The following is a 141,230-nucleotide window of genomic DNA, read 5'->3' on the forward strand; positions in this document are numbered from 1 at the left end:
TACTTTGAAATTATTGAACCACCTTTTTTGAACATGGTTAATAAGCTATTGTTATGCTGTGTCTTCTTCAATATCATACAAACTTGGCAACTGTAGAACAAATGAATTCAATAACCCATGTAAATATGTATTCTTAATATATTCAGGTCAAATGAAACCACACCGTAGAATGGGAACCACAGCTCAGGTATTTTAATACAATTTCATCCAAATATATTGGATTTGCTCATGAGAATTCCTTAAAGTCAGTCACTCGTTGAGAAAAAGAAGCAATATTTCTGATTCGGTGCCACTAGCCTATTCACATGTAAATGAGAATCTTCTGGTATCATTTATAGCATATCCTTTATTAAATGATCAATGGGTTCATATCATGAGCTGTAATTTTAAATGTGTTTCTTAATGTATATTCTAAATTTTAAGTTAAAAATTTACTTTCATAACAGTACAAATACTGAATCTCAAATCCCTTCTTCAATGGCATTTTCCTCCATTTATGGGAAATTCTTTGGTACTTCAAAGTCGCTCAAAGCAGTTAGAATTCCCTAAAATTATAAAAATATTTCTCTCATCATGTTTGTTGAGTTAGATTAAACATTGCACTGGGGACACTGAATCTAAATTTCTCAAGTTCTATATTATTAATTTCATGTTCAAATGAAACTTTTATTACAAATTTACATCATGTCAGTCAGTCGCTCATTAAAAAGGAAATTTCATATACCTATTCAGTTTATCTTCTGCTTAGACCTGCTTACCTGAGGTGTGCAACGCCTCCAGTGAATTTTCTATCTGGGCTACACAATGACCAACGGAAACTAGACAATTACCATCTGTGCAGTGTTGCACCCCTTGGTTGAGTGTCTTACTCAAAGACACGTTGAGAGAAAAGCAGTGATGAAATAATCTCTTAATATAACTTACTATTAAAAATTATGAATCTTTGACATAAAGCCTATAGGATGAATATTTTTTTTTTAACTTTTGAGCAAATAGACAGGATTGGTTCAAATGAGCCTCTTTTAAGGTTTCCTTGTCTCAAGTGCCAAATAAAATGCCTAGAAAGGACATAATGATTACACATATATTTCCCTGTAAAACACAGGTTTATCTTCATCATAATTCAATTGATCACAATTTTTACGTCATCATGTCACTTCAGGACAATAAGTTTTCATAACTGACCCAAACTGTGGGACTCCACACGCATACATACACTTGGGCCGGAATACACTTACTAGCCAATTGTGGTACCAATTTGGAATGGTGTTTTGACGTATTTCAGTGGTAGGCATGTGACTCACGTTAATGCTCCAGTGGTGCAGGCCAAATTACTTAAATGCACAGGAGTAGGATGGGTATCAAATAATAGAACTAGGTCTGTCATGGAACATGGCTCTTTAATGCTTTTCCTTAACGGAGGAATGTAGTCCATACTCAGAAAACATTTGGCACTGTCCACTGCATGTGAACTTTCCTGAAATGACACCCCTGAATCCACATGAAACTCGGGGTTTACAAATTAAGTATCAGGCTACTGAGAATAGTATTTATCTCCAGGCACCTTTTGTCATTAATAGCATATATATTATTATACTTAAAATAATATATTAACATGATATTCAGGTGCTGAAATTAATAAATGGGTTTCCTCATTAATAAAATCAACTTTAGGTTTAATAAGGATAGAAAATTACTGAATCTCACATTTTCATCTCTGTTGGCAGAATCTTTCATTTATTAAATGTTGTTCAATGACCCTAATGCAACACGACACTATTAGAATCTCATTTAATGTAGAGATATTGGTTTAGTTATGCACAGAGACCTAGATGAGTATTGAATATTTCTCTCTTACTGTATTCTATAGTGGGTTTTTATTCCACCCTGTTTGCATCTGAATTACATCTTCCTGCAATTGTAGCAAGGCATTGAGTATGTTTGTCAGTATTTATATATAAATAGAGTTCACAATTGTGGTCTCAGCTTCTATATACCTATAAATATGGTATTTATTAAGTCTCTTTTGTTTTTATTATGATAGTATTTTAATTCCTGTATAAAAATTTCATAATGGTAAAACCCATTGTATACAAATAGAATTGAATTGTCTCAAATTAGCAGTATTGTTAATATTGAAAGATGTATTTCATTTAATGATCCTAGAAATCTTAAATGCGGGGACTGGAGATTGCCAAGCACTTAACAGGTTAAGCTTACTTTTATGGGACAGTATCTTTTGGACTTGAGAAAGAAATATCCTTTATCATTTGGGCTGGGGTAGTTTTTCCTCATTATACATTAATTTCAGTTTCGTTAAACTGGACTCCAGTAGCTTTATAAGATAGAAAGCAGTTGGAGTTTTGCGTTAGTGTTCCAGGACTTTCATTTTGAATATACTTGTATTTAGTTTGATCAGTTGAAAATTTCTTCCAGTTATATATTTAATAATATAAAGGGTGATATTTAAGATAGCTTATTTGGGTAATATTGACCAGTCTGTGGGAGTGGACATTTTCCATTTCTCCTAAATTTAAATTACCCAATTGGTAGGTTTGAAGAATTATGACAAAATAGGTGTTTCTTGAGTCCTAGCTCCATATGCAGAAGATCTGTCAATTCAAAATTCCTTAAGGTTAAGATATTCATTTTTAAAGGAAGAAGGAATAAATACTATAAGCTTCATGTTTAATTGACACGAAAAAGAATACGTATCAAAATTAAAATGGTCAAGATAATTAAGAAGTAACAAAACAATCTATCTCTCCTGCTGTCTGTCCATTAGAGAAGCTCTCTGTTCAGCCTGCATATTATTTTAAGTTACAATCTAGAGGATTTAACCTTAAGGTTCTTAATAGGAATTGTGGTCCACTCGATCACAGGTATTAGTCTCACAAGAGAAAAATGCATCTCCTTGGGTTTCTTCATCTTGATGGTAGTGTGAATTATCAACATCACCTGGTAGGGTTCTGCCTGGTGTGATGACCTATTTGATATAAACCAGGTCTCCGCTCAATAGTGATGACACAGCTTCTCAGGGGGATTTTTCCAGCATCTGGCCACATGGTGGCAAAATTAGTCCAGAGAAGCCCACAAACTCTTCAAGTATTATATCTGATATTGACTCCTTTTCATTGTATCAGATAATGGGTTAGGCTTAAACCCTAAATACAAATATCTTTTAAATGCAATTTGAGAAATAGCACACTTCCTAGAGGGAGTTAACCTAATTTTTAATAAAACAAATGGTAAGGTTTTTTTTTTTGGCCACATAAAATTTTAGAGTACGGTTCATTCATTCCACTTGTCCAGAGACTGGAGATGATAAAGAGTAGGAAAATTCGAGCATTTGTAAGATATTACAAAGCTCCTGAATTAACCACAAATACAGAATTACTTTCTCTATTGGATTCTAGATGTTTAGGAATTCCAAAAGTTGAGATGATATAATTTAGTAAGGTGCTTTTTTAAAATTGTTTGAACATCAGTTCTAGCCTATGGAAGCATGTCTGGCCATCTAAACATCATACCAAACATTAATAAAAATAGTTAATACCTTCTAAAAGTGTAAGGTTGATAAAGTCAATTGGTCAACATATTCCATGTAACATTGGTCTCAGGTAGCATTCTTGACTTATCTTAGATGTTCCCTGTAAAGAATTTTTTTCACAAAGAGCACATATTTGTATTATTTCCTGAAGTATTTAGTCTTACATAAGAGTTTTAAGATTCCAAAATATTCAGCATATTCCTTCTGTTTGAGTAAGTTTGTCAGTGGCATGAAAAAGCCACCCAAGCATACAATTGGAGTAAAAAAAAATCCCATAATGTAATTCCTATTTTCTCATGATATTCTTCTTATTTACCCTTGATTTGTAATTTTCTAATTCTTACAGAGTTCAGTCTTTCTGAAATTATGAATAAGAGTTTCTGGACAGAAGTAATAGGCATTTATTTTTTTTTTCCAAAACTTAGTATCCCTTTTCACAGAAAAGAACTGTTGGAGAATTTTCAATGACTCTAATAAAGTGATAATTCACTTCCCTATGTAATATTTTAGTTCCTATCAACATTAGAAAGCCTCTACTCTTCCAAAGCTGGCTGGTTGCATAGCAGACCACGAACATATGTATTATTTGCACGGATATTCACTGTGAGGCTGAAGGCTAATCTAAAGCAAAACATTGGAAAGATGGCAAATTAGGCATCTCTGGCCCTACTCCCCTCACAGAAAACAGCTTAGCACCTATGCACAGATGAGAATGCCCTTCTGACAGTCTGCCCCTCAGCAGGAAGGCTCTAGTGCCCAGGGGAAGCATGAAACCCAAGAAAACCACATCAAAAAGGGCTGGAGCAAACATTTCACTTTGTACGTGTTGCCCCTTCCCTGAGCTGGAACAGCAGCACACTGAGACGGCTCTCCTTGGCCCGTTATTTCTCCATTTGGGGAAAGAGAAACTGAGACACACACCTAGCTTTCCCAGTGTTTCGTGGCATCGTCTGAGAAACTCAACTCGCTCTCACTTCACGTAGATCACTGAGGGAGCTGGCATTGGTACACCACCTGAGGACAGTTAGGAAAAAGGGAGAGGGACGTGGGCTCACAGCCGCCAGTGCTGCAGATCTTGGCAGAAGCCATTTGCTCCCAACAGCGTCCGTGCCCAACCAGGGCCCCTGCTAGCAGCTTGGCTAGAAGAGTGAATCCTCCACTAGCCCCATTCAACCGGGGAGCCCAGTCTGGAGCCCTGCCCAGCTGTAAGGCCCACTTAACACAGAGCATTCTTTTTTCCAACGTCTTGACTTTTTAATAGTAAATTATTGATTTTCTATCATCATGTTCTTTCTTATTTATCGGGGACCCCAGAAAAGATTGTGTTCCCTTGTAAATAATTATAACTTGGCAGCTAAACTGCAGTCTTTCATTTCTTTATGTCTTATCTTTCTACATATTTTCACAAAGCTAGGTTGAAGCCACAGATAGCTGAGAAACTGTTTGTTCTTGCCATCAACCTACTTTCTCTCCTACTTGTGTTTGAATTCCTGGCAAGAAACGTGCCATAAAAATGGAGAGATTCCAGGTCTATTCTGATCTTCACATGGATTTATATCTGTAAACGTAGACAAAGCCTCAGTGAACTGTGATGAAGAACAGTGAAGGACTCACTCAGCTTCGGAGTGTAGCACTTAGCTTCTCTCAGTTTATTCTCCAGAAAGGCTCCAGGGAATCTTGTCAGTAGCCCCACATGTTAGGTTTCCAAGGTACAAAGAACAGAATAGCCTGAGTTGTTGGAGGAAGCGTACAGTTAGATTCCTGAGGACTTGGGACTCCCTAATATGGGGATTACCATTTTGCCTTCTTTGTTCCTATTTCATTAGTCAAAGAAAGTCAACTGGAGGCAACGATCCATGAGACAGCCAGTAGGCATTCCTATGTATAGGGCTGTAGCCTGAAAACACAGTGCACAGCACCTCAAGAAATTTCTGTGGATTTCTCCAGAGCACTAGGGAAAAGGGAATACAGACACTTAGCATTTTCAGCCTTCCCAGCAGTCCTTAATACATTCTAACAGGCAGTTGAGTTATTGGAGTTACAAAAGGATAGGGCTGATATTCTTTATATTGAAATGAAAAATAAATAGGGTTCGATTACATTGTAGCTTCAGTTCCTATTTGCCATTTAGTGGCATGACTGTTTTTCATTCCCTTTCTTCCAAGTCATTATGGCAACGCCTGCCCAATCTGATGCTTTCATTCTATTGCACAGTTTCTTAGCCAAATTTTCAATGACTACTCGCTCTTTTCTCTTAATCATATCTGCTTCCATAGTTCTGTTTTGTACAGCCTAGAACACTCCTACAACCCTTCCCAAGAATGGCACTTATGCTGGGGATTAACATAAATTTTATGTTATCAGATCTCCTCATGACACAAGCCATGGCACTACCCTTATATATTTATTTGATCCTGAAAACTCTAACCAGGGTTGGCATCCTTAAAAACCTTGTGCCAATGTGACAAGGGAGGTTTAGGGCAATGAAAGTATTCTGTATGATACTACAGTGGTGGCTACATGTCATTATGCATTTGTCAAAACCCATAGAATGTACATCAAGAGTGAACCCTAATGTAAACTATGGACTTTGGTTGATAATAATGTGTCCATATTGGTTCATTGATTGTACCAAACATGCCACACTGATGAGGGATGTTGAGAGTAGGGGAGTATATATGTGTGGCTGGGGAGGGCTATGTGCAAACTCTGTATTTTCTGCTCAATTCTGTTGTGAACGTGAAACTGCTCTAAAAAAATAAAGTCTTTTAAAAAACAAAACAAAAAAACTTTGTGCCAATGTGGATTGGCGTTTGGATAGACTCAGAGAAGTTAGCCTGGGTAGCTTTCATGTGTCCCTGGTTTAGAAGGACAGAAAGTCCATCCATCTCAGTAATCTTTGTCTAGGAGGACAGGAGTAGGACAGTGGTCAAAAATGGAAACTGTATTTCACGGGCACTATTCGTAAAAATAAAGTAAATAGGATGTCAGGAAACTCCCAATTTTACTGATTATTTTACATCCACAGAAAAACAAATATATGGATTTCAAGGATTCACAATTGCCAGGATCCTTGAATATTCATAGTCCAAAATGATCTACAAATGAAAAATCTTAACTAATACAACAGGATTGAGTTTGTCTACTTGGGCATTTAGAACCAAGCAAATATTGCACTATAGAAATGGTGCCGATGAATCAAAAAGTTTTCTCAAATTTCAGTAAAACAAATTCAGATGAAAAGTAAAATTCTTCCGTTGAGGATCTCACTATATAGATATAGATATAGATATAGATATAGATATAGATATATAGATAAATAGACATATATCATGGAGAAAATAACCCATAAAGATATTTATATTGTCTGAAAGAATAAACCTAAAAGCCACAGAAGCAAGTCTTTACTAGTTTAGAAGTCTGTTTCAAATTTCTCAGTTATCAAAGGCAGCCTAATCCATGTAACATATACACAAGGTAAAAGAAAATAAAAGAGATGTGAGGTATAAATAAAAAATGAGAATAAATCATCAAAATCTGATTAATATAAGACATTGCTTACTTGGAAGGAGACAGAAAGAGGTGGCTGAAACAAGTTTCCCATGTGGGATTTGCTGTCTAAAGCCCATTAATAGAATTTCTACTCCAATGAACCCTCTCTCCCACTTCACAGTCTGCGATTGTCACCTGTGCTGGGCTCCAGTGTAGTTCTACTAAGCATGATTCTCCTTAAGACAAGATGTCCTTATTCGCTTAAACCCTGGCACCACCCACACCTACAACTTCTTTGTCTTCTAATCTCTTACTAGGGGTGGCATCCTTAATTTCTGGTCCCAAGTAGACTAGTGGATGGAAGGTCTGAGAGATTCAGTGCAGGACAGCCAGGCAGTTCATAGTGCCCCAAGGAAAGTGGGCTAAAGGGTCCTTTCCCCCATTTGTCTTTGTCTGTGAGGACAGGATTAGGGCAGTGGTCAAAGATGAAAACTACGTATCTTATGTCTGCATTGCTTATGTGTCCCTGTTTTTAAATGAGGGATATTACTCAAAAAAGGGGAGGCCACATTCTTTTGTATAAAAAACAAGTGATTCACCAAACACAGTCAAATCAAGACAAGTAAGATACCTTGGCCTCAAGCACCTGTCAGGAGCCTTTATGCAGAAATAAAATCTTACTACTTTAACCAGGTCTTTGCTCTATCTTCCAGTAAGCCAGAGCAGGAAAAAAAAAAAAAAACTGGCATTTCTCATAGCATGTATTTCTCAGTTAAAATTAATCTAATGAAGTCGCATGATAACCAGAATCTTGATATCAGTTTCAGGTTACTTATTTTATTCAATCTCATTTATCATGGGCAAAGCATATACCTGAATCTTAAACCTCTGGCTGCAACTGCCATGGTCCTTCAATGAATAGTTCATTTATGATCCACAAATACCATAACACCTTAGCAAACTCAAAATAATGTAACAAACAAATTTGTCTATATACGAATTTCGATCCAACCAAATAATGCACCATAGAAATGAAAACTAATGAGTAAGAAGATTTCTCAAATTCAATCAAAGCAAAGCTCAGGTACAAATTAAAGTCCTCTTCATGAGAATCATATCATCAATATGAATCACTCATGGAGAAGAATTAGCCATAGTAATATCCACATTCCCTTAAGGAACTAATGTAAACATCTCACATGGTAGTCTTTATTTCTCCACAGGTCTATTTGGAACCATAGCTCTCTGTAATCACCGAAGGAGGAGAGGGTCCAGATTAATTGTCACTTTTGGTAATTCTCATTCATACCTGTTGCTACTGTGGATTCTTTTTTCAACTCAGCTCTAAAAACTGTGGATGAAATATTCCTGTGCTACGGAGTTTTTTTTTTTTTTTTTTTAGCTTAGCTCTGTGGTTTATTATCCAGCCCTAAGCAGCCCAGAATTCAGTAAACCAGCATTGTGCTCACTGGTCCAGCTCCAGCAAGTGTGGTCATTCTGTATGTGGTCACCCATCTTTCCCCTGGAAGGCCCTTGCATGAGCCAAGCTTATATATGCAGCCCCCTGCCATACTGGGATCGCTTCATATTACCAGGGTGAGATGAACTGTGGAAGACATCTCTCCTGTTGAGGCTCTCCCTCAACTACCATGTTAGCCTCTCCATTTTTATTTCCCCGCGATCTGTCTGTTGTTTCACTGTGTGCATATTCTGAGGTTTACTTATCCCTCCAACTCTTGATGGACACTTTGTTTTTGATGCTTTTGCTATTAGAAGTGGTGCCACGATAAACATACATGTGTAAGTATGTTAGGGCTTACATGTATGAAGTTTTCTTACACCTGGTAGTTATGTTTGTAGACCCAGTCTAAGGGTATTCTAACCAGACATATAGCTAGATTTAAAATGTTTTATATATCCTGGTGAGAGTTTATCATTTGAGGATTCTTTGATCTCTTGGCTAACGGCCTTGAGTACATTTTCACATGCTTATTAGCCATTTCGATATTCTCCTTTGCCATGCACCTATTTAAATGTCTTCTTTCTCACCTTTTGACATGTACAAGTTTACTATGTCTTAGGTACAGTGACTTTCCATTGAATATACATTTTGATAAACAAATTCAATTTTGATAAGCAAAGTTTTGGTTTTAATGCAAACTAACTCATCAACTTTTCCCTTATGGTTAGTGGTGGTGTTATGCAGTTTTCATTTTTTGCATTCACCAAAATCATGATACTACTTTTCTACGGTGTTTTCAAGACCTTATTGTTTTGCCTTTCATATGTGTCTACATTACACCTAGAAATTATTTCTTTGTATGGTTTGAAAATGGACTTAATTTTTTCATATTAATCTTTAATAAATCATCAACTATTGAACAGACCACCCTTTCCTCATTATGCAACAGTGGCACATTTATTATAAATCAAGTAATCATATATCTTTTGATCTGTTTGTGAAGTCTCTATTTTACCCCCATTAGGACAGTTTTCTATCTTTTGTCAGTACATACAGTCTTAATTATTGGAACCTTATAAAAGGCTTTGAAATTTTGTCATGTAACTCATAAAATTTGTTCATTTTTGTCAAGACAACCTTGGCTCTTTGCATTATATATTTTCTTGAAATTAGGCTGACAATTTCCAAAACACCTAATGGGATTTGGATTTGGGATGCTATTCCATTAAATATTTAAAATGAATCTGGGGGAAAATTAACATCCCTGTATAATCATATCTGCCAATCTGAATATGTTATATCTCTTCATTTGTAAGATATCACTTACTTCCTTTTGATAATGTTTTGTAATACTCTTTTACAATAATAATAATCTGTAGATCTTTTCCTATGTAATTGATATTTCTGGTGTTCCTGAAAATATTATATTTTAAAATCTTTATTTTTATTTTTTATTTTTGCATAAACATATTTCATTGTCTTTACTTGCTTCTTAATATAGAAACTTGCTAAATTAATTTCCTAATTTTAATTATGTTCAAATTATTTTTGGATATAGATATACAGATAGAGGTATATACTAACACATATACATGTGTAGACACCACTTTGTTGTCTGTCAATAATGAAATTTACTTATACCTTTTCTTTCTAATCCTTATACACCTTTTATTCCTTTTCCATGACTTACTGCACTAGAACACCCAGTATAGTGCTGAACAGAAATGGTGACAGATAATTTGTTTTACTCCCAATCTCAGGAGAAAAACTTTCAATAGTTCCATTATTAATGATTTTGCAACTGACTTCTTTTGTAAATACCCTTTATCTCATTACATAATTTTTTTTCAATTCCCAGTTCCCATGACATTCATGAGGAATAGGTTTTGTATTTTATCAAATGCTTTTTATTTTTGAGATGATCATATGATGTTTCCCCTTTCGTGCTACTATGATGAATTACACTGATTTGAATGACTTTAAAATTATAACTGAAAAACTGTGCTCTACACTGGAATTTGATACAACATTGTAAAATGACTATAACTCAATAAAAAATGTTAAAAAATAAAATTAAGTTAAATTAAACTTAATTTAGAATTGTTTTAGATTTGTTTTTAAAAGTTGTGAGAGTAACATATAGAGTTACCAAGTACCCAATACCCCATTTCACATATTATTACCATCTTATATGAGTATAGTATATTTGTCACACACCTAATCAATGTTGGTACGTTGTTTGGGTCTACACTTTACCCAGATTTCCTTGTTTTTGCTTACTGTCCTACTTTTGTTCAATGACCCCATACAGTATGTGACATTTTGTTGTCATGTTTGCTTAGGATCCTCTTAACTGTGACACTTTCTCAGATTTTCCTTGTTTTGATGGTCTTCCCACCTTTGAGGAGAACTAATCAAGTGTTTTGTAGAGTGTTTCTCTCAAGTGGAATTTGTCTAATTATTATCTTATGATTATACTGGGGTTTGGGTTTTGGGAAGGAAGACTGTAGAAATAAAGTGCCATTCTCATCATATCCTATCATGGGTACATTCTATCAATATGACTTATCACTATTTATTTTAGCCTTGATTCCTCGCTGAGGTAGTGTTTGTCAGATTTTTTTTTCTCTGTAAAGTTATTTTTCCTTCCACCTGCCATTTTATACTGTATTTTTTACAAAGAAGTCCCTATGCACAGACCACACTTGAGGAGTGAGGAGTTACATTGCACCTCCTTGAAGCCAAAGTAGCTCAAAATATTTTTTAAAAAATTCTTCTGCACAAAAATTTGTCTATTCTCCCAATTTATTTATTTACTTTTTTATATTAGTGTGGATTCATGGATAATTATTTTTTACTTTGGGTTATAATCCAATACTATGTTATTTATTTTGTTCAAATTGTTCCAAACTTGACCATTTGAATCTCTTTTGGTTGGCTTCTGTCACTTTGACATTATTCCATCAATGTGTGTGTGTGTGTGTGTTTGTGTGTAAGTTTAGCACTTCCTTACTTTCTGGCACTGCAGGATGCTTCAAGCTCATCTCTGTTTGTTTGTTTGTTTGTTTGTTTGTTTGTTTTTTGTGGCAGGGAGGTAGTTCAGCTTATTTATTTATTTTCTAACAGAGGTACTGGGGATTGACCCTGTAAGGGTGCTATGCATGCACCCTCACTGAGCTCTACCCATCTGCCAGGCTCATCTTTTATATTTTCTGCCGATTCCTAGAATCAGCCATTTTTGAAAGGACTCCTGGTTTGTTTCATTGAAGAGTGGTATTAGAAACCAAGATATGGGTTCAAGGTGTGCCTGTGGTTACTGGATTATCATTGCTTGGAGGCTTACTCAGTTGATAGGCTAAGGAAATATGTACAGGTACAGTAACTGTGTATATATGTATGTATATTTATGTATATTTATAAATATATATACAAGTTCATACTGATGTTTCCAATTCTGATCCATTATCATACACATCATTCTAACCTCTCATTGTTTGTCTGTAACCTTCTACTCCAACAGCAAGAAACGTTATACCATCTGCCAACCACTTACTTGTTTAATCCTAGTGGACATATATAGTGGTTTCAGAGTTGTTAATCCATACACCCATGAGAAACAGCTTTATCAAGCAGACTACAGGGCAGTCAGTTTGCCTTTAGTCTTACAGATTTCACTAACTCCCCCAGTTACTTAAGTCAGCACCTTTTTCTTCTAACCTCGTCAGTGAGGTTGCTTCATACATTTGTAACAGATTCTTTTTTTTTTCATATTTGTATTCCACCCTGGGATCCCCCAACTCCTAAATAGGTTTTAAAAGTCCATATTTTATTTATAATTGCCAAATTTTGGCAATTGTAAACAAAGCTGTTGTAATTACTCGTGCTAATTTTTATGTGGACCTAAGTTTTCAACTCATTTGGGTAAATACTTAAGAGCACAGTGGCTAAATGCAGAATATTTAGCTTTGTAAGAAACTGCCACACTGTCTTCCAACATTGTTGTACCATTTTCCTTTCTCACCACCAATAAATGATAGTTTCTGTTTCTTACATTTTTACCAATAATTGGCATTGTCATTTCTTTGGATTTTAGTCATTTTCTTAGGTGTGTGGTGGTATCAGTTTGTTTAATTTGCATCTCCCTAATACAGAGCATTTTTACATATGGTCATTTGTCATGTGTATATTTCTGTGGTGAGGTGTCTATTTAATCTTTGCCCGTTTTTTAAGTGGGTTGTTTCTTACTGCTGAATTTTAAGAGTTCTTTATATATTTGTACAGAAGGGCTTTATCAGACATGTGCTTTGAAAATATTTTCTTCCAATCCATGTCTTTTCATTAACTTGACAGTTTCTTTTGCCAGAGCAGAGCTTTTAATTTTAATACAGTTTAACTCATTTTTTTCTTCATGGCTTTATGCTTTTGGTGTTGTATCTAAAAACTCATCATCTCAAAACCCAAGATCACATAGATTTTCTATTATGTTTACTTTGAGAAGCTTTATAGCTTTACATTTCACATTTAGTGCCATGATTTCTTTTGAGTTAATTTTTATGGAACATGTCAAGTCCGTGTACAGGTCCCCTTCTTGCATATGGAATCCCCTTGTTCTAGCATGATTTTTGAAAAGACTATTCTTTATGCATTGAACTGCCTTTGAACTCCTGTCAAAGATCAATTATAATTATAATTGTGTGTATGAACTTCTGGGTTCTCTGTTCTGTATTACTGATGTATGTCTATTTATTTGCCAATGTCATGGTGTCTTGAATACTGTAGGTTTATAGTAAGAGTCTTAGGGTATTATGAGTCCTCCAAAATTTTTTCTTCTTCAGTGCTATGTTGGTTAACTTTAGTTATTTTGCCTTTCCATATAAACTTTAAAATCAGTTTGTTGATATCTACAAAGTAACTTCTGGAGGTTTTAAATAGGATTTATTGTATCTAAAGTTGGGAAGAATTGACTTCTGAACAATATTGTGTCTTCCAATTCATGAACTGTCTGTTCATTACTTGCATCTTCTTTGATATCTTTTATTAGAGTTGCATATTGTCTGCATTTAGATTTTATATAAATATTTATGCATATATATGTATATATAAAATGATGTATACCTAAGTATTTTTCTTTTTTATTGCAATTGTAAACAGTATTTATAAAAATTATTTCAAATTCCAATTGTTCACAAATAATATATAGAAAACTGTTGACTTTTTAATATTAATCTCTAATCCATTAACTTTGTCATATTCATTTATTTTATTTAACTTCAGGAAGCTTTTGTTTTGTTTTGCTTTGTAGATTCTTTGGGATTTTCTATGTAGACAATTATGTCATCTCTGAAGAAAGAGATGTATGCCTCAATTTCAATCTGTATGCCTCTTAACAATTTTTCTTGTCTTATTGCAAAGACTTCCAGTGTGATTTTGCATAGGAGTGGTGCAAGAGGACATCCTTGCCTTTTCCCTGAAATTAGCATTGTCTTTCATCAGGAGATATGATGTTAGCTGTAGGGCTTTTTGTAGACATTTATTATCAAATTGAGAAAATTTCTCTGCATTACTAGTTTACTGAGAATTTTCATCATAAATGAATACTGGATTTTGTCATATGGTTTTATAGCAGCTACTGATATGATCATATGGTTTTTCTTCTGTAGCCTTTTGGTGTGATGGATTACATTGATTGATTTTTGAATGTTGAAAAAGTCTTGCATACCTGGAATAAATTTCACTTGTTTGTGGTGTACAATTTTTTCCTCTACACTGTTAGATTTAATTTGCTAATATTTCTTGAGGATGCTCATGACAGATACTAGTTTGTAGTTTTTCTTCCATGTAATGTCTTTATTTGGTTATGGTGTTAGGCTAATAATGATCTAACGTAATTAATTAACACTAATTTATTTTTACTATCATTATTAATATATTATTATTTTTTATTACTATTTCTATTTTCTGGTAGCAATGGTGGATGGCTCGCATTATTTCTTCCTTAAATATTTGGCAAAATTCACCAGTAAAACTATCTGGGTTTGGTGTTTTTTCTGAAGGCTATTACTTATTAATTTAATTCCTTTAATAGATTTAGGGCTATTCAGGATATGTATTTCTCCTCGTGTGAGTTTTAGTAATTTGTCTTTTGAGTAATTGGTCTATTTCATCTAAGTTAACCAATTGGGAACATAGAGTTCAGAGTATTATGTTGTTATTATGCTAAATCCATGGGATCAGAACTGATGACTCTTTATTTCTGATATTGGTCATTTGTGTCATCTTTTTTCTTTGCTTAGCCTGATTAGAGTTTTAGCAATTTTACTGATTTCTTGAAAGAACTTGCTTTTTTTTTTGTTCATTTTCTCTACTGTTTTCCTTTTCGTAATTTTACTGACTTTTAAATATTATTTATTTTCTTCTATTTGCTTTAGGCTTAAAGTGTTCTTCCTCTATTTTCCTGAGGTAAAATTTAGAGTATGAATTTCAGTCTTTCTTTCTTTTCTAATATATAAATTTAATGTCATTTTCCCCAGTAAACAATGTTTTAGCTGTGTCCAACAAAAGATGATAAGTATTTTCATTTTGACTTAGTTCAAAATATTTTTTAATTTATCTAATTACTTGTTCTTTTATGTATCTGTTATTTAAAAGTGTATTGTTTAATTCAGATATTTGGGGATTTCCCAGTTATACCTTTATCAACTTCTAGTTTTATTCAATTGTTGCTTTGTATAACTTCTAATTGTTTATATTTGTTAAGGTCTGTTTCATGGAACATAATATGATCTGTTTTGCTGACTGTTTCATGTGAGCTTTAGAAGAATATGTATTCTCCTTGTGATGGATGGAGTAGTGTATAAGCATCAGTCAGACAAACTGATAGTGCTCTTTAGATCACTTACATTCTTACTGTTTTTCTGCCTGCTTGATCAATCACTGCCAGAGGGGTGCTGAAGTCTCCAACTATCATAGTGGCTTTGTCTAATTTTTAATTTTAGTTCTTTCAACTTTTACCTAAAATATCTTGACACTCTGTTGTTAGGGCCATACATGTTTATGATTGTTATGTCTTCTTTAAGAATTTTTTTTAAAGAATTTTAATCTTTGTTCTAACGTTGGCTTTGTCTGAAATCAATATAGCTTTTCCAGCTATCTTTTGATTAGTTTTATCATGATATATCTTTTTCAATCCCTTTTCATTTATCCTATCTAGATCTTTAATTTTAAAGTAGGTTTCTTGCCAACAACATTTAGTTGAGTCTTGTTTCTTTATTTATTCTAACAATCTCTGTACTTTAATTTAAACCATTCACATTAAAATAATTATTAGTATTGTTGGATTAATATTTCCATGTTTGCAACTATTTTCTAGTCATTGCATTACTCTGTTTCTTTATCCCCCCATTTTATTTCCTCTCTTAGCATATCAATTTTTATTTCTTTTTATTTTTTATTGGTTTTCGCAGAACTTACAATACAAATATTCAACTAATTCAAACTCACTTTCAAATTACACTATACTACTTCATGTGTAGTACAGCTTTCTTAGATCAGAGTATTCTCAATTTCTCTTTCCCATCTCTTATGACATTGCTGTTATTTATTTCACTATTCATATGCCATACTACCCAATATTTTGTTACTATTATTACTTTAAGCATTTTTAAAGAATATTTCAGAAAAATAATTTTATTTTACCTCATTTATTTCTTTTCCAAAGCTTTTCTTTTCTTTATAGAGATAAGTTTCTGACCTGTATAATTTTTCTTCTTCCTGAAGAACTTCTAACATTTCCTGTATGACAGGTCTGATGGCAAGAATTCCCTCATTTTTGCTTTGTCTGAGAGTCTATTTATCCTTTACTTTTGAAGAATAATTTTGCTAGATATAGATTTCTAGGTAGAATTTTTTGTTCAACATTTAAAATATTTCATTTCACTCTCTTCTTGTTTTCATGATTTCTGATAAGAAGTCCACTGTAATTTACTGTAATTCTCTATATTCTCTACATTGTGGGTTTTTTCCTAGCCTCTTTGATGATTTTCTGTCTTTGGTTTCCTTCAGCTGAATATAAGGTGCATAGGCTTTATTGTTGTTATTGTTTGTGTGTGTTTGTATGTGTGTGTGTCTTGCATTTTTTCCTGCTTTGTATTCTCTAAGCTTCCTGCACCTGTGGTTTGATGTTTACAATTCATTTTTAAACATTCTTAACCATTATTACTTTAAGCATTTATTCTCCTTTGTACTTTCTCTCTTTTATCATTCTGGTATTCCAATTACGTCTCTTACACTTTTTAAAAATCATTTGATAGTTCTTGGATGGTCTATTATGTTTTTCCATTTTTTCCTTTTTGCTCATTATTTTGTAAAATTTCTACTGGAGTATCTCCAGTCTCACTGATTTTTCTTCTGTTGTGTTGAGTCTAGTGATAAGCCTGTTGAAGGCATTCTTCATTTAGGGTACACTATTTTTTATTTCTAGCACCCCCTATCAGTTCTTATTTCTTGGCTTGTATAACCTACCTATTCTTTCATAATGTCTTCTTTTATCCTAAGGGCTCTTAGCACATTAATCAGTTGTTATAAGTTCTCTATTTGATAATTTCAACATCTGTGTTCTGAGTCTGGTTCCATTCATTGTTTTATCTCTTCAGACTGTTTTTGTTCCTTGCCATATATCATGCACTGTAATTTTTGTTGAGTTGTATCTGGTATTAGGAATGGAGATAAATAACAATTTGGTGTGAGATTTATGGTAATCTAAGTAGGAGTTGTGTTCTGTTTAATGTTTGTTGTTCCTAGAGGTATCAGAAGTGTCAGATTCCTTTCGTGTTCTTGTTTTGTCTCCTCTCTTGACTCTGTGTTTCCCTAAGTACTCTTGAGAGAGTTGGTGTCTTGCAGTTGATATCTTTCAACTGTAATACACTGTTATTATACTGAAGCCTATTGGTGGGATGATAAGCTTGTGGGGGAACTGAGTGATCCACAACATTTTGAATAAGTCTGTTTTTGTGTGCCTGTGTCTTAAGATTGTGACCTTCACAAATATGTCTTCAATAGCATAGTTGTGTTTCTCCTTGTCCCCTACTCTCTTCCTTACTCTACTCTTCCCAATCTGTTTCCTTGAATTACTGACCTCAGTTGAAGTGTATGCGTGTGTGTATGTGTGTGCGTGTGTGTGTGTGTTTTCAGATTGGTAAGATAGAATGGCTAGAGGCCAGAGATTGAGAAATGCCCTTCTCCCAAGTGGGACAATGCTTTGTTCAAGTCTTTCCCCTGGAGATTGCCTTTGTTATATGGAAAATTCTTTGGGTATATTTCACAAAGATCACTCTTCCCCCAACCTTCATTCCAGAGTCATAAGGGGGTCTTCTTCAAATCTCTACCATGAGAAACTTGTGAGGTTCTTGTTGTTAAAGCCCCCCAAAGTGTGAGCATTCCCAGAAGTTTCTCCCTTTTACTCTAGTCCACATTAAATCTGGCTATTTATCTAAATTGCCATTTAAGTTTTCCTACCAATTTGTAGCTTCTGTTTCAGCCAAGAAGATCTCATCTGTATCTCAATGGATGAGTCTGTCTCTCCAGATTTTGGGGTGGCAGTTTTCCCTGTATCTTCAGGTCTCTGATGATTCCAAGGAAATCATTTATATATATATATTTTTAGTTTCTCTACCTTTATCTTGTTATAAGGACAGAAATAATGATTTCCAAGCTCTTCACATACCAGAGTTGGAACTGGAAGTCTTAAGTGATATTTTGAACGTAGGAGAAAAACTTTCACTTAATAAGTAAACTCCAAGTGGTTCTGATGTATTAGTTTTGAAATATTTTATGTGATTTGATTTAATATTATTGTATTTAGGATGTCTGCATCTATATTCATAGTAGTCATAGTCTATAAGTTCATTTTTTTACAGTGTCATTATCAGGTTTAATTCTTACTAGAATTAAGCTATTCTGAGAAACTGAGAATAACATTTTTCCTTAAATATTTGTAAAAATCCACTAGTGAGAATATTTAGTGCCTGGAGTATTTTTGCATGGAAAGATTTTCACTATGGATATATAGGACAATTTCTATTTTCTATTTCTATTTCTTGTTGATTTTTTTTCACTAGTTGTTGTTTTAATGAATTTTCCCATTTTATTGATACAGTTAACCCTTGAACAACATGGGTTTGAACTGTACAGATCCACTTATACACAGATTTTTAAAATAAATATTTACTACAGTATTACAGGATATGTGGTTGGATGAATCTGTAGATATGGATCCTCAGACACAGAACCACAGATACAGGATGCTGACTGTAAGGTTATATGCAGAGTTTTGACTGGGGAGGGGAGACTTGTTTGCATGGCTAACCCACATTGTTCACTGGTCAACTGTATTTTTTTAAATGACTGTCAAAAATGTTAGTCTTCCAATTTTTTTTTATATTTTTAAAATTTTAATTTGGGAAAAATTGCAATCATCTACAAAGGCAAACAGAATATCTAGATGACTACAAACACTGTCCTATATTCCTACTTTCATGTTCCCTGTGCTTTTCCAGGTTTTGATGGCAAGACGGAAAAAAAAAAAATGCCACCCTTGCTGAAGGACATCATCCATATGTACGAAAATGCTGCAAATTCTACTTTCCCCTGGTAGAATTACACAGTACTCAGGAAGCTGCAAAAGTGGTCAAAACTGGTTTTTAACTAAAATCTCCATATTTAGCAAATACTACTGGACCTGAACTGCTCTCCAATCCTTCCAGTCATCTCTATTTTGACTTTCATAAAATCAGCTCCATCCAATCAGTTCCATTTTTGCTTTGCTCTACCCCAAATACTGCTTATTATAAATTTAACTTAAATTCTACTCATCCTTTAAATGCTATATAACTTTGCCTTTTTCCCTTTAAGAAACAAAAAGTTGAAATTTCTTGTGCAGTTTCTCCTTTAACAGACCAATAGTTTGGAGTAAATTTAGCACTTAATTTTCAAATTTAAGTTAATTTTTATTTCTTTCACAGTCAGAGAATTGGTATATTAGCACAGTGAAAGACAGACAAAAATCTCTATGCTCAGCATGTTTATATTTTAGTGCAAGCAGACAGACACTCATTAAAATGTTAAAGAATATACTTTATATTAAATGATAAGTGCTAAAAATCATAGAAAAGGATGTAAATAACTTAATCCAGAAATGGAGGTTCTTCTTTAAAAAAACTAGAATGGGAAATAGTCACACTTATCAGATCTCTAGCACCTCACTAAACACTGAGTTTTATAATGAAACAAAATCATACTAGAGACAAAACTACATCCTCCTATCCCAGACACCTGTAAACACTAAGTACTTTGGGAAAATGATTGTCCTGCCTTAGCTGAGAATCTAAAAGGAGGAACAAATGAAATAAGTAATTAATCAAGGTGCTTCAAGTGAGGATCAAATGACTAATCACCCATTTTACCCTCAAAGTCAAAAGGAGAACTTTCTTTAAATGTTAAAAGACAAACTTGCAATTTAAAAAATTGATAAGTGCTGTAATGCCAATTTTTAACACTACTGCTATATACAACTTCTTCCTCAGAAAGACAAAATATTCGGGTGGTAGGTTTCTCCAGTAATGCTCAGATGTTCCCCATGTTCCAGCCCGTCACAAATCACCCCCAGACTTTAGATAAGTTACCTTATTTCTTCCACTGTAATACCATCTCTCCTCACTTGATAAGTAGAGATTTACTAACAAGTGGGATTGTGAACTAAACACTTTCTGCATGGTCTAGGCTGTGAGTCCCTGAGGACTCCCCTCCTCATAAACCGTCCACAGATAATTGGGAAATTGATTTCCTACGACTTTCGTATCTAAATCAAGTGCCTATTGAAAATCTCAAGGAAGTGCTCAACATTTCTGCACACAAAAATTTCTACTACTATAGGTAGGATTATTTGGGCTAAACTGAGTAAGGTTTAGATTTATCAATCTAAGTTGCTATCTAAACTCGCACAGTACCTTCTGAAACAGGATTAAAAACACAAGCCAAAAATTTGTACCGTTCTGTATAACACTTTTACTTTCCAATTCCAAAAACCTACTTGACAGAGATGGAGATTTGTTTAGGACCTTGAAACCATAAATATTATTCCGTTTCCCTATAGTACCACACCAAAATACCATTTTATTTTCAGTGACTCCTTGAGGCAGTATATTTTATAGTGGTAGATTCATGTTCTAATGTTTATTAGTGTCACTTTGGATCAAAGTGATCTATACTTATTTGTCCACTCAGGAAAATCAACAGCCTATTTGGATTCTGTTCCTAGACAAAATATATCCGGAAAGCAGATCTCATTGCCGTCCACAGATCTGATCCGTTGGAGAGAGAGAAGAGAGTGACACACAGTGATAAGAAGTATGCCTTGAGTGAAGCTATGATTTTGGAGTGCTTTGTGAGTAAACAGGGTTCCTGATCCCAGCAGAAGCCTCAGTTAAGAATGGTCAGCAAATTAAGTAACTTCAGAGTGCTCTGAAGTTTCCTAAATGGGTGGCTGTTATGAAAGTAAACACTCATACAAAACGGGATACCATGGAAGCTAAAGGAAAGGCCCCAGCAGACAACCCTCACTAAGATCCTGTCCGTCATGATTAAATCTTTTGAGAGTTTGGTATATAATGCCAGACACTGCCTCCAGAGTTAGCGAAGGGTTGCTGGGAGAAATCTGCAGGTGCATTTCATGAGAATAATCTCTGGTACTCTCAGTATGGACATTTAGTAGGGCCAGGTGACCTCAAAGGAAAAATTGCAAGAATTTAACATGAAATTATCCACCACAGCAAAGGCAAATTGGCTTCTGCACATAACCAACATGGGTGGAGGAACTATACTAAGAACACTGCAATTATAATAAAATTTTCTACCAATTTGTATATGAGTAATGTGGACAGACAAACTCCTAGTATTCTGATTCAGTTTCATCAGAATCCTCAGAGACCAGCTTACTAACATATCTGTCTTGACCCTGTGGCAATAGCCATAGCTGTTAGACAAGTGGAAACTTCTGCTGGCTTGGATTTAGATTAGGGTTTCCTTTAAATCAAAAGATACAAATAGCCTTTCCTCAAAATCTTCCTATACAGCTGTTAAATTCTGGAGCTGTGATCTAAAATTTGAGAGAGAAAGATAGCCTTCGAACTCTGAAAAAAAAAAAAAACATATCAGGTACTGTTAAAACTAGTGCAGAATTAAAATTCCATGAGGTTGATATTTAGAGTGATGCCTTTCAATCAAAGAGGGATAAACCATCTTAAATCATTATTGGAGACCTCAAGCTGAGAAATCTTAGGAACTCATTAGAAGCAGATGGTCTTTGGAAAGAAATGGCTCCTACCTAAGACTTCAACCGAGTAGATGGCTAAATAAAATGCAGACAGCTTCCCCTTAAGATCCACAGAACAATATGGTAAATTGTCATGTTTTAATCTGTATTCTTTTTCTGGTTATTTTCTATCTACCTGATTTAAGGTTTAGGTTACATTTAACTATGTTACTTATAAGGCATTTATTATTTATATCACATGATTTGTTTTGCATTTAATCACTCTTGAGTATGAGTAATATCTGGCTACAATTTATGTGTGGAGGGTTAAAGCATAAAATCAAACTGACTGTGGAGTTTGTACACATTTTCCTTTGTAAGCCACTCAGTTTCTCTTGGTCCCAATTCCTTGAAATGAGTAACAGCTGAGGCCCAGCTAACAGATGACAAGGCAAACACAACAACATGCTGGACAGCCAGAAATCTACAATCACTGTCCTGTCGCATCTGGAGAAGACGTTTCCTGTGTCAACCAAGACAATACTGGAGGATCTTGGGTGGAAGTCAGTTTTTGTAACTAAACTTTCACAGGAATTGAACTTGCATGAGAACTACAGGGCAGACATCGCCTATCTGGAAATATCTAGTTTTCCGATCTTATAAGTAAAACCCACTACCTTTCTTTTGCTTTAGATCGACTGATGACATTGACACTACAAAATGTATTGTCTGGTGCTAAACTATTCTTGATGAGTCACACTGAAACACTACAAAACTATTTGACAATCTCATATTTAAACTATTTAAATATATTATTGCCTAGCTCTAAAAGCCTGGTGTGGGATCAGTGACACAAAAGCCTCTTGGCTACATCCTGCTACGCTGAAGGAAACTGCTTCCTTGGTAAACTAAAGTCTGCCTTCAGTATAATCTCTGAAGCCACCCAAGATCTATACTGACCCATTAGTTTCTACTCTACGAAGACGAGATCTTGAGATTACTTAATTCTAGAAGAAGAAAAACTAGACCTCCGTGTTAGAACTCAAGCTCTACCACTCAAGGGGAATTCTGTAATGGCGTTTTCTCCTCAAGCTCCCATGTTGAAAGACCCACCTTAATGAAATTTCAAAATGTGCTCCCCTCTCTGACATATTGCTGGGACCTGGCCAGGGTGGGCTCTCTCTTGCCATCATAAGGGGGCAAGATAGTTTTGGTGATTTTTTTTTTAGGAGCCAGCATTTGATGTATGTACCAAAATCAATTATTTTTAAATGTATGTTTTCTCAAAGAGTTACAAGTAATATTTATTGAGCACATAATGTGCCAGATGTTGTCCTAAATGAAACGTCCCTTAAGTTTCCCTAATCTCACATTCTTTCACCATAGAGATAACCAGGAAAGCATGGTGGATGGAAATTCAGATCCAGGAAATCTATTCTGGCATTCATTTCCTTAATGAGTATGCAGTTGTACCTACTAATACATTCTCTTACCCTGATTGCAGGGGCCCTTACTATCTTGCTCACAGATATTTCTCCACTGCCTAGAACAGTTCCTTTCTCATGTTACATGATTCACAAACATTTTTAGAGTGAATATATGAATTTAAAACATATTCCATGCTGGTACACAGAGTGATATCCTAGAACATGGGCTTTGAATCCAGAAGTTCAAGATTAGGCTAATATGTATGCTACTTGGTAATTATTTGCCTAAGTTTTTTCATCTTTGTAATGCAGGAAATAATATATAGTTCACTCTTAAGATTATAAAGAATCATATAAAGCAGCAGCCATAGGGGCAAGAACAGACCGGTACTATAAAATAGTGTCTATTATGGTGGTGATTATGATTATTCTTCTTACATTGTTTCCCCTCCCCGGTATTTTTCTTTCCTGCCTATGATGTCAGTAAGTGACGTATTCCCTTACTTTCTTACACTTCAGCTTGTCCCTGGTTATTGAGTAAGATAAAATAGGCTGTTCTATAGTTTTAGGTTTGATTCTTTTTTTTTTTTTAATTTTGGAGTGTTTGGAAACAAAAGTGGATCATAATCATTTAATGCTTATCGCATCTCATCTAGAAGCAGGGATTGAAAGAGGAGAGGAAAAGTAGGCAGAGCATGTAAGAGGGTAAGCTTGTATTTTTACTGTAGTGGGGATTCTGCCCAAATGCTGTAGAGGTAAGCTTCTCTGTCACTAGGGCAATGCTGTCCCAAGACTCCTTTCTTGATCTGTACACGTTGGAGTTTCCTCTCAATTAAGTGGGTCTAAGTCCTATATAGCTGCCCACATGTAGATGCTTGTAAGAAATAGGACAGAATACGGGGTAAAGCATGTGGCTGGTATATGGAGAAAACCTCAGTCAGTGATAATGCTATGATAGTATTATCACATTTACTTCTGCATCTATTTGCTTGTTCAATGCAGAATATAAATCTAACAACAAATAACCCTTCAAAAGGAATAAATTGTAAGCACATACAGTATTATGTTTGTAATCATCTTCATTTATGACAGGTTAAAAAAGAACTAATTAATTTTTTGACCTCAAAAATTATATCTTATCATGACTTTTAGTTATGGGTTTCTCTCTGGATATAACTCTGTCTTTCCTGGAAGCAGTAACTACAAGAAACTTCCCACACCAGGTAGGGGATAAATCCTCTTGCTCATTCATTCAATCATTCATGTTTCTGGTTATTTCTTCAACAGGCAAACATTGCTGTAGCATGTCCTCTATGCCACGTATTGTACTAGGCACAAGTACAGTCCTTTCTCTGGATGATTTTACGGAACTCAGCATAGTGCGGACACTCACTGTGAAGCTGTCAGTGCCCTCCTGTCCTCTGTGTCATGTCCACCTGCATCTCTGATACTCACCTCAAATAACCTTTCTCCATTCTATCCTTTGAACTTTACACATTTTTTCATACTCACTAAAACTCACAGCAGACTGAAAGAATGAATAACGTATACGTGTGTGTATGTATGCATCTGTGCATTCCTGAATCGATATACAGCTTTTTTATGTGTATGTACACTATACCTACGTGTGACTGTATATATAATATACATAATCACCAATTCCTTTAATCATTCAGTAAATCATTCAAATATTGAAGGTTCATTTATTGAGCACATGCCATGATCAGAAACTGTGGGAAGCACTAATATCTGAATATGAAAAAGACAATCTCATGGAGTTTATAGTTATCAAGGATGAAAGGAACACTGACAGTAATTAAAATTAAAATGATAATTGGATGAAATTACAAACAGGTCTAGGAATGATGACACCACTTCTTCCTGAAGTTTTACTTAGAAGACTTTTTTTTTTCTAATTTTATCTCAATTTACACCTTTAACTTTGTTAAGGGTGAAAATAATTGTTCTCCAAACCAGGGTAGAGGATGGTCAGTCCTACCCAGAAGAGTGTGGAACAGGCTGCAGAGGGCTTCCTGTGGTCTCACAGCAGTTAAGGCTGTCTAGAGAAGGATTTTCAGGAGAAGACAGAGACAGAAAATACTTTAAAATTGTATAAATATAACATGCAGCTGGGATTGCTTCCCCTCTGGTCTACCCAAAACAATAGTAACCGTTTCTTCAAATTGAGAGTTGCTAATACTGCATTTATAGCTCTGGGACTAAAGTTTAAAAATCTGTACCCTGGCTGCAGTTAGAGAAATGGATGATCCCCAGTGTTTCCTTCATCTGGTACTGTTTTCATTTATGTGGTTGAAACCTTCCCATTTGCACTACAGGCTAATGCCCTGCTTCTATAGATCAGATACCTAGTTTTTTTTGTTTTCTTCAAATTTGTTCCTTTTGTTTATTTTACAAATGTGTAAGGAAAAATATTAATTTAATTTTACACACTCAATTCTACAACAGCCTGAAAAGAGCCTTGCTGAAGTAGAGGATGAGCAGGCAGCAAAGGTTAGGAACTAACACGTAATTCAGTGGAGAAAGAACAATACTTTACGTTCCTAACATACATCACATTCTTCACTCCTCTGGTTCCTTTGAGGAAGCTCTACCATTCTTACATTCTATATCTAAATGGTTGGGCTTTTTAATGGAAAACTGGCAATTATTTTGTGATTCTACCAAAGTGGTGAATTAACATAGCCTTTTGGCTATTCATGGCCTGAGGTCTTTGGGTCTTTATCAAAAAATTGTAATGATGTTAAGAATGCAGTAGCTAGTCATGATGTTATACCAAACCGAGCTCTTCTGCAAATAAGTGCCATTCTAAGCTGCCCTGTTAAAAGCAGGGAAGGGCAGACAGCTTTGTCAGGATGTCTTTTTCGGTGTACAAAATGTAAGAAACCTGAGGGTCAGATGGTCATGAAACTAGAAAAATTTGCAATGAGCAATATTCTTTCCAAGCCAGAGCGAGATGAGAAATCTTTACCAGCACCTCTACATACAAGGCCCTTTGCTGAATGGAAGGGATATGCCACCAGCCCTTAAAAGAACCCATTTAGGAGGCTGTGGCCCCAGGAAAGAAGTGATGCTCTATTACTCACTTCAGCAGCCCAAGGCCAGGACAGGAATAATGACTTTTTCTCTAAAGGTAGAGTCATGATTTAAATAACATGATAAGTAATGGTGCCTGATAACGTTTCATTTCCCAAGAAGTTTCCTCAGTCAGACTGCCTGTCAGTGTGGTGCTTCAAGAGAATTGTATATCCAAGTTAGAAACCTAAAACCTAACCAACAACAAACAGCAATTCTTTGAAGCCCTGATAAAAGGAAGTTTTAAGTCATAATAGTTCACAAAGAAGGAACTCTCCAACCACTGTCATTACATCTAAGGCGTAGAAAACCGAGCTCTTCCACAAAAGCAAAGCAGGAGCAACTGGACTAAATGACCAAGGAACCTACCCCCGCGGGGAGGGAGCCCTCGCTGTTGTCCATCAGGCTACAATGCATATTTGGTGGCATGTGGGGTTGTTCGATAATACAAGCTTGTGGTAATTATTAAAATGACATATGTGGTCGTAAAGACTTGCATTAGAGCGCTAGCTTATACTTTATAGCTGCCTGGTCATATTTGCAACGGACTCCCCTTCCCTTCCTTTTAGGGGACATTCTCTTCCAGACTATGAGGTGTTGGAAGAGCTGATAATCATGGGGTACCCTACCTCCCCTGAGGAACTAAGAGATGAGAAGTGAGCACAAGGGCAGATGCTTCTTTAGATGCTGGATTCCTGGTTTCCACTGAGGCTGAAGCTGGACTCATCAGTTACAGAGGCTTATGAATTTCGTTTCTCCTTTTAAAGGTATTATGCTGTATATATTTCATTTATAACTGAGATATGACTAATCATGACAATTATGAGTAAATGCAAAGAAGGGCTAATAACATCAAGACTGAGGAATTATATTATTTCCAGAGTGCTTCTTGAACAATTCTTCTTGAGAACATAGAACTACCATTGGGGGTGGGGTAAAAGTGGTGTGAAGGGAGTATCATGGAGCAAGAGGTGACAGCCAAATTCTCTTCGATATGTAGTTAATTGTTGATCACATTACATCTACTGCTGCAAAACAGAATGCAAGGATGGAATAAATCCAAAAATTTGACTTTGTACAGATATCATAACTGAATAATAATTATGCAGATGTAACATGTGACTATGGGATTAAAATATCAGATTATGCCAGCAAAGTGAAGCTCTGGTGTGGAAAGAATCAAGGTATGATGGTCAAGCAAACAGTTATGCAGTAATGATATATCCGAGTTCATTTATAGCCTCCACCAGTTACTACGACTACCATTATCATTGCTATTCCCAGCATTTGTTCACTGCAGTATTATGCCCTAAATTTTTCCAAGCTGCTTTATCTATATGAAGACATTTACTACTCAAAAGAGCAATTTGAGGAAGGCAGTATGAGTATCCTTACTATTTAGTCACATGTATAAAATATATTACATTATTATATGTCAAATTTATAACATTCTAATACATATCTCATGGGGTGATTGGAAAATTTTAAAAATTCAAGGTTTACAAACATTTCAGCAGAGAATCCATCATTTTAAAGTGTGCATTCAATAAATAAAAACATTTGTTATCATAGACAGTATTTTATTACATGAATAAGGAATTCATAGATGTGTCATTTTCTTCTTTCAAGCAAGGAAGCCTCTATTAAGTTGATCAAATAAAAATTATGAAATATGTTTGCTTTACCATATAATTTAAAGGTATGTAAGTAATCTAAAAAACATACATGCAACATATCTTCTAAATGAGTGAAATGGAGGAAACACTAGTTATATAAAAACAGATTAAAGTCAAATTAAAACACAACAAATCACTTAAGAAAAAAGGGAGAATTATAAAATGGCAAAGGTAAGTAAGAACAACCCTACCTGTTTATATAAATAAGAATAATAGGATTATATTATCTAATTTTAAAAGTAATATTAAATTAAAAATAATGCCAATGAATGTTTTTCAAAAAGACACATCTGAGATTAAAGAGAGCTTTCAACAGAAAAATAAGATAGTTACTCACAATCAAAAGTACAATCCACAGAAGATAAAATTGTATTGAAACATTAAGGGTAAACGTCATAGCATCAAATTTTATAAAGCAAAATTGGCACAAAATCCATGAGATTTAGAAAAAACTACAAAGAAATTCTAAAATATTTACCCAGTGTTTTACCAACCAAAGCAATAAAAAACTACAGTGTAAAGTAATTATCAATATGGTTGGCTTTAGGTATATGATTTTGTTTTTTATTTTCTATATACCCTGTATAATTTAGTTCCTTTCTTCATTCTTTCCTGCATTATTTTGGGTTAATAAAGTGTTTATTATTATATTTTAATTCTTCTATTGGATTTCAAGCTGTAGTTCTCTACATCTTTTAGTGACTGTTGTATGGTTATATGATGCATCTTTAAGTTAGCAGAGTCCACTTAGAGTTAATGTAATACAGCTTCATATGAAGTGTAAGAATCATGTACCACTATTGTTTACATTTGTCCTTGTCCCATCCCGTCTACTGTTGTTGTAATATAGATTGTATTTACATGTGTTACTACACCCGCAACCTAGTATTATAACTTTTGTTTTCACTATTAATATGGCTTTCAAATATTGAAAGAAAAGATAAAAATATCTTTTATATTAACTAACATATTTCCTGAATTATTTTTTTTCTGCTCACTATCACTCTCTTTTTCCAAGACTCCAATTACATGTATGTCAGTAGAAACATACCCTAAAATCATCTAGATATGGTATTAATACAAAAGGACTTTAAAGAACCTGTTAAAATACATTCAAAAGAGTTAAAGGAAAAAGTGCTCATAATGAATGGATAGTGAATATAAGCAGAGAAAGGGAAATTACAAAAATGAACTATAATGAAAATTCTAGAACTAAAAAGGTTAAGAAGCAAAGTGAAAAATTTGAAGTAAAATTAGGAAGAGCAGAAGAAAGTCTATTAAAAAAATCAGAGGCCAGCTCAACAGAAATCACTAAACTGGAAGAACACAGGAAAAATTATTTTTAAAAATGAGCAGAGCATTAATAATCTGTGTAAAAATAGAAAGCATTCCAACATAGGTATAGTTGTAGTCCACAATAAAAAGGCAGGGGTGGGGATAAGGGGAAAAATTACTGGAAGAAAAGAGGGCTAAAGATATCCCAAATTTCATGGAATATCAGTCTACACATCAAGAAGTTCAATACCAAACAAAATAAATACAAAGAACACCACACTTACATACAAAAATACAGAAAAAACCTTGGAAGTAGACAGAGGAAAAAAAGATACATTAAATACAAATAAATACATACAAGGATAGCTAAATTCTTATAAAAATAATAGAAGCCAGAAAGCAATGAAATGCCATTCTTAAGGTGCTGAAAGAAGGAAAAAAGTCAACCCATAATTTTATATTCAGTAAAAATAAAGGTAAAATATATTTTTAGACAGATGAAAAGAGAGAATTTGTTGTTAATACATCTCCACTGAAGGAATGCTAAAAGTAGCTCTTCAGGCTCAAGGTAAAGAGCAAAAGATGGAAACAGAAGGGAACAAAAAATGTTAAATATATGGGTAAATACAAGTATCCTCTCAGTGCATTTAGAACACTACTAATTGTAAAAGGAAAGCTATAATACAGAGAGTTTACACCACATGTAAATATAAAACAACAAGAGAATGGAGGACAAAGGATTTCTCAGTGTAACTATTTTGCTGCAAAATTCTTACACCTTAAATGAAGTGTAAAATGTTAATTCTAAGACTGCTGTAAGTTAAAGGTACATATTATAATCCATATGGAACCCCTAAACAAAAATACATAGAAGCAGAGCTAAACATAAATAGAGAAATTGATATAGAATACTAGAATATTCAATAATTTGGCAATTATTCAATTCTTTGCCAAGAGAATAAAGTAAAGCATGGAGAGAGGACCAAATTAAAAGGTATAAATAGAAAAATAAAAAAGCTAATTGGTAGGCATAAATCCAATTACATCCAAATATACAAGTATATTTAATGTAAATGGACCAAAAGACTTCAAAGGATTTAAAAGGCACTGGTGATTAAACTGGATAAAAATCAAGACCCAAGTATGTGCTGTCTACAATAGAAACACTATAAATATAAACGCACTGATAGATTGAAAGTAAAACGATGGAAAATATATCAGACAAACAGTAGCATAAGAAATATGTTATCACTATTCTAACATAAGAAAAAGTAGACTTCAAGACAACCAATATATCTAAGATAAAGGGAGATGTATCAAATTGGGAAAGGGAAAATTCATCAAGAAGTAATGATAGTCATAAAAATGTGAAAAATGAAAGATCTTCAAATACATAATTAAATAAGAGAACTAAAGAGAGAAATTCACAACTACAGGCAGAAAAATGTAATACTTCTTTCTTAATAACCGATAGAACAAGAAAATAATCACTAAAGATATAGAAATTTTAAATATATCTGAACAAAATCTGAACACTTTGAATTATTGACATTTGCAGAGCATTATACTCAGTGACTGCCTAGTACACACGTGTGCTCATGTGGAACTTTCATCAGGATAGACTATATGCTAGACCATAAATCTCAATAAATTTGGTAAAGCTGAAATATTAGAGTTCCATTTTTTACCAAAATAAAATTAAAGTATAAATTATTAATAAGTTACCAGGAAAAGTCTCAAATATTCAGAAATTAAATACTCCATTTAAAAATAACTAATAGGCCAAAATAAATTGCAAAAGAAATGAGAAAAATTTTGAACTAAGTAATAATTCAAATAACATCAAAATTTGTTGGCTGCATTAATGCAGTGCTTATAGCCTTAAACCACTTATATGAGGATAGAAAATTCACCAGAAATGATTCAAGTAGCTATCACAGAAAAGCATATTAAATCAAAGTAAGAAGAAGGAAGGAAATATGAATAAGAAAACCCCAGGCTGATGGCCGTTAAGAACACTGATGAAAAATCCTTAAGTAGCTATTAATAAACTGAGCATAGAAGTATATACTAAAAGGATAGTGACCAAGTGGAGCTTATATCAGGAATGTAATGATGGTTGACAATTTAAAAATTGATCAATATAATTTCCCATAAGAGAGTAATGGGCAAAACATCATTACATCAGAAAGTGTAGAAAAACATTCAATAAAGTTCATACCTACTTATTGTAAAAATTATCAGCAAACTAGGGCTAGAAGAAAAGTCATTCAATATAGTAAAGGGTACCTACAAAAAGCTTACACGTAATTTCTTTCCTAATGGTGAGAAATTGTATACTTTCTCCTAAGATTGGGAAAGACAAGAATATTCACTGACACCACTTCTATTCAGTATTGTACTGGAGGTCTCTGGCAATGTCATAATGCAAAAAAAAAAAAAAAAAATGGAGGAAACCATAAATATTCAAAAATAAGTAATAAAAACTGTTTTATTAACAGATGGCATAACTGCTTCTGTAGAAAATCCCTAAATATAAATAATAATTGGAAAAACTAATAAATTAACTTAGTAGGGCCACAGGACAGAGGCTCAATGTACTCAGTTTCAATTTTATATAATAGCAACAATATCTGGAAATTTTTAAAATATTTATTTATAATATTAGCACAAAACATAAATTAAATAGATACACTTAACAAAGTATGTTTCTCTACTGAAAATTACAAAGTATGCTTCTATACTGAAAACTATAAAAGATTACTGTGAGAAATTAAAGATGACCTAGTACATGGAAAACAGATCACTCTTGTGGGTTGTTAAGATTCAATATTGTTAAGTTGTCAATTCTAAACTGATTGATAAGTTAAATGTAATTAAAATCAATAACTCAGCAGGGTTTCCTTTTTAGGAAGCTGACAATTTAATTCTAAAATTTAAGTGAAAATACCATAGGTCAGCTCCCTACAAAACCTTGAAATAAGAGAACAGTGGCTTGGATTCACACTACCTTATTTAAAGATTTACTATTACACTTCAATGAAAATGAATGACATAAAAACAGAAAAAACTAAAATGTTCATAGATCCATACATATCTAGTCAATTTATTTTCAGCAAAGGCATCAGGTAATTCAAATGAAAAAGAAAAGTCTTTCCTGCAAATTGTTCTGGAAAAACTGGAGGAATATATGAAAAAAAAGAACTTTGACCTCAATATCATACCACACATAAAACTGATTTGAGATAGATGGTATATTTATGTGTAAAAGTTATTAATGTAAAACTTATAGAAGAAAACTTAGAAGAATATATTTGCAAATGCTAATAATGAGTTCTCCATAGACACTAAAAAGAAAAGAATCAAACTGTTATGCTGAACCTTTGTCGACATTAAAAGTGCCTGCTTACACAATATTTACAATAGCCAAGACATGGAAACAACCTAAATGTCCATCAACAGATGACTGGATAAAGAAGATGCAGTACATATATACAATGGAATACTACTCAGCCATAAAAAATAATAAAATAATGCCATTTGCAGCAACATGGATGGACCTGAAAATTGCCATTCTAAGTAAAGTGGGCCAGAAATAGAAAGAAAAATGCCATATGGCATCATTTATATGAGGAATCTAAAAAACAATAACAATAATAATAAGGACACAAATGAATGACTTATTATTTATAACTAAGATGACTGATTTCTTGAATACACTGTGTAAGCACATCTGACTGTCCTTTATGATTGGATTGCCGCAGTCTATTGATTCTTATTTTGTTCTTGGCTTTCTTTATTCCTTTGATAACTATGGTAACTTTAAAAATGTAAAGCTCTAATTTGTTCTTAGAAGCAATAATTAGTACATATATGTAACTAAAAAAATGTGCAGTATACTGTATATATGTATTTACATGCAATATAGTGTGTATGTGCAGTTGAATTGTAATAATTCTACCTAATAAAACTGAAAAAGGAAAATGAAGTGTCTGCTTGTAAAAACACAACTTGAAATGAAATGGCAGGGAAAGACGAGTGGGAACTGACTGTTTAATAGACATAGGTTTTCTTTTAGGGTGCTGAAAATGTTTTGGAATTATATAAAGATGATGGTTGCACAATATTGTGAATGTATTAAATGCCATTGGACACTACAATTTAAGATATTTAATTTTGTGTTATGTAACTTTTATCTCAATAAAAAAGACAGCAAAAAGAAAAAGGAAAAGAGAGAGTGAGAATAACAGCAGGTAGGAATGAACAATTAGAAAATTTGGGCTATTTTGCAGGTTAGATCACATGGGCATTAAAAAAAAGATAAAGAATGAATATATAAGCTACTTAATGGGAGAAACTTTTGCAATACATATATTGGTCAAGAAATGTTATCCTGTTAACATAAAGAATTCTTACAAATGATGAGTGAATAAACAATCCAGTTTTCAAATGTCTGCAGTGTAAAACTGTTACAAACAATTCTCATTCAGCAGAGTGGTGGAATAAACTGTGGTACAGACACAGAATTAAGTATCAACCAGAAAGCCGAGGAAGATGTCTTTGAATCTTCATACTGCTGAAATGATTTCTATGATACTGAAGTAGAAAAGGCAAACTGTTGGAGAGCACCTACCATATGCTACCATTCACGTAAGAAGGATGGGGATATGATAAAATATGCATGTATTTACCCACCTGTGACCAAGAAAAAGAGAAAAGATAAACCAGAAACTAATGAGACTAGTTACCTGCAGGGATTGAGTGAGACTAGGCAGGGGAAGGATGGGAGGAACGGGACAAGCATAGTGAGAGAAGAATGACAATTCTCAAAGGTCTAATTCTTAGAGCCATAGTACTGTTTCATGTTGCAAAAATAAATAGTTAAAATCAACCATGAGAGGGAGGAACTCAGATTGGAAACTAAACAGCATGAGAAGTACTGGACTCTCTTCTTAACCTATGTAGGGGGTCCGGGGGTAAAACAAAAAACAAAAAACAAAAAAACCCAAAAACCTAACCTATCTAAGTTTGGATAATAGTGTGTTGACTGGATACTGTAAGGGAAAAGAAAAAGAAACTATGTTTAAATATTGTACTTAGTCATTTGCTTTTTAAAAGGGGTATGTTTTAGCGATTCTGAAACTACTTTATGTATATATTGGATTAAGGAAATAAGAAAATATTGTGGATAATGAAATCAGTAGGTTTCTTGCTGTTAGGGAAAGGAGTTATAAATAAGGAAAGAATGAAACGAGTCCTGTGATACTGAACTGTAATCAGAAATGTCAGTGTGGAGATACAAACACACACACAGATGGAGAGAGATAAAAGTTATTTAGATGTGTGCATGTGTGTATGAGTAAACTGAAACATATTTCTCAACTCTGCATTAGTAGGGCCTAGGAAAAATGATTTCTTAGTAGCAATGAGCACACATAGCATTCAGATTTTGGTTTCTAAATACTGTTTTCCCAACACAAAGAGCCAGAACTCCTTGAAAAAATGGTTGATTCCAGGTTTGAGGAAGGCAAAAATAAGCCTACAATATCTGTGGAAGCAGAAAATAAGGAAGTGCTTAAAAAATTCTATGGGCATGGTGAAAGAACACAGGAGCCAACTTTAAAAAAGAGCTTCTAATGGTCAAATCTTGGAAATTTTTAGAAGTAAAAATAAACAATTTTTACAATATATGAAAACCCATAGACCAGAGTAAATATCATAATCTGTACTGACGTAAAATAACTGAATACATACAAAATGGGGGAAAACAGTTCTGTCCTGTAGTTAAATTCTAATGAGTAAGTGTAGAAAGTACCATGGAAATAGAAAACCAACATTAGGTAAACGTCATAGTATTAATTGCTGTAGACAAGAACTGTCAATGGATTCTGAAATTAGTGAGTAAAAATGTATGATGAGAGAGAAAAATCTTTGCACAGTCTCAAAGCATTTCCTCATAAAATATCTGTTAATTGAAAAGAAAAAAAAAGTAGTAACTTTGCAGTGGAGAAACCTGGTATACACAACTTTAACCAAGTGATCGTATGTAACATCATCAGAAATAAGACATATTGACTTCATGCCCTACTGACATGATCCACTGAAAAGCACTCACTGCCAAAAGCACACGACCCCAATCTAATCATGAGAAAGTACTACACACATCCATACTGAGGACCTTTGTACGAAATTACAGTCTCATTTTCCTCAAATGTGTCTAGGTTATGACATAGAAAGAAAGACTGAGAAACTCCCCCAGACTTAGGAGTGGGCACAGAGGCAAAGACACATGACAAATAAATGCAATATAGAATCTTGAATTGGATCTTGAACTAGAAAAAAGGGACATTCGTGGGACAATTGGCAAAATTCAAATATGCTCTCCAGACTACTTAATAGTATTTACGTATTTCAATAATTGTTATATGTACTAATATTATAATAATGGTTATATAAGACGTTAACATGAGGAAAGCAGGGTAAGGTAAAGAATATACAAGAACTCTCTGTACTGCTTTTGCAAATTTCCTGTAAGTCTAAAATTACTTCAACATAAATAAAACTTTGGGAAAATTAAACCAACTTTACCAAAGATTTGTAACAGGCAGCTAACCTTTCAAAAACTTCTTATTTTTTAATGAAAGCTACCTTTATTACTTATAGACATGGGGGGGCGAGGTAATTAGGCTTATTTGTTTATTTTAATGGAGGTACTGGGGGTTGGACCCAGGATCTTGTATATGTTAGGTGTGTGCTCTACCACTGAGCTATACCCTCCCCCTGGCAGCTAACCTTATGAAAATTATTTTATCTTCTTAAATGACCAAACTATAAACTGAAGTCACAATAAGATTTTAACCCCTCATACCCACTCAAGTGAATAAAATTTTAAAAAATGACAATTTCAAATGTTGGTCATGATGGATAGTAATTAAAATATTATATGCCACTGGTGGAGAGTGTGAAAAGTTTCTACTTCTTTAAAAGACTTCTTGACAGTTTCTTACAAAGTTAAGCAAAATATCTTATAATTAAGCAAATAATCATTTTGAGGTAATTGCATAAGAGATTTACTAACATATTAAAAATAGTTAAAAACTGGAAAAAACTCATATGTCCATCAACAGAAGAATGGATAAACAAATTATAATATGTACTTTCAATGCAATGTTACTCTACAATTAAAAAGAAAAAATATTTTTAAATTACTGGTATGGGAATAATGTGGATAAATCACAATATCATGATGATGAGTGGAAGAAGTCAGACACACTGTGTGGTTCCAATTAATCAATTGCAAGAAAAGGCAAAATTAATCAATGATGATAGAAATCAGATCACGGTTTCCTATCAGAATTGGGCTCCTCTGGAAGGAGACAGTAGGGGAGGTTCTCAAGTAATAAAAAATAAAATTATACTTCCTGAATAAGGCAATAGTTACATAGGTATATACTTTTAAGAAAACTCATTGAATTACACAATTAAGGTCTATGCATTTAACTATGTAAATTTTACCTGTGTAAAAGTATAAATATTAAAAATAATAAGGAAGCTCCTCATTACTAAGATGATATTCTAGAAATATTAAAATATTTATATGTTACATGTATATAAAATAAAAGGAAGTACAGAACATTATAAAAGTATGTGTGTGTGTATCTATGTACATACTCACATACATTTTGGGATGTGTATATATGATGTGTGTTATACTCACATACATTTTGGGATGTACCTATGTGATGTGTGTAGTGTATGTGTGCATATGTATATGTCTGAAAGGAAAAACAAGAAACTGTAACACTAGTTGTCTCCAGGAAGGGGAAATTGGGTGGTAATGGAAGACTGGATTGAAAAGATAAATGAATTACTTTTCACTGAAAATCCCTCTGTAAATTTTGAATTCTGTTAACATATATTAAGACTTTAAAAATTAAATTTGAAAAATGCTTCTGAGGGAAAAGCAGTGCTATGATTTCTCTACTTATTTAAAATTACTTTAAAAATACCATGAAGTGAACATGGCAAAATGTTCATAATAGTGGAAATTGGGTTCCTGGTATTTGCAAGTTCACTGTTCTTTTCTCCTCATACTCTGAAGTTTAAAATGTGTCAATAATGAAACTATAAAATTCAGAACAGAGAAAATCTTTCATTATCAAGAACAAGGGAATATCAGTGGATTACACATGTTTAAGAATTTATTAGAAAAAAACACAATGGAATACAGAAACATATATAAATAAATTATAACATTAAAAAAAACCACACTGATAAATTATACCAAAGAGCTGATTAGGGGAGAGGGAAACAGAGAGCTAGTGATGCTAAAAATTCATGAATCAAACTTATTTCATTAAAAAAGATATAGCAGAAATAACCAAAACTGGAATGAAAATGAATATTGAGACCAGAGAATTCAGTAGAATGATGAAAGAACACTTTGTATTAATTCAACCTATTGTATCTGAAAATCTGCTTGGATTGTGATTCTCTAGTAGAAAACAAGTTAAATATAAGCTATAAAGCAACGAAAAATAGGAAAAAACCATAGGAAAAAGTGAGAATATTTTCCACAGTTAACTTCAGTTCTACTCCAAACCACCAAAAACAGAGTTCAGAAGATGTAAATGATGTGCTCAGTTAACTGTTGATATTAACACTAAAGCTTTTCAACCCATTCTAGAACACAAAGCAAAAAGAAAACCCTTAAAATTATTTTAACACAACCATAAAATATAATATCCAAACATGACAAAAATAGAACAAAAAAGTAAATTATCGATCCCTTTCATTTAATAGTAACTTGAAGAAATTCCAAATCAAATTAAGATACTCATAATCCAGTAGTAAATTTTTAAAGTATAACTTTTTTGAACCAAAAATGCTTTGTTGAATGAACAATAAAAGGAAATTTTAATACTAAAAAATGAATTACTTCACAATGATAAAAGTTTAATTAAAGAATAATATACTTGTTTATACAAAAAGCATTTGATTACCCCCACCACCTGGCTTTGATTAAAATTCCTTAGACACAAATAAACAAACAAAAAAAAAGGTGAGGGACTTTTCCTAACATGATATACAAAAATATCTCAAATTTAAAATTAGCATCTTACTTTGATGACTGAGACCACCTACAACAAAATAACTTACCTGCAGGAACCAAGACCTGATACCACCCTCAGCAGGGTTCCTATAAACAAGATAGACCTGTAAACCAATAAATAATTTCAGTTTGCTCATCTAAGCAAATAACTCTTCCATCATTGATAACATCTTACTCATATAGGGAAATAGCTCATTCATCAGACAAAAATTTGATTGTCTAAACCCACGTCAAGGTCCTCATCTTACTCTTTCACCAACTTTAAACTACTGCATGACAAATTTTGCCCTCTTGTAACCTGTTCCCTGTCTTGAAAATCCTGCCTTCAACCACATCAGCCTATCCCCCCAAAACTCCAATTTTCTGCTTTTGAAATGCTGCTAAGCTTCGTCAAAATGGTGCTTTCCCTTGGTGCAGTAGGTTTAATAAATTCAGTTTTGCTTGATCATGGGTGTTTCTGAGAGTCTTTTGGGGCAATAGACCAGCAGCAACATGCTGGTCAGACCCAAGAAGTATCCTTTAAAACCTAATTAAATCAAGGGTGGGTGGTATTTCCACAATTGTTTAAATGTTCTGAAAGTACCAGTCAGTGAATTTTATCAATATAGCTACCAGATCATTTGGAAGGGGAAAATCCCAATTATTAGTATTTGCAAAGGATTTAGTATACAATTTGAAAAAAAAAATCTGAAAAGCCATGAGAAAGAGTAAGGAGACCATTTACCCCCAAAAAACAAAACAAAACTTTCAGATACAGAAAAATTATCAAGTAAGAAAATAAACTGAAAGAAGATAGTCCCACCACAAAGTAAAAATATTAACACTAATTAAAATTATTGAATAAAAAGGAAGACGTACCTTGTTCTTGGATAGGAAGACATATTATTAAAAAACAATTCTCGCCTAAATTAATTTATTAAAATTGATGAAATTGCAGTGTATACTGTAATTTCTTCCAACAAGAAGACACATGAGACAGGAGGCAGAAGAGACACACAGATCCACAGAACAAAAATGGAGCCAGTCACAAATGAGGGTACAGCATATGTGCAAGATGGCATTACAGATAAATGGGCAATTATTGGCAAATAATCGCAAGTAATGGCAAATAACTGGGCAACTTTAAGATTTCAAATTAAAAAAAATTTCCCATGACTTAAGAATTTGAATTTAAAAAGGACAAAATAATTAGAAGTTAACATAGGTGAAGAGTTTTATGGGATCAGTAAAAATATCTTTCCAAAATGACATGAAACTCAGAAGCCATAGAAGCGAACATGGTTATACTCAGACATATAACAATCATACACATTCTTATAACAAAAATGAAGTTTAAAAGTGTGTAAAAAATATCTGTAATGCTTGACATTCCAAAGCTTATTCCCCCAATATAAATGAGCTCTTTGAAACCAGGAAGAGACCAAACATCCCCCTACCCCCAAAACTGGACATAAAGAGAAAATTAAAAAATACAGATGGCTAATAAACATGAAAAAAATGATCAAACTCAAAAACCAAAAGAAATACAATTTAAGACAATAGTTTGGGCTATCACACTGGCAAAGATTTTAAATATTCATAAAATTCATTATCTGGGAGGTTGTGGGAAAGCTGGCAATCTTATTCATTGCCATTTGAGGATAAAGTCGTTACCACATTTTTAAGGAAATCTTGTGATCATTTTCAAAGTTTGAAATGTGCATATACTTAATCCCAGTATTTCAACTGCTAAGTAATTTATTATGATATAATAGACAAATGCAAATAATTGATATATAGGGAGGTTCATTGCACAGAAATTTGGTGCTAACATAAATATCTATGAATGAGAAATGCTTAAACATTTAATTATTTTTCATATACAAAACAGTCATGCAGTCATTCAACAAATGACACAGATATGTATTACTGAAACAGAAAAAGGGCATTGAAAAAACTGTTAAATGAAAGGAAATTTGCAGAATAATGTGTACAATATAGCTCCACTTTCAGAACTCCCCCAAAATTGCTTGTGTGTGCGTGTGCGTGTGTGTGCGCATCTATCCAATTAAAGAATGCACACAACTCCCTTAATAGAGGAAAACTCTGAGAGAATTGGGAGAGAGTAGGGCACTTAATTTATATATTAGATGTCTAGATACGCTTTGAATTTTTGAAAAAAATTTAATAGATCTTATTTTTTAAATTTACCACATGGCAAATGAATATTATAAATTTATTTATGGGAGCACTGAGAAATTCCATCATTTTGAGTTTCTTGTGCAATAATAGTTCCTCTACTGAGGCTCCTGGGATTGAGTCAAGTGGAAGCAAGGGAAACAGTCACCATGCCCAAATTAAAGTCTCATCGATGATATCCCAACATGAGCATTTCTCAGTTAAGCATTTCTTATCTGCAGGAGGTGTCCACTGCAACACAGGCGAGAGAAGAGTTCCCATGCATAAAGAAGACTGTAGCATTGTTTGGGAGAAGCTGGTGGTAGAAGTAATGGCAACCACAGTAACAAATCCACCTCATCTTTATGGTCATCACCTGCAAGGACACAGTGGGGAAAATTGACAAAGGTGAGGAACACATTTTCTAAGGGGCTGTGAAATCTTTGTACACTCTTCCTCCACATGTGCTGGAACAAATCCACCCAGAATACCCAGAGCCACATTTTCAGCAGCTGAGTGCCTGTTGTGGCCAGAAAAATGACTTTTAAACTCCCTAAAATCAAGGATGCCAAACACTTGTGATACCTTTTCTCCTTTACTTGGCTAAAAAATCATGGAGATCTCCAACTATCTCAGATTTTTTATCTGTCTTTTCTCCTCTGTGTTTGGCTCCTTAAAATTCTAGCTCACTCATTTATTTAATCAATTATTTCAGGCAAAACTACTTATCTACCCACCAGTCTAATAATTACTGAGAATCTACTATATCTCCCACACATAATAATTCTCTGGTAACACAATGGATCCAGCCAAGGAGTTTAATTTATTGGATAAGAAAAGTTAAGGAAATCCTTTGTATTAATAGTAAACATAGTAACTGAGATATAGAAAAGCTATGAAGGTATGCAAGAAGCACTGTATCTCTTCACTCATTATGCAGTTTGGCCCTGGGAGTCAATTAGAATGTAACCATAAGTCATCAATCTTCAGAAAATTAACGTCTATTTTTCTACCTAGACATACTTGCGCTTAGAGAGCAAGGACTATTCTGACAAAAATCTTACCTTCAGAGGGCAGCCCTTGGACAACAGGTAGGCGAAGGGCTCTGTCTGAAGAATCTTGTTTTAGGGATTTTTCTGGTATCATTCATTCCCAAAAGAGTTCCCAAGAAGTTACCTTACAAGGGGGAGAAAAAAAAAAAAAAGAAACACCACTTCCAATGAGAAAGGAAATTCAACTAGAAGCTAGGAAGTCACTCTTTGGTACTCTTCCATATTGATTTCATTTGGAAGCTGGTTCCCACTCTGCTACACAGCTCTGGAATTATAGCCAGCTGCTATGTAACTCTGCACATTTCAGCATCAGCACCTCGCAACACAGCCCTTTTTTCCTGTGCATTTCCAAACTGACTGGATGGCCTGGATCCCACTGAAAACTACATTTCTTTTTTTATTGTTTACTTTTTCTGCTTAGTTGGCCAGGATATTTACAAAATCATTCTAATCTACGTATATATCTATTCTCAATAAAAGTTTATTGAGCGCCTACTGTATGCCTGATGACCCATAATGTGCTTGTGTCACAAAAATGAACTCAAAAACATCAAGGTCATAAGAAATTAAAACTCCACTTGATGAATGAATTGTACAAATAAAGAGCAGAGCAGTAACTTAGTAAGTGGTCTTATAGAGGTAGATTTAGTTTTAGGATAGAGTACTTGAGGAAATACTCCCATTTAGGAAGATCTGTTATGGCCCAAACTCTAACTTCCCATTATTATTCTCATTCTCATCTGGCTCTTGGGTGTGTTTTTAATGCAACTTAGTTACAACCAAATGTCATTAAGCTTAAGAAGAGCAAAATCTATCAATGTCTATCTCTAATAAACATGCAGTTCCCTGCCCACGTAGCATACCTGCAGGTGTGTCCAAAAGACCACAGGTGGGAAGACAGAACACTGACGGAGAAGTATGCGGCCACTTTATTCTCTAGAGCTGACATTCAAGAGCTTCGGCAAATGCATAGACAGTTTTCCTTTCCTTCTAGGCTCTATCACCTGACAGGCAGAAAAAAAAAAAAGATGAAAAAATAATATTTTAGGAAATGATATATGCAGATATAAATATAAATGCACCTACACGTATATATAAGTTATACCCAAGCACACATGCATGTAACCTAATTTAACAATAAAAAAAAATCATGTGTGGCTATTCTGTGCTACACACAGACTGGGATGGTTGGACGTTGCAAAGTCCTTTGTGTGTTATGTGCACAACCTTCATACACACATGGTTCTCCCTTCCCCCTGAGGTCCAATAGACTCAGAGAGTGGCTACCCAATACTTACTTTAGCAAGATAAAATACTCCCATTCCATTAAGACTAAATGCTATAAGACAGTTTTTTTTACTATTATGTAGAGATCAATGAAAACATGGTTTCTGTGTTACAACCTGGTGAAGTCCAACAGAAGGTCCCAACAATTCCATTGGCAAAAGAAAATTGTTTCTAGCTTATCAATTTTCAAAAGACCATCCTTAGGAAAAAAAAATGCATGCCGATGATATCTAAATACCTAGAAAGATTGGATTAAACTAAATTACTTTTTTCCAAACAATAATCTAAAGTTTTCCCTAAAGCAATACTCTAGTGAAAAGGTACAGTCCTGTGCAATAATCAGAAGTGTATTAATTATTCTTCATCTAAAAGACATCCATAAATACAGTATTTTTATCTATGATTTTGACAAAGGCATCTAACATAAATCATCATTTTTAAACAACCTTAATGTAACTATAATAGTCTAGATGTGACAAAATGAAGAACACACTTGATTACTGTATTCAAATTATTCTCACAAATGCGGAGAAAAATGGCTTACATGTGATTTACTGATTTCCACTTTGCTGATTACCCAATGAACAAATGTAAAACTGTGTATCTATCTCAAAGTCCCTAATACTCTCTCTGGAGTCATCTGCAGAACACCATATCACAAATTTTACAAATGTATTTACAGATTTTCTTCTATTATCTTATCAATCAATAAACATATTGAAATACTAGATTCATGTAAAGGTGTAAAATTTTAACTAGTACATTAAAGGATATCCTTCCTGGACATCCTTTTTAGACATTTCCTCCTAGTCTTCATTCCTCCCTGCACCCTGCCCACAGGTATGCTGTATATCTGCTTATGTACTATGGCTGTTTGGCAGGCCATGAACCACTGAAGTATTTAAGGTTTCTTTTGATCCCCAAGAACCAATTTTTCACCCCAGGAGGATGATATCGACTATGCACTGTGCATGTTATTTTTTTTTCATTTTTCAGTTTTATTAGGTAGAATTGTTACAATTTGACTGCAACATATACAATATATTGCATGTAAATACATATACACAATATACTGCACAAATTTTTAAAATTTACATATATGTATTGTTCATTGTTTCACTCTAAGAACATTTAGAGCTTTAGCTTTTTAAACTTACATAGTTATCAAAGGAATAAAGCCAACCACAAAATAAGGTTTATTTCAAAAAGATACATACACCCTGCTATTAATAGCAATATTATTTATAATTGTCAAGATATGGAAGTATCATAAATGTATGTTAATTTGAGAAAAAGAACTAAATTGGGTAAGGAGTGCAGAGTGTCCTAGTCTGTCATGAACTGTGTTTGGGGGGCAGTTTCCCATTCTCTTCAAATGCTCTGTCAACAGGACACACTGCTGAGGTGTTAGGGATATTCTCTCAATCACATATCTCATTTTGGCCTAATATCATCTTCATTCCTAAAAGGAAGGAACTATTCAAGCACTCTTAATGCCCAATGCCTTTATGCTTTGAGCTAAGAACTGAAATGTCAAAAATCCTGGAATCTACAGGAATGGAAACCACGGAGGACTCATCATATTATTAATGTATGTGTTTGATGTGATTACGAGTCCTCCCAAAATAGATTAAACCACTGACAAGTGAAAACAAACAAACCACTGCTTAGCAACAGATAAATTTGAATGAGTGATGGTATATTGTCAAGAGGTCTTCTGGAAACTTCACAGAGGTAAGTGTTGGTAACAATAAGAATCTAAATATCAATGGCATGTTACTGAGTTTAAAGGGCAACTAGAACCTTGCTTTCCTCCATAACCACCTTCCCTCAAGAAAACAGTGAGATAAACGATAGCTTGCCTGATGGAATATACAGAATCCATAGCGATGCCCCCTCTTTCATTCCTAATTTTAGTGATTACATCTTCTCATTTTGTTTCTTGGTCAGTCTAACTAAAGTCTCATCAATTTCATTAATCGGTAGAAATCTAACTTTTGGTTTCATGGGTTTTCCCTGAAGTTATTTGGGATGTTATTTTGATGTCATTGACCTTTGCTCAGACCTTTATTATTTAGTTCCTTTTCCTTGATTTGGGTTTAATTTTCTAATTTAGTCTCTTTCTTGTTTCTTAGGGTTGAAGCTTAGATTACTTATTTGATATAGTTCCTCTTTTCTGATATAATAATTTAAAATGATAAGTTTCATTCTAGCCATGACTTTAGTTGTATCTCCACTTAGTTCTACATGTTCTTATAATTTTCTTGGATCCATGGGTTCTTGTAAGATATGTTAATTTCCAAAAATTTAGAAATTTCCCAGATTGATTTGTTTTGATTTCTAATTTAATTCTCCTGTGGTCATAGAACATACTCTACATGAGCTCAGTCTCTTTTAAAGTTCATTGGTTTCATGTTTATAACTTAGCATATGATCTATGCTGGAGAATGTTCCACATGTATTTGAAAATAAATTGTGTCCTGCTGTTGTTGGGTGAAGCATTCTACATATGTCAGATCAAGCTGGGTAATAAGAGTGCTCAAGTATGCTGTAACCACTGATTCTCTACAATGATCTATCAATTGTTAAGGCGAGGGTACTGAAGAGTCCAGATACCATCACTGAGTTGGCTAGTTATGCCTTCAAGCACGTCAGTTTTTGCTTTATGTAATTTGAGACCCTGTTGTTAGGTAACAATGTTTATAACTGTTATGTATTCCAGTTTAATTAGACCTTCTATCATATAACATCCTTCTTCACTTCTAGTAATATTTTACCAAAGACTATTCTTTCTTATGTCGGAATAGCCACTTCAGTTCTCTTCTGGGTATTATCTGCATGGCATAATTTTCCTATCCTTTTTCTTTCAACCAGTTTGTGTTTTTGTTCTAAAGTGTCTCTCTCATAAACAATGTATACCTTTAATTTTTTAAAATGGAATCCCCTAGTTTCTGTCTTTTAAATTTATTATTATGTGGTTGGATTTATGTCTGCTATTTTCCTATATGTTTTCTAGATGTCTTATACCTTTTTGGTTTATCTGTTCATTCTTAGCTGCCTTTTCTGGTATTAGATTTTCCCCTATTGTACTATTTTCAATGGCTCTGGCATGTTTATAAAAGCAACTATGAGCCTGAAATAGGACATATACTAAACACCAAGAATTCCATCACCACTGGACACAGCAATCATGCCATTATGTCATGGAGACCAGCAAACACAATCAGTGACCCAGTTTCATGTTTGACTAACTTAGTCAGACTCTCATTGTCATTGGAGCATTGCAATTCCCTAAGATAATATCAGTGTTCTTAGGACAAAATGCTTACCTTTTTGAGAATTAACACAGGCCTCTTAGGATGGGAGAAATAATTATTCCCAACACTTTCCTATATGTCTTATCTCAAGGGGAAGCAATAAATCTTATCCATATGAAACCCAGTTTTTGGTCCAAGCCAACCTGTGGGAAAGAATAAATGTGTGTCAAGATGACAAGCAGAATGAGTCCATTTGTCAACTAAATATAAGACAGAAGGGTTCACTATGTATATGCATATAATGCAAATTAATTTATCACTCAAATGAGATCTTTCTGATATTATTCAAAAGGAAGATAGTGCAAAAATTCGAGGAAAGGAGTATCTCATATGACTCACCAGATTATTAATGCCTCACACTCTTTGGGTTTTAACAGATACTTCACAAAAGCAATAGAATTCTAAATTACTTAATAAAATAATAAAAAGCTATCTAGGAATATACATTTATTAAAATTGGAAATTACCTCTGGAGTGCATTGTTCTGATTTTTCCCAGAGAAAGAAGCTGGTCCAAGTGACAAAAAAATGGCACTTTGGGGTGGCAGTGAGAATTCCAGGCAGCAAAATATCCCTTCTCTCCAACATCACTTTCAATCTACAAGGTACAAAGGAAATTAGGGAGTATAGAAACAAAACTTTCCTAATGGAATATTTAGTAACAAGTTGCTATAAGGAATACATTAAAGATATTCACTGGGCGATCAATATGACAAGAACAATAATTGCTTGCTCCTTGGAACATGTTAGTTTAGAAAAATTTTTTCATCCTCCATAACTTTATTCATTTTAACTGGGATCTTTCTTTAAACACATTAGAAATCCATTGAGGGTGTATACAAGTGGTTACAGAAATCCATGTTTAAAAAAAAGCCAAGAACTAGAAATTTAATCATTTTACATCTGAAAATGTTTAATACGTTATGTGGTTGAAGCCAGTACTCAGGTGTTGCTCACTCAGTTGATGAGAAAAACAAACAAACAAAAAAATCCAATAATTCAAATCCCAGTGAGTGGTTGGCAAGTAAATTAAAATATATTGCAAGGATTCCACATATGATACTTACTTATGAATTATCATATATTTGTTTCACTTACTAGAGAAAAGTAAAGATTCACAATCAGTTTGTATTTGGACCGTCTGTAAATAGTCCTCAAGAGGCCGATCATCATTCAGAAGCTTCCAGCAGCTCAGACAGCTATGTGAATGGCTCAAGTGCAGGGACAACCATTTGTAGAATTTTCATGACTCGTGTGCGAATTCCCCAGGGTCTGTTTACTACAAGTATATTTATGCTACCAGCTGATGACTCAAAGAGTAGCAACTTCATCCCCAAATTAGATACGTGTAGACACTGTGCAATTCAGTTCCTCTAATGCACGCGAGCTGCTTAGCTTTCCAACACCACAATGCTTTCTGGGACCATACCGATAAAAACACTGATCTGTAAATATTTTGCTGGGTGTAGTTATCTCTGCTGGACCTCAGTTTCACAGAAGTGATTGTGGATCTCATTTTGTTCAGATTTTCAAATGTGACCCATTATTAGAGTCATCACTGATAACAAGAGTTTCTAAAATAGGGCAACTGTTCAGCTCAGAAAGTGAAAGAAACTCCAAAGTTCATCACTTACCCACCCTCCGCAGTCACGGAGAAGACCCCTCATCAATGGTCCAGGCTCCACAGCTATCGTAGATGTGCCTTGCAGTATGTGGAGTGTTACAGGATCCTTAGAAGGAATGTCAGTATTCTAGGGACATACTGCCCTGAGGATTCCCACTGGCCCCTGAGGATGGGCCTTTCCTTCATTCGTATCTCAAGGGAAGGAATAAACATTTTCATTTGAAACCCGAGCTCTATCCTTTTTGACCTGTGGGAATAGAATAAAAATGTGGAAAGATTAGAAGCAAACCTGTTCATTGGTCTGTCAGGCACAAGACAGTAGGGTTCAACATGTTCCTTCCTGCTAAATAAGCTAATGAATTGCACTACTGGGATATTTCTAATGTTATTCTAACAATATTAATTGTGTCAGTCTACGGCCTCCATAAGAGCAAATATTGTTCAACATTTTCTGCCAGACAAATGAAATGTGCAGTCAGACTGTCTGAATGTGCTTAAAATTCCAGGAAAATGTTGGCCTGGTGAACAAGTCAATCCCAACAACACACATGTATTTCTGTAAATTCAACCTCAGAATTATTTTATCCCCAAAGATGATCCAATGGCTTGGGGAGGAGGAAACTGCAAGAAGCTATGATAGGAAAATAAAGAACAGTCACCTAAAAGTCACCTGCAGCACTTAACCTGCCTGAGCTCGGGAACCTGGCAGTTTGCAGAGGATGCACAGGGTTATCCTGTGCCTGATGCTACACAGTATGGTCACAGCAATGCAGGCAGGACTCGCACAGGCACAATAATTACAGACATGTGACTAGAGGGGTTGGGACTGGGCAGAGAGGATAAGTCGGATGCTGAGGCCTCTCACCATGAAATATTTCCTGTCCTAATGTCAGGGAGATGCTCATCAGGCCACACAGCTGAGGGTTCAGTGACATCGGGCAAGCACATCCTTCAGTAGAAAAAGCTTCTCTCTGCCACAGTGGTGAGCAACAGCCTTGACATCACCTCCACACTTAATTCCTATATGAGGCATCCACAGGAAGACTGAGAAAATACAAAAATTCTGGAAAAGAACAAAAAAGGAGCCTCAAAGAATCACCAGATTATTAAGGCCTCACACTGTTGAATGGACAGACTCTGATTAAATTCTTGATTACTTAAAAATAATTACAACAACCCAGGGAAAATTTATAAAAAATGAGAGTGCGTCATTGTATTTCTTCTCAGATAAGGGAGCTGGTAGAAATAACAAAGCCATCTCTGCCTTGGTGAGGTGGCTGAGAATCCCATGCAATTCCAGTGCTTTTTCCAACCTACAAGTCACAGAGGAAATTAGAGTTATTGAGAAGGAAAACCTTGCGAATTGAATATTAATTGAGAAGAAATTATAAGGAATTAATTATATACGTTTGCTGACCAACTGTGTGGCATGACAAAAATACACATGTTCCATGGAACAGGAGACTACAGAAAGTTGTTTGTCCTAAGACCTGGCCAAAGTTTCTCTAAAGGACCCTCAGCATCACTCATTAAAATTGGGATCTCTCTTAAAATACATATAAAACAGACTAAAGGAATATGAATATTAACCAATAAAATGCCAAGAATTGAAAAAGCAACAATTTCACAATTAAAAAGATTGAGTGCCCATCTACTTGAATCTATCATCCAAATGTCTAGAAAGTTTATTGTTGGGTGAAAAGAAAAAAAAGTTCTTGAATTCTTATGACTGAGCTAATAATCAAGTCAAACTATGCTCTAAGATATTCCTGTAGATAGAAACTACTCTTAAATTTCCATATATTTGCTTTATCCAAAAAATTGATAAGTAAAGACATAGTATCTTTTGAAGTGACTATGTAATCTACCTGGATAGACTACCACTCACTAACCAGACTGCAGCATCTAAGAAAGTTGTGCGAACGGCTCAAAGTAGACAAAAACGTATCTTCTGGGTCTCACTACTCATGTGCTGGTTCCCAGAGTCTGATGACTGTGAGTGAGTGGATGGTGCCATGCCATCATCCCTAAACCAGACATTTATGTACCTCTGTACAACTCATTTCCCTTAATATATGCAGTCAGGTGAGCTTTCAAACACTCTAGTCCTGGCTGGTACTGCTACTAGACCAGCTGAACGCCCCCCACAATTTTGCCTCCTATGGTCCAAGAGAGGCACCTTAGCTGACAAGTGACCATGCCACTCAGTTTGTTCATATTCCAATGAGATCCAGATTCGAAGTCATAAATGATCCAGGCACATTAGTAAAAGGGGCTTTGATCCTAAGGTATGTGGTAGGCACTGAGCACTCAGGGTTCTGATACCTTTAGACAAGCTGACCTATTCAATAATGGAGACCAGTCATCACAGTCAGTGACACCCTCATGATTGACCAGCACAGCCAGAGTTTCACTGTCATATGCATGTTACAGTGTCCTAAGAGGAATGTCAGTATTTTCAGGACAAAAGGCATACTGATGTTAGAACTCCCACTGGTTCTTGAGGATGAGACTATGAAATTATATTTTAATACTTTCCTTCATGTCACCTCTCAAGAGGAAGAAATAAGCTCTTTCATATGAAACTCAGCTACTGGTCAATACCTGTGGAAATAGAGTAAAAATATAGAAAAATTAGATTATATATGTCTATTTGTCAAAAATGCACTAAACAAGAGGGTTTATTATGTACCTTCATATCATTATACTCATATTACTGAAATAGAATGTTTCACAAAAAGGAGACAAAAATATTGGACAACTTGCTGGATAATTAATAACACATTATTTGGATTAACAGATACTTTACAAAACCAATTATGTACTTGATTACAAATCATAAAAAGGAAATTTGTTTAAAATTGGTTATTACCTTTGGAGTGCATTGTTTTGTTTCATCCCAGGAAAGGGAACAGGTGAGAACAACAAAACCAACACTAGTTTATGGTGGTGAGTATTCCATGTAATTCCCAAATCATTTCCAGTCTACAAAGCACAGAGGAAACAAAGGAAGTTGTGAAACAAAACCTTCTCAGTTGAATGTTAACTGACAAAAGTAATAAGGAATTAACTACAGAATTCACTTGAACATCTATATAAGTAGAAAAATTATGTTTGTTACCTAGAAAAGGGTAGTTATAGAAAATCAATTTTTCTAAGACCTTGTTCACAAATTTGACTAAAAATTCCCTCTGACTATTATTTACTGAAGTTAAAACTTCCCTTTAAAGATATAAACCCATTGAAAGAATATGAATATTAGCCAAAGATATCCACATAAAATTCCAAGAATTGGAAATTTAATCATTTCATGTTAAACATGTTTAATGAAGTATCTAATTTAATCTGTAATCAAATATCTAGAAAATTTCTCCCTGAGCGACAAGAAAAATCTTACTCTAATCTTTTGACGGGTTAGCAAGCAAATTAAAACAGGTCATAAGCTAATGTAATCAATACAATCAACTCTTCGATTTTCCATATTTCTTTTATTGAAGAGAGGAATGACAAGCAAAAACTAATCATTTCTTTCTAACTGAGTGTCTAACAGACCTAAACACGCTGAGCATCACAACAGGCTGTAACATCTAACGGAGCTGCGTGAATGGCTCAAGTGTAAGCACAACCATTCCCCACAGGGTCCATTACTCTTGTGCTTGTTCTCCATGGTTGTGAGGGTGCTGCCTGCCAGTCACTCAAAGATTTTTCACTCCACAGTGGTTACCTAGTCTCTGTATAATTCATTTCCTTTAGTGTATGCCAACATCATAGTTTTCCAAAATTGTTGTCCATTTTGGGAGGCACCACTAGCTGAGCAAATGGAATATTCCTCCACACTTCTGCCTAGCATGGTCTCTTGTGCTGGACCTCAGCTCACATAAGTGATCCTGTCACTCATTTTGTTCAGATTCCAAGGAGATCTATTTTTGAAGTCATCATCGATCCAGGCACATTTGTACAAGAGAGCTTGATCCTGAGATATGTGGCAGACACAGAGCTCCCAGGACTCCCTTTCCCTGGGACACGCTGGTCCACACTATTCAACCATGGAGGCCAGCATCACTGATGACCCCACGGCTGGCTAGCACAGCCAGAGTCTCATTGTCACTGAGGGGTTACAATTCCCTGAGTGGAATGTCAGTATCTTCAGGACAAATTGCTTACCAGCATGAAAATTCCCAGTGGCCCATAAAGATGAGAGGCAGAATTATTCTTGAAATTCTTCTTCATGTCTGATCTCAAGGGGAGGGAAAAAACTCTTTCATGTGAAACCCAGCTCTTGGTCCATCTTGAACTGTAGAGTAAATATATGTAGTAATAGAGTAAATGTATATAGTAATAGAGTAAATATAAGTAAAGATGAGAAATAATAATGGCGATGTATCAACCAAGCAAAAGATTAATTAATTCACTGTGCACCTGCATTTACCTATATTAATTCATTTCTTTACTTAGATGTTTTAAACTATTCATCTCAGCAAAGAAAGAGCAAAAATTCTGCAAATAAAGGAGACACAAAGCATGAATAACTCACCATGTTATTAATGCCTCACAGTATTTGAATTTACAGTCTTCAAAAACCATATGAATTCCTGATTTCTTAGAAATGAATGAATTATCCTGCAAAAAAACTTATTGAAAATTGTGTTGTTGTCTCTGAAACACTATTCTTGTTATTCCCAGTTGAGAAAGCTGCTACCAATGACAAAACCAGCCCTTCTTTGGTGTGGTGGTGAGAATTCTGAGCGACAAAATGCACCTTCCATTCAACATCACTTCCAACTACAAAGCACAAGGAGAAATTAGTGAAGTTGAGAAACAAAATCTTCTTAATGGAATGTCAAATATTAAAAGCTTACATAACATTGACCCTAGATAGTCACTCGACTAGCTACATTAACAAAGAGTTACATTCACTCTTTGGAACATAGTGATACACAGATTAATTTTTATAAGACATTAGTCTCAAAGTTCCCCAGTGCACATGCCTCAGAACCATGCATTATAACCAATATCTCTCTTATACACATTTAAAACACATTGAGGGTGGAAGACATGAAATCTATATAAAAACACAAGAAGTTCATTACCTATGGTCACAATGACTTGCCCTATTCAGTCATGGAGATCCAATGTCACAGTCACTTCCCTAGGCTCCAGCATATCAAAGACTTACTATTATTGGGATATTACATTGCCCCTAAGAGGAAGGTAGTTTTCTCAGAACAAAATGCTTACCAGTTTGAGAGTGGACCTTAAAGATGGGAAGGCAGGATTATTCTCAATATGCTCCTTCATTTCACCTCTCTTTCATATGAAACCCAGCACTTGACCCATGCTGCATGCAGGAATAAAGTGAAATGTGGAGAGGGGAGAAATAAATGTGTCCACTGGTCTGCCAGGCGCGTGGTAGAGTTCAAAAATGTGTCCCCATGCTAAAATAAACTAATGTATTTGTCTCCTATGATATTTCTGACAGCATTTCAAATATATTAATTGTGTTAATCTCTAACCTCCAACAGAATAAATACTGTCCAGTATTTTCAGCCACTAGACACTCAGATAGCTATAGACAATTGTAAAATTTATTTCCTGTAATTTATGTGATCAGGTTAGCTTTCAAACACCATGGTCCCTGTTGGTGCTACTTCTCAATTGAACTCCTTCCACTTTTTCTGGCTAGTACAGCGCCCTGTGCTGTACCTTTCCTCACAGAACTGACTGTGTCAATCATTTTCTTCAGACTCCTCTGAGACCCACTTTTGAAGTCATCATCAGTACAGGTACATTTGTAAAAGGGTATTAAATAAGAGATACGGAGCTCTCAGGATTCCAACACCCTCAGGCACGATGACCCACGGTTTTCAGTCATGGAGACCAATGACCACAGGCAATGACCTAGTCTCATAGTCAGCTAGCTTGGCTGGAGTCTTAGCATCACTGGAATGTTACAGTGCTCTAAGAGGAATGTCAGTACTTTAGGACAAATGCTTACCAGTGCTGGAATTCCAACTGGAATCACTGAACTGTGAGGTTTGGATAGCAGGTTGAGTTATGATATACCCCATCATTTCACTTCTCAGGGTGAGAAAAATGAATTCTTTCATATGAAAACAACTGCTGACTCTAAGTTAAATTATAGAAGCAGAGCAAAAGTGAGCAAAGATTTGTAACACACATTCATTGATCAGCTGGCCGAGTAATCCCTACACTGCAGGCATTCTCACTTACATAGCTTGGAAGATTTCTGGACTGAAGAAGCTCTTTCTGTACCCCAAAAGGCTAAAACCTGGGTGACACAGGTTGGGTCATCTCATGTAACTGAGCTGCTTGAACCAAGAGAAACTATTGATTTTGGTATGTTGGAGTCTCACTTAGCACAGTGAGAATCTTAGACATCCCACTCTAAAGAAAAAACTTTCAGCACCTCGTGTAGGGTTAGCAAGAGCCACATGGAGGCCCAGAAAAACCAAACAAACCAAGGGACCTAGGAATCCCAGGACAGCAGAAAGAGAAAAATGAGTAGAGTGTGTTTCAAGAAATCAAACAATATCACACTAGCCCTGACCTCACCATAATCTTCCCTTCCAGTCTAGGCCATCAGCCTCCTGAGATGCTGGAAGGCAGCACTGAGACCTCGGCATATTCCATGCTTCAGCCTTTGGCAACAGCCCTGGGTCACTAGGTGCAACAGGGAAGCTGTGAAGGCTAGCACTGCAACCCAGTCAATCAGCCCCATCCTGGCACCAACCCAACACAGCCCCAGCACCTCTGAGGACTACAGTAGTGTGTTCTCACTCATCATGTTCAGATTTTCAAGGAATGCACATGAGGGAGTCATCATTGATCCGAGCACTTGCTGGCATGCTGGAGAACTCAACAAGGCAGGCTGATCAGTGCCACAGAGGAGCCAATAAGCTCGGAGACCTCCAGCTGCCTGGGGAATACAGAGCCAGCAAGCCATTGAGCAACAGCAACAATAAATCCTTTTGGGCACAACTCGATCAGTCAAAGAAAATCCAAAAGCAAATGCCAGGACTTGGCGAGGGTAAGAGGAATGCATACTGTCATCCTGAGTGATCCACAGGAAGGGTACTCACCCTGAGAACACCCATTTCCTTCCACAACCTCTGGCCACCACCAGTCACCAGAAAATGGGAAGGTCTCCTTCTCTTGAGTATTGATAAGCCTGGCCAAACACCTCCATCTGACAAGTGGACAGAAATCACATGCATGATTCAGAATTGGACCCAGCTTCTCAGAGAGCATGCTCCATGCAAAACAACCGTTATCTGGGGATAAGCACTCTATCTGCGACATTCATTCCTCAATCCCTTGAGTCCCAATGAATGTGTGCCTGACCCAACGAGGGTAGACAGCATGGCACATGTGTGTGTATTTGTGCGTGTGTGAGTGTGTCTCTGTGAGTGGGTATGTGGATGTATTGCCAAACTGGATCTCTGTGTGTCACTGTGTTTCTTCCAGGGGAGCTCAGTACCTGAAAATGCATGATTTATACTCAGTGCCATAGACACCCGCCCTGCCACAAAACGGCAGAAGACCCTTACATTACAAAGTGCCCATGTCATCTTGAAACAACAGAAGCAGCTGAAAATGGCTAAGCTATATAACAGTCACTAATACTGTCAAAGCAACCTAAATCAAACAATGCAAATTTTCCATGCATGGAAGTGATATCCATGAGGACAATGTGTAGGGGCAGGTGAACACAAGTGATGTGGACATGGAGGCAAAACCGAGTGCCTATGTCAACAAAGAAACCATTGACTTGAAACCTCACAGCACCCTGAAACTGGCTCCAGGACACAAGTATTCTGTATTCAACTCAAGTTCCTATATCATGAGAATCCAGAAAACACTTCCTGTGAGCTATGACTCAAAACATGTAGAAGGCATGCTCAAAGACAGGGGAGGAATGCTGTGAAGACAACATAATCGTGGGTGCAAAGACAAAGAAAATAGGGCACAAGTGTGACAAATAACTGTCTATAACCACATGGGGAAAGAGTCAGGGCACTGAATTTTGAACAAAAGAAAAAACACTCGATTAGTCCACAAATTATACACACAAAACGAGGGGTAGTTGATAAAGAAAGATCCTCAGACATTACTTGAAGAGGGGGAGCAGGAATATAGGGAACAGTAAGACAGCATGTGAACTGGGAAAAGGCGTACCAAGGAAACTCAACCTAGGACAACATCTGAGCACAGAAAAAGAACCAAAGTTAAAAAGAGATTCAATGTCCAATTAATGAAAATGATAGTAAAAAATGAAAAGAAGAACACTTTTTAGAAAACAATAATTGACTAGGGAGACATGAGAAGCTGACTGCCAACAGCAGCCCATTCAGGATCTCAGCAAACATATGCCATGCACACGCACTAGCAGGGCTAAAGGTCAGCACATGCCATGGGGAAGGGGACCCTCTGGGCCAGAAACGTGGCTCCCGCCTAAAGGAACACTTGAACATTGCACATTCATGGACCAAGAGGCCAAGGGGCTAAAGGCCATGTTTCTGTCAGTCATCTGGAGCCCGGCTGCCAGCGGATCTCTCCCAGGTTCCTGCAAGACACCTTTTGGGAGTCTCTTGGACGAGTCAGCAAGCCAAGGCTTCAGGGGTCTGCTAGCACTGCCCATCCATATGGACCAGAAAAGCCTTCCTCCCTAGGCTTTTATGGACAGACCCTCTTCAAACAGACACATTCCTCAGACTTCCAGCACAGCAGGAGGAACAACAGGACGACAGCGTGGCTCAGGAAAAGACACAAAACCACACCAGAGTTAACCTCACCGGACCCTTCCCTTCCGGTCTCGGCCATCAGCTACCGCAGATGCTTGGAGGCAGCGCTGAGTCCTCAGCACGCCCCGTGCTTGTGCCCTGGCACCGACACGGCGGCAGTGGGTGCAGTAGGGAGCTGCAGGGCTAGCACCGCCACCCAGTCCCTCAGCCTGCTCCCGGCACTTCAGCCACCGGGAAACGCCGCATAGCCACTGGGCACTCAGCAGTCCTCACCAAGACGAAGGAAGTCCAGATCACGCATGGCACACGCCTCCACTGCTGCTCCATGGGAAAAAACACCCACACCTCTTCTCCTGGGCTCGGAGACACACTCGACCTCGGGCCACACCCCAAACAGCATGCAGCTGCCTCAAACCAACTTATCCATGCCACCTGCTCACAGGGCCTTGGCCAATTTGGCACTCCCCCTTCGACCAGCAGCAGAGGACCTGGCCACTGTCACATCCCACAACGGCCACTCAAACAGCGACCTCCGATTCCAGCTGCCTCGACGAATGCTTGCACACGACCGACCCTCAGACGGGAGGCTGTCTAATGCTGGCGCCGTGGGGGGTGTTTGCAGCAGTGGGAACAAGGGCAAGCTGCCCCTCACGCCTAACTATGCCCTAGCCCCCGGGGGGGCAACGTGCTGGACCTCAGTTTCGATGAGAACGACGGTAGTGAGTTCTCACTCATTTTGTTCAGATTTCCAAGGAATGCATATGAGGGAGTCATCATCGATCCGAGCACGTGCTGGCATGCTGGAGAACTCAACGCGGCAGGCTGGGCGGCTCCACAGAGGAGCCGACGAGCTCGGAGACCTCCAGCAAGCTGAGCAAACCAGAGCCAGCAAGCCACTGAGAAACAGCCACCGTCCATCTTTCTTGCCCGACTTTCGGGCAGTCAGAGAAAACCCGAAAGGAGACGCCAGGACTTGGGGTGGGGGAGGGGAAGGCGTACCGTCATCCTGAGAGATCCCTGGGAAGGGTCAGCACCCTGGGGCCGACCCACTGCTTGGGGGACTTCCGGCCACCAGCAGTCACCAGAAAACGACAGGGACGTCTTGTCTTGGCTGACGGCAAGGCTGGCCTGGCCACTCCACCTGGCAAGGGGACAGAAATCACATGCACGCTTCAGAGGTGGACCCAGGTTCTCAGAGAGCAAACTTCATGCCAATCAACCTTTATCTATGGGGAAGCCCGCAATCAATTACCCACCTTCCTCTTTCCTGGGACACCAATCAATGCGTGTCCCAGCCCACTAGGGGAGGGGACTTGGCATATGGGATTTTGATGGGTGTGTGTGTGTGAGTGTGTGCATGCCTCTGGCTGTGTGTGTGTGTGTGTGTGTGCCTCTGTGTGTGTGCGTCTGTATGTGTGCTTCTGTGTGCCTGCCGATGGGCGTGAGTGTGCGGCTGTATCTCGGTCTGGTTTCCTGTGTTTCCTCTTTGCCCCCCTAAAGATCACAGGGCCTGAAAATGCACGCTTTGCTCTCCGTTCCACAGAAGCCTGCCCATCCAGAAAAGCACCAGAGACCTCTGCTTCCAAAGTGGCCATGTCATCTTGGCCCTCTCGGGGCCGCTGCAATAGGCCAAGGATTCCTTCTCTCCGACAGCCATTCCTTCTGCTCAGAGCCAACCGCACCAACCTACAGCAATTTCCTGGCCCTGGATGGGATATTGACGAAGTCATTCTGTCGCCAAAGGCCTCCACAGGATAGGCGTACCTGGAGGCTCTACCCAGTGCCTATGGATGTCAACCCCAAAACCATGTACATGAAAGGTCACACCACCCCGATCCAGGCTCCAGGGCACAAGCAGTCTGTATACAAGTCACACCTCGGAGCTGCTCCAATCAAGAAGCCTGTGCCTGTGAGTTCTGCCCAAACGCCTCCACAGGGCGGGTGAGAACGCCCAGAGGAGAAGTGGTGGGGAGCCTCAATGAGCCAGGGCCGAACCCCACAGCAACCAGGACACTCGCGTGTCCAGCAGCTGCCGAGACCCACCTGGGGGGCAGTTTGGCGCCCCTGACCTTCGAAGGAAAGTTCAAACACTCGGCATCCCGGTCCAAACATTTGTGCGAACGGACCAAGGGCCAGTTACCCTGCAGGCATCTTCACTTAATCCGCGTACAGGCCAGACACCGAGCTTCAGCGGAGATGGTCAGGAAGGATGTCCACATGGGTGAAGCTACCCCCTCGATACTCAACCTTGGATCCCTTCTCCGCACAGTAACTCCACAAAGGGCCTCACAGAGATCCAATGGCCCGTTCATGAGGACCACAGAAAGTCCAATCACAGAAGACCTCTCCCGGGAAAGGAATCTTTGAACTGGGCGACATGAGGAGGTGGCTGTCCACAGCAGCCCATCCAGGACCTCAGCAAACATATGCCATGCCCACGCACTAGCAGGGCTAAAGGTCAGCACATGCCATGGGGAAGGGGACCCTCTGGGCCAGAAACGTGGCTCCCGCCTAAAGGAACACTTGAACATTGCACATTCATGGACCAAGAGGCCAAGGGGCTAAAGGCCATGTTTCTGTCAGTCATCTGGAGCCCGGCTGCCAGCGGATCTCTCCCAGGTTCCTGCAAGACACCTTTTGGGAGTCTCTTGGACGAGTCAGCAAGCCAAGACTTCAGGGGTCTGCTAGCACTGCCCATCCATATGGACCAGAAAAGCCTTCCTCCCTAGGCTTTTATGGACAGACCCTCTTCAAACAGACACATTCCTCAGACTTCCAGCACAGCAGGAGGAACAACAGGACGACAGCGTGGCTCAGGAAAACACACAAAACCACGCCAGAGTTAACCTCACCGGACCCTTCCCTTCCGGTCTCGGCCATCAGCTACCGCAGATGCTTGGAGGCAGCGCTGAGTCCTCAGCACGCCCCGTGCTTGTGCCCTGGCACCGACACGGCGGCAGTGGGTGCAGTGGGGAGCTGCAGGGCTAGCACCGCCACCCAGTCCCTCAGCCTGCTCCCGGCACTTCAGCCACCGGGAAACGCCGCATAGCCACTGGGCACTCAGCAGTCCTCACCAAGACGAAGGAAGTCCAGATCACGCATGGCACACGCCTCCACTGCTGCTCCATGGGAAAAAACACCCACACCTCTTCTCCTGGGCTCGGAGACACACTCGACCTCGGGCCACACCCCAAACAGCATGCAGCTGCCTCAAACCAACTTATCCATGCCACCTGCTCACAGGGCCTTGGCCAATTTGGCACTCCCCCTTCGACCAGCAGCAGAGGACCTGGCCACTGTCACATCCCACAACGGCCACTCAAACAGCGACCTCCGATTCCAGCTGTCTCGACGAATGCTTGCACACGACCGACCCTCAGACGGGAGGCTGTCTAATGCTGGCGCCGTGGGGGGTGTTTGCAGCAGTGGGAACAAGGGCAAGCTGCCCCTCACGCCTAACTATGCCCTAGCCCCCGGGGGGGCAACGTGCTGGACCTCAGTTTCGATGAGAACGACGGTAGTGAGTTCTCACTCATTTTGTTCAGATTTCCAAGGAATGCATATGAGGGAGTCATCATCGATCCGAGCACGTGCTGGCATGCTGGAGAACTCAACGCGGCAGGCTGGGCGGCTCCACAGAGGAGCCGACGAGCTCGGAGACCTCCAGCAAGCTGAGCAAACCAGAGCCAGCAAGCCACTGAGAAACAGCCACCGTCCATCTTTCTTGCCCGACTTTCGGGCAGTCAGAGAAAACCCGAAAGGAGACGCCAGGACTTGGGGTGGGGGAGGGGAAGGCGTACCGTCATCCTGAGAGATCCCTGGGAAGGGTCAGCACCCTGGGGCCGACCCACTGCTTGGGGGACTTCCGGCCACCAGCAGTCACCAGAAAACGACAGGGACGTCTTGTCTTGGCTGACGGCAAGGCTGGCCTGGCCACTCCACCTGGCAAGGGGACAGAAATCACATGCACGCTTCAGAGGTGGACCCAGGTTCTCAGAGAGCAAACTTCATGCCAATCAACCTTTATCTATGGGGAAGCCCGCAATCAATTACCCACCTTCCTCTTTCCTGGGACACCAATCAATGCGTGTCCCAGCCCACTAGGGGAGGGGACTTGGCATATGGGATTTTGATGGGTGTGTGTGTGTGAGTGTGTGCATGCCTCTGGCTGTGTGTGTGTGTGTGTGTGTGCCTCTGTGTGTGTGCGTCTGTATGTGTGCTTCTGTGTGCCTGCCGATGGGCGTGAGTGTGCGGCTGTATCTCGGTCTGGTTTCCTGTGTTTCCTCTTTGCCCCCCTAAAGATCACAGGGCCTGAAAATGCACGCTTTGCTCTCCGTTCCACAGAAGCCTGCCCATCCAGAAAAGCACCAGAGACCTCTGCTTCCAAAGTGGCCATGTCATCTTGGCCCTCTCGGGGCCGCTGCAATAGGCCAAGGATTCCTTCTCTCCGACAGCCATTCCTTCTGCTCAGAGCCAACCGCACCAACCTACAGCAATTTCCTGGCCCTGGATGGGATATTGACGAAGTCATTCTGTCGCCAAAGGCCTCCACAGGATAGGCGTACCTGGAGGCTCTACCCAGTGCCTATGGATGTCAACCCCAAAACCATGTACATGAAAGGTCACACCACCCCGATCCAGGCTCCAGGGCACAAGCAGTCTGTATACAAGTCACACCTCGGAGCTGCTCCAATCAAGAAGCCTGTGCCTGTGAGTTCTGCCCAAACGCCTCCACAGGGCGGGTGAGAACGCCCAGAGGAGAAGTGGTGGGGAGCCTCAATGAGCCAGGGCCGAACCCCACAGCAACCAGGACACTCGCGTGTCCAGCAGCTGCCGAGACCCACCTGGGGGGCAGTTTGGCGCCCCTGACCTTCGAAGGAAAGTTCAAACACTCGGCATCCCGGTCCAAACATTTGTGCGAACGGACCAAGGGCCAGTTACCCTGCAGGCATCTTCACTTAATCCGCGTACAGGCCAGACACCGAGCTTCAGCGGAGATGGTCAGGAAGGATGTCCACATGGGTGAAGCTACCCCCTCGATACTCAACCTTGGATCCCTTCTCCGCACAGTAACTCCACAAAGGGCCTCACAGAGATCCAATGGCCCGTTCATGAGGACCACAGAAAGTCCAATCACAGAAGACCTCTCCCGGGAAAGGAATCTTTGAACTGGGCGACATGAGGAGGTGGCTGTCCACAGCAGCCCATCCAGGACCTCAGTAAACATATGCCATGCCCACGCACTAGCAGGGCTAAAGGTCAGCACATGCCATGGGGAAGGGGACCCTCTGGGCCAGAAACGTGGCTCCCGCCTAAAGGAACACTTGAACATTGCACATTCATGGACCAAGAGGCCAAGGGGCTAAAGGCCATGTTTCTGTCAGTCATCTGGAGCCCGGCTGCCAGCGGATCTCTCCCAGGTTCCTGCAAGACACCTTTTGGGAGTCTCTTGGACGAGTCAGCAAGCCAAGACTTCAGGGGTCTGCTAGCACTGCCCATCCATATGGACCAGAAAAGCCTTCCTCCCTAGGCTTTTATGGACAGACCCTCTTCAAACAGACACATTCCTCAGACTTCCAGCACAGCAGGAGGAACAACAGGACGACAGCGTGGCTCAGGAAAACACACAAAACCACGCCAGAGTTAACCTCACCGGACCCTTCCCTTCCGGTCTCGGCCATCAGCTACCGCAGATGCTTGGAGGCAGCGCTGAGTCCTCAGCACGCCCCGTGCTTGTGCCCTGGCACCGACACGGCGGCAGTGGGTGCAGTGGGGAGCTGCAGGGCTAGCACCGCCACCCAGTCCCTCAGCCTGCTCCCGGCACTTCAGCCACCGGGAAACGCCGCATAGCCACTGGGCACTCAGCAGTCCTCACCAAGACGAAGGAAGTCCAGATCACGCATGGCACACGCCTCCACTGCTGCTCCATGGGAAAAAACACCCACACCTCTTCTCCTGGGCTCGGAGACACACTCGACCTCGGGCCACACCCCAAACAGCATGCAGCTGCCTCAAACCAACTTATCCATGCCACCTGCTCACAGGGCCTTGGCCAATTTGGCACTCCCCCTTCGACCAGCAGCAGAGGACCTGGCCACTGTCACATCCCACAATGGCCACTCAAACAGCGACCTCCGATTCCAGCTGCCTCGACGAATGCTTGCACACGACCGACCCTCAGACGGGAGGCTGTCTAATGCTGGCGCCGTGGGGGGTGTTTGCAGCAGTGGGAACAAGGGCAAGCTGCCCCTCACGCCTAACTATGCCCTAGCCCCCGGGGGGGCAACGTGCTGGACCTCAGTTTCGATGAGAACGACGGTAGTGAGTTCTCACTCATTTTGTTCAGATTTCCAAGGAATGCATATGAGGGAGTCATCATCGATCCGAGCACGTGCTGGCATGCTGGAGAACTCAACGCGGCAGGCTGGGCGGCTCCACAGAGGAGCCGACGAGCTCGGAGACCTCCAGCAAGCTGAGCAAACCAGAGCCAGCAAGCCACTGAGAAACAGCCACCGTCCATCTTTCTTGCCCGACTTTCGGGCAGTCAGAGAAAACCCGAAAGGAGACGCCAGGACTTGGGGTGGGGGAGGGGAAGGCGTACCGTCATCCTGAGAGATCCCTGGGAAGGGTCAGCACCCTGGGGCCGACCCACTGCTTGGGGGACTTCCGGCCACCAGCAGTCACCAGAAAACGACAGGGACGTCTTGTCTTGGCTGACGGCAAGGCTGGCCTGGCCACTCCACCTGGCAAGGGGACAGAAATCACATGCACGCTTCAGAGGTGGACCCAGGTTCTCAGAGAGCAAGCTTCATGCCAATCAACCTTTATCTATGGGGAAGCCCGCAATCAATTACCCACCTTCCTCTTTCCTGGGACACCAATCAATGCGTGTCCCAGCCCACTAGGGGAGGGGACTTGGCATATGGGATTTTGATGGGTGTGTGTGTGTGAGTGTGTGCATGCCTCTGGCTGTGTGTGTGTGTGTGTGTGTGTGTGTGTGTGCCTCTGTGTGTGTGCGTCTGTATGTGTGCTTCTGTGTGCCTGCCGATGGGCGTGAGTGTGCGGCTGTATCTCGGTCTGGTTTCCTGTGTTTCCTCTTTGCCCCCCTAAAGATCACAGGGCCTGAAAATGCACGCTTTGCTCTCCGTTCCACAGAAGCCTGCCCATCCAGAAAAGGACCAGAGACCTCTGCTTCCAAAGTGGCCATGTCATCTTGGCCCTCTCGGGGCCGCTGCAATAGGCCAAGGATTCCTTCTCTCCGACAGCCATTCCTTCTGCTCAGAGCCAACCGCACCAACCTACAGCAATTTCCTGGCCCTGGATGGGATATTGACGAAGTCATTCTGTCGCCAAAGGCCTCCACAGGATAGGCGTACCTGGAGGCTCTACCCAGTGCCTATGGATGTCAACCCCAAAACCATGTACATGAAAGGTCACACCACCCTGATCCAGGCTCCAGGGCACAAGCAGTCTGTATACAAGTCACACCTCGGAGCTGCTCCAATCAAGAAGCCTGTGCCTGTGAGTTCTGCCCAAACGCCTCCACAGGGCGGGTGAGAACGCCCAGAGGAGAAGTGGTGGGGAGCCTCAATGAGCCAGCCCGAACCCCACAGCAACCAGGACACTCGCGTGTCCAGCAGCTGCCGAGACCCACCTGGGGGGCAGTTTGGCGCCCCTGACCTTCGAAGGAAAGTTCAAACACTCGGCATCCCGGTCCAAACATTTGTGCGAACGGACCAAGGGCCAGTTACCCTGCAGGCATCTTCACTTAATCCGCGTACAGGCCAGACACCGAGCTTCAGCGGAGATGGTCAGGAAGGATGTCCACATGGGTGAAGCTACCCCCTCGATACTCAACCTTGGATCCCTTCTCCGCACAGTAACTCCACAAAGGGCCTCACAGAGATCCAATGGCCCGTTCATGAGGACCACAGAAAGTCCAATCACAGAAGACCTCTCCCGGGAAAGGAATCTTTGAACTGGGCGACATGAGGAGGTGGCTGTCCACAGCAGCCCATCCAGGACCTCAGCAAACATATGCCATGCCCACGCACTAGCAGGGCTAAAGGTCAGCACATGCCATGGGGAAGGGGACCCTCTGGGCCAGAAACGTGGCTCCCGCCTAAAGGAACACTTGAACATTGCACATTCATGGACCAAGAGGCCAAGGGGCTAAAGGCCATGTTTCTGTCAGTCATCTGGAGCCCGGCTGCCAGCGGATCTCTCCCAGGTTCCTGCAAGACACCTTTTGGGAGTCTCTTGGACGAGTCAGCAAGCCAAGACTTCAGGGGTCTGCTAGCACTGCCCATCCATATGGACCAGAAAAGCCTTCCTCCCTAGGCTTTTATGGACAGACCCTCTTCAAACAGACACATTCCTCAGACTTCCAGCACAGCAGGAGGAACAACAGGACGACAGCGTGGCTCAGGAAAACACACAAAACCACGCCAGAGTTAACCTCACCGGACCCTTCCCTTCCGGTCTCGGCCATCAGCTACCGCAGATGCTTGGAGGCAGCGCTGAGTCCTCAGCACGCCCCGTGCTTGTGCCCTGGCACCGACACGGCGGCAGTGGGTGCAGTGGGGAGCTGCAGGGCTAGCACCGCCACCCAGTCCCTCAGCCTGCTCCCGGCACTTCAGCCACCGGGAAACGCCGCATAGCCACTGGGCACTCAGCAGTCCTCACCAAGACGAAGGAAGTCCAGATCACGCATGGCACACGCCTCCACTGCTGCTCCATGGGAAAAAACACCCACACCTCTTCTCCTGGGCTCGGAGACACACTCGACCTCGGGCCACACCCCAAACAGCATGCAGCTGCCTCAAACCAACTTATCCATGCCACCTGCTCACAGGGCCTTGGCCAATTTGGCACTCCCCCTTCGACCAGCAGCAGAGGACCTGGCCACTGTCACATCCCACAACGGCCACTCAAACAGCGACCTCCGATTCCAGCTGCCTCGACGAATGCTTGCACACGACCGACCCTCAGACGGGAGGCTGTCTAATGCTGGCGCCGTGGGGGGTGTTTGCAGCAGTGGGAACAAGGGCAAGCTGCCCCTCACGCCTAACTATGCCCTAGCCCCCGGGGGGGCAACGTGCTGGACCTCAGTTTCGATGAGAACGACGGTAGTGAGTTCTCACTCATTTTGTTCAGATTTCCAAGGAATGCATATGAGGGAGTCATCATCGATCCGAGCACGTGCTGGCATGCTGGAGAACTCAACGCGGCAGGCTGGGCGGCTCCACAGAGGAGCCGACGAGCTCGGAGACCTCCAGCAAGCTGAGCAAACCAGAGCCAGCAAGCCACTGAGAAACAGCCACCGTCCATCTTTCTTGCCCGACTTTCGGGCAGTCAGAGAAAACCCGAAAGGAGACGCCAGGACTTGGGGTGGGGGAGGGGAAGGCGTACCGTCATCCTGAGAGATCCCTGGGAAGGGTCAGCACCCTGGGGCCGACCCACTGCTTGGGGGACTTCCGGCCACCAGCAGTCACCAGAAAACGACAGGGACGTCTTGTCTTGGCTGACGGCAAGGCTGGCCTGGCCACTCCACCTGGCAAGGGGACAGAAATCACATGCACGCTTCAGAGGTGGACCCAGGTTCTCAGAGAGCAAGCTTCATGCCAATCAACCTTTATCTATGGGGAAGCCCGCAATCAATTACCCACCTTCCTCTTTCCTGGGACACCAATCAATGCGTGTCCCAGCCCACTAGGGGAGGGGACTTGGCATATGGGATTTTGATGGGTGTGTGTGTGTGAGTGTGTGCATGCCTCTGGCTGTGTGTGTGTGTGTGTGTGTGTGTGTGTGTGCCTCTGTGTGTGTGCGTCTGTATGTGTGCTTCTGTGTGCCTGCCGATGGGCGTGAGTGTGCGGCTGTATCTCGGTCTGGTTTCCTGTGTTTCCTCTTTGCCCCCCTAAAGATCACAGGGCCTGAAAATGCACGCTTTGCTCTCCGTTCCACAGAAGCCTGCCCATCCAGAAAAGGACCAGAGACCTCTGCTTCCAATGTGGCCATGTCATCTTGGCCCTCTCGGGGCCGCTGCAATAGGCCAAGGATTCCTTCTCTCCGACAGCCATTCCTTCTGCTCAGAGCCAACCGCACCAACCTACAGCAATTTCCTGGCCCTGGATGGGATATTGACGAAGTCATTCTGTCGCCAAAGGCCTCCACAGGATAGGCGTACCTGGAGGCTCTACCCAGTGCCTATGGATGTCAACCCCAAAACCATGTACATGAAAGGTCACACCACCCTGATCCAGGCTCCAGGGCACAAGCAGTCTGTATACAAGTCACACCTCGGAGCTGCTCCAATCAAGAAGCCTGTGCCTGTGAGTTCTGCCCAAACGCCTCCACAGGGCGGGTGAGAACGCCCAGAGGAGAAGTGGTGGGGAGCCTCAATGAGCCAGGGCCGAACCCCACAGCAACCAGGACACTCGCGTGTCCAGCAGCTGCCGAGACCCACCTGGGGGGCAGTTTGGCGCCCCTGACCTTCGAAGGAAAGTTCAAACACTCGGCATCCCGGTCCAAACATTTGTGCGAACGGACCAAGGGCCAGTTACCCTGCAGGCATCTTCACTTAATCCGCGTACAGGCCAGACACCGAGCTTCAGCGGAGATGGTCAGGAAGGATGTCCACATGGGTGAAGCTACCCCCTCGATACTCAACCTTGGATCCCTTCTCCGCACAGTAACTCCACAAAGGGCCTCACAGAGATCCAATGGCCCGTTCATGAGGACCACAGAAAGTCCAATCACAGAAGACCTCTCCCGGGAAAGGAATCTTTGAACTGGGCGACATGAGGAGGTGGCTGTCCACAGCAGCCCATCCAGGACCTCAGCAAACATATGCCATGCCCACGCACTAGCAGGGCTAAAGGTCAGCACATGCCATGGGGAAGGGGACCCTCTGGGCCAGAAACGTGGCTCCCGCCTAAAGGAACACTTGAACATTGCACATTCATGGACCAAGAGGCCAAGGGGCTAAAGGCCATGTTTCTGTCAGTCATCTGGAGCCCGGCTGCCAGCGGATCTCTCCCAGGTTCCTGCAAGACACCTTTTGGGAGTCTCTTGGACGAGTCAGCAAGCCAAGACTTCAGGGGTCTGCTAGCACTGCCCATCCATATGGACCAGAAAAGCCTTCCTCCCTAGGCTTTTATGGACAGACCCTCTTCAAACAGACACATTCCTCAGACTTCCAGCACAGCAGGAGGAACAACAGGACGACAGCGTGGCTCAGGAAAACACACAAAACCACGCCAGAGTTAACCTCACCGGACCCTTCCCTTCCGGTCTCGGCCATCAGCTACCGCAGATGCTTGGAGGCAGCGCTGAGTCCTCAGCACGCCCCGTGCTTGTGCCCTGGCACCGACACGGCGGCAGTGGGTGCAGTGGGGAGCTGCAGGGCTAGCACCGCCACCCAGTCCCTCAGCCTGCTCCCGGCACTTCAGCCACCGGGAAACGCCGCATAGCCACTGGGCACTCAGCAGTCCTCACCAAGACGAAGGAAGTCCAGATCACGCGTGGCACACGCCTCCACTGCTGCTCCATGGGAAAAAACACCCACACCTCTTCTCCTGGGCTCGGAGACACACTCGACCTCGGGCCACACCCCAAACAGCATGCAGCTGCCTCAAACCAACTTATCCATGCCACCTGCTCACAGGGCCTTGGCCAATTTGGCACTCCCCCTTTGACCAGCAGCAGAGGACCTGGCCACTGTCACATCCCACAACGGCCACTCAAACAGCGACCTCCGATTCCAGCTGCCTCGACGAATGCTTGCACACGACCGACCCTCAGACGGGAGGCTGTCTAATGCTGGCGCCGTGGGGGGTGTTTGCAGCAGTGGGAACAAGGGCAAGCTGCCCCTCACGCCTAACTATGCCCTAGCCCCCGGGGGGGCAACGTGCTGGACCTCAGTTTCGATGAGAACGACGGTAGTGAGTTCTCACTCATTTTGTTCAGATTTCCAAGGAATGCATATGAGGGAGTCATCATCGATCCGAGCACGTGCTGGCATGCTGGAGAACTCAACGCGGCAGGCTGGGCGGCTCCACAGAGGAGCCGACGAGCTCGGAGACCTCCAGCAAGCTGAGCAAACCAGAGCCAGCAAGCCACTGAGAAACAGCCACCGTCCATCTTTCTTGCCCGACTTTCGGGCAGTCAGAGAAAACCCGAAAGGAGACGCCAGGACTTGGGGTGGGGGAGGGGAAGGCGTACCGTCATCCTGAGAGATCCCTGGGAAGGGTCAGCACCCTGGGGCCGACCCACTGCTTGGGGGACTTCCGGCCACCAGCAGTCACCAGAAAACGACAGGGACGTCTTGTCTTGGCTGACGGCAAGGCTGGCCTGGCCACTCCACCTGGCAAGGGGACAGAAATCACATGCACGCTTCAGAGGTGGACCCAGGTTCTCAGAGAGCAAGCTTCATGCCAATCAACCTTTATCTATGGGGAAGCCCGCAATCAATTACCCACCTTCCTCTTTCCTGGGACACCAATCAATGCGTGTCCCAGCCCACTAGGGGAGGGGACTTGGCATATGGGATTTTGATGGGTGTGTGTGTGTGAGTGTGTGCATGCCTCTGGCTGTGTGTGTGTGTGTGTGTGTGTGTGTGTGTGTGTGCCTCTGTGTGTGTGCGTCTGTATGTGTGCTTCTGTGTGCCTGCCGATGGGCGTGAGTGTGCGGCTGTATCTCGGTCTGGTTTCCTGTGTTTCCTCTTTGCCCCCCTAAAGATCACAGGGCCTGAAAATGCACGCTTTGCTCTCCGTTCCACAGAAGCCTGCCCATCCAGAAAAGCACCAGAGACCTCTGCTTCCAAAGTGGCCATGTCATCTTGGCCCTCTCGGGGCCGCTGCAATAGGCCAAGGATTCCTTCTCTCCAACAGCCATTCCTTCTGCTCAGAGCCAACCGCACCAACCTACAGCAATTTCCTGGCCCTGGATGGGATATTGACGAAGTCATTCTGTCGCCAAAGGCCTCCACAGGATAGGCGTACCTGGAGGCTCTACCCAGTGCCTATGGATGTCAACCCCAAAACCATGTACATGAAAGGTCACACCACCCTGATCCAGGCTCCAGGGCACAAGCAGTCTGTATACAAGTCACACCTCGGAGCTGCTCCAATCAAGAAGCCTGTGCCTGTGAGTTCTGCCCAAACGCCTCCACAGGGCGGGTGAGAACGCCCAGAGGAGAAGTGGTGGGGAGCCTCAATGAGCCAGCCCGAACCCCACAGCAACCAGGACACTCGCGTGTCCAGCAGCTGCCGAGACCCACCTGGGGGGCAGTTTGGCGCCCCTGACCTTCGAAGGAAAGTTCAAACACTCGGCATCCCGGTCCAAACATTTGTGCGAACGGACCAAGGGCCAGTTACCCTGCAGGCATCTTCACTTAATCCGCGTACAGGCCAGACACCGAGCTTCAGCGGAGATGGTCAGGAAGGATGTCCACATGGGTGAAGCTACCCCCTCGATACTCAACCTTGGATCCCTTCTCCGCACAGTAACTCCACAAAGGGCCTCACAGAGATCCAATGGCCCGTTCATGAGGCCCACAGAAAGTCCAATCACAGAAGACCTCTCCCAGGAAAGGAATCTTTGAACTGGGCGACATGAGGAGGTGGCTGTCCACAGCAGCCCATCCAGGACCTCAGCAAACATATGCCATGCCCACGCACTAGCAGGGCTAAAGGTCAGCACATGCCATGGGGAAGGGGACCCTCTGGGCCAGAAACGTGGCTCCCGCCTAAAGGAACACTTGAACATTGCACATTCATGGACCAAGAGGCCAAGGGGCTAAAGGCCATGTTTCTGTCAGTCATCTGGAGCCCGGCTGCCAGCGGATCTCTCCCAGGTTCCTGCAAGACACCTTTTGGGAGTCTCTTGGACGAGTCAGCAAGCCAAGACTTCAGGGGTCTGCTAGCACTGCCCATCCATATGGACCAGAAAAGCCTTCCTCCCTAGGCTTTTATGGACAGACCCTCTTCAAACAGACACATTCCTCAGACTTCCAGCACAGCAGGAGGAACAACAGGACGACAGCGTGGCTCAGGAAAACACACAAAACCACGCCAGAGTTAACCTCACCGGACCCTTCCCTTCCGGTCTCGGCCATCAGCTACCGCAGATGCTTGGAGGCAGCGCTGAGTCCTCAGCACGTCCCGTGCTTGTGCCCTGGCACCGACACGGCGGCAGTGGGTGCAGTAGGGAGCTGCAGGGCTAGCACCGCCACCCAGTCCCTCAGCCTGCTCCCGGCACTTCAGCCACCGGGAAACGCAGCATAGCCACTGGGCACTCAGCAGTCCTCACCAAGACGAAGGAAGTCCAGATCACGCGTGGCACACGCCTCCACTGCTGCTCCATGGGAAAAAACACCCACACCTCTTCTCCTGGGCTCGGAGACACACTCGACCTCGGGCCACACCCCAAACAGCATGCAGCTGCCTCAAACCAACTTATCCATGCCACCTGCTCACAGGGCCTTGGCCAATTTGGCACTCCCCCTTCGACCAGCAGCAGAAGACCTGGCCACTGTCACATCCCACAACGGCCACTCAAACAGCGACCTCCGATTCCAGCTGCCTCGACGAATGCTTGCACACGACCGACCCTCAGACGGGAGGCTGTCTAATGCTGGTGCCGTGGGGGGTGTTTGCAGCAGTGGGAACAAGGGCAAGCTGCCCCTCACGCCTAACTATGCCCTAGCCCCCGGGGGGGCAACGTGCTGGACCTCAGTTTCGATGAGAACGACGGTAGTGAGTTCTCACTCATTTTGTTCAGATTTCCAAGGAATGCATATGAGGGAGTCATCATCGATCCGAGCACGTGCTGGCATGCTGGAGAACTCAACGCGGCAGGCTGGGCGGCTCCACAGAGGAGCCGACGAGCTCGGAGACCTCCAGCAAGCTGAGCAAAGCAGAGCCAGCAAGCCACTGAGAAGCAGCCACCATCCATCTTTCTTGCCCGACTTTCGGGCAGTCAGAGAAAACCCGAAAGGAGACGCCAGGACTTGGGGTGGGGGAGGGGAAGGCGTACCGTCATCCTGAGAGATCCCTGGGAAGGGTCAGCACCCTGGGGCCGACCCACTGCTTGGGGGACTTCCGGCCACCAGCAGTCACCAGAAAACGACAGGGACGTCTTGTCTTGGCTGACGGCAAGGCTGGCCTGGCCACTCCACCTGGCAAGGGGACAGAAATCACATGCACGCTTCAGAGGTGGACCCAGGTTCTCAGAGAGCAAGCTTCATGCCAATCAACCTTTATCTATGGGGAAGCCCGCAATCAATTACCCACCTTCCTCTTTCCTGGGACACCAATCAATGCGTGTCCCAGCCCACTAGGGGAGGGGACTTGACATATGGGATTTTGATGGGGGTGAGTGTGTGAGTGTGTGCATGCCTCTGGCTGTGTGTGTGTGTGTGTGTGTGTGCCTCTGTGTGTGTGCGTCTGTATGTGTGCTTCTGTGTGCCTGCCGATGGGCGTGAGTGTGCGGCTGTATCTCGGTCTGGTTTCCTGTGTTTCCTCTTTGCCCCCCTAAAGATCACAGGGCCTGAAAATGCACGCTTTGCTCTCCGTTCCACAGAAGGCTGCCCATCCAGAAAAGCACCAGAGACCTCTGCTTCCAAAGTGGCCATGTCATCTTGGCCCTCTCGGGGCCGCTGCAATAGGCCAAGGATTCCTTCTCTCCGACAGCCATTCCTTCTGCTCAGAGCCAACCGCACCAACCTACAGCAATTTCCTGGCCCTGGATGGGATATTGACGAAGTCATTCTGTCGCCAAAGGCCTCCACAGGATAGGCGTACCTGGAGGCTCTACCCAGTGCCTATGGATGTCAACCCCAAAACCATGTACATGAAAGGTCACACCACCCTGATCCAGGCTCCAGGGCACAAGCAGTCTGTATACAAGTCACACCTCGGAGCTGCTCCAATCAAGAAGCCTGTGCCTGTGAGTTCTGCCCAAACGCCTCCACAGGGCGGGTGAGAACGCCCAGAGGAGAAGTGGTGGGGAGCCTCAATGAGCCAGCCCGAACCCCACAGCAACCAGGACACTCGCGTGTCCAGCAGCTGCCGAGACCCACCTGGGGGGCAGTTTGGCGCCCCTGACCTTCGAAGGAAAGTTCACTCGGCATCCCGGTCCAAACATTTGTGCGAACGGACCAAGGGCCAGTTACCCTGCAGGCATCTTCACTTAATCCGCGTACAGGCCAGACACCGAGCTTCAGCGGAGATGGTCAGGAAGGATGTCCACATGGGTGAAGCTACCCCCTCGATACTCAACCTTGGATCCCTTCTCCGCACAGTAACTCCACAAAGGGCCTCACAGAGATCCAATGGCCCGTTCATGAGGCCCACAGAAAGTCCAATCACAGAAGACCTCTCCCGGGAAAGGAATCTTTGAACTGGGCGACATGAGGAGGTGGCTGTCCACAGCAGCCCATCCAGGACCTCAGCAAACATATGCCATGCCCACGCACTAGCAGGGCTAAAGGTCAGCACATGCCATGGGGAAGGGGACCCTCTGGGCCAGAAACGTGGCTCCCGCCTAAAGGAACACTTGAACATTGCACATTCATGGACCAAGAGGCCAAGGGGCTAAAGGCCATGTTTCTGTCAGTCATCTGGAGCCCGGCTGCCAGCGGATCTCTCCCAGGTTCCTGCAAGACACCTTTTGGGAGTCTCTTGGACGAGTCAGCAAGCCAAGACTTCAGGGGTCTGCTAGCACTGCCCATCCATATGGACCAGAAAAGCCTTCCTCCCTAGGCTTTTATGGACAGACCCTCTTCAAACAGACACATTCCTCAGACTTCCAGCACAGCAGGAGGAACAACAGGACGACAGCGTGGCTAAGGAAAACACACAAAACCACGCCAGAGTTAACCTCACCGGACCCTTCCCTTCCGGTCTCGGCCATCAGCTACCGCAGATGCTTGGAGGCAGCGCTGAGTCCTCAGCACGTCCCGTGCTTGTGCCCTGGCACCGACACGGCGGCAGTGGGTGCAGTAGGGAGCTGCAGGGCTAGCACCGCCACCCAGTCCCTCAGCCTGCTCCCGGCACTTCAGCCACCGGGAAACGCAGCATAGCCACTGGGCACTCAGCAGTCCTCACCAAGACGAAGGAAGTCCAGATCACGCGTGGCACACGCCTCCACTGCTGCTCCATGGGAAAAAACACCCACACCTCTTCTCCTGGGCTCGGAGACACACTCGACCTCGGGCCACACCCCAAACAGCATGCAGCTGCCTCAAACCAACTTATCCATGCCACCTGCTCACAGGGCCTTGGCCAATTTGGCACTCCCCCTTCGACCAGCAGCAGAAGAACTGGCCACTGTCACATCCCACAACGGCCACTCAAACAGCGACCTCCGATTCCAGCTGCCTCGACGAATGCTTGCACACGACCGACCCTCAGACGGGAGGCTGTCTAATGCTGGTGCCGTGGGGGGTGTTTGCAGCAGTGGGAACAAGGGCAAGCTGCCCCTCACGCCTAACTATGCCCTAGCCCCCGGGGGGGCAACGTGCTGGACCTCAGTTTCGATGAGAACGACGGTAGTGAGTTCTCACTCATTTTGTTCAGATTTCCAAGGAATGCATATGAGGGAGTCATCATCGATCCGAGCACGTGCTGGCATGCTGGAGAACTCAACGCGGCAGGCTGGGCGGCTCCACAGAGGAGCCGACGAGCTCGGAGACCTCCAGCAAGCTGAGCAAAGCAGAGCCAGCAAGCCACTGAGAAGCAGCCACCATCCATCTTTCTTGCCCGACTTTCGGGCAGTCAGAGAAAACCCGAAAGGAGACGCCAGGACTTGGGGTGGGGGAGGGGAAGGCGTACCGTCATCCTGAGAGATCCCTGGGAAGGGTCAGCACCCTGGGGCCGACCCACTGCTTGGGGGACTTCCGGCCACCAGCAGTCACCAGAAAACGACAGGGACGTCTTGTCTTGGCTGACGGCAAGGCTGGCCTGGCCACTCCACCTGGCAAGGGGACAGAAATCACATGCACGCTTCAGAGGTGGACCCAGGTTCTCAGAGAGCAAGCTTCATGCTAATCAACCTTTATCTATGGGGAAGCCCGCAATCAATTACCCACCTTCCTCTTTCCTGGGACACCAATCAATGCGTGTCCCAGCCCACTAGGGGAGGGGACTTGACATATGGGATTTTGATGGGGGTGAGTGTGTGAGTGTGTGCATGCCTCTGGCTGTGTGTGTGTGTGTGTGTGTGTGCCTCTGTGTGTGTGCGTCTGTATGTGTGCTTCTGTGTGCCTGCCGATGGGCGTGAGTGTGCGGCTGTATCTCGGTCTGGTTTCCTGTGTTTCCTCTTTGCCCCCCTAAAGATCACAGGGCCTGAAAATGCACGCTTTGCTCTCCGTTCCACAGAAGCCTGCCCATCCAGAAAAGCACCAGAGACCTCTGCTTCCAAAGTGGCCATGTCATCTTGGCCCTCTCGGGGCCGCTGCAATAGGCCAAGGATTCCTTCTCTCCGACAGCCATTCCTTCTGCTCAGAGCCAACCGCACCAACCTACAGCAATTTCCTGGCCCTGGATGGGATATTGACGAAGTCATTCTGTCGCCAAAGGCCTCCACAGGATAGGCGTACCTGGAGGCTCTACCCAGTGCCTATGGATGTCAACCCCAAAACCATGTACATGAAAGGTCACACCACCCTGATCCAGGCTCCAGGGCACAAGCAGTCTGTATACAAGTCACACCTCGGAGCTGCTCCAATCAAGAAGCCTGTGCCTGTGAGTTCTGCCCAAACGCCTCCACAGGGCGGGTGAGAACGCCCAGAGGAGAAGTGGTGGGGAGCCTCAATGAGCCAGCCCGAACCCCACAGCAACCAGGACACTCGCGTGTCCAGCAGCTGCCGAGACCCACCTGGGGGGCAGTTTGGCGCCCCTGACCTTCGAAGGAAAGTTCAAACACTCGGCATCCCGGTCCAAACATTTGTGCGAACGGACCAAGGGCCAGTTACCCTGCAGGCATCTTCACTTAATCCGCGTACAGGCCAGACACCGAGCTTCAGCGGAGATGGTCAGGAAGGATGTCCACATGGGTGAAGCTACCCCCTCGATACTCAACCTTGGATCCCTTCTCCGCACAGTAACTCCACAAAGGGCCTCACAGAGATCCAATGGCCCGTTCATGAGGCCCACAGAAAGTCCAATCACAGAAGACCTCTCCCGGGAAAGGAATCTTTGAACTGGGCGACATGAGGAGGTGGCTGTCCACAGCAGCCCATCCAGGACCTCAGCAAACATATGCCATGCCCACGCACTAGCAGGGCTAAAGGTCAGCACATGCCATGGGGAAGGGGACCCTCTGGGCCAGAAACGTGGCTCCCGCCTAAAGGAACACTTGAACATTGCACATTCATGGACCAAGAGGCCAAGGGGCTAAAGGCCATGTTTCTGTCAGTCATCTGGAGCCCGGCTGCCAGCGGATCTCTCCCAGGTTCCTGCAAGACACCTTTTGGGAGTCTCTTGGACGAGTCAGCAAGCCAAGACTTCAGGGGTCTGCTAGCACTGCCCATCCATATGGACCAGAAAAGCCTTCCTCCCTAGGCTTTTATGGACAGACCCTCTTCAAACAGACACATTCCTCAGACTTCCAGCACAGCAGGAGGAACAACAGGACGACAGCATGGCTCAGGAAAACACACAAAACCACGCCAGAGTTAACCTCACCGGACCCTTCCCTTCCGGTCTCGGCCATCAGCTACCGCAGATGCTTGGAGGCAGCGCTGAGTCCTCAGCACGTCCCGTGCTTGTGCCCTGGCACCGACACGGCGGCAGTGGGTGCAGTAGGGAGCTGCAGGGCTAGCACCGCCACCCAGTCCCTCAGCCTGCTCCCGGCACTTCAGCCACCGGGAAACGCAGCATAGCCACTGGGCACTCAGCAGTCCTCACCAAGACGAAGGAAGTCCAGATCACGCGTGGCACACGCCTCCACTGCTGCTCCATGGGAAAAAACACCCACACCTCTTCTCCTGGGCTCGGAGACACACTCGACCTCGGGCCACACCCCAAACAGCATGCAGCTGCCTCAAACCAACTTATCCATGCCACCTGCTCACAGGGCCTTGGCCAATTTGGCACTCCCCCTTCGACCAGCAGCAGAAGAACTGGCCACTGTCACATCCCACAACGGCCACTCAAACAGCGACCTCCGATTCCAGCTGCCTCGACGAATGCTTGCACACGACCGACCCTCAGACGGGAGGCTGTCTAATGCTGGTGCCGTGGGGGGTGTTTGCAGCAGTGGGAACAAGGGCAAGCTGCCCCTCACGCCTAACTATGCCCTAGCCCCCGGGGGGGCAACGTGCTGGACCTCAGTTTCGATGAGAACGACGGTAGTGAGTTCTCACTCATTTTGTTCAGATTTCCAAGGAATGCATATGAGGGAGTCATCATCGATCCGAGCACGTGCTGGCATGCTGGAGAACTCAACGCGGCAGGCTGGGCGGCTCCACAGAGGAGCCGACGAGCTCGGAGACCTCCAGCAAGCTGAGCAAAGCAGAGCCAGCAAGCCACTGAGAAGCAGCCACCATCCATCTTTCTTGCCCGACTTTCGGGCAGTCAGAGAAAACCCGAAAGGAGACGCCAGGACTTGGGGTGGGGGAGGGGAAGGCGTACCGTCATCCTGAGAGATCCCTGGGAAGGGTCAGCACCCTGGGGCCGACCCACTGCTTGGGGGACTTCCGGCCACCAGCAGTCACCAGAAAACGACAGGGACGTCTTGTCTTGGCTGACGGCAAGGCTGGCCTGGCCACTCCACCTGGCAAGGGGACAGAAATCACATGCACGCTTCAGAGGTGGACCCAGGTTCTCAGAGAGCAAGCTTCATGCCAATCAACCTTTATCTATGGGGAAGCCCGCAATCAATTACCCACCTTCCTCTTTCCTGGGACACCAATCAATGCGTGTCCCAGCCCACTAGGGGAGGGGACTTGACATATGGGATTTTGATGGGGGTGAGTGTGTGAGTGTGTGCATGCCTCTGGCTGTGTGTGTGTGTGTGTGTGTGTGCCTCTGTGTGTGTGCGTCTGTATGTGTGCTTCTGTGTGCCTGCCGATGGGCGTGAGTGTGCGGCTGTATCTCGGTCTGGTTTCCTGTGTTTCCTCTTTGCCCCCCTAAAGATCACAGGGCCTGAAAATGCAAGCTTTGCTCTCCGTTCCACAGAAGGCTGCCCATCCAGAAAAGCACCAGAGACCTCTGCTTCCAAAGTGGCCATGTCATCTTGGCCCTCTCGGGGCCGCTGCAATAGGCCAAGGATTCCTTCTCTCCGACAGCCATTCCTTCTGCTCAGAGCCAACCGCACCAACCTACAGCAATTTCCTGGCCCTGGATGGGATATTGACGAAGTCATTCTGTCGCCAAAGGCCTCCACAGGATAGGCGTACCTGGAGGCTCTACCCAGTGCCTATGGATGTCAACCCCAAAACCATGTACATGAAAGGTCACACCACCCTGATCCAGGCTCCAGGGCACAAGCAGTCTGTATACAAGTCACACCTCGGAGCTGCTCCAATCAAGAAGCCTGTGCCTGTGAGTTCTGCCCAAACGCCTCCACAGGGCGGGTGAGAACGCCCAGAGGAGAAGTGGTGGGGAGCCTCAATGAGCCAGCCCGAACCCCACAGCAACCAGGACACTCGCGTGTCCAGCAGCTGCCGAGACCCACCTGGGGGGCAGTTTGGCGCCCCTGACCTTCGAAGGAAAGTTCAAACACTCGGCATCCCGGTCCAAACATTTGTGCGAACGGACCAAGGGCCAGTTACCCTGCAGGCATCTTCACTTAATCCGCGTACAGGCCAGACACCGAGCTTCAGCGGAGATGGTCAGGAAGGATGTCCACATGGGTGAAGCTTCCCCCTCGATACTCAACCTTGGATCCCTTCTCCGCACAGTAACTCCACAAAGGGCCTCACAGAGATCCAATGGCCCGTTCATGAGGCCCACAGAAAGTCCAATCACAGAAGACCTCTCCCGGGAAAGGAATCTTTGAACTGGGCGACATGAGGAGGTGGCTGTCCACAGCAGCCCATCCAGGACCTCAGCAAACATATGCCATGCCCACGCACTAGCAGGGCTAAAGGTCAGCACATGCCATGGGGAAGGGGACCCTCTGGGCCAGAAACGTGGCTCCCGCCTAAAGGAACACTTGAACATTGCACATTCATGGACCAAGAGGCCAAGGGGCTAAAGGCCATGTTTCTGTCAGTCATCTGGAGCCCGGCTGCCAGCGGATCTCTCCCAGGTTCCTGCAAGACACCTTTTGGGAGTCTCTTGGACGAGTCAGCAAGCCAAGACTTCAGGGGTCTGCTAGCACTGCCCATCCATATGGACCAGAAAAGCCTTCCTCCCTAGGCTTTTATGGACAGACCCTCTTCAAACAGACACATTCCTCAGACTTCCAGCACAGCAGGAGGAACAACAGGACGACAGCGTGGCTAAGGAAAACACACAAAACCACGCCAGAGTTAACCTCACCGGACCCTTCCCTTCCGGTCTCGGCCATCAGCTACCGCAGATGCTTGGAGGCAGCGCTGAGTCCTCAGCACGTCCCGTGCTTGTGCCCTGGCACCGACACGGCGGCAGTGGGTGCAGTAGGGAGCTGCAGGGCTAGCACCGCCACCCAGTCCCTCAGCCTGCTCCCGGCACTTCAGCCACCGGGAAACGCCGCATAGCCTCTGGGCACTCAGCAGTCCTCACCAAGACGAAGGAAGTCCAGATCACGCATGGCACACGCCTCCACTGCTGCTCCATGGGAAAAAACACCCACACCTCTTCTCCTGGGCTCGGAGACACACTCGACCTCGGGCCACACCCCAAACAGCATGCAGATGCCTCAGACCAACTTATCCATGCCACCTGCTCACAGGGCCTTGGCCAATTTGGCACTCCCCCTTCGACCAGCAGCAGAGGACCTGGCCACTGTCACATCCCACAACGGCCACTCAAACAGCGACCTCCGATTCCAGCTGCCTCGACGAATGCTTGCACACGACCGACCCTCAGACGGGAGGCTGTCTAATGCTGGCGCCGTGGGGGGTGTTTGCAGCAGTGGGAACAAGGGCAAGCTGCCCCTCACGCCTAACTATGCCCTAGCCCCCGGGGGGGCAACGTGCTGGACCTCAGTTTCGATGAGAACGACGGTAGTGAGTTCTCACTCATTTTGTTCAGATTTCCAAGGAATGCATATGAGGGAGTCATCATCGATCCGAGCACGTGCTGGCATGCTGGAGAACTCAACGCGGCAGGCTGGGCGGCTCCACAGAGGAGCCGACGAGCTCGGAGACCTCCAGCAAGCTGAGCAAAGCAGAGCCAGCAAGCCACTGAGAAACAGCCACCGTCCATCTTTCTTGCCCGACTTTCGGGCAGTCAGAGAAAACCCGAAAGGAGACGCCAGGACTTGGGGTGGGGGAGGGGAAGGCGTACCGTCATCCTGAGAGATCCCTGGGAAGGGTCAGCACCCTGGGGCCGACCCACTGCTTGGGGGACTTCCGGCCACCAGCAGTCACCAGAAAACGACAGGGACGTCTTGTCTTGGCTGACGGCAAGGCTGGCCTGGCCACTCCACCTGGCAAGGGGACAGAAATCACATGCACGCTTCAGAGGTGGACCCAGGTTCTCAGAGAGCAAGCTTCATGCCAATCAACCTTTATCTATGGGGAAGCCCGCAATCAATTACCCACCTTCCTCTTTCCTGGGACACCAATCAATGCGTGTCCCAGCCCACTAGGGGAGGGGACTTGGCATATGGGATTTTGATGGGTGTGTGTGTGTGAGTGTGTGCATGCCTCTGGCTGTGTGTGTGTGTGTGTGTGTGTGTGTGTGTGTGTGTGCCTCTGTGTGTGTGCGTCTGTATGTGTGCTTCTGTGTGCCTGCCGATGGGCGTGAGTGTGCGGCTGTATCTCGGTCTGGTTTCCTGTGTTTCCTCTTTGCCCCCCTAAAGATCACAGGGCCTGAAAATGCACGCTTTGCTCTCCGTTTCACAGAAGCCTGCCCATCCAGAAAAGGACCAGAGACCTCTGCTTCCAAAGTGGCCATGTCATCTTGGCCCTCTCGGGGCCGCTGCAATAGGCCAAGGATTCCTTCTCTCCGACAGCCATTCCTTCTGCTCAGAGCCAACCGCACCAACCTACAGCAATTTCCTGGCCCTGGATGGGATATTGACGAAGTCATTCTGTCGCCAAAGGCCTCCACAGGATAGGCGTACCTGGAGGCTCTACCCAGTGCCTATGGATGTCAACCCCAAAACCATGTACATGAAAGGTCACACCACCCTGATCCAGGCTCCAGGGCACAAGCAGTCTGTATACAAGTCACACCTCAGAGCTGCTCCAATCAAGAAGCCTGTGCCTGTGAGTTCTGCCCAAACGCCTCCACAGGGCGGGTGAGAACGCCCAGAGGAGAAGTGGTGGGGAGCCTCAATGAGCCAGGGCCGAAAACCACAGCAATCAGGACACTCGCGTGTCCAGCAGCTGCCGAGACCCACCTGGGGGGCAGTTTGGCGCCCCTGACCTTCGAAGGAAAGTTCAAACACTCGGCATCCCGGTCCAAACATTTGTGCGAACGGACCAAGGGCCAGTTACCCTGCAGGCATCTTCACTTAATCCGCGTACAGGCCAGACACCGAGCTTTAGCGGAGATGGTCAGGAAGGATGTCCACATGGGTGAAGCTACCCCCTCAATACTCAACCTTGGATCCCTTCTCCGCACAGTAACTCCACAAAGGGCCTCACAGAGATCCAATGGCCCGTTCATGAGGCCCACAGAAAGTCCAATCACAGAAGACCTCTCCCGGGAAAGGAATCTTTGAACTGGGCGACATGAGGAGGTGGCTGTCCACAGCAGCCCATCCAGGACCTCAGCAAACATATGCCATGTCCACGCACTAGCAGGGCTAAAGGTCAGCACATGCCATGGGGAAGGGGACCCTCTGGGCCAGAAACGTGGCTCCCGCCTAAAGGAACACTTGAACATTGCACATTCATGCACCAAGAGGCCAAGGGGCTAAAGGCCATGTTTCTGTCAGTCATCTGGAGCCCGGCTGCCAGCGGATCTCTCCCAGGTTCCTGCAAGACACCTTTTGGGAGTCTCTTGGACGAGTCAGCAAGCCAAGACTTCAGGGGTCTGCTAGCACTGCCCATCCATATGGACCAGAAAAGCCTTCCTCCCTAGGCTTTTATGGACAGACCCTCTTCAAACAGACACATTCCTCAGACTTCCAGCACAGCAGGAGGAACAACAGGACGACAGCGTGGCTCAGGAAAACACACAAAACCACGCCAGAGTTAACCTCACCGGACCCTTCCCTTCCGGTCTCGGCCATCAGCTACCGCAGATGCTTGGAGGCAGCGCTGAGTCCTCAGCACGCCCCGTGCTTGTGCCCTGGCACCGACACGGCGGCAGTGGGTGCAGTGGGGAGCTGCAGGGCTAGCACCGCCACCCAGTCCCTCAGCCTGCTCCCGGCACTTCAGCCACCGGGAAACGCCGCATAGCCACTGGGCACTCAGCAGTCCTCACCAAGACGAAGGAAGTCCAGATCACGCATGGCACACGCCTCCACTGCTGCTCCATGGGAAAAAACACCCACACCTCTTCTCCTGGGCTCGGAGACACACTCGACCTCGGGCCACCCCCCAAACAGCATGCAGCTGCCTCAAACCAACTTATCCATGCCACCTGCTCACAGGGCCTTGGCCAATTTGGCACTCCCCCTTCGACCAGCAGCAGAGGACCTGGCCACTGTCACATCCCACAACGGCCACTCAAACAGCGACCTCCGATTCCAGCTGCCTCGACGAATGCTTGCACACGACCGACCCTCAGACGGGAGGCTGTCTAATGCTGGCGCCGTGGGGGGTGTTTGCAGCAGTGGGAACAAGGGCAAGCTGCCCCTCACGCCTAACTATGCCCTAGCCCCCGGGGGGGCAACGTGCTGGACCTCAGTTTCGATGAGAACGACGGTAGTGAGTTCTCACTCATTTTGTTCAGATTTCCAAGGAATGCATATGAGGGAGTCATCATCGATCCGAGCACGTGCTGGCATGCTGGAGAACTCAACGCGGCAGGCTGGGCGGCTCCACAGAGGAGCCGACGAGCTCGGAGACCTCCAGCAAGCTGAGCAAACCAGAGCCAGCAAGCCACTGAGAAACAGCCACCGTCCATCTTTCTTGCCCGACTTTCGGGCAGTCAGAGAAAACCCGAAAGGAGACGCCAGGACTTGGGGTGGGGGAGGGGAAGGCGTACCGTCATCCTGAGAGATCCCTGGGAAGGGTCAGCACCCTGGGGCCGACCCACTGCTTGGGGGACTTCCGGCCACCAGCAGTCACCAGAAAACGACAGGGACGTCTTGTCTTGGCTGACGGCAAGGCTGGCCTGGCCACTCCACCTGGCAAGGGGACAGAAATCACATGCACGCTTCAGAGGTGGACCCAGGTTCTCAGAGAGCAAGCTTCATGCCAATCAACCTTTATCTATGGGGAAGCCCGCAATCAATTACCCACCTTCCTCTTTCCTGGGACACCAATCAATGCGTGTCCCAGCCCACTAGGGGAGGGGACTTGGCATATGGGATTTTGATGGGTGTGTGTGTGTGAGTGTGTGCATGCCTCTGGCTGTGTGTGTGTGTGTGTGTGTGTGTGCCTCTGTGTGTGTGCGTCTGTATGTGTGCTTCTGTGTGCCTGCCGATGGGCGTGAGTGTGCGGCTGTATCTCGGTCTGGTTTCCTGTGTTTCCTCTTTGCCCCCCTAAAGATCACAGGGCCTGAAAATGCACGCTTTGCTCTCCGTTCCACAGAAGCCTGCCCATCCAGAAAAGCACCAGAGACCTCTGCTTCCAAAGTGGCCATGTCATCTTGGCCCTCTCGGGGCCGCTGCAATAGGCCAAGGATTCCTTCTCTCCGACAGCCATTCCTTCTGCTCAGAGCCAACCGCACCAACCTACAGCAATTTCCTGGCCCTGGATGGGATATTGACGAAGTCATTCTGTCGCCAAAGGCCTCCACAGGATAGGCGTACCTGGAGGCTCTACCCAGTGCCTATGGATGTCAACCCCAAAACCATGTACATGAAAGGTCACACCACCCTGATCCAGGCTCCAGGGCACAAGCAGTCTGTATACAAGTCACACCTCGGAGCTGCTCCAATCAAGAAGCCTGTGCCTGTGAGTTCTGCCCAAACGCCTCCACAGGGCGGGTGAGAACGCCCAGAGGAGAAGTGGTGGGGAGCCTCAATGAGCCAGCCCGAACCCCACAGCAACCAGGACACTCGCGTGTCCAGCAGCTGCCGAGACCCACCTGGGGGGCAGTTTGGCGCCCCTGACCTTCGAAGGAAAGTTCAAACACTCGGCATCCCGGTCCAAACATTTGTGCGAACGGACCAAGGGCCAGTTACCCTGCAGGCATCTTCACTTAATCCGCGTACAGGCCAGACACCGAGCTTCAGCGGAGATGGTCAGGAAGGATGTCCACATGGGTGAAGCTACCCCCTCGATACTCAACCTTGGATCCCTTCTCCGCACAGTAACTCCACAAAGGGCCTCACAGAGATCCAATGGCCCGTTCATGAGGCCCACAGAAAGTCCAATCACAGAAGACCTCTCCCGGGAAAGGAATCTTTGAACTGGGCGACATGAGGAGGTGGCTGTCCACAGCAGCCCATCCAGGACCTCAGCAAACATATGCCATGCCCACGCACTAGCAGGGCTAAAGGTCAGCACATGCCATGGGGAAGGGGACCCTCTGGGCCAGAAACGTGGCTCCCGCCTAAAGGAACACTTGAACATTGCACATTCATGGACCAAGAGGCCAAGGGGCTAAAGGCCACGTTTCTGTCAGTCATCTGGAGCCCGGCTGCCAGCGGATCACTCCCAGGTTCCTGCAAGACACCTTTTGGGAGTCTCTTGGACGAGTCAGCAAGCCAAGACTTCAGGGGTCTGCTAGCACTGCCCATCCATATGGACCAGAAAAGCCTTCCTCCCTAGGCTTTTATGGACAGACCCTCTTCAAACAGACACATTCCTCAGACTTCCAGCACAGCAGGAGGAACAACAGGACGACAGCGTGGCTCAGGAAAACACACAAAACCACGCCAGAGTTAACCTCACCGGACCCTTCCCTTCCGGTCTCGGCCATCAGCTACCGCAGATGCTTGGAGGCAGCGCTGAGTCCTCAGCACGCCCCGTGCTTGTGCCCTGGCACCGACACGGCGGCAGTGGGTGCAGTAGGGAGCTGCAGGGCTAGCACCGCCACCCAGTCCCTCAGCCTGCTCCCGGCACTTCAGCCACCGGGAAACGCCGCATAGCCTCTGGGCACTCAGCAGTCCTCACCAAGACGAAGGAAGTCCAGATCACGCATGGCACACGCCTCCACTGCTGCTCCATGGGAAAAAACACCCACACCTCTTCTCCTGGGCTCGGAGACACACTCGACCTCGGGCCACACCCCAAACAGCATGCAGATGCCTCAGACCAACTTATCCATGCCACCTGCTCACAGGGCCTTGGCCAATTTGGCACTCCCCCTTCGACCAGCAGCAGAGGACCTGGCCAATGTCACATCCCACAACGGCCACTCAAACAGCGACCTCCGATTCCAGCTGCCTCGACGAATGCTTGCACACGACCGACCCTCAGACGGGAGGCTGTCTAATGCTGGCGCCGTGGGGGGTGTTTGCAGCAGTGGGAACAAGGGCAAGCTGCCCCTCACGCCTAACTATGCCCTAGCCCCCGGGGGGGCAACGTGCTGGACCTCAGTTTCGATGAGAACGACGGTAGTGAGTTCTCACTCATTTTGTTCAGATTTCCAAGGAATGCATATGAGGGAGTCATCATCGATCCGAGCACGTGCTGGCATGCTGGAGAACTCAACGCGGCAGGCTGGGCGGCTCCACAGAGGAGCCGACGAGCTCGGAGACCTCCAGCAAGCTGAGCAAACCAGAGCCAGCAAGCCACTGAGAAACAGCCACCGTCCATCTTTCTTGCCCGACTTTCGGGCAGTCAGAGAAAACCCGAAAGGAGACGCCAGGACTTGGGGTGGGGGAGGGGAAGGCGTACCGTCATCCTGAGAGATCCCTGGGAAGGGTCAGCACCCTGGGGCCGACCCACTGCTTGGGGGACTTCCGGCCACCAGCAGTCACCAGAAAACGACAGGGACGTCTTGTCTTGGCTGACGGCAAGGCTGGCCTGGCCACTCCACCTGGCAAGGGGACAGAAATCACATGCACGCTTCAGAGGTAGACCCAGGTTCTCAGAGAGCAAGCTTCATGCCAATCAACCTTTATCTATGGGGAAGCCCGCAATCAATTACCCACCTTCCTCTTTCCTGGGACACCAATCAATGCGTGTCCCAGCCCACTAGGGGAGGGGACTTGGCATATGGGATTTTGATGGGTGTGTGTGTGTGAGTGTGTGCATGCCTCTGGCTGTGTGTGTGTGTGTGTGTGTGTGTGTGTGTGTGCCTCTGTGTGTGTGCGTCTGTATGTGTGCTTCTGTGTGCCTGCCGATGGGCGTGAGTGTGCGGCTGTATCTCGGTCTGGTTTTCTGTGTTTCCTCTTTGCCCCCCTAAAGATCACAGGGCCTGAAAATGCACGCTTTGCTCTCCGTTCCACAGAAGCCTGCCCATCCAGAAAAGGACCAGAGACCTCTGCTTCCAAAGTGGCCATGTCATCTTGGCCCTCTCGGGGCCGCTGCAATAGGCCAAGGATTCCTTCTCTCCGACAGCCATTCCTTCTGCTCAGAGCCAACCGCACCAACCTACAGCAATTTCCTGGCCCTGGATGGGATATTGACGAAGTCATTCTGTCGCCAAAGGCCTCCACAGGATAGGCGTACCTGGAGGCTCTACCCAGTGCCTATGGATGTCAACCCCAAAACCATGTACATGAAAGGTCACAGCACCCTGATTCAGGCTCGAGGGCACAAGCAGTCTGTATACAAGTCACACCTCGGAGCTGCTCCAATCAAGAAGCCTGTGCCTGTGAGTTCTGCCCAAACGCCTCCACAGGGCGGGTGAGAACGCCCAGAGGAGAAGTGGTGGGGAGCCTAAATGAGCCAGGGCCGAACCCCACAGCAACCAGGACACTCGCGTGTCCAGCAGCTGCCGAGACCCACCTGGGGGGCAGTTTGGCGCCCCTGACCTTCGAAGGAAAGTTCAAACACTCGGCATCCCGGTCCAAACATTTGTGCGAACGGACCAAGGGCCAGTTACCCTGCAGGCATCTTCACTTAATCCGCGTACAGGCCAGACACCGAGCTTCAGCGGAGATGGTCAGGAAGGATGTCCACATGGGTGAAGCTACCCCCTCGATACTCAACCTTGGATCCCTTCTCCGCACAGTAACTCCACAAAGGGCCTCACAGAGATCCAATGGCCCGTTCATGAGGCCCACAGAAAGTCCAATCACAGAAGACCTCTCCCGGGAAAGGAATCTTTGAACTGGGCGACATGAGGAGGTGGCTGTCCACAGCAGCCCATCCAGGACCTCAGCAAACATATGCCATGCCCACGCACTAGCAGGGCTAAAGGTCAGCACATGCCATGGGGAAGGGGACCCTCTGGGCCAGAAACGTGGCTCCCGCCTAAAGGAACACTTGAACATTGCACATTCATGGACCAAGAGGCCAAGGGGCTAAAGGCCATGTTTCTGTCAGTCATCTGGAGCCCGGCTGCCAGCGGATCTCTCCCAGGTTCCTGCAAGACACCTTTTGGGAGTCTCTTGGACGAGTCAGCAAGCCAAGACTTCAGGGGTCTGCTAGCACTGCCCATCCATATGGACCAGAAAAGCCTTCCTCCCTAGGCTTTTATGGACAGACCCTCTTCAAACAGACACATTCCTCAGACTTCCAGCACAGCAGGAGGAACAACAGGACGACAGCGTGGCTCAGGAAAACACACAAAACCACGCCAGAGTTAACCTCACCGGACCCTTCCATTCCGGTCTCGGCCATCAGCTACCGCAGATGCTTGGAGGCAGCGCTGAGTCCTCAGCACGCCCCGTGCTTGTGCCCTGGCACCGACACGGCGGCAGTGGGTGCAGTAGGGAGCTGCAGGGCTAGCACCGCCACCCAGTCCCTCAGCCTGCTCCCGGCACTTCAGCCACCGGGAAACGCCGCATAGCCACTGGGCACTCAGCAGTCCTCACCAAGACGAAGGAAGTCCAGATCACGCATGGCACACGCCTCCACTGCTGCTCCATGGGAAAAAACACCCACACCTCTTCTCCTGGGCTCGGAGACACACTCGACCTCGGGCCACACCCCAAACAGCATGCAGCTGCCTCAAACCAACTTATCCATGCCACCTGCTCACAGGGCCTTGGCCAATTTGGCACTCCCCCTTCGACCAGCAGCAGAGGACCTGGCCACTGTCACATCCCACAACGGCCACTCAAACAGCGACCTCCGATTCCAGCTGCCTCGACGAATGCTTGCACACGACCGACCCTCAGACGGGAGGCTGTCTAATGCTGGCGCCGTGGGGGGTGTTTGCAGCAGTGGGAACAAGGGCAAGCTGCCCCTCACGCCTAACTATGCCCTAGCCCCCGGGGGGGCAACGTGCTGGACCTCAGTTTCGATGAGAACGACGGTAGTGAGTTCTCACTCATTTTGTTCAGATTTCCAAGGAATGCATATGAGGGAGTCATCATCGATCCGAGCACGTGCTGGCATGCTGGAGAACTCAACGCGGCAGGCTGGGCGGCTCCACAGAGGAGCCGACGAGCTCAGAGACCTCCAGCAAGCTGAGCAAACCAGAGCCAGCAAGCCACTGAGAAACAGCCACCGTCCATCTTTCTTGCCCGACTTTCGGGCAGTCAGAGAAAACCCGAAAGGAGACGCCAGGACTTGGGGTGGGGGAGGGGAAGGCGTACCGTCATCCTGAGAGATCCCTGGGAAGGGTCAGCACCCTGGGGCCGACCCACTGCTTGGGGGACTTCCGGCCACCAGCAGTCACCAGAAAACGACAGGGACGTCTTGTCTTGGCTGACGGCAAGGCTGGCCTGGCCACTCCACCTGGCAAGGGGACAGAAATCACATGCACGCTTCAGAGGTGGACCCAGGTTCTCAGAGAGCAAGCTTCATGCCAATCAACCTTTATCTATGGGGAAGCCCCCAATCAATTACCCACCTTCCTCTTTCCTGGGACACCAATCAATGCGTGTCCCAGCCCACTAGGGGAGGGGACTTGGCATATGGGATTTTGATGGGTGTGTGTGTGTGAGTGTGTGCATGCCTCTGGCTGTGTGTGTGTGTGTGTGTGTGCCTCTGTGTGTGTGCGTCTGTATGTGTGCTTCTGTGTGCCTGCCGATGGGCGTGAGTGTGCGGCTGTATCTCGGTCTGGTTTCCTGTGTTTCCTCTTTGCCCCCCTAAAGATCACAGGGCCTGAAAATGCACGCTTTGCTCTCCGTTCCACAGAAGCCTGCCCATCCAGAAAAGCACCAGAGACCTCTGCTTCCAAAGTGGCCATGTCATCTTGGCCCTCTCGGGGCCGCTGCAATAGGCCAAGGATTCCTTCTCTCCGACAGCCATTCCTTCTGCTCAGAGCCAACCGCACCAACCTACAGCAATTTCCTGGCCCTGGATGGGATATTGACGAAGTCAATCTGTCGCCAAAGGCCTCCACAGGATAGGCGTACCTGGAGGCTCTACCCAGTGCCTATGGATGTCAACCCCAAAACCATGTACATGAAAGGTCACAGCACCGTGATTCAGGCTCGAGGGCACAAGCAGTCTGTATACAAGTCACACCTCGGAGCTGCTCCAATCAAGAAGCCTGTGCCTGTGAGTTCTGCCCAAACGCCTCCACAGGGCGGGTGAGAACGCCCAGAGGAGAAGTGGTGGGGAGCCTCAATGAGCCAGGGCCGAACCCCACAGCAACCAGGACACTCGCGTGTCCAGCAGCTGCCGAGACCCACCTGGGGGGCAGTTTGGCGCCCCTGACCTTCGAAGGAAAGTTCAAACACTCGGCATCCCGGTCCAAACATTTGTGCGAACGGACCAAGGGCCAGTTACCCTGCAGGCATCTTCACTTAATCCGCGTACAGGCCAGACACCGAGCTTCAGCGGAGATGGTCAGGAAGGATGTCCACATGGGTGAAGCTACCCCCTCGATACTCAACCTTGGATCCCTTCTCCGCACAGTAACTCCACAAAGGGCCTCACAGAGATCCAATGGCCCGTTCATGAGGCCCACAGAAAGTCCAATCACAGAAGACCTCTCCCGGGAAAGGAATCTTTGAACTGGGCGACATGAGGAGGTGGCTGTCCACAGCAGCCCATCCAGGACCTCAGCAAACATACGCCATGCCCACGCACTAGCAGGGCTAAAGGTCAGCACATGCCATGGGGAAGGGGACCCTCTGGGCCAGAAACGTGGCTCCCGCCTAAAGGAACACTTGAACATTGCACATTCATGGACCAAGAGGCCAAGGGGCTAAAGGCCATGTTTCTGTCAGTCATCTGGAGCCCGGCTGCCAGCGGATCTCTCCCAGGTTCCTGCAAGACACCTTTTGGGAGTCTCTTGGACGAGTCAGCAAGCCAAGACTTCAGGGGTCTGCTAGCACTGCCCATCCATATGGACCAGAAAAGCCTTCCTCCCTAGGCTTTTATGGACAGACCCTCTTCAAACAGACACATTCCTCAGACTTCCAGCACAGCAGGAGGAACAACAGGACGACAGCGTGGCTCAGGAAAACACACAAAACCACGCCAGAGTTAACCTCACCGGACCCTTCCCTTCCGGTCTCGGCCATCAGCTACCGCAGATGCTTGGAGGCAGCGCTGAGTCCTCAGCACGCCCCGTGCTTGTGCCCTGGCACCGACACGGCGGCAGTGGGTGCAGTAGGGAGCTGCAGGGCTAGCACCGCCACCCAGTCCCTCAGCCTGCTCCCGGCACTTCAGCCACCGGGAAATGCCGCATAGCCACTGGGCACTCAGCAGTCCTCACCAAGACGAAGGAAGTCCAGATCACGCATGGCACACGCCTCCACTGCTGCTCCATGGGAAAAAACACCCACACCTCTTCTCCTGGGCTCGGAGACACACTCGACCTCGGGCCACACCCCAAACAGCATGCAGCTGCCTCAAACCAACTTATCCATGCCACCTGCTCACAGGGCCTTGGCCAATTTGGCACTCCCCCTTCGACCAGCAGCAGAGGACCTGGCCACTGTCACATCCCACAACGGCCACTCAAACAGCGACCTCCGATTCCAGCTGCCTCGACGAATGCTTGCACACGACCGACCCTCAGACGGGAGGCTGTCTAATGCTGGCGCCGTGGGGGGTGTTTGCAGCAGTGGGAACAAGGGCAAGCTGCCCCTCACGCCTAACTATGCCCTAGCCCCCGGGGGGGCAACGTGCTGGACCTCAGTTTCGATGAGAACGACGGTAGTGAGTTCTCACTCATTTTGTTCAGATTTCCAAGGAATGCATATGAGGGAGTCATCATCGATCCGAGCACGTGCTGGCATGCTGGAGAACTCAACGCGGCAGGCTGGGCGGCTCCACAGAGGAGCCGACGAGCTCGGAGACCTCCAGCAAGCTGAGCAAACCAGAGCCAGCAAGCCACTGAGAAACAGCCACCGTCCATCTTTCTTGCCCGACTTTCGGGCAGTCAGAGAAAACCCGAAAGGAGACGCCAGGACTTGGGGTGGGGGAGGGGAAGGCGTACCGTCATCCTGAGAGATCCCTGGGAAGGGTCAGCACCCTGGGGCCGACCCACTGCTTGGGGGACTTCCGGCCACCAGCAGTCACCAGAAAACTACAGGGACGTCTTGTCTTGGCTGACGGCAAGGCTGGCCTGGCCACTCCACCTGGCAAGGGGACAGAAATCACATGCACGCTTCAGAGGTGGACCCAGGTTCTCAGAGAGCAAACTTCATGCCAATCAACCTTTATCTATGGGGAAGCCCGCAATCAATTACCCACCTTCCTCTTTCCTGGGACACCAATCAATGCGTGTCCCAGCCCACTAGGGGAGGGGACTTGGCATATGGGATTTTGATGGGTGTGTGTGTGTGAGTGTGTGCATGCCTCTGGCTGTGTGTGTGTGTGTGTGTGTGCCTCTGTGTGTGTGCATCTGTATGTGTGCTTCTGTGTGCCTGCCGATGGGCGTGAGTGTGCGGCTGTATCTCGGTCTGGTTTCCTGTGTTTCCTCTTTGCCCCCCTAAAGATCACAGGGCCTGAAAATGCACGCTTTGCTCTCCGTTCCACAGAAGCCTGCCCATCCAGAAAAGCACCAGAGACCTCTGCTTCCAAAGTGGCCATGTCATCTTGGCCCTCTCGGGGCCGCTGCAATAGGCCAAGGATTCCTTCTCTCCGACAGCCATTCCTTCTGCTCAGAGCCAACCGCACCAACCTACAGCAATTTCCTGGCCCTGGATGGGATATTGACGAAGTCAATCTGTCGCCAAAGGCCTCCACAGGATAGGCGTACCTGGAGGCTCTACCCAGTGCCTATGGATGTCAACCCCAAAACCATGTACATGAAAGGTCACACCACCCCGATCCAGGCTCCAGGGCACAAGCAGTCTGTATACAAGTCACACCTCGGAGCTGCTCCAATCAAGAAGCCTGTGCCTGTGAGTTCTGCCCAAACGCCTCCACAGGGCGGGTGAGAACGCCCAGAGGAGAAGTGGTGGGGAGCCTCAATGAGCCAGGGCCGAACCCCACAGCAACCAGGACACTCGCGTGTCCAGCAGCTGCCGAGACCCACCTGGGGGGCAGTTTGGCGCCCCTGACCTTCGAAGGAAAGTTCAAACACTCGGCATCCCGGTCCAAACATTTGTGCGAACGGACCAAGGGCCAGTTACCCTGCAGGCATCTTCACTTAATCCGCGTACAGGCCAGACACCGAGCTTCAGCGGAGATGGTCAGGAAGGATGTCCACATGGGTGAAGCTACCCCCTCGATACTCAACCTTGGATCCCTTCTCCGCACAGTAACTCCACAAAGGGCCTCACAGAGATCCAATGGCCCGTTCATGAGGACCACAGAAAGTCCAATCACAGAAGACCTCTCCCGGGAAAGGAATCTTTGAACTGGGCGACATGAGGAGGTGGCTGTCCACAGCAGCCCATCCAGGACCTCAGCAAACATATGCCATGCCCACGCACTAGCAGGGCTAAAGGTCAGCACATGCCATGGGGAAGGGGACCCTCTGGGCCAGAAACGTGGCTCCCGCCTAAAGGAACACTTGAACATTGCACATTCATGGACCAAGAGGCCAAGGGGCTAAAGGCCATGTTTCTGTCAGTCATCTGGAGCCCGGCTGCCAGCGGATCTCTCCCAGGTTCCTGCAAGACACCTTTTGGGAGTCTCTTGGACGAGTCAGCAAGCCAAGACTTCAGGGGTCTGCTAGCACTGCCCATCCATATGGACCAGAAAAGCCTTCCTCCCTAGGCTTTTATGGACAGACCCTCTTCAAACAGACACATTCCTCAGACTTCCAGCACAGCAGGAGGAACAACAGGACGACAGCGTGGCTCAGGAAAACACACAAAACCACGCCAGAGTTAACCTCACCGGACCCTTCCCTTCCGGTCTCGGCCATCAGCTACCGCAGATGCTTGGAGGCAGCGCTGAGTCCTCAGCACGCCCCGTGCTTGTGCCCTGGCACCGACACGGCGGCAGTGGGTGCAGTAGGGAGCTGCAGGGCTAGCACCGCCACCCAGTCCCTCAGCCTGCTCCCGGCACTTCAGCCACCGGGAAATGCCGCATAGCCACTGGGCACTCAGCAGTCCTCACCAAGACGAAGGAAGTCCAGATCACGCATGGCACACGCCTCCACTGCTGCTCCATGGGAAAAAACACCCACACCTCTTCTCCTGGGCTCGGAGACACACTCGACCTCGGGCCACACCCCAAACAGCATGCAGCTGCCTCAAACCAACTTATCCATGCCACCTGCTCACAGGGCCTTGGCCAATTTGGCACTCCCCCTTTGACCAGCAGCAGAGGACCTGGCCACTGTCACATCCCACAACGGCCACTCAAACAGCGACCTCCGATTCCAGCTGCCTCGACGAATGCTTGCACACGACCGACCCTCAGACGGGAGGCTGTCTAATGCTGGCGCCGTGGGGGGTGTTTGCAGCAGTGGGAACAAGGGCAAGCTGCCCCTCACGCCTAACTATGCCCTAGCCCCCTGGGGGGCAACGTGCTGGACCTCAGTTTCGATGAGAACGACGGTAGTGAGTTCTCACTCATTTTGTTCAGATTTCCAAGGAATGCATATGAGGGAGTCATCATCGATCCGAGCACGTGCTGGCATGCTGGAGAACTCAACGCGGCAGGCTGGGCGGCTCCACAGAGGAGCCGACGAGCTCGGAGACCTCCAGCAAGCTGAGCAAACCAGAGCCAGCAAGCCACTGAGAAACAGCCACCGTCCATCTTTCTTGCCCGACTTTCGGGCAGTCAGAGAAAACCCGAAAGGAGACGCCAGGACTTGGGGTGGGGGAGGGGAAGGCGTACCGTCATCCTGAGAGATCCCTGGGAAGGGTCAGCACCCTGGGGCCGACCCACTGCTTGGGGGACTTCCGGCCACCAGCAGTCACCAGAAAACGACAGGGACGTCTTGTCTTGGCTGACGGCAAGGCTGGCCTGGCCACTCCACCTGGCAAGGGGACAGAAATCACATGCACGCTTCAGAGGTGGACCCAGGTTCTCACAGAGCAAACTTCATGCCAATCAACCTTTATCTATGGGGAAGCCCGCAATCAATTACCCACCTTCCTCTTTCCTGGGACACCAATCAATGCGTGTCCCAGCCCACTAGGGGAGGGGACTTGGCATATGGGATTTTGATGGGTGTGTGTGTGTGAGTGTGTGCATGCCTCTGGCTGTGTGTGTGTGTGTGTGTGTGCCTCTGTGTGTGTGCATCTGTATGTGTGCTTCTGTGTGCCTGCCGATGGGCGTGAGTGTGCGGCTGTATCTCGGTCTGGTTTCCTGTGTTTCCTCTTTGCCCCCCTAAAGATCACAGGGCCTGAAAATGCACGCTTTGCTCTCCGTTCCACAGAAGCCTGCCCATCCAGAAAAGCACCAGAGACCTCTGCTTCCAAAGTGGCCATGTCATCTTGGCCCTCTCGGGGCCGCTGCAATAGGCCAAGGATTCCTTCTCTCCGACAGCCATTCCTTCTGCTCAGAGCCAACCGCACCAACCTACAGCAATTTCCTGGCCCTGGATGGGATATTGACGAAGTCAATCTGTCGCCAAAGGCCTCCACAGGATAGGCGTACCTGGAGGCTCTACCCAGTGCCTATGGATGTCAACCCCAAAACCATGTACATGAAAGGTCACACCACCCCGATCCAGGCTCCAGGGCACAAGCAGTCTGTATACAAGTCACACCTCGGAGCTGCTCCAATCAAGAAGCCTGTGCCTGTGAGTTCTGCCCAAACGCCTCCACAGGGCGGGTGAGAACGCCCAGAGGAGAAGTGGTGGGGAGCCTCAATGAGCCAGGGCCGAACCCCACAGCAACCAGGACACTCGCGTGTCCAGCAGCTGCCGAGACCCACCTGGGGGGCAGTTTGGCGCCCCTGACCTTCGAAGGAAAGTTCAAACACTCGGCATCCCGGTCCAAACATTTGTGCGAACGGACCAAGGGCCAGTTACCCTGCAGGCATCTTCACTTAATCCGCGTACAGGCCAGACACCGAGCTTCAGCGGAGATGGTCAGGAAGGATGTCCACATGGGTGAAGCTACCCCCTCGATACTCAACCTTGGATCCCTTCTCCGCACAGTAACTCCACAAAGGGCCTCACAGAGATCCAATGGCCCGTTCATGAGGACCACAGAAAGTCCAATCACAGAAGACCTCTCCCGGGAAAGGAATCTTTGAACTGGGCGACATGAGGAGGTGGCTGTCCACAGCAGCCCATCCAGGACCTCAGCAAACATATGCCATGCCCACGCACTAGCAGGGCTAAAGGTCAGCACATGCCATGGGGAAGGGGACCCTCTGGGCCAGAAACGTGGCTCCCGCCTAAAGGAACACTTGAACATTGCACATTCATGGACCAAGAGGCCAAGGGGCTAAAGGCCATGTTTCTGTCAGTCATCTGGAGCCCGGCTGCCAGCGGATCTCTCCCAGGTTCCTGCAAGACACCTTTTGGGAGTCTCTTGGATGAGTCAGCAAGCCAAGACTTCAGGGGTCTGCTAGCACTGCCCATCCATATGGACCAGAAAAGCCTTCCTCCCTAGGCTTTTATGGACAGACCCTCTTCAAACAGACACATTCCTCAGACTTCCAGCACAGCAGGAGGAACAACAGGACGACAGCGTGGCTCAGGAAAACACACAAAACCACGCCAGAGTTAACCTCACCGGACCCTTCCCTTCCGGTCTCGGCCATCAGCTACCGCAGATGCTTGGAGGCAGCGCTGAGTCCTCAGCACGCCCCGTGCTTGTGCCCTGGCACCGACACGGCGGCAGTGGGTGCAGTAGGGAGCTGCAGGGCTAGCACCGCCACCCAGTCCCTCAGCCTGCTCCCGGCACTTCAGCCACCGGGAAACGCCGCATAGCCACTGGGCACTCAGCAGTCCTCACCAAGACGAAGGAAGTCCAGATCACGCATGGCACACGCCTCCACTGCTGCTCCATGGGAAAAAACACCCACACCTCTTCTCCTGGGCTCGGAGACACACTCGACCTCGGGCCACACCCCAAACAGCATGCAGCTGCCTCAAACCAACTTATCCATGCCACCTGCTCACAGGGCCTTGGCCAATTTGGCACTCCCCCTTCGACCAGCAGCAGAGGACCTGGCCACTGTCACATCCCACAACGGCCACTCAAACAGCGACCTCCGATTCCAGCTGCCTCGACGAATGCTTGCACACGACCGACCCTCAGACGGGAGGCTGTCTAATGCTGGCGCCGTGGGGGGTGTTTGCAGCAGTGGGAACAAGGGCAAGCTGCCCCTCACGCCTAACTATGCCCTAGCCCCCGGGGAGGCAACGTGCTGGACCTCAGTTTCGATGAGAACGACGGTAGTGAGTTCTCACTCATTTTGTTCAGATTTCCAAGGAATGCATATGAGGGAGTCATCATCGATCCGAGCACGTGCTGGCATGCTGGAGAACTCAACGCGGCAGGCTGGGCGGCTCCACAGAGGAGCCGACGAGCTCGGAGACCTCCAGCAAGCTGAGCAAACCAGAGCCAGCAAGCCACTGAGAAACAGCCACCGTCCATCTTTCTTGCCCGACTTTCGGGCAGTCAGAGAAAACCCGAAAGGAGACGCCAGGACTTGGGGTGGGGGAGGGGAAGGCGTACCGTCATCCTGAGAGATCCCTGGGAAGGGTCAGCACCCTGGGGCCGACCCACTGCTTGGGGGACTTCCGGCCACCAGCAGTCACCAGAAAACGACAGGGACGTCTTGTCTTGGCTGACGGCAAGGCTGGCCTGGCCACTCCACCTGGCAAGGGGACAGAAATCACATGCACGCTTCAGAGGTGGACCCAGGTTCTCAGAGAGCAAGCTTCATGCCAATCAACCTTTATCTATGGGGAAGCCCGCAATCAATTACCCACCTTCCTCTTTCCTGGGACACCAATCAATGCGTGTCCCAGCCCACTAGGGGAGGGGACTTGGCATATGGGATTTTGATGGGTGTGTGTGTGTGAGTGTGTGCATGCCTCTGGCTGTGTGTGTGTGTGTGTGTGTGTGTGCCTCTGTGTGTGTGCGTCTGTATGTGTGCTTCTGTGTGCCTGCCGATGGGCGTGAGTGTGCGGCTGTATCTCGGTCTGGTTTCCTGTGTTTCCTCTTTGCCCCCCTAAAGATCACAGGGCCTGAAAATGCACGCTTTGCTCTCCGTTCCACAGAAGCCTGCCCATCCAGAAAAGCACCAGAGACCTCTGCTTCCAAAGTGGCCATGTCATCTTGGCCCTCTCGGGGCCGCTGCAATAGGCCAAGGATTCCTTCTCTCCGACAGCCATTCCTTCTGCTCAGAGCCAACCGCACCAACCTACAGCAATTTCCTGGCCCTGGATGGGATATTGATGAAGTCATTCTGTCGCCAAAGGCCTCCACAGGATAGGCGTACCTGGAGGCTCTACCCAGTGCCTATGGATGTCAACCCCAAAACCATGTACATGAAAGGTCACACCACCCTGATCCAGGCTCCAGGGCACAAGCAGTCTGTATACAAGTCACACCTCGGAGCTGCTCCAATCAAGAAGCCTGTGCCTGTGAGTTCTGCCCAAACGCCTCCACAGGGCGGGTGAGAACGCCCAGAGGAGAAGTGGTGGGGAGCCTCAATGAGCCAGGGCCGAACCCCACAGCAACCAGGACACTCGCGTGTCCAGCAGCTGCCGAGACCCACCTGGGGGGCAGTTTGGCGCCCCTGACCTTCGAAGGAAAGTTCAAACACTCGGCATCCCGGTCCAAACATTTGTGCGAACGGACCAAGGGCCAGTTACCCTGCAGGCATCTTCACTTAATCCGCGTACAGGCCAGACACCGAGCTTCAGCGGAGATGGTCAGGAAGGATGTCCACATGGGTGAAGCTACCCCCTCGATACTCAACCTTGGATCCCTTCTCCACACAGTAACTCCACAAAGGGCCTCACAGAGATCCAATGGCCCGTTCATGGGGCCCACAGAAAGTCCAATCAAGAAGACCTCTCCCGGGAAAGGAATCTTTGAACTGGGCGACATGAGGAGGTGGCTGTCCACAGCAGCCCATCCAGGACCTCAGCAAACATATGCCATGCCCACGCACTAGCAGGGCTAAAGGTCAGCACATGCCATGGGGAAGGGGACCCTCTGGCCCAGAAACGTGGCTCCCGCCTAAAGGAACACTTGAACATTGCACATTCATGGACCAAGAGGCCAAGGGGCTAAAGGCCACGTTTCTGTCAGTCATCTGGAGCCCGGCTGCCAGCGGATCTCTCCCAGGTTCCTGCAAGACACCTTTTGGGAGTCTCTTGGACGAGTCAGCAAGCCAAGACTTCAGGGGTCTGCTAGCACTGCCCATCCATATGGACCAGAAAAGCCTTCCTCCCTAGGCTTTTATGGACAGACCCTCTTCAAACAGACACATTCCTCAGACTTCCAGCACAGCAGGAGGAACAACAGGACGACAGCGTGGCTCAGGAAAACACACAAAACCACGCCAGAGTTAACCTCACCGGACCCTTCCCTTCCGGTCTCGGCCATCAGCTACCGCAGATGCTTGGAGGCAGCGCTGAGTCCTCAGCACGCCCCGTGCTTGTGCCCTGGCACCGACACGGCGGCAGTGGGTGCAGTAGGGAGCTGCAGGGCTAGCACCGCCACCCAGTCCCTCAGCCTGCTCCCGGCACTTCAGCCACCGGGAAACGCCGCATAGCCACTGGGCACTCAGCAGTCCTCACCAAGACGAAGGAAGTCCAGATCACGCATGGCACACGCCTCCACTGCTGCTCCATGGGAAAAAACACCCACACCTCTTCTCCTGGGCTCGGAGACACACTCGACCTCGGGCCACACCCCAAACAGCATGCAGCTGCCTCAAACCAACTTATCCATGCCACCTGCTCACAGGGCCTTGGCCAATTTGGCACTCCCCCTTCGACCAGCAGCAGAGGACCTGGCCACTGTCACATCCCACAACGGCCACTCAAACAGCGACCTCCGATTCCAGCTGCCTCGACGAATGCTTGCACACGACCGACCCTCAGACGGGAGGCTGTCTAATGCTGGCGCCGTGGGGGGTGTTTGCAGCAGTGGGAACAAGGGCAAGCTGCCCCTCACGCCTAACTATGCCCTAGCCCCCGGGGGGGCAACGTGCTGGACCTCAGTTTCGATGAGAACGACGGTAGTGAGTTCTCACTCATTTTGTTCAGATTTCCAAGGAATGCATATGAGGGAGTCATCATCGATCCGAGCACGTGCTGGCATGCTGGAGAACTCAACGCGGCAGGCTGGGCGGCTCCACAGAGGAGCCGACGAGCTCGGAGACCTCCAGCAAGCTGAGCAAAGCAGAGCCAGCAAGCCACTGAGAAACAGCCACCGTCCATCTTTCTTGCCCGACTTTCGGGCAGTCAGAGAAAACCCGAAAGGAGACGCCAGGACTTGGGGTGGGGGAGGGGAAGGCGTACCGTCATCCTGAGAGATCCCTGGGAAGGGTCAGCACCCTGGGGCCGACCAACTGCTTGGGGGACTTCCGGCCACCAGCAGTCACCAGAAAACGACAGGGACGTCTTGTGTTGGCTGACGGCAAGGCTGGCCTGGCCACTCCACCTGGCAAGGGGACAGAAATCACATGCACGCTTCAGAGGTGGACCCAGGTTCTCAGAGAGCAAGCTTCATGCCAATCAACCTTTATCTATGGGGAAGCCCCCAATCAATTACCCACCTTCCTCTTTCCTGGGACACCAATCAATGCGTGTCCCAGCCCACTAGGGGAGGGGACTTGGCATATGGGATTTTGATGGGTGTGTGTGTGTGAGTGTGTGCATGCCTCTGGCTGTGTGTGTGTGTGTGTGTGTGTGTGTGTGCCTCTGTGTGTGTGCGTCTGTATGTGTGCTTCTGTGTGCCTGCCGATGGGCGTGAGTGTGCGGCTGTATCTCGGTCTGGTTTCCTGTGTTTCCTCTTTGCCCCCCTAAAGATCACAGGGCCTGAAAATGCACGCTTTGCTCTCCGTTCCACAGAAGCCTGCCCATCCAGAAAAGGACCAGAGACCTCTGCTTCCAAAGTGGCCATGTCATCTTGGCCCTCTCGGGGCCGCTGCAATAGGCCAAGGATTCCTTCTCTCCGACAGCCATTCCTTCTGCTCAGAGCCAACCGCACCAACCTACAGCAATTTCCTGGCCCTGGATGGGATATTGACGAAGTCATTCTGTCGCCAAAGGCCTCCACAGGATAGGCGTACCTGGAGGCTCTACCCAGTGCCTATGGATGTCAACCCCAAAACCATGTACATGAAAGGTCACAGCACCCTGATTCAGGCTCGAGGGCACAAGCAGTCTGTATACAAGTCACACCTCGGAGCTGCTCCAATCAAGAAGCCTGTGCCTGTGAGTTCTGCCCAAACGCCTCCACAGGGCGGGTGAGAACGCCCAGAGGAGAAGTGGTGGGGAGCCTCAATGAGCCAGGGCCGAACCCCACAGCAACCAGGACACTCGCGTGTCCAGCAGCTGCCGAGACCCACCTGGGGGGCAGTTTGGCGCCCCTGACCTTCGAAGGAAAGTTCAAACACTCGGCATCCCGGTCCAAACATTTGTGCGAACGGACCAAGGGCCAGTTACCCTGCAGGCATCTTCACTTAATCCGCGTACAGGCCAGACACCGAGCTTCAGCGGAGATGGTCAGGAAGGATGTCCACATGGGTGAAGCTACCCCCTCGATACTCAACCTTGGATCCCTTCTCCGCACAGTAACTCCACAAAGGGCCTCACAGAGATCCAATGGCCCGTTCATGAGGCCCACAGAAAGTCCAATCACAGAAGACCTCTCCCGGGAAAGGAATCTTTGAACTGGGCGACATGAGGAGGTGGCTGTCCACAGCAGCCCATCCAGGACCTCAGCAAACATATGCCATGCCCACGCACTAGCAGGGCTAAAGGTCAGCACATGCCATGGGGAAGGGGACCCTCTGGGCCAGAAACGTGGCTCCCGCCTAAAGGAACACTTGAACATTGCACATTCATGCACCAAGAGGCCAAGGGGCTAAAGGCCATGTTTCTGTCAGTCATCTGGAGCCCGGCTGCCAGCGGATCTCTCCCAGGTTCCTGCAAGACACCTTTTGGGAGTCTCTTGGACGAGTCAGCAAGCCAAGACTTCAGGGGTCTGCTAGCACTGCCCATCCATATGGACCAGAAAAGCCTTCCTCCCTAGGCTTTTATGGACAGACCCTCTTCAAACAGACACATTCCTCAGACTTCCAGCACAGCAGGAGGAACAACAGGACGACAGCGTGGCTCAGGAAAACACACAAAACCACGCCAGAGTTAACCTCACCGGACCCTTCCCTTCCGGTCTCGGCCATCAGCTACCGCAGATGCTTGGAGGCAGCGCTGAGTCCTCAGCACGCCCCGTGCTTGTGCCCTGGCACCGACACGGCGGCAGTGGGTGCAGTAGGGAGCTGCAGGGCTAGCACCGCCACCCAGTCCCTCAGCCTGCTCCCGGCACTTCAGCCACCGGGAAACGCCGCATAGCCACTGGGCACTCAGCAGTCCTCACCAAGACGAAGGAAGTCCAGATCACGCATGGCACACGCCTCCACTGCTGCTCCATGGAAAAAACACCCACACCTCTTCTCCTGGGCTCGGAGACACACTCGACCTCGGGCCACACCCCAAACAGCATGCAGCTGCCTCAAACCAACTTATCCATGCCACCTGCTCACAGGGCCTTGGCCAATTTGGCACTCCCCCTTCGACCAGCAGCAGAGGACCTGGCCACTGTCACATCCCACAACGGCCACTCAAACAGCGACCTCCGATTCCAGCTGCCTCGACGAATGCTTGCACACGACCGACCCTCAGACGGGAGGCTGTCTAATGCTGGCGCCGTGGGGGGTGTTTGCAGCAGTGGGAACAAGGGCAAGCTGCCCCTCACGCCTAACTATGCCCTAGCCCCCGGGGGGGCAACGTGCTGGACCTCAGTTTCGATGAGAACGACGGTAGTGAGTTCTCACTCATTTTGTTCAGATTTCCAAGGAATGCATATGAGGGAGTCATCATCGATCCGAGCACGTGCTGGCATGCTGGAGAACTCAACGCGGCAGGCTGGGCGGCTCCACAGAGGAGCCGACGAGCTCGGAGACCTCCAGCAAGCTGAGCAAACCAGAGCCAGCAAGCCACTGAGAAACAGCCACCGTCCATCTTTCTTGCCCGACTTTCGGGCAGTCAGAGAAAACCCGAAAGGAGACGCCAGGACTTGGGGTGGGGGAGGGGAAGGCGTACCGTCATCCTGAGAGATCCCTGGGAAGGGTCAGCACCCTGGGGCCGACCCACTGCTTGGGGGACTTCCGGCCACCAGCAGTCACCAGAAAACGACAGGGACGTCTTGTCTTGGCTGACGGCAAGGCTGGCCTGGCCACTCCACCTGGCAAGGGGACAGAAATCACATGCACGCTTCAGAGGTGGACCCAGGTTCTCAGAGAGCAAGCTTCATGCCAATCAACCTTTATCTATGGGGAAGCCCGCAATCAATTACCCACCTTCCTCTTTCCTGGGACACCAATCAATGCGTGTCCCAGCCCACTAGGGGAGGGGACTTGGCATATGGGATTTTGATGGGTGTGTGTGTGTGAGTGTGTGCATGCCTCTGGCTGTGTGAGTGTGTGTGTGTGTGTGTGTGTGCCTCTGTGTGTGTGCGTCTGTATGTGTGCTTCTGTGTGCCTGCCGATGGGCGTGAGTGTGCGGCTGTATCTCGGTCTGGTTTCCTGTGTTTCCTCTTTGCCCCCCTAAAGATCACAGGGCCTGAAAATGCACGCTTTGCTCTCCGTTCCACAGAAGCCTGCCCATCCAGAAAAGGACCAGAGACCTCTGCTTCCAAAGTGGCCATGTCATCTTGGCCCTCTCGGGGCCGCTGCAATAGGCCAAGGATTCCTTCTCTCCGACAGCCATTCCTTCTGCTCAGAGCCAACCGCACCAACCTACAGCAATTTCCTGGCCCTGGATGGTATATTGATGAAGTCATTCTGTCGCCAAAGGCCTCCACAGGATAGGCGTACCTGGAGGCTCTACCCAGTGCCTATGGATGTCAACCCCAAAACCATGTACATGAAAGGTCACAGCACCCTGATTCAGGCTCGAGGGCACAAGCAGTCTGTATACAAGTCACACCTCGGAGCTGCTCCAATCAAGAAGCCTGTGCCTGTGAGTTCTGCCCAAACGCCTCCACAGGGCGGGTGAGAACGCCCAGAGGAGAAGTGGTGGGGAGCCTCAATGAGCCAGGGCCGAACCCCACAGCAACCAGGACACTCGCGTGTCCAGCAGCTGCCGAGACCCACCTGGGGGGCAGTTTGGCGCCCCTGACCTTCGAAGGAAAGTTCAAACACTCGGCATCCCGGTCCAAACATTTGTGCGAACGGACCAAGGGCCAGTTACCCTGCAGGCATCTTCACTTAATCCGCGTACAGGCCAGACACCGAGCTTCAGCGGAGATGGTCAGGAAGGATGTCCACATGGGTGAAGCTACCCCCTCGATACTCAACCTTGGATCCCTTCTCCGCACAGTAACTCCACAAAGGGCCTCACAGAGATCCAATGGCCCGTTCATGAGGACCACAGAAAGTCCAATCACAGAAGACCTCTCCCGGGAAAGGAATCTTTGAACTGGGCGACATGAGGAGGTGGCTGTCCACAGCAGCCCATCCAGGACCTCAGCAAACATATGCCATGCCCACGCACTAGCAGGGCTAAAGGTCAGCACATGCCATGGGGAAGGGGACCCTCTGGGCCAGAAACGTGGCTCCCGCCTAAAGGAACACTTGAACATTGCACATTCATGCACCAAGAGGCCAAGGGGCTAAAGGCCATGTTTCTGTCAGTCATCTGGAGCCCGGCTGCCAGCGGATCTCTCCCAGGTTCCTGCAAGACACCTTTTGGGAGTCTCTTGGACGAGTCAGCAAGCCAAGACTTCAGGGGTCTGCTAGCACTGCCCATCCATATGGACCAGAAAAGCCTTCCTCCCTAGGCTTTTATGGACAGACCCTCTTCAAACAGACACATTCCTCAGACTTCCAGCACAGCAGGAGGAACAACAGGACGACAGCGTGGCTCAGGAAAACACACAAAACCACGCCAGAGTTAACCTCACCGGACCCTTCCCTTCCGGTCTCGGCCATCAGCTACCGCAGATGCTTGGAGGCAGCGCTGAGTCCTCAGCACGCCCCGTGCTTGTGCCCTGGCACCGACACGGCGGCAGTGGGTGCAGTAGGGAGCTGCAGGGCTAGCACCGCCACCCAGTCCCTCAGCCTGCTCCCGGCACTTCAGCCACCGGGAAACGCCGCATAGCCACTGGGCACTCAGCAGTCCTCACCAAGACGAAGGAAGTCCAGATCACGCATGGCACATGCCTCCACTGCTGCTCCATGGGAAAAAACACCCACACCTCTTCTCCTGGGCTCGGAGACACACTCGACCTCGGGCCACACCCCAAACAGCATGCAGCTGCCTCAAACCAACTTATCCATGCCACCTGCTCACAGGGCCTTGGCCAATTTGGCACTCCCCCTTCGACCAGCAGCAGAGGACCTGGCCACTGTCACATCCCACAACGGCCACTCAAACAGCGACCTCCGATTCCAGCTGCCTCGACGAATGCTTGCACACGACCGACCCTCAGACGGGAGGCTGTCTAATGCTGGCGCCGTGGGGGGTGTTTGCAGCAGTGGGAACAAGGGCAAGCTGCCCCTCACGCCTAACTATGCCCTAGCCCCCGGGGGGGCAACGTGCTGGACCTCAGTTTCGATGAGAACGACGGTAGTGAGTTCTCACTCATTTTGTTCAGATTTCCAAGGAATGCATATGAGGGAGTCATCATCGATCCGAGCACGTGCTGGCATGCTGGAGAACTCAACGCGGCAGGCTGGGCGGCTCCACAGAGGAGCCGACGAGCTCGGAGACCTCCAGCAAGCTGAGCAAAGCAGAGCCAGCAAGCCACTGAGAAACAGCCACCGTCCATCTTTCTTGCCCGACTTTCGGGCAGTCAGAGAAAACCCGAAAGGAGACGCCAGGACTTGGGGTGGGGGAGGGGAAGGCGTACCGTCATCCTGAGAGATCCCTGGGAAGGGTCAGCACCCTGGGGCCGACCCACTGCTTGGGGGACTTCCGGCCACCAGCAGTCACCAGAAAACGACAGGGACGTCTTGTCTTGGCTGACGGCAAGGCTGGCCTGGCCACTCCACCTGGCAAGGGGACAGAAATCACATGCACGCTTCAGAGGTGGACCCAGGTTCTCAGAGAGCAAGCTTCATGCCAATCAACCTTTATCTATGGGGAAGCCCGCAATCAATTACCCACCTTCCTCTTTCCTGGGACACCAATCAATGCGTGTCCCAGCCCACTAGGGGAGGGGACTTGGCATATGGGATTTTGATGGGGGTGTGTGTGTGAGTGTGTGCATGCCTCTGGCTGTGTGTGTGTGTGTGTGTGTGTGTGTGTGTGTGTGTGTGCCTCTGTGTGTGTGCGTCTGTATGTGTGCTTCTGTGTGCCTGCCGATGGGCGTGAGTGTGCGGCTGTATCTCGGTCTGGTTTCCTGTGTTTCCTCTTTGCCCCCCTAAAGATCACAGGGCCTGAAAATGCACGCTTTGCTCTCCGTTCCACAGAAGCCTGCCCATCCAGAAAAGGACCAGAGACCTCTGCTTCCAAAGTGGCCATGTCATCTTGGCCCTCTCGGAGCCGCTGCAATAGGCCAAGGATTCCTTCTCTCCGACAGCCATTCCTTCTGCTCAGAGCCAACCGCACCAACCTACAGCAATTTCCTGGCCCTGGATGGGATATTGACGAAGTCATTCTGTCGCCAAAGGCCTCCACAGGATAGGCGTACCTGGAGGCTCTACCCAGTGCCTATGGATGTCAACCCCAAAACCATGTACATGAAAGGTCACACCACCCTGATCCAGGCTCCAGGGCACAAGCAGTCTGTATACAAGTCACACCTCGGAGCTGCTCCAATCAAGAAGCCTGTGCCTGTGAGTTCTGCCCAAACGCCTCCACAGGGCGGGTGAGAACGCCCAGAGGAGAAGTGGTGGGGAGCCTCAATGAGCCAGGGCCGAACCCCACAGCAACCAGGACACTCGCGTGTCCAGCAGCTGCCGAGACCCACCTGGGGGGCAGTTTGGCGCCCCTGACCTTCGAAGGAAAGTTCAAACACTCGGCATCCCGGTCCAAACATTTGTGCGAACGGACCAAGGGCCAGTTACCCTGCAGGCATCTTCACTTAATCCGCGTACAGGCCAGACACCGAGCTTCAGCGGAGATGGTCAGGAAGGATGTCCACATGGGTGAAGCTACCCCCTCGATACTCAACCTTGGATCCCTTCTCCGCACAGTAACTCCACAAAGGGCCTCACAGAGATCCAATGGCCCGTTCATGAGGACCACAGAAAGTCCAATCACAGAAGACCTCTCCCGGGAAAGGAATCTTTGAACTGGGCGACATGAGGAGGTGGCTGTCCACAGCAGCCCATCCAGGACCTCAGCAAACATATGCCATGCCCACGCACTAGCAGGGCTAAAGGTCAGCACATGCCATGGGGAAGGGGACCCTCTGGGCCAGAAACGTGGCTCCCGCCTAAAGGAACACTTGAACATTGCACATTCATGCACCAAGAGGCCAAGGGGCTAAAGGCCATGTTTCTGTCAGTCATCTGGAGCCCGGCTGCCAGCGGATCTCTCCCAGGTTCCTGCAAGACACCTTTTGGGAGTCTCTTGGACGAGTCAGCAAGCCAAGACTTCAGGGGTCTGCTAGCACTGCCCATCCATATGGACCAGAAAAGCCTTCCTCCCTAGGCTTTTATGGACAGACCCTCTTCAAACAGACACATTCCTCAGACTTCCAGCACAGCAGGAGGAACAACAGGACGACAGCGTGGCTCAGGAAAACACACAAAACCACGCCAGAGTTAACCTCACCGGACCCTTCCCTTCCGGTCTCGGCCATCAGCTACCGCAGATGCTTGGAGGCAGCGCTGAGTCCTCAGCACGCCCCGTGCTTGTGCCCTGGCACCGACACGGCGGCAGTGGGTGCAGTGGGGAGCTGCAGGGCTAGCAACGCCACCCAGTCCCTCAGCCTGCTCCCGGCACTTCAGCCACCGGGAAACGCCGCATAGCCACTGGGCACTCAGCAGTCCTCACCAAGACGAAGGAAGTCCAGATCACGCATGGCACACGCCTCCACTGCTGCTCCATGGAAAAAACACCCACACCTCTTCTCCTGGGCTCGGAGACACACTCGACCTCGGGCCACACCCCAAACAGCATGCAGCTGCCTCAAACCAACTTATCCATGCCACCTGCTCACAGGGCCTTGGCCAATTTGGCACTCCCCCTTCGACCAGCAGCAGAGGACCTGGCCACTGTCACATCCCACAACGGCCACTCAAACAGCGACCTCCGATTCCAGCTGCCTCGACGAATGCTTGCACACGACCGACCCTCAGACGGGAGGCTGTCTAATGCTGGCGCCGTGGGGGGTGTTTGCAGCAGTGGGAACAAGGGCAAGCTGCCCCTCACGCCTAACTATGCCCTAGCCCCCGGGGGGGCAACGTGCTGGACCTCAGTTTCGATGAGAACGACGGTAGTGAGTTCTCACTCATTTTGTTCAGATTTCCAAGGAATGCATATGAGGGAGTCATCATCGATCCGAGCACGTGCTGGCATGCTGGAGAACTCAACGCGGCAGGCTGGGCGGCTCCACAGAGGAGCCGACGAGCTCGGAGACCTCCAGCAAGCTGAGCAAACCAGAGCCAGCAAGCCACTGAGAAACAGCCACCGTCCATCTTTCTTGCCCGACTTTCGGGCAGTCAGAGAAAACCCGAAAGGAGACGCCAGGACTTGGGGTGGGGGAGGGGAAGGCGTACCGTCATCCTGAGAGATCCCTGGGAAGGGTCAGCACCCTGGGGCCGACCCACTGCTTGGGGGACTTCCGGCCACCAGCAGTCACCAGAAAACGACAGGGACGTCTTGTCTTGGCTGACGGCAAGGCTGGCCTGGCCACTCCACCTGGCAAGGGGACAGAAATCACATGCACGCTTCAGAGGTGGACCCAGGTTCTCAGAGAGCAAGCTTCATGCCAATCAACCTTTATCTATGGGGAAGCCCGCAATCAATTACCCACCTTCCTCTTTCCTGGGACACCAATCAATGCGTGTCCCAGACCACTAGGGGAGGGGACTTGGCATATGGGATTTTGATGGGTGTGTGTGTGTGAGTGTGTGCATGCCTCTGGCTGTGTGTGTGTGTGTGTGTGTGTGCCTCTGTGTGTGTGCGTCTGTATGTGTGCTTCTGTGTGCCTGCCGATGGGCGTGAGTGTGCGGCTGTATCTCGGTCTGGTTTCCTGTGTTTCCTCTTTGCCCCCCTAAAGATCACAGGGCCTGAAAATGCACGCTTTGCTCTCCGTTCCACAGAAGCCTGCCCATCCAGAAAAGCACCAGAGACCTCTGCTTCCAAAGTGGCCATGTCATCTTGGCCCTCTCGGGGCCGCTGCAATAGGCCAAGGATTCCTTCTCTCCGACAGCCATTCCTTCTGCTCAGAGCCAACCGCACCAACCTACAGCAATTTCCTGGCCCTGGATGGGATATTGACGAAGTCATTCTGTCGCCAAAGGCCTCCACAGGATAGGCGTACCTGGAGGCTCTACCCAGTGCCTATGGATGTCAACCCCAAAACCATGTACATGAAAGGTCACACCACCCTGATCCAGGCTCCAGGGCACAAGCAGTCTGTATACAAGTCACACCTCGGAGCTGCTCCAATCAAGAAGCCTGTGCCTGTGAGTTCTGCCCAAACGCCTCCACAGGGCGGATGAGAACGCCCAGAGGAGAAGTGGTGGGGAGCCTCAATGAGCCAGGGCCGAACCCCACAGCAACCAGGACACTCGCGTGTCCAGCAGCTGCCGAGACCCACCTGGGGGGCAGTTTGGCGCCCCTGACCTTCGAAGGAAATTTCAAACACTCGGCATCCCGGTCCAAACATTTGTGCGAACGGACCAAGGGCCAGTTACCCTGCAGGCATCTTCACTTAATCCGCGTACAGGCCAGACACCGAGCTTCAGCGGAGATGGTCAGGAAGGATGTCCACATGGGTGAAGCTACCCCCTCGATACTCAACCTTGGATCCCTTCTCCGCACAGTAACTCCACAAAGGGCCTCACAGAGATCCAATGGCCCGTTCATGAGGCCCACAGAAAGTCCAATCACAGAAGACCTCTCCCGGGAAAGGAATCTTTGAACTGGGCGACATGAGGAGGTGGCTGTCCACAGCAGCCCATCCAGGACCTCAGCAAACATATGCCATGCCCACGCACTAGCAGGGCTAAAGGTCAGCACATGCCATGGGGAAGGGGACCCTCTGGGCCAGAAACGTGGCTCCCGCCTAAAGGAACACTTGAACATTGCACATTCATGCACCAAGAGGCCAAGGGGCTAAAGGCCATGTTTCTGTCAGTCATCTGGAGCCCAGCTGCCAGCGGATCTCTCCCAGGTTCCTGCAAGACACCTTTTGGGAGTCTCTTGGACGAGTCAGCAAGCCAAGACTTCAGGGGTCTGCTAGCACTGCCCATCCATATGGACCAGAAAAGCCTTCCTCCCTAGGCTTTTATGGACAGACCCTCTTCAAACAGACACATTCCTCAGACTTCCAGCACAGCAGGAGGAACAACAGGACGACAGCGTGGCTCAGGAAAACACACAAAACCACGCCAGAGTTAACCTCACCGGACCCTTCCCTTCCGGTCTCGGCCATCAGCTACCGCAGATGCTTGGAGGCAGCGCTGAGTCCTCAGCACGCCCCGTGCTTGTGCCCTGGCACCGACACGGCGGCAGTGGGTGCAGTAGGGAGCTGCAGGGCTAGCACCGCCACCCAGTCCCTCAGCCTGCTCCCGGCACTTCAGCCACCGGGAAACGCCGCATAGCCACTGGGCACTCAGCAGTCCTCACCAAGACGAAGGAAGTCCAGATCACGCATGGCACACGCCTCCACTGCTGCTCCATGGGAAAAAACACCCACACCTCTTCTCCTGGGCTCGGAGACACACTCGACCTCGGGCCACCCCCCAAACAGCATGCAGCTGCCTCAAACCAACTTATCCATGCCACCTGCTCACAGGGCCTTGGCCAATTTGGCACTCCCCCTTCGACCAGCAGCAGAGGACCTGGCCACTGTCACATCCCACAACGGCCACTCAAACAGCGACCTCCGATTCCAGCTGCCTCGACGAATGCTTGCACACGACCGACCCTCAGACGGGAGGCTGTCTAATGCTGGCGCCGTGGGGGGTGTTTGCAGCAGTGGGAACAAGGGCAAGCTGCCCCTCACGCCTAACTATGCCCTAGCCCCCGGGGGGGCAACGTGCTGGACCTCAGTTTCGATGAGAACGACGGTAGTGAGTTCTCACTCATTTTGTTCAGATTTCCAAGGAATGCATATGAGGGAGTCATCATCGATCCGAGCACGTGCTGGCATGCTGGAGAACTCAACGCGGCAGGCTGGGCGGCTCCACAGAGGAGCCGACGAGCTCGGAGACCTCCAGCAAGCTGAGCAAACCAGAGCCAGCAAGCCACTGAGAAACAGCCACCGTCCATCTTTCTTGCCCGACTTTCGGGCAGTCAGAGAAAACCCGAAAGGAGACGCCAGGACTTGGGGTGGGGGAGGGGAAGGCGTACCGTCATCCTGAGAGATCCCTGGGAAGGGTCAGCACCCTGGGGCCGACCCACTGCTTGGGGGACTTCCGGCCACCAGCAGTCACCAGAAAACGACAGGGACGTCTTGTCTTGGCTGACGGCAAGGCTGGCCTGGCCACTCCACCTGGCAAGGGGACAGAAATCACATGCACGCTTCAGAGGTGGACCCAGGTTCTCAGAGAGCAAGCTTCATGCCAATCAACCTTTATCTATGGGGAAGCCCGCAATCAATTACCCACCTTCCTCTTTCCTGGGACACCAATCAATGCGTGTCCCAGCCCACTAGGGGAGGGGACTTGGCATATGGGATTTTGATGGGTGTGTGTGTGTGAGTGTGTGCATGCCTCTGGCTGTGTGTGTGTGTGTGTGTGTGTGTGTGTGTGCCTCTGTGTGTGTGCGTCTGTATGTGTGCTTCTGTGTGCCTGCCGATGGGCGTGAGTGTGCGGCTGTATCTCGGTCTGGTTTCCTGTGTTTCCTCTTTGCCCCCCTAAAGATCACAGGGCCTGAAAATGCACGCTTTGCTCTCCGTTCCACAGAAGCCTGCCCATCCAGAAAAGCACCAGAGACCTCTGCTTCCAAAGTGGCCATGTCATCTTGGCCCTCTCGGGGCCGCTGCAATAGGCCAAGGATTCCTTCTCTCCGACAGCCATTCCTTCTGCTCAGAGCCAACCGCACCAACCTACAGCAATTTCCTGGCCCTGGATGGGATATTGACGAAGTCATTCTGTCGCCAAAGGCCTCCACAGGATAGGCGTACCTGGAGGCTCTACCCAGTGCCTATGGATGTCAACCCCAAAACCATGTACATGAAAGGTCACACCACCCTGATCCAGGCTCCAGGGCACAAGCAGTCTGTATACAAGTCACACCTCGGAGCTGCTCCAATCAAGAAGCCTGTGCCTGTGAGTTCTGCCCAAACGCCTCCACAGGGCGGATGAGAACGCCCAGAGGAGAAGTGGTGGGGAGCCTCAATGAGCCAGGGCCGAACCCCACAGCAACCAGGACACTCGCGTGTCCAGCAGCTGCCGAGACCCACCTGGGGGGCAGTTTGGCGCCCCTGACCTTCGAAGGAAATTTCAAACACTCGGCATCCCGGTCCAAACATTTGTGCGAACGGACCAAGGGCCAGTTACCCTGCAGGCATCTTCACTTAATCCGCGTACAGGCCAGACACCGAGCTTCAGCGGAGATGGTCAGGAAGGATGTCCACATGGGTGAAGCTACCCCCTCGATACTCAACCTTGGATCCCTTCTCCGCACAGTAACTCCACAAAGGGCCTCACAGAGATCCAATGGCCCGTTCATGAGGCCCACAGAAAGTCCAATCACAGAAGACCTCTCCCGGGAAAGGAATCTTTGAACTGGGCGACATGAGGAGGTGGCTGTCCACAGCAGCCCATCCAGGACCTCAGCAAACATATGCCATGCCCACGCACTAGCAGGGCTAAAGGTCAGCACATGCCATGGGGAAGGGGACCCTCTGGGCCAGAAACGTGGCTCCCGCCTAAAGGAACACTTGAACATTGCACATTCATGCACCAAGAGGCCAAGGGGCTAAAGGCCATGTTTCTGTCAGTCATCTGGAGCCCAGCTGCCAGCGGATCTCTCCCAGGTTCCTGCAAGACACCTTTTGGGAGTCTCTTGGACGAGTCAGCAAGCCAAGACTTCAGGGGTCTGCTAGCACTGCCCATCCATATGGACCAGAAAAGCCTTCCTCCCTAGGCTTTTATGGACAGACCCTCTTCAAACAGACACATTCCTCAGACTTCCAGCACAGCAGGAGGAACAACAGGACGACAGCGTGGCTCAGGAAAACACACAAAACCACGCCAGAGTTAACCTCACCGGACCCTTCCCTTCCGGTCTCGGCCATCAGCTACCGCAGATGCTTGGAGGCAGCGCTGAGTCCTCAGCACGCCCCGTGCTTGTGCCCTGGCACCGACACGGCGGCAGTGGGTGCAGTAGGGAGCTGCAGGGCTAGCACCGCCACCCAGTCCCTCAGCCTGCTCCCGGCACTTCAGCCACCGGGAAACGCCGCATAGCCACTGGGCACTCAGCAGTCCTCACCAAGACGAAGGAAGTCCAGATCACGCATGGCACACGCCTCCACTGCTGCTCCATGGGAAAAAACACCCACACCTCTTCTCCTGGGCTCGGAGACACACTCGACCTCGGGCCACCCCCCAAACAGCATGCAGCTGCCTCAAACCAACTTATCCATGCCACCTGCTCACAGGGCCTTGGCCAATTTGGCACTCCCCCTTCGACCAGCAGCAGAGGACCTGGCCACTGTCACATCCCACAACGGCCACTCAAACAGCGACCTCCGATTCCAGCTGCCTCGACGAATGCTTGCACACGACCGACCCTCAGACGGGAGGCTGTCTAATGCTGGCGCCGTGGGGGGTGTTTGCAGCAGTGGGAACAAGGGCAAGCTGCCCCTCACGCCTAACTATGCCCTAGCCCCCGGGGGGGCAACGTGCTGGACCTCAGTTTCGATGAGAACGACGGTAGTGAGTTCTCACTCATTTTGTTCAGATTTCCAAGGAATGCATATGAGGGAGTCATCATCGATCCGAGCACGTGCTGGCATGCTGGAGAACTCAACGCGGCAGGCTGGGCGGCTCCACAGAGGAGCCGACGAGCTCGGAGACCTCCAGCAAGCTGAGCAAACCAGAGCCAGCAAGCCACTGAGAAACAGCCACCGTCCATCTTTCTTGCCCGACTTTCGGGCAGTCAGAGAAAACCCGAAAGGAGACGCCAGGACTTGGGGTGGGGGAGGGGAAGGCGTACCGTCATCCTGAGAGATCCCTGGGAAGGGTCAGCACCCTGGGGCCGACCCACTGCTTGGGGGACTTCCGGCCACCAGCAGTCACCAGAAAACGACAGGGACGTCTTGTCTTGGCTGACGGCAAGGCTGGCCTGGCCACTCCACCTGGCAAGGGGACAGAAATCACATGCACGCTTCAGAGGTGGACCCAGGTTCTCAGAGAGCAAGCTTCATGCCAATCAACCTTTATCTATGGGGAAGCCCGCAATCAATTACCCACCTTCCTCTTTCCTGGGACACCAATCAATGCGTGTCCCAGCCCACTAGGGGAGGGGACTTGGCATATGGGATTTTGATGGGTGTGTGTGTGTGAGTGTGTGCATGCCTCTGGCTGTGTGTGTGTGTGTGTGTGTGTGTGTGTGTGCCTCTGTGTGTGTGCGTCTGTATGTGTGCTTCTGTGTGCCTGCCGATGGGCGTGAGTGTGCGGCTGTATCTCGGTCTGGTTTCCTGTGTTTCCTCTTTGCCCCCCTAAAGATCACAGGGCCTGAAAATGCACGCTTTGCTCTCCGTTCCACAGAAGCCTGCCCATCCAGAAAAGCACCAGAGACCTCTGCTTCCAAAGTGGCCATGTCATCTTGGCCCTCTCGGGGCCGCTGCAATAGGCCAAGGATTCCTTCTCTCCGACAGCCATTCCTTCTGCTCAGAGCCAACCGCACCAACCTACAGCAATTTCCTGGCCCTGGATGGGATATTGACGAAGTCATTCTGTCGCCAAAGGCCTCCACAGGATAGGCGTACCTGGAGGCTCTACCCAGTGCCTATGGATGTCAACCCCAAAACCATGTACATGAAAGGTCACACCACCCTGATCCAGGCTCCAGGGCACAAGCAGTCTGTATACAAGTCACACCTCGGAGCTGCTCCAATCAAGAAGCCTGTGCCTGTGAGTTCTGCCCAAACGCCTCCACAGGGCGGATGAGAACGCCCAGAGGAGAAGTGGTGGGGAGCCTCAATGAGCCAGGGCCGAACCCCACAGCAACCAGGACACTCGCGTGTCCAGCAGCTGCCGAGACCCACCTGGGGGGCAGTTTGGCGCCCCTGACCTTCGAAGGAAATTTCAAACACTCGGCATCCCGGTCCAAACATTTGTGCGAACGGACCAAGGGCCAGTTACCCTGCAGGCATCTTCACTTAATCCGCGTACAGGCCAGACACCGAGCTTCAGCGGAGATGGTCAGGAAGGATGTCCACATGGGTGAAGCTACCCCCTCGATACTCAACCTTGGATCCCTTCTCCGCACAGTAACTCCACAAAGGGCCTCACAGAGATCCAATGGCCCGTTCATGAGGCCCACAGAAAGTCCAATCACAGAAGACCTCTCCCGGGAAAGGAATCTTTGAACTGGGCGACATGAGGAGGTGGCTGTCCACAGCAGCCCATCCAGGACCTCAGCAAACATATGCCATGCCCACGCACTAGCAGGGCTAAAGGTCAGCACATGCCATGGGGAAGGGGACCCTCTGGGCCAGAAACGTGGCTCCCGCCTAAAGGAACACTTGAACATTGCACATTCATGCACCAAGAGGCCAAGGGGCTAAAGGCCATGTTTCTGTCAGTCATCTGGAGCCCAGCTGCCAGCGGATCTCTCCCAGGTTCCTGCAAGACACCTTTTGGGAGTCTCTTGGACGAGTCAGCAAGCCAAGACTTCAGGGGTCTGCTAGCACTGCCCATCCATATGGACCAGAAAAGCCTTCCTCCCTAGGCTTTTATGGACAGACCCTCTTCAAACAGACACATTCCTCAGACTTCCAGCACAGCAGGAGGAACAACAGGACGACAGCGTGGCTCAGGAAAACACACAAAACCACGCCAGAGTTAACCTCACCGGACCCTTCCCTTCCGGTCTCGGCCATCAGCTACCGCAGATGCTTGGAGGCAGCGCTGAGTCCTCAGCACGCCCCGTGCTTGTGCCCTGGCACCGACACGGCGGCAGTGGGTGCAGTAGGGAGCTGCAGGGCTAGCACCGCCACCCAGTCCCTCAGCCTGCTCCCGGCACTTCAGCCACCGGGAAACGCCGCATAGCCACTGGGCACTCAGCAGTCCTCACCAAGACGAAGGAAGTCCAGATCACGCATGGCACACGCCTCCACTGCTGCTCCATGGGAAAAAACACCCACACCTCTTCTCCTGGGCTCGGAGACACACTCGACCTCGGGCCACCCCCCAAACAGCATGCAGCTGCCTCAAACCAACTTATCCATGCCACCTGCTCACAGGGCCTTGGCCAATTTGGCACTCCCCCTTCGACCAGCAGCAGAGGACCTGGCCACTGTCACATCCCACAACGGCCACTCAAACAGCGACCTCCGATTCCAGCTGCCTCGACGAATGCTTGCACACGACCGACCCTCAGACGGGAGGCTGTCTAATGCTGGCGCCGTGGGGGGTGTTTGCAGCAGTGGGAACAAGGGCAAGCTGCCCCTCACGCCTAACTATGCCCTAGCCCCCGGGGGGGCAACGTGCTGGACCTCAGTTTCGATGAGAACGACGGTAGTGAGTTCTCACTCATTTTGTTCAGATTTCCAAGGAATGCATATGAGGGAGTCATCATCGATCCGAGCACGTGCTGGCATGCTGGAGAACTCAACGCGGCAGGCTGGGCGGCTCCACAGAGGAGCCGACGAGCTCGGAGACCTCCAGCAAGCTGAGCAAACCAGAGCCAGCAAGCCACTGAGAAACAGCCACCGTCCATCTTTCTTGCCCGACTTTCGGGCAGTCAGAGAAAACCCGAAAGGAGACGCCAGGACTTGGGGTGGGGGAGGGGAAGGCGTACCGTCATCCTGAGAGATCCCTGGGAAGGGTCAGCACCCTGGGGCCGACCCACTGCTTGGGGGACTTCCGGCCACCAGCAGTCACCAGAAAACGACAGGGACGTCTTGTCTTGGCTGACGGCAAGGCTGGCCTGGCCACTCCACCTGGCAAGGGGACAGAAATCACATGCACGCTTCAGAGGTGGACCCAGGTTCTCAGAGAGCAAGCTTCATGCCAATCAACCTTTATCTATGGGGAAGCCCGCAATCAATTACCCACCTTCCTCTTTCCTGGGACACCAATCAATGCGTGTCCCAGCCCACTAGGGGAGGGGACTTGGCATATGGGATTTTGATGGGTGTGTGTGTGTGAGTGTGTGCATGCCTCTGGCTGTGTGTGTGTGTGTGTGTGTGTGTGTGTGTGCCTCTGTGTGTGTGCGTCTGTATGTGTGCTTCTGTGTGCCTGCCGATGGGCGTGAGTGTGCGGCTGTATCTCGGTCTGGTTTCCTGTGTTTCCTCTTTGCCCCCCTAAAGATCACAGGGCCTGAAAATGCACGCTTTGCTCTCCGTTCCACAGAAGCCTGCCCATCCAGAAAAGCACCAGAGACCTCTGCTTCCAAAGTGGCCATGTCATCTTGGCCCTCTCGGGGCCGCTGCAATAGGCCAAGGATTCCTTCTCTCCGACAGCCATTCCTTCTGCTCAGAGCCAACCGCACCAACCTACAGCAATTTCCTGGCCCTGGATGGGATATTGACGAAGTCATTCTGTCGCCAAAGGCCTCCACAGGATAGGCGTACCTGGAGGCTCTACCCAGTGCCTATGGATGTCAACCCCAAAACCATGTACATGAAAGGTCACACCACCCTGATCCAGGCTCCAGGGCACAAGCAGTCTGTATACAAGTCACACCTCGGAGCTGCTCCAATCAAGAAGCCTGTGCCTGTGAGTTCTGCCCAAACGCCTCCACAGGGCGGATGAGAACGCCCAGAGGAGAAGTGGTGGGGAGCCTCAATGAGCCAGGGCCGAACCCCACAGCAACCAGGACACTCGCGTGTCCAGCAGCTGCCGAGACCCACCTGGGGGGCAGTTTGGCGCCCCTGACCTTCGAAGGAAATTTCAAACACTCGGCATCCCGGTCCAAACATTTGTGCGAACGGACCAAGGGCCAGTTACCCTGCAGGCATCTTCACTTAATCCGCGTACAGGCCAGACACCGAGCTTCAGCGGAGATGGTCAGGAAGGATGTCCACATGGGTGAAGCTACCCCCTCGATACTCAACCTTGGATCCCTTCTCCGCACAGTAACTCCACAAAGGGCCTCACAGAGATCCAATGGCCCGTTCATGAGGCCCACAGAAAGTCCAATCACAGAAGACCTCTCCCGGGAAAGGAATCTTTGAACTGGGCGACATGAGGAGGTGGCTGTCCACAGCAGCCCATCCAGGACCTCAGCAAACATATGCCATGCCCACGCACTAGCAGGGCTAAAGGTCAGCACATGCCATGGGGAAGGGGACCCTCTGGGCCAGAAACGTGGCTCCCGCCTAAAGGAACACTTGAACATTGCACATTCATGGACCAAGAGGCCAAGGGGCTAAAGGCCATGTTTCTGTCAGTCATCTGGAGCCCGGCTGCCAGCGGATCTCTCCCAGGTTCCTGCAAGACACCTTTTGGGAGTCTCTTGGACGAGTCAGCAAGCCAAGACTTCAGGGGTCTGCTAGCACTGCCCATCCATATGGACCAGAAAAGCCTTCCTCCCTAGGCTTTTATGGACAGACCCTCTTCAAACAGACACATTCCTCAGACTTCCAGCACAGCAGGAGGAACAACAGGACGACAGCGTGGCTCAGGAAAACACACAAAACCACGCCAGAGTTAACCTCACCGGACCCTTCCCTTCCGGTCTCGGCCATCAGCTACCGCAGATGCTTGGAGGCAGCGCTGAGTCCTCAGCACGCCCCGTGCTTGTGCCCTGGCACCGACACGGCGGCAGTGGGTGCAGTAGGGAGCTGCAGGGCTAGCACCGCCACCCAGTCCCTCAGCCTGCTCCCGGCACTTCAGCCACCGGGAAACGCCGCATAGCCACTGGGCACTCAGCAGTCCTCACCAAGACGAAGGAAGTCCAGATCACGCATGGCACACGCCTCCACTGCTGCTCCATGGGAAAAAACACCCACACCTCTTCTCCTGGGCTCGGAGACACACTCGACCTCGGGCCACCCCCCAAACAGCATGCAGCTGCCTCAAACCAACTTATCCATGCCACCTGCTCACAGGGCCTTGGCCAATTTGGCACTCCCCCTTCGACCAGCAGCAGAGGACCTGGCCACTGTCACATCCCACAACGGCCACTCAAACAGCGACCTCCGATTCCAGCTGCCTCGACGAATGCTTGCACACGACCGACCCTCAGACGGGAGGCTGTCTAATGCTGGCGCCGTGGGGGGTGTTTGCAGCAGTGGGAACAAGGGCAAGCTGCCCCTCACGCCTAACTATGCCCTAGCCCCCGGGGGGGCAACGTGCTGGACCTCAGTTTCGATGAGAACGACGGTAGTGAGTTCTCACTCATTTTGTTCAGATTTCCAAGGAATGCATATGAGGGAGTCATCATCGATCCGAGCACGTGCTGGCATGCTGGAGAACTCAACGCGGCAGGCTGGGCGGCTCCACAGAGGAGCCGACGAGCTCGGAGACCTCCAGCAAGCTGAGCAAACCAGAGCCAGCAAGCCACTGAGAAACAGCCACCGTCCATCTTTCTTGCCCGACTTTCGGGCAGTCAGAGAAAACCCGAAAGGAGACGCCAGGACTTGGGGTGGGGGAGGGGAAGGCGTACCGTCATCCTGAGAGATCCCTGGGAAGGGTCAGCACCCTGGGGCCGACCCACTGCTTGGGGGACTTCCGGCCACCAGCAGTCACCAGAAAACGACAGGGACGTCTTGTCTTGGCTGACGGCAAGGCTGGCCTGGCCACTCCACCTGGCAAGGGGACAGAAATCACATGCACGCTTCAGAGGTGGACCCAGGTTCTCAGAGAGCAAGCTTCATGCCAATCAACCTTTATCTATGGGGAAGCCCGCAATCAATTACCCACCTTCCTCTTTCCTGGGACACCAATCAATGCGTGTCCCAGCCCACTAGGGGAGGGGACTTGGCATATGGGATTTTGATGGGTGTGTGTGTGTGAGTGTGTGCATGCCTCTGGCTGTGTGTGTGTGTGTGTGTGTGTGTGTGTGTGCCTCTGTGTGTGTGCGTCTGTATGTGTGCTTCTGTGTGCCTGCCGATGGGCGTGAGTGTGCGGCTGTATCTCGGTCTGGTTTCCTGTGTTTCCTCTTTGCCCCCCTAAAGATCACAGGGCCTGAAAATGCACGCTTTGCTCTCCGTTCCACAGAAGCCTGCCCATCCAGAAAAGCACCAGAGACCTCTGCTTCCAAAGTGGCCATGTCATCTTGGCCCTCTCGGGGCCGCTGCAATAGGCCAAGGATTCCTTCTCTCCGACAGCCATTCCTTCTGCTCAGAGCCAACCGCACCAACCTACAGCAATTTCCTGGCCCTGGATGGGATATTGACGAAGTCATTCTGTCGCCAAAGGCCTCCACAGGATAGGCGTACCTGGAGGCTCTACCCAGTGCCTATGGATGTCAACCCCAAAACCATGTACATGAAAGGTCACACCACCCTGATCCAGGCTCCAGGGCACAAGCAGTCTGTATACAAGTCACACCTCGGAGCTGCTCCAATCAAGAAGCCTGTGCCTGTGAGTTCTGCCCAAACGCCTCCACAGGGCGGGTGAGAACGCCCAGAGGAGAAGTGGTGGGGAGCCTCAATGAGCCAGGGCCGAACCCCACAGCAACCAGGACACTCGCGTGTCCAGCAGCTGCCGAGACCCACCTGGGGGGCAGTTTGGCGCCCCTGACCTTCGAAGGAAAGTTCAAACACTCGGCATCCCGGTCCAAACATTTGTGCGAACGGACCAAGGGCCAGTTACCCTGCAGGCATCTTCACTTAATCCGCGTACAGGCCAGACACCGAGCTTCAGCGGAGATGGTCAGGAAGGATGTCCACATGGGTGAAGCTACCCCCTCGATACTCAACCTTGGATCCCTTCTCCGCACAGTAACTCCACAAAGGGCCTCACAGAGATCCAATGGCCCGTTCATGAGGCCCACAGAAAGTCCAATCACAGAAGACCTCTCCCGGGAAAGGAATCTTTGAACTGGGCGACATGAGGAGGTGGCTGTCCACAGCAGCCCATCCAGGACCTCAGCAAACATATGCCATGCCCACGCACTAGCAGGGCTAAAGGTCAGCACATGCCATGGGGAAGGGGACCCTCTGGGCCAGAAACGTGGCTCCCGCCTAAAGGAACACTTGAACATTGCACATCCATGGACCAAGAGGCCAAGGGGCTAAAGGCCATGTTTCTGTCAGTCATCTGGAGCCCGGCTGCCAGCGGATCTCTCCCAGGTTCCTGCAAGACACCTTTTGGGAGTCTCTTGGACGAGTCAGCAAGCCAAGACTTCAGGGGTCTGCTAGCACTGCCCATCCATATGGACCAGAAAAGCCTTCCTCCCTAGGCTTTTATGGACAGACCCTCTTCAAACAGACACATTCCTCAGACTTCCAGCACAGCAGGAGGAACAACAGGACGACAGCGTGGCTCAGGAAAACACACAAAACCACGCCAGAGTTAACCTCACCGGACCCTTCCCTTCCGGTCTCGGCCATCAGCTACCGCAGATGCTTGGAGGCAGCGCTGAGTCCTCAGCACGCCCCGTGCTTGTGCCCTGGCACCGACACGGCGGCAGTGGGTGCAGTAGGGAGCTGCAGGGCTAGCACCGCCACCCAGTCCCTCAGCCTGCTCCCGGCACTTCAGCCACCGGGAAACGCCGCATAGCCACTGGGCACTCAGCAGTCCTCACCAAGACGAAGGAAGTCCAGATCACGCATGGCACACGCCTCCACTGCTGCTCCATGGGAAAAAACACCCACACCTCTTCTCCTGGGCTCGGAGACACACTCGACCTCGGGCCACCCCCCAAACAGCATGCAGCTGCCTCAAACCAACTTATCCATGCCACCTGCTCACAGGGCCTTGGCCAATTTGGCACTCCCCCTTCGACCAGCAGCAGAGGACCTGGCCACTGTCACATCCCACAACGGCCACTCAAACAGCGACCTCCGATTCCAGCTGCCTCGACGAATGCTTGCACACGACCGACCCTCAGACGGGAGGCTGTCTAATGCTGGCGCCGTGGGGGGTGTTTGCAGCAGTGGGAACAAGGGCAAGCTGCCCCTCACGCCTAACTATGCCCTAGCCCCCGGGGGGGCAACGTGCTGGACCTCAGTTTCGATGAGAACGACGGTAGTGAGTTCTCACTCATTTTGTTCAGATTTCCAAGGAATGCATATGAGGGAGTCATCATCGATCCGAGCACGTGCTGGCATGCTGGAGAACTCAACGCGGCAGGCTGGGCGGCTCCACAGAGGAGCCGACGAGCTCGGAGACCTCCAGCAAGCTGAGCAAACCAGAGCCAGCAAGCCACTGAGAAACAGCCACCGTCCATCTTTCTTGCCCGACTTTCGGGCAGTCAGAGAAAACCCGAAAGGAGACGCCAGGACTTGGGGTGGGGGAGGGGAAGGCGTACCGTCATCCTGAGAGATCCCTGGGAAGGGTCAGCACCCTGGGGCCGACCCACTGCTTGGGGGACTTCCGGCCACCAGCAGTCACCAGAAAACGACAGGGACGTCTTGTCTTGGCTGACGGCAAGGCTGGCCTGGCCACTCCACCTGGCAAGGGGACAGAAATCACATGCACGCTTCAGAGGTGGACCCAGGTTCTCAGAGAGCAAGCTTCATGCCAATCAACCTTTATCTATGGGGAAGCCCGCAATCAATTACCCACCTTCCTCTTTCCTGGGACACCAATCAATGCGTGTCCCAGCCCACTAGGGGAGGGGACTTGGCATATGGGATTTTGATGGGTGTGTGTGTGTGAGTGTGTGCATGCCTCTGGCTGTGTGTGTGTGTGTGTGTGTGTGTGTGTGTGTGCCTCTGTGTGTGTGCGTCTGTATGTGTGCTTCTGTGTGCCTGCCGATGGGCGTGAGTGTGCGGCTGTATCTCGGTCTGGTTTCCTGTGTTTCCTCTTTGCCCCCCTAAAGATCACAGGGCCTGAAAATGCACGCTTTGCTCTCCGTTCCACAGAAGCCTGCCCATCCAGAAAAGCACCAGAGACCTCTGCTTCCAAAGTGGCCATGTCATCTTGGCCCTCTCGGGGCCGCTGCAATAGGCCAAGGATTCCTTCTCTCCGACAGCCATTCCTTCTGCTCAGAGCCAACCGCACCAACCTACAGCAATTTCCTGGCCCTGGATGGGATATTGACGAAGTCATTCTGTCGCCAAAGGCCTCCACAGGATAGGCGTACCTGGAGGCTCTACCCAGTGCCTATGGATGTCAACCCCAAAACCATGTACATGAAAGGTCACACCACCCTGATCCAGGCTCCAGGGCACAAGCAGTCTGTATACAAGTCACACCTCGGAGCTGCTCCAATCAAGAAGCCTGTGCCTGTGAGTTCTGCCCAAACGCCTCCACAGGGCGGATGAGAACGCCCAGAGGAGAAGTGGTGGGGAGCCTCAATGAGCCAGGGCCGAACCCCACAGCAACCAGGACACTCGCGTGTCCAGCAGCTGCCGAGACCCACCTGGGGGGCAGTTTGGCGCCCCTGACCTTCGAAGGAAAGTTCAAACACTCGGCATCCCGGTCCAAACATTTGTGCGAACGGACCAAGGGCCAGTTACCCTGCAGGCATCTTCACTTAATCCGCGTACAGGCCAGACACCGAGCTTCAGCGGAGATGGTCAGGAAGGATGTCCACATGGGTGAAGCTACCCCCTCGATACTCAACCTTGGATCCCTTCTCCGCACAGTAACTCCACAAAGGGCCTCACAGAGATCCAATGGCCCGTTCATGAGGCCCACAGAAAGTCCAATCACAGAAGACCTCTCCCGGGAAAGGAATCTTTGAACTGGGCGACATGAGGAGGTGGCTGTCCACAGCAGCCCATCCAGGACCTCAGCAAACATATGCCATGCCCACGCACTAGCAGGGCTAAAGGTCAGCACATGCCATGGGGAAGGGGACCCTCTGGGCCAGAAACGTGGCTCCCGCCTAAAGGAACACTTGAACATTGCACATCCATGGACCAAGAGGCCAAGGGGCTAAAGGCCATGTTTCTGTCAGTCATCTGGAGCCCGGCTGCCAGCGGATCTCTCCCAGGTTCCTGCAAGACACCTTTTGGGAGTCTCTTGGACGAGTCAGCAAGCCAAGACTTCAGGGGTCTGCTAGCACTGCCCATCCATATGGACCAGAAAAGCCTTCCTCCCTAGGCTTTTATGGACAGACCCTCTTCAAACAGACACATTCCTCAGACTTCCAGCACAGCAGGAGGAACAACAGGACGACAGCGTGGCTCAGGAAAACACACAAAACCACGCCAGAGTTAACCTCACCGGACCCTTCCCTTCCGGTCTCGGCCATCAGCTACCGCAGATGCTTGGAGGCAGCGCTGAGTCCTCAGCACGCCCCGTGCTTGTGCCCTGGCACCGACACGGCGGCAGTGGGTGCAGTAGGGAGCTGCAGGGCTAGCACCGCCACCCAGTCCCTCAGCCTGCTCCCGGCACTTCAGCCACCGGGAAACGCCGCATAGCCACTGGGCACTCAGCAGTCCTCACCAAGACGAAGGAAGTCCAGATCACGCATGGCACACGCCTCCACTGCTGCTCCATGGGAAAAAACACCCACACCTCTTCTCCTGGGCTCGGAGACACACTCGACCTCGGGCCACCCCCCAAACAGCATGCAGCTGCCTCAAACCAACTTATCCATGCCACCTGCTCACAGGGCCTTGGCCAATTTGGCACTCCCCCTTCGACCAGCAGCAGAGGACCTGGCCACTGTCACATCCCACAACGGCCACTCAAACAGCGACCTCCGATTCCAGCTGCCTCGACGAATGCTTGCACACGACCGACCCTCAGACGGGAGGCTGTCTAATGCTGGCGCCGTGGGGGGTGTTTGCAGCAGTGGGAACAAGGGCAAGCTGCCCCTCACGCCTAACTATGCCCTAGCCCCCGGGGGGGCAACGTGCTGGACCTCAGTTTCGATGAGAACGACGGTAGTGAGTTCTCACTCATTTTGTTCAGATTTCCAAGGAATGCATATGAGGGAGTCATCATCGATCCGAGCACGTGCTGGCATGCTGGAGAACTCAACGCGGCAGGCTGGGCGGCTCCACAGAGGAGCCGACGAGCTCGGAGACCTCCAGCAAGCTGAGCAAACCAGAGCCAGCAAGCCACTGAGAAACAGCCACCGTCCATCTTTCTTGCCCGACTTTCGGGCAGTCAGAGAAAACCCGAAAGGAGACGCCAGGACTTGGGGTGGGGGAGGGGAAGGCGTACCGTCATCCTGAGAGATCCCTGGGAAGGGTCAGCACCCTGGGGCCGACCCACTGCTTGGGGGACTTCCGGCCACCAGCAGTCACCAGAAAACTACAGGGACGTCTTGTCTTGGCTGACGGCAAGGCTGGCCTGGCCACTCCACCTGGCAAGGGGACAGAAATCACATGCACGCTTCAGAGGTGGACCCAGGTTCTCAGAGAGCAAGCTTCATGCCAATCAACCTTTATCTATGGGGAAGCCCGCAATCAATTACCCACCTTCCTCTTTCCTGGGACACCAATCAATGCGTGTCCCAGCCCACTAGGGGAGGGGACTTGGCATATGGGATTTTGATGGGTGTGTGTGTGTGAGTGTGTGCATGCCTCTGGCTGTGTGTGTGTGTGTGTGTGTGTGTGTGTGTGTGTGCCTCTGTGTGTGTGCGTCTGTATGTGTGCTTCTGTGTGCCTGCCGATGGGCGTGAGTGTGCGGCTGTATCTCGGTCTGGTTTCCTGTGTTTCCTCTTTGCCCCCCTAAAGATCACAGGGCCTGAAAATGCACGCTTTGCTCTCCGTTCCACAGAAGCCTGCCCATCCAGAAAAGCACCAGAGACCTCTGCTTCCAAAGTGGCCATGTCATCTTGGCCCTCTCGGGGCCGCTGCAATAGGCCAAGGATTCCTTCTCTCCGACAGCCATTCCTTCTGCTCAGAGCCAACCGCACCAACCTACAGCAATTTCCTGGCCCTGGATGGGATATTGACGAAGTCATTCTGTCGCCAAAGGCCTCCACAGGATAGGCGTACCTGGAGGCTCTACCCAGTGCCTATGGATGTCAACCCCAAAACCATGTACATGAAAGGTCACACCACCCTGATCCAGGCTCCAGGGCACAAGCAGTCTGTATACAAGTCACACCTCAGAGCTGCTCCAATCAAGAAGCCTGTGCCTGTGAGTTCTGCCCAAACGCCTCCACAGGGCGGATGAGAACGCCCAGAGGAGAAGTGGTGGGGAGCCTCAATGAGCCAGGGCCGAACCCCACAGCAACCAGGACACTTGCGTGTCCAGCAGCTGCCGAGACCCACCTGGGGGGCAGTTTGGCGCCCCTGACCTTCGAAGGAAATTTCAAACACTCGGCATCCCGGTCCAAACATTTGTGCGAACGGACCAAGGGCCAGTTACCCTGCAGGCATCTTCACTTAATCCGCGTACAGGCCAGACACCGAGCTTCAGCGGAGATGGTCAGGAAGGATGTCCACATGGGTGAAGCTACCCCCTCGATACTCAACCTTGGATCCCTTCTCCGCACAGTAACTCCACAAAGGGCCTCACAGAGATCCAATGGCCCGTTCATGAGGCCCACAGAAAGTCCAATCACAGAAGACCTCTCCCGGGAAAGGAATCTTTGAACTGGGCGACATGAGGAGGTGGCTGTCCACAGCAGCCCATCCAGGACCTCAGCAAACATATGCCATGCCCACGCACTAGCAGGGCTAAAGGTCAGCACATGCCATGGGGAAGGGGACCCTCTGGGCCAGAAACGTGGCTCCCGCCTAAAGGAACACTTGAACATTGCACATTCATGGACCAAGAGGCCAAGGGGCTAAAGGCCATGTTTCTGTCAGTCATCTGGAGCCCGGCTGCCAGCGGATCTCTCCCAGGTTCCTGCAAGACACCTTTTGGGAGTCTCTTGGACGAGTCAGCAAGCCAAGACTTCAGGGGTCTGCTAGCACTGCCCATCCATATGGACCAGAAAAGCCTTCCTCCCTAGGCTTTTATGGACAGACCCTCTTCAAACAGACACATTCCTCAGACTTCCAGCACAGCAGGAGGAACAACAGGACGACAGCGTGGCTCAGGAAAACACACAAAACCACGCCAGAGTTAACCTCACCGGACCCTTCCCTTCCGGTCTCGGCCATCAGCTACCGCAGATGCTTGGAGGCAGCGCTGAGTCCTCAGCACGCCCCGTGCTTGTGCCCTGGCACCGACACGGCGACAGTGGGTGCAGTAGGGAGCTGCAGGGCTAGCACCGCCACCCAGTCCCTCAGCCTGCTCCCGGCACTTCAGCCACCGGGAAACGCCGCATAGCCACTGGGCACTCAGCAGTCCTCACCAAGACGAAGGAAGTCCAGATCACGCATGGCACACGCCTCCACTGCTGCTCCATGGGAAAAAACACCCACACCTCTTCTCCTGGGCTCGGAGACACACTCGACCTCGGGCCACCCCCCAAACAGCATGCAGCTGCCTCAAACCAACTTATCCATGCCACCTGCTCACAGGGCCTTGGCCAATTTGGCACTCCCCCTTCGACCAGCAGCAGAGGACCTGGCCACTGTCACATCCCACAACGGCCACTCAAACAGCGACCTCCGATTCCAGCTGCCTCGACGAATGCTTGCACACGACCGACCCTCAGACGGGAGGCTGTCTAATGCTGGCGCCGTGGGGGGTGTTTGCAGCAGTGGGAACAAGGGCAAGCTGCCCCTCACGCCTAACTATGCCCTAGCCCCCGGGGGGGCAACGTGCTGGACCTCAGTTTCGATGAGAACGACGGTAGTGAGTTCTCACTCATTTTGTTCAGATTTCCAAGGAATGCATATGAGGGAGTCATCATCGATCCGAGCACGTGCTGGCATGCTGGAGAACTCAACGCGGCAGGCTGGGCGGCTCCACAGAGGAGCCGACGAGCTCGGAGACCTCCAGCAAGCTGAGCAAACCAGAGCCAGCAAGCCACTGAGAAACAGCCACCGTCCATCTTTCTTGCCCGACTTTCGGGCAGTCAGAGAAAACCCGAAAGGAGACGCCAGGACTTGGGGTGGGGGAGGGGAAGGCGTACCGTCATCCTGAGAGATCCCTGGGAAGGGTCAGCACCCTGGGGCCGACCCACTGCTTGGGGGACTTCCGGCCACCAGCAGTCACCAGAAAACGACAGGGACGTCTTGTCTTGGCTGACGGCAAGGCTGGCCTGGCCACTCCACCTGGCAAGGGGACAGAAATCACATGCACGCTTCAGAGGTGGACCCAGGTTCTCAGAGAGCAAGCTTCATGCCAATCAACCTTTATCTATGGGGAAGCCCGCAATCAATTACCCACCTTCCTCTTTCCTGGGACACCAATCAATGCGTGTCCCAGCCCACTAGGGGAGGGGACTTGGCATATGGGATTTTGATGGGTGTGTGTGTGTGAGTGTGTGCATGCCTCTGGCTGTGTGTGTGTGTGTGTGTGTGTGTGTGTGTGTGCCTCTGTGTGTGTGCGTCTGTATGTGTGCTTCTGTGTGCCTGCCGATGGGCGTGAGTGTGCGGCTGTATCTCGGTCTGGTTTCCTGTGTTTCCTCTTTGCCCCCCTAAAGATCACAGGGCCTGAAAATGCACGCTTTGCTCTCCGTTCCACAGAAGCCTGCCCATCCAGAAAAGCACCAGAGACCTCTGCTTCCAAAGTGGCCATGTCATCTTGGCCCTCTCGGGGCCGCTGCAATAGGCCAAGGATTCCTTCTCTCCGACAGCCATTCCTTCTGCTCAGAGCCAACCGCACCAACCTACAGCAATTTCCTGGCCCTGGATGGGATATTGACGAAGTCATTCTGTCGCCAAAGGCCTCCACAGGATAGGCGTACCTGGAGGCTCTACCCAGTGCCTATGGATGTCAACCCCAAAACCATGTACATGAAAGGTCACACCACCCTGATCCAGGCTCCAGGGCACAAGCAGTCTGTATACAAGTCACACCTCGGAGCTGCTCCAATCAAGAAGCCTGTGCCTGTGAGTTCTGCCCAAACGCCTCCACAGGGCGGATGAGAACGCCCAGAGGAGAAGTGGTGGGGAGCCTCAATGAGCCAGGGCCGAACCCCACAGCAACCAGGACACTCGCGTGTCCAGCAGCTGCCGAGACCCACCTGGGGGGCAGTTTGGCGCCCCTGACCTTCGAAGGAAATTTCAAACACTCGGCATCCCGGTCCAAACATTTGTGCGAACGGACCAAGGGCCAGTTACCCTGCAGGCATCTTCACTTAATCCGCGTACAGGCCAGACACCGAGCTTCAGCGGAGATGGTCAGGAAGGATGTCCACATGGGTGAAGCTACCCCCTCGATACTCAACCTTGGATCCCTTCTCCGCACAGTAACTCCACAAAGGGCCTCACAGAGATCCAATGGCCCGTTCATGAGGCCCACAGAAAGTCCAATCACAGAAGACCTCTCCCGGGAAAGGAATCTTTGAACTGGGCGACATGAGGAGGTGGCTGTCCACAGCAGCCCATCCAGGACCTCAGCAAACATATGCCATGCCCACGCACTAGCAGGGCTAAAGGTCAGCACATGCCATGGGGAAGGGGACCCTCTGGGCCAGAAACGTGGCTCCCGCCTAAAGGAACACTTGAACATTGCACATTCATGGACCAAGAGGCCAAGGGGCTAAAGGCCATGTTTCTGTCAGTCATCTGGAGCCCGGCTGCCAGCGGATCTCTCCCAGGTTCCTGCAAGACACCTTTTGGGAGTCTCTTGGACGAGTCAGCAAGCCAAGACTTCAGGGGTCTGCTAGCACTGCCCATCCATATGGACCAGAAAAGCCTTCCTCCCTAGGCTTTTATGGACAGACCCTCTTCAAACAGACACATTCCTCAGACTTCCAGCACAGCAGGAGGAACAACAGGACGACAGCGTGGCTCAGGAAAACACACAAAACCACGCCAGAGTTAACCTCACCGGACCCTTCCCTTCCGGTCTCGGCCATCAGCTACCGCAGATGCTTGGAGGCAGCGCTGAGTCCTCAGCACGCCCCGTGCTTGTGCCCTGGCACCGACACGGCGGCAGTGGGTGCAGTAGGGAGCTGCAGGGCTAGCACCGCCACCCAGTCCCTCAGCCTGCTCCCGGCACTTCAGCCACCGGGAAACGCCGCATAGCCACTGGGCACTCAGCAGTCCTCACCAAGACGAAGGAAGTCCAGATCACGCATGGCACACGCCTCCACTGCTGCTCCATGGGAAAAAACACCCACACCTCTTCTCCTGGGCTCGGAGACACACTCGACCTCGGGCCACCCCCCAAACAGCATGCAGCTGCCTCAAACCAACTTATCCATGCCACCTGCTCACAGGGCCTTGGCCAATTTGGCACTCCCCCTTCGACCAGCAGCAGAGGACCTGGCCACTGTCACATCCCACAACGGCCACTCAAACAGCGACCTCCGATTCCAGCTGCCTCGACGAATGCTTGCACACGACCGACCCTCAGACGGGAGGCTGTCTAATGCTGGCGCCGTGGGGGGTGTTTGCAGCAGTGGGAACAAGGGCAAGCTGCCCCTCACGCCTAACTATGCCCTAGCCCCCGGGGGGGCAACGTGCTGGACCTCAGTTTCGATGAGAACGACGGTAGTGAGTTCTCACTCATTTTGTTCAGATTTCCAAGGAATGCATATGAGGGAGTCATCATCGATCCGAGCACGTGCTGGCATGCTGGAGAACTCAACGCGGCAGGCTGGGCGGCTCCACAGAGGAGCCGACGAGCTCGGAGACCTCCAGCAAGCTGAGCAAACCAGAGCCAGCAAGCCACTGAGAAACAGCCACCGTCCATCTTTCTTGCCCGACTTTCGGGCAGTCAGAGAAAACCCGAAAGGAGACGCCAGGACTTGGGGTGGGGGAGGGGAAGGCGTACCGTCATCCTGAGAGATCCCTGGGAAGGGTCAGCACCCTGGGGCCGACCCACTGCTTGGGGGACTTCCGGCCACCAGCAGTCACCAGAAAACGACAGGGACGTCTTGTCTTGGCTGACGGCAAGGCTGGCCTGGCCACTCCACCTGGCAAGGGGACAGAAATCACATGCACGCTTCAGAGGTGGACCCAGGTTCTCAGAGAGCAAGCTTCATGCCAATCAACCTTTATCTATGGGGAAGCCCGCAATCAATTACCCACCTTCCTCTTTCCTGGGACACCAATCAATGCGTGTCCCAGCCCACTAGGGGAGGGGACTTGGCATATGGGATTTTGATGGGTGTGTGTGTGTGAGTGTGTGCATGCCTCTGGCTGTGTGTGTGTGTGTGTGTGTGTGTGTGTGTGTGTGCCTCTGTGTGTGTGCGTCTGTATGTGTGCTTCTGTGTGCCTGCCGATGGGCGTGAGTGTGCGGCTGTATCTCGGTCTGGTTTCCTGTGTTTCCTCTTTGCCCCCCTAAAGATCACAGGGCCTGAAAATGCACGCTTTGCTCTCCGTTCCACAGAAGCCTGCCCATCCAGAAAAGGACCAGAGACCTCTGCTTCCAAAGTGGCCATGTCATCTTGGCCCTCTCGGGGCCGCTGCAATAGGCCAAGGATTCCTTCTCTCCGACAGCCATTCCTTCTGCTCAGAGCCAACCGCACCAACCTACAGCAATTTCCTGGCCCTGGATGGGATATTGACGAAGTCATTCTGTCGCCAAAGGCCTCCACAGGATAGGCGTACCTGGAGGCTCTACCCAGTGCCTATGGATGTCAACCCCAAAACCATGTACATGAAAGGTCACACCACCCTGATCCAGGCTCCAGGGCACAAGCAGTCTGTATACAAGTCACACCTCGGAGCTGCTCCAATCAAGAAGCCTGTGCCTGTGAGTTCTGCCCAAACGCCTCCACAGGGCGGGTGAGAACGCCCAGAGGAGAAGTGGTGGGGAGCCTCAATGAGCCAGGGCCGAACCCCACAGCAACCAGGACACTCGCGTGTCCAGCAGCTGCCGAGACCCACCTGGGGGGCAGTTTGGCGCCCCTGACCTTCGAAGGAAATTTCAAACACTCGGCATCCCGGTCCAAACATTTGTGCGAACGGACCAAGGGCCAGTTACCCTGCAGGCATCTTCACTTAATCCGCGTACAGGCCAGACACCGAGCTTCAGCGGAGATGGTCAGGAAGGATGTCCACATGGGTGAAGCTACCCCCTCGATACTCAACCTTGGATCCCTTCTCCGCACAGTAACTCCACAAAGGGCCTCACAGAGATCCAATGGCCCGTTCATGAGGCCCACAGAAAGTCCAATCACAGAAGACCTCTCCCGGGAAAGGAATCTTTGAACTGGGCGACATGAGGAGGTGGCTGTCCACAGCAGCCCATCCAGGACCTCAGCAAACATATGCCATGCCCACGCACTAGCAGGGCTAAAGGTCAGCACATGCCATGGGGAAGGGGACCCTCTGGGCCAGAAACGTGGCTCCCGCCTAAAGGAACACTTGAACATTGCACATTCATGGACCAAGAGGCCAAGGGGCTAAAGGCCATGTTTCTGTCAGTCATCTGGAGCCCGGCTGCCAGCGGATCTCTCCCAGGTTCCTGCAAGACACCTTTTGGGAGTCTCTTGGACGAGTCAGCAAGCCAAGACTTCAGGGGTCTGCTAGCACTGCCCATCCATATGGACCAGAAAAGCCTTCCTCCCTAGGCTTTTATGGACAGACCCTCTTCAAACAGACACATTCCTCAGACTTCCAGCACAGCAGGAGGAACAACAGGACGACAGCGTGGCTCAGGAAAACACACAAAACCACGCCAGAGTTAACCTCACCGGACCCTTCCCTTCCGGTCTCGGCCATCAGCTACCGCAGATGCTTGGAGGCAGCGCTGAGTCCTCAGCACGCCCCGTGCTTGTGCCCTGGCACCGACACGGCGGCAGTGGGTGCAGTAGGGAGCTGCAGGGCTAGCACCGCCACCCAGTCCCTCAGCCTGCTCCCGGCACTTCAGCCACCGGGAAACGCCGCATAGCCACTGGGCACTCAGCAGTCCTCACCAAGACGAAGGAAGTCCAGATCACGCATGGCACACGCCTCCACTGCTGCTCCATGGGAAAAAACACCCACACCTCTTCTCCTGGGCTCGGAGACACACTCGACCTCGGGCCACCCCCCAAACAGCATGCAGCTGCCTCAAACCAACTTATCCATGCCACCTGCTCACAGGGCCTTGGCCAATTTGGCACTCCCCCTTCGACCAGCAGCAGAGGACCTGGCCACTGTCACATCCCACAACGGCCACTCAAACAGCGACCTCCGATTCCAGCTGCCTCGACGAATGCTTGCACACGACCGACCCTCAGACGGGAGGCTGTCTAATGCTGGCGCCGTGGGGGGTGTTTGCAGCAGTGGGAACAAGGGCAAGCTGCCCCTCACGCCTAACTATGCCCTAGCCCCCGGGGGGGCAACGTGCTGGACCTCAGTTTCGATGAGAACGACGGTAGTGAGTTCTCACTCATTTTGTTCAGATTTCCAAGGAATGCATATGAGGGAGTCATCATCGATCCGAGCACGTGCTGGCATGCTGGAGAACTCAACGCGGCAGGCTGGGCGGCTCCACAGAGGAGCCGACGAGCTCGGAGACCTCCAGCAAGCTGAGCAAACCAGAGCCAGCAAGCCACTGAGAAACAGCCACCGTCCATCTTTCTTGCCCGACTTTCGGGCAGTCAGAGAAAACCCGAAAGGAGACGCCAGGACTTGGGGTGGGGGAGGGGAAGGCGTACCGTCATCCTGAGAGATCCCTGGGAAGGGTCAGCACCCTGGGGCCGACCCACTGCTTGGGGGACTTCCGGCCACCAGCAGTCACCAGAAAACGACAGGGACGTCTTGTCTTGGCTGACGGCAAGGCTGGCCTGGCCACTCCACCTGGCAAGGGGACAGAAATCACATGCACGCTTCAGAGGTGGACCCAGGTTCTCAGAGAGCAAGCTTCATGCCAATCAACCTTTATCTATGGGGAAGCCCGCAATCAATTACCCACCTTCCTCTTTCCTGGGACACCAATCAATGCGTGTCCCAGCCCACTAGGGGAGGGGACTTGGCATATGGGATTTTGATGGGTGTGTGTGTGTGAGTGTGTGCATGCCTCTGGCTGTGTGTGTGTGTGTGTGTGTGTGTGTGTGCCTCTGTGTGTGTGCGTCTGTATGTGTGCTTCTGTGTGCCTGCCGATGGGCGTGAGTGTGCGGCTGTATCTCGGTCTGGTTTCCTGTGTTTCCTCTTTGCCCCCCTAAAGATCACAGGGCCTGAAAATGCACGCTTTGCTCTCCGTTCCACAGAAGCCTGCCCATCCAGAAAAGGACCAGAGACCTCTGCTTCCAAAGTGGCCATGTCATCTTGGCCCTCTCGGGGCCGCTGCAATAGGCCAAGGATTCCTTCTCTCCGACAGCCATTCCTTCTGCTCAGAGCCAACCGCACCAACCTACAGCAATTTCCTGGCCCTGGATGGGATATTGACGAAGTCATTCTGTCGCCAAAGGCCTCCACAGGATAGGCGTACCTGGAGGCTCTACCCAGTGCCTATGGATGTCAACCCCAAAACCATGTACATGAAAGGTCACACCACCCTGATCCAGGCTCCAGGGCACAAGCAGTCTGTATACAAGTCACACCTCGGAGCTGCTCCAATCAAGAAGCCTGTGCCTGTGAGTTCTGCCCAAACGCCTCCACAGGGCGGGTGAGAACGCCCAGAGGAGAAGTGGTGGGGAGCCTCAATGAGCCAGGGCCGAACCCCACAGCAACCAGGACACTCGCGTGTCCAGCAGCTGCCGAGACCCACCTGGGGGGCAGTTTGGCGCCCCTGACCTTCGAAGGAAAGTTCAAACACTCGGCATCCCGGTCCAAACATTTGTGCGAACGGACCAAGGGCCAGTTACCCTGCAGGCATCTTCACTTAATCCACGTACAGGCCAGACACCGAGCTTCAGCGGAGATGGTCAGGAAGGATGTCCACATGGGTGAAGCTACCCCCTCGATACTCAACCTTGGATCCCTTCTCCGCACAGTAACTCCACAAAGGGCCTCACAGAGATCCAATGGCCCGTTCATGAGGCCCACAGAAAGTCCAATCACAGAAGACCTCTCCCGGGAAAGGAATCTTTGAACTGGGCGACATGAGGAGGTGGCTGTCCACAGCAGCCCATCCAGGACCTCAGCAAACATATGCCATGCCCACGCACTAGCAGGGCTAAAGGTCAGCACATGCCATGGGGAAGGGGACCCTCTGGGCCAGAAACGTGGCTCCCGCCTAAAGGAACACTTGAACATTGCACATTCATGGACCAAGAGGCCAAGGGGCTAAAGGCCATGTTTCTGTCAGTCATCTGGAGCCCGGCTGCCAGCGGATCTCTCCCAGGTTCCTGCAAGACACCTTTTGGGAGTCTCTTGGACGAGTCAGCAAGCCAAGACTTCAGGGGTCTGCTAGCACTGCCCATCCATATGGACCAGAAAAGCCTTCCTCCCTAGGCTTTTATGGACAGACCCTCTTCAAACAGACACATTCCTCAGACTTCCAGCACAGCAGGAGGAACAACAGGACGACAGCGTGGCTCAGGAAAACACACAAAACCACGCCAGAGTTAACCTCACCGGACCCTTCCCTTCCGGTCTCGGCCATCAGCTACCGCAGATGCTTGGAGGCAGCGCTGAGTCCTCAGCACGCCCCGTGCTTGTGCCCTGGCACCGACACGGCGACAGTGGGTGCAGTAGGGAGCTGCAGGGCTAGCACCGCCACCCAGTCCCTCAGCCTGCTCCCGGCACTTCAGCCACCGGGAAACGCCGCATAGCCACTGGGCACTCAGCAGTCCTCACCAAGACGAAGGAAGTCCAGATCACGCATGGCACACGCCTCCACTGCTGCTCCATGGGAAAAAACACCCACACCTCTTCTCCTGGGCTCGGAGACACACTCGACCTCGGGCCACCCCCCAAACAGCATGCAGCTGCCTCAAACCAACTTATCCATGCCACCTGCTCACAGGGCCTTGGCCAATTTGGCACTCCCCCTTCGACCAGCAGCAGAGGACCTGGCCACTGTCACATCCCACAACGGCCACTCAAACAGCGACCTCCGATTCCAGCTGCCTCGACGAATGCTTGCACACGACCGACCCTCAGACGGGAGGCTGTCTAATGCTGGCGCCGTGGGGGGTGTTTGCAGCAGTGGGAACAAGGGCAAGCTGCCCCTCACGCCTAACTATGCCCTAGCCCCCGGGGGGGCAACGTGCTGGACCTCAGTTTCGATGAGAACGACGGTAGTGAGTTCTCACTCATTTTGTTCAGATTTCCAAGGAATGCATATGAGGGAGTCATCATCGATCCGAGCACGTGCTGGCATGCTGGAGAACTCAACGCGGCAGGCTGGGCGGCTCCACAGAGGAGCCGACGAGCTCGGAGACCTCCAGCAAGCTGAGCAAACCAGAGCCAGCAAGCCACTGAGAAACAGCCACCGTCCATCTTTCTTGCCCGACTTTCGGGCAGTCAGAGAAAACCCGAAAGGAGACGCCAGGACTTGGGGTGGGGGAGGGGAAGGCGTACCGTCATCCTGAGAGATCCCTGGGAAGGGTCAGCACCCTGGGGCCGACCCACTGCTTGGGGGACTTCCGGCCACCAGCAGTCACCAGAAAACGACAGGGACGTCTTGTCTTGGCTGACGGCAAGGCTGGCCTGGCCACTCCACCTGGCAAGGGGACAGAAATCACATGCACGCTTCAGAGGTGGACCCAGGTTCTCAGAGAGCAAGCTTCATGCCAATCAACCTTTATCTATGGGGAAGCCCGCAATCAATTACCCACCTTCCTCTTTCCTGGGACACCAATCAATGCGTGTCCCAGCCCACTAGGGGAGGGGACTTGGCATATGGGATTTTGATGGGTGTGTGTGTGTGAGTGTGTGCATGCCTCTGGCTGTGTGTGTGTGTGTGTGTGTGTGTGTGTGTGCCTCTGTGTGTGTGCGTCTGTATGTGTGCTTCTGTGTGCCTGCCGATGGGCGTGAGTGTGCGGCTGTATCTCGGTCTGGTTTCCTGTGTTTCCTCTTTGCCCCCATAAAGATCACAGGGCCTGAAAATGCACGCTTTGTTCTCCGTTCCACAGAAGCCTGCCCATCCAGGAAAGGACCAGAGACCTCTGCTACCAAAGTGGCCATGTCATCTTGGCCCTCTCGGGGCCGCTGCAATAGGCCAAGGATTCCTTCTCTCCAACAGCCATTCCTTCTGCTCAGAGCCAACCGCACCAACCTACAGCAATTTCCTGGCCCTGGATGGGATATTGACGAAGTCATTCTGTCGCCAAAGGCCTCCACAGGATAGGCGTACCTGGAGGCTCTACCCAGTGCCTATGGATGTCAACCCCAAAACCATGTACATGAAAGGTCACACCACCCTGATCCAGGCTCCAGGGCACAAGCAGTCTGTATACAAGTCACACCTCGGAGCTGCTCCAATCAAGAAGCCTGTGCCTGTGAGTTCTGCCCAAACGCCTCCACAGGGCGGGTGAGAACGCCCAGAGGAGAAGTGGTGGGGAGCCTCAATGAGCCAGGGCCGAACCCCACAGCAACCAGGACACTCGCGTGTCCAGCAGCTGCCGAGACCCACCTGGGGGGCAGTTTGGCGCCCCTGACCTTCGAAGGAAATTTCAAACACTCGGCATCCCGGTCCAAACATTTGTGCGAACGGACCAAGGGCCAGTTACCCTGCAGGCATCTTCACTTAATCCGCGTACAGGCCAGACACCGAGCTTCAGCGGAGATGGTCAGGAAGGATGTCCACATGGGTGAAGCTACCCCCTCGATACTCAACCTTGGATCCCTTCTCCGCACAGTAACTCCACAAAGGGCCTCACAGAGATCCAATGGCCCGTTCATGAGGCCCACAGAAAGTCCAATCACAGAAGACCTCTCCCGGGAAAGGAATCTTTGAACTGGGCGACATGAGGAGGTGGCTGTCCACAGCAGCCCATCCAGGACCTCAGCAAACATATGCCATGCCCACGCACTAGCAGGGCTAAAGGTCAGCACATGCCATGGGGAAGGGGACCCTCTGGGCCAGAAACGTGGCTCCCGCCTAAAGGAACACTTGAACATTGCACATTCATGGACCAAGAGGCCAAGGGGCTAAAGGCCATGTTTCTGTCAGTCATCTGGAGCCCGGCTGCCAGCGGATCTCTCCCAGGTTCCTGCAAGACACCTTTTGGGAGTCTCTTGGACGAGTCAGCAAGCCAAGACTTCAGGGGTCTGCTAGCACTGCCCATCCATATGGACCAGAAAAGCCTTCCTCCCTAGGCTTTTATGGACAGACCCTCTTCAAACAGACACATTCCTCAGACTTCCAGCACAGCAGGAGGAACAACAGGACGACAGCGTGGCTCAGGAAAACACACAAAACCACGCCAGAGTTAACCTCACCGGACCCTTCCCTTCCGGTCTCGGCCATCAGCTACCGCAGATGCTTGGAGGCAGCGCTGAGTCCTCAGCACGCCCCGTGCTTGTGCCCTGGCACCGACACGGCGGCAGTGGGTGCAGTAGGGAGCTGCAGGGCTAGCACCGCCACCCAGTCCCTCAGCCTGCTCCCGGCACTTCAGCCACCGGGAAACGCCGCATAGCCACTGGGCACTCAGCAGTCCTCACCAAGACGAAGGAAGTCCAGATCACGCATGGCACACGCCTCCACTGCTGCTCCATGGGAAAAAACACCCACACCTCTTCTCCTGGGCTCGGAGACACACTCGACCTCGGGCCACCCCCCAAACAGCATGCAGCTGCCTCAAACCAACTTATCCATGCCACCTGCTCACAGGGCCTTGGCCAATTTGGCACTCCCCCTTCGACCAGCAGCAGAGGACCTGGCCACTGTCACATCCCACAACGGCCACTCAAACAGCGACCTCCGATTCCAGCTGCCTCGACGAATGCTTGCACACGACCGACCCTCAGACGGGAGGCTGTCTAATGCTGGCGCCGTGGGGGGTGTTTGCAGCAGTGGGAACAAGGGCAAGCTGCCCCTCACGCCTAACTATGCCCTAGCCCCCGGGGGGGCAACGTGCTGGACCTCAGTTTCGATGAGAACGACGGTAGTGAGTTCTCACTCATTTTGTTCAGATTTCCAAGGAATGCATATGAGGGAGTCATCATCGATCCGAGCACGTGCTGGCATGCTGGAGAACTCAACGCGGCAGGCTGGGCGGCTCCACAGAGGAGCCGACGAGCTCGGAGACCTCCAGCAAGCCGAGCAAACCAGAGCCAGCAAGCCACTGAGAAACAGCCACCGTCCATCTTTCTTGCCCGACTTTCGGGCAGTCAGAGAAAACCCGAAAGGAGACGCCAGGACTTGGGGTGGGGGAGGGGAAGGCGTACCGTCATCCTGAGAGATCCCTGGGAAGGGTCAGCACCCTGGGGCCGACCCACTGCTTGGGGGACTTCCGGCCACCAGCAGTCACCAGAAAACGACAGGGACGTCTTGTCTTGGCTGACGGCAAGGCTGGCCTGGCCACTCCACCTGGCAAGGGGACAGAAATCACATGCACGCTTCAGAGGTGGACCCAGGTTCTCAGAGAGCAAGCTTCATGCCAATCAACCTTTATCTATGGGGAAGCCCGCAATCAATTACCCACCTTCCTCTTTCCTGGGACACCAATCAATGCGTGTCCCAGCCCACTAGGGGAGGGGACTTGGCATATGGGATTTTGATGGGTGTGTGTGTGTGAGTGTGTGCATGCCTCTGGCTGTGTGTGTGTGTGTGTGTGTGTGTGTGCCTCTGTGTGTGTGCGTCTGTATGTGTGCTTCTGTGTGCCTGCCGATGGGCGTGAGTGTGCGGCTGTATCTCGGTCTGGTTTCCTGTGTTTCCTCTTTGCCCCCATAAAGATCACAGGGCCTGAAAATGCACGCTTTGCTCTCCGTTCCACAGAAGCCTGCCCATCCAGAAAAGGACCAGAGACCTCTGCTTCCAAAGTGGCCATGTCATCTTGGCCCTCTCGGGGCCGCTGCAATAGGCCAAGGATTCCTTCTCTCCGACAGCCATTCCTTCTGCTCAGAGCCAACCGCACCAACCTACAGCAATTTCCTGGCCCTGGATGGGATATTGACGAAGTCATTCTGTCGCCAAAGGCCTCCACAGGATAGGCGTACCTGGAGGCTCTACCCAGTGCCTATGGATGTCAACCCCAAAACCATGTACATGAAAGGTCACACCACCCTGATCCAGGCTCCAGGGCACAAGCAGTCTGTATACAAGTCACACCTCGGAGCTGCTCCAATCAAGAAGCCTGTGCCTGTGAGTTCTGCCCAAACGCCTCCACAGGGCGGGTGAGAACGCCCAGAGGAGAAGTGGTGGGGAGCCTCAATGAGCCAGGGCCGAACCCCACAGCAACCAGGACACTCGCGTGTCCAGCAGCTGCCGAGACCCACCTGGGGGGCAGTTTGGCGCCCCTGACCTTCGAAGGAAAGTTCAAACACTCGGCATCCCGGTCCAAACATTTGTGCGAACGGACCAAGGGCCAGTTACCCTGCAGGCATCTTCACTTAATCCGCGTACAGGCCAGACACCGAGCTTCAGCGGAGATGGTCAGGAAGGATGTCCACATGGGTGAAGCTAACCCCTCGATACTCAACCTTGGATCCCTTCTCCGCACAGTAACTCCACAAAGGGCCTCACAGAGATCCAATGGCCCGTTCATGAGGCCCACAGAAAGTCCAATCACAGAAGACCTCTCCCGGGAAAGGAATCTTTGAACTGGGTGACATGAGGAGGTGGCTGTCCACAGCAGCCCATCCAGGACCTCAGCAAACATATGCCATGCCCACGCACTAGCAGGGCTAAAGGTCAGCACATGCCATGGGGAAGGGGACCCTCTGGGCCAGAAACGTGGCTCCCGCCTAAAGGAACACTTGAACATTGCACATTCATGGACCAAGAGGCCAAGGGGCTAAAGGCCACGTTTCTGTCAGTCATCTGGAGCCCGGCTGCCAGCGGATCTCTCCCAGGTTCCTGCAAGACACCTTTTGGGAGTCTCTTGGACGAGTCAGCAAGCCAAGACTTCAGGGGTCTGCTAGCACTGCCCATCCATATGGACCAGAAAAGCCTTCCTCCCTAGGCTTTTATGGACAGACCCTCTTCAAACAGACACATTCCTCAGACTTCCAGCACAGCAGGAGGAACAACAGGACGACAGCGTGGCTCAGGAAAACACACAAAACCACGCCAGAGTTAACCTCACCGGACCCTTCCCTTCCGGTCTCGGCCATCAGCTACCGCAGATGCTTGGAGGCAGCGCTGAGTCCTCAGCACGCCCCGTGCTTGTGCCCTGGCACCGACACGGCGGCAGTGGGTGCAGTAGGGAGCTGCAGGGCTAGCACCGCCACCCAGTCCCTCAGCCTGCTCCCGGCACTTCAGCCACCGGGAAACGCCGCATAGCCACTGGGCACTCAGCAGTCCTCACCAAGACGAAGGAAGTCCAGATCACGCATGGCACACGCCTCCACTGCTGCTCCATGGGAAAAAACACCCACACCTCTTCTCCTGGGCTCGGAGACACACTCGACCTCGGGCCACCCCCCAAA

General features: G+C 48.7%; 1 long non-coding RNA gene, 31 other non-coding genes and 2 pseudogenes across 34 annotated transcripts; all 34 read right to left on the reverse strand.

Annotated features, from left to right (window-relative positions):
• Positions 1 to 1,103: 1,103 nt before the first annotated feature.
• Positions 1,104 to 1,187, reverse strand: LOC116149439 (small nucleolar RNA SNORD115). Its single transcript, XR_004133051.1, has one exon. It is a non-coding gene; the product is annotated as a small nucleolar RNA SNORD115 (small nucleolar RNA).
• A 37,751-nt stretch (positions 1,188 to 38,938) lies between these two features.
• LOC105090787 (uncharacterized) lies at positions 38,939 to 57,683 on the reverse strand. 3 transcript variants are annotated; one of them, XR_010378231.1, is made up of 11 exons: positions 57,591 to 57,683; positions 52,364 to 55,036; positions 51,994 to 52,123; positions 50,702 to 50,814; positions 48,695 to 50,433; positions 47,840 to 48,076; positions 46,674 to 46,803; positions 46,219 to 46,349; positions 42,466 to 42,606; positions 41,615 to 41,726; positions 38,939 to 40,926 (listed from the first exon to the last, which is right to left on the reverse strand). It is a non-coding gene; the product is annotated as an uncharacterized LOC105090787 (long non-coding RNA). The 3 variants fall into 3 exon arrangements; XR_010378232.1 differs by lacking the exon at positions 57,591 to 57,683 and having other exon boundaries at positions 52,364 to 52,611; positions 53,068 to 56,205; XR_010378230.1 differs by lacking the exon at positions 57,591 to 57,683 and having other exon boundaries at positions 52,364 to 56,204.
• On the reverse strand, positions 51,693 to 51,774 carry LOC116149443 (small nucleolar RNA SNORD116; annotated as a pseudogene).
• On the reverse strand, positions 54,595 to 54,679 carry LOC116149442 (small nucleolar RNA SNORD116; annotated as a pseudogene).
• LOC135319629 (small nucleolar RNA SNORD116) lies at positions 57,282 to 57,374 on the reverse strand. The gene has a single exon (XR_010378429.1). It is a non-coding gene; the product is annotated as a small nucleolar RNA SNORD116 (small nucleolar RNA).
• Positions 57,684 to 60,082: 2,399 nt separating the features above from the next.
• On the reverse strand, positions 60,083 to 60,175 carry LOC135319630 (small nucleolar RNA SNORD116). Its single transcript, XR_010378430.1, has one exon. It is a non-coding gene; the product is annotated as a small nucleolar RNA SNORD116 (small nucleolar RNA).
• A 2,708-nt stretch (positions 60,176 to 62,883) lies between these two features.
• On the reverse strand, positions 62,884 to 62,976 carry LOC135319631 (small nucleolar RNA SNORD116). The gene has a single exon (XR_010378431.1). It is a non-coding gene; the product is annotated as a small nucleolar RNA SNORD116 (small nucleolar RNA).
• Positions 62,977 to 65,693: 2,717 nt separating this feature from the next.
• LOC135319632 (small nucleolar RNA SNORD116) lies at positions 65,694 to 65,786 on the reverse strand. The gene has a single exon (XR_010378432.1). It is a non-coding gene; the product is annotated as a small nucleolar RNA SNORD116 (small nucleolar RNA).
• A 2,718-nt stretch (positions 65,787 to 68,504) lies between these two features.
• On the reverse strand, positions 68,505 to 68,597 carry LOC135319633 (small nucleolar RNA SNORD116). Its single transcript, XR_010378433.1, has one exon. It is a non-coding gene; the product is annotated as a small nucleolar RNA SNORD116 (small nucleolar RNA).
• A 2,721-nt stretch (positions 68,598 to 71,318) lies between these two features.
• Positions 71,319 to 71,411, reverse strand: LOC135319634 (small nucleolar RNA SNORD116). The gene has a single exon (XR_010378434.1). It is a non-coding gene; the product is annotated as a small nucleolar RNA SNORD116 (small nucleolar RNA).
• Positions 71,412 to 74,116: 2,705 nt separating this feature from the next.
• LOC135319635 (small nucleolar RNA SNORD116) lies at positions 74,117 to 74,209 on the reverse strand. The gene has a single exon (XR_010378435.1). It is a non-coding gene; the product is annotated as a small nucleolar RNA SNORD116 (small nucleolar RNA).
• A 2,709-nt stretch (positions 74,210 to 76,918) lies between these two features.
• Positions 76,919 to 77,011, reverse strand: LOC135319636 (small nucleolar RNA SNORD116). The gene has a single exon (XR_010378436.1). It is a non-coding gene; the product is annotated as a small nucleolar RNA SNORD116 (small nucleolar RNA).
• A 2,709-nt stretch (positions 77,012 to 79,720) lies between these two features.
• On the reverse strand, positions 79,721 to 79,813 carry LOC135319637 (small nucleolar RNA SNORD116). Its single transcript, XR_010378437.1, has one exon. It is a non-coding gene; the product is annotated as a small nucleolar RNA SNORD116 (small nucleolar RNA).
• Positions 79,814 to 82,537: 2,724 nt separating this feature from the next.
• On the reverse strand, positions 82,538 to 82,630 carry LOC135319638 (small nucleolar RNA SNORD116). Its single transcript, XR_010378438.1, has one exon. It is a non-coding gene; the product is annotated as a small nucleolar RNA SNORD116 (small nucleolar RNA).
• Positions 82,631 to 85,341: 2,711 nt separating this feature from the next.
• Positions 85,342 to 85,434, reverse strand: LOC135319639 (small nucleolar RNA SNORD116). Its single transcript, XR_010378439.1, has one exon. It is a non-coding gene; the product is annotated as a small nucleolar RNA SNORD116 (small nucleolar RNA).
• A 2,720-nt stretch (positions 85,435 to 88,154) lies between these two features.
• On the reverse strand, positions 88,155 to 88,247 carry LOC135319640 (small nucleolar RNA SNORD116). Its single transcript, XR_010378440.1, has one exon. It is a non-coding gene; the product is annotated as a small nucleolar RNA SNORD116 (small nucleolar RNA).
• Positions 88,248 to 90,955: 2,708 nt separating this feature from the next.
• On the reverse strand, positions 90,956 to 91,048 carry LOC135319641 (small nucleolar RNA SNORD116). Its single transcript, XR_010378441.1, has one exon. It is a non-coding gene; the product is annotated as a small nucleolar RNA SNORD116 (small nucleolar RNA).
• A 2,708-nt stretch (positions 91,049 to 93,756) lies between these two features.
• Positions 93,757 to 93,849, reverse strand: LOC135319642 (small nucleolar RNA SNORD116). Its single transcript, XR_010378442.1, has one exon. It is a non-coding gene; the product is annotated as a small nucleolar RNA SNORD116 (small nucleolar RNA).
• Positions 93,850 to 96,557: 2,708 nt separating this feature from the next.
• On the reverse strand, positions 96,558 to 96,650 carry LOC135319643 (small nucleolar RNA SNORD116). Its single transcript, XR_010378443.1, has one exon. It is a non-coding gene; the product is annotated as a small nucleolar RNA SNORD116 (small nucleolar RNA).
• A 2,711-nt stretch (positions 96,651 to 99,361) lies between these two features.
• LOC135319644 (small nucleolar RNA SNORD116) lies at positions 99,362 to 99,454 on the reverse strand. The gene has a single exon (XR_010378444.1). It is a non-coding gene; the product is annotated as a small nucleolar RNA SNORD116 (small nucleolar RNA).
• A 2,715-nt stretch (positions 99,455 to 102,169) lies between these two features.
• Positions 102,170 to 102,262, reverse strand: LOC135319645 (small nucleolar RNA SNORD116). The gene has a single exon (XR_010378445.1). It is a non-coding gene; the product is annotated as a small nucleolar RNA SNORD116 (small nucleolar RNA).
• Positions 102,263 to 104,978: 2,716 nt separating this feature from the next.
• On the reverse strand, positions 104,979 to 105,071 carry LOC135319646 (small nucleolar RNA SNORD116). The gene has a single exon (XR_010378446.1). It is a non-coding gene; the product is annotated as a small nucleolar RNA SNORD116 (small nucleolar RNA).
• Positions 105,072 to 107,796: 2,725 nt separating this feature from the next.
• LOC135319647 (small nucleolar RNA SNORD116) lies at positions 107,797 to 107,889 on the reverse strand. The gene has a single exon (XR_010378447.1). It is a non-coding gene; the product is annotated as a small nucleolar RNA SNORD116 (small nucleolar RNA).
• A 2,710-nt stretch (positions 107,890 to 110,599) lies between these two features.
• LOC135319648 (small nucleolar RNA SNORD116) lies at positions 110,600 to 110,692 on the reverse strand. Its single transcript, XR_010378448.1, has one exon. It is a non-coding gene; the product is annotated as a small nucleolar RNA SNORD116 (small nucleolar RNA).
• Positions 110,693 to 113,410: 2,718 nt separating this feature from the next.
• Positions 113,411 to 113,503, reverse strand: LOC135319649 (small nucleolar RNA SNORD116). The gene has a single exon (XR_010378449.1). It is a non-coding gene; the product is annotated as a small nucleolar RNA SNORD116 (small nucleolar RNA).
• A 2,718-nt stretch (positions 113,504 to 116,221) lies between these two features.
• LOC135319650 (small nucleolar RNA SNORD116) lies at positions 116,222 to 116,314 on the reverse strand. The gene has a single exon (XR_010378450.1). It is a non-coding gene; the product is annotated as a small nucleolar RNA SNORD116 (small nucleolar RNA).
• A 2,718-nt stretch (positions 116,315 to 119,032) lies between these two features.
• LOC135319651 (small nucleolar RNA SNORD116) lies at positions 119,033 to 119,125 on the reverse strand. Its single transcript, XR_010378451.1, has one exon. It is a non-coding gene; the product is annotated as a small nucleolar RNA SNORD116 (small nucleolar RNA).
• Positions 119,126 to 121,843: 2,718 nt separating this feature from the next.
• Positions 121,844 to 121,936, reverse strand: LOC135319652 (small nucleolar RNA SNORD116). Its single transcript, XR_010378452.1, has one exon. It is a non-coding gene; the product is annotated as a small nucleolar RNA SNORD116 (small nucleolar RNA).
• Positions 121,937 to 124,656: 2,720 nt separating this feature from the next.
• On the reverse strand, positions 124,657 to 124,749 carry LOC135319653 (small nucleolar RNA SNORD116). The gene has a single exon (XR_010378453.1). It is a non-coding gene; the product is annotated as a small nucleolar RNA SNORD116 (small nucleolar RNA).
• A 2,722-nt stretch (positions 124,750 to 127,471) lies between these two features.
• Positions 127,472 to 127,564, reverse strand: LOC135319654 (small nucleolar RNA SNORD116). Its single transcript, XR_010378454.1, has one exon. It is a non-coding gene; the product is annotated as a small nucleolar RNA SNORD116 (small nucleolar RNA).
• Positions 127,565 to 130,284: 2,720 nt separating this feature from the next.
• LOC135319655 (small nucleolar RNA SNORD116) lies at positions 130,285 to 130,377 on the reverse strand. The gene has a single exon (XR_010378455.1). It is a non-coding gene; the product is annotated as a small nucleolar RNA SNORD116 (small nucleolar RNA).
• Positions 130,378 to 133,099: 2,722 nt separating this feature from the next.
• LOC135319656 (small nucleolar RNA SNORD116) lies at positions 133,100 to 133,192 on the reverse strand. The gene has a single exon (XR_010378456.1). It is a non-coding gene; the product is annotated as a small nucleolar RNA SNORD116 (small nucleolar RNA).
• Positions 133,193 to 135,908: 2,716 nt separating this feature from the next.
• LOC135319657 (small nucleolar RNA SNORD116) lies at positions 135,909 to 136,001 on the reverse strand. Its single transcript, XR_010378457.1, has one exon. It is a non-coding gene; the product is annotated as a small nucleolar RNA SNORD116 (small nucleolar RNA).
• Positions 136,002 to 138,719: 2,718 nt separating this feature from the next.
• On the reverse strand, positions 138,720 to 138,812 carry LOC135319658 (small nucleolar RNA SNORD116). The gene has a single exon (XR_010378458.1). It is a non-coding gene; the product is annotated as a small nucleolar RNA SNORD116 (small nucleolar RNA).
• Positions 138,813 to 141,230: the final 2,418 nt, after the last annotated feature.

This window comes from Camelus dromedarius, chromosome 29 (assembly GCF_036321535.1).
Source record: "Camelus dromedarius isolate mCamDro1 chromosome 29, mCamDro1.pat, whole genome shotgun sequence".
NCBI lineage: Eukaryota > Metazoa > Chordata > Mammalia > Artiodactyla > Camelidae > Camelus > Camelus dromedarius.